Source organism: Haliotis asinina, chromosome 12, assembly GCF_037392515.1.
Source record: "Haliotis asinina isolate JCU_RB_2024 chromosome 12, JCU_Hal_asi_v2, whole genome shotgun sequence".
NCBI classification, from domain to species: domain Eukaryota; kingdom Metazoa; phylum Mollusca; class Gastropoda; order Lepetellida; family Haliotidae; genus Haliotis; species Haliotis asinina.
This window is the reverse complement of record NC_090291.1, coordinates 44,294,218-44,415,892: the sequence shown is the minus strand read 5'-3', so window position 1 is coordinate 44,415,892 and position 121,675 is coordinate 44,294,218. Positions and strand designations below refer to the sequence as shown.

The 121,675-nt window shown below is 38.6% G+C and overlaps 3 protein-coding genes across 6 annotated transcripts; 1 reads left to right on the top strand and 2 right to left on the bottom strand.

Annotated features, from left to right (window-relative positions):
* The first annotated feature begins 20,332 nt into the window (after nt 1-20,332).
* On the top strand, nt 20,333-46,386 carry LOC137258936 (copine-3-like). 4 transcript variants are annotated; one of them, XM_067796632.1, is made up of 16 exons: nt 20,353-20,508; nt 21,693-21,877; nt 25,832-26,011; nt 26,095-26,172; nt 27,396-27,470; nt 28,254-28,337; nt 28,867-28,956; nt 29,947-30,042; nt 30,572-30,658; nt 30,909-30,968; nt 31,076-31,209; nt 32,400-32,506; nt 32,762-32,904; nt 34,684-34,920; nt 42,936-43,209; nt 43,246-46,386. In XM_067796632.1, exons 2-16 carry the CDS (start codon nt 21,701-21,703, stop codon nt 43,659-43,661), a joined length of 2,238 nt encoding a protein of 745 aa, XP_067652733.1. In that variant the 5' UTR covers nt 20,353-20,508; nt 21,693-21,700; the 3' UTR covers nt 43,662-46,386. The 4 variants fall into 4 exon arrangements, with proteins under 4 accessions (XP_067652734.1, XP_067652733.1, XP_067652735.1 ...); XM_067796634.1 differs by lacking the exon at nt 43,246-46,386 and adding an exon at nt 36,166-36,306 and having other exon boundaries at nt 42,936-43,026; XM_067796633.1 differs by lacking the exons at nt 42,936-43,209; nt 43,246-46,386 and adding an exon at nt 36,166-37,571 and having other exon boundaries at nt 20,333-20,508.
* A 973-nt stretch (nt 46,387-47,359) lies between these two features.
* On the bottom strand, nt 47,360-54,288 carry LOC137258947 (uncharacterized). Its single transcript, XM_067796644.1, has 7 exons — nt 53,956-54,288; nt 52,284-52,906; nt 51,992-52,046; nt 51,104-51,161; nt 50,581-50,714; nt 49,240-49,324; nt 47,360-48,445 (listed from the first exon to the last, which is right to left on the bottom strand). The coding sequence occupies exons 1-7, from the start codon at nt 54,086-54,088 to the stop codon at nt 48,310-48,312; spliced, it is 1,224 nt and encodes a 407-aa protein (XP_067652745.1). The 5' UTR covers nt 54,089-54,288; the 3' UTR covers nt 47,360-48,309.
* A 9,017-nt stretch (nt 54,289-63,305) lies between these two features.
* Nucleotides 63,306-109,934, bottom strand: LOC137258939 (Y+L amino acid transporter 2-like). The gene is made up of 12 exons (XM_067796637.1): nt 109,594-109,934; nt 97,492-97,650; nt 93,640-93,775; nt 84,530-84,655; nt 83,052-83,151; nt 82,154-82,198; nt 79,656-79,779; nt 76,462-76,565; nt 74,943-75,039; nt 74,018-74,167; nt 72,949-73,126; nt 63,306-67,136 (listed from the first exon to the last, which is right to left on the bottom strand). Exons 1-12 carry the CDS (start codon nt 109,816-109,818, stop codon nt 67,039-67,041), a joined length of 1,542 nt encoding a protein of 513 aa, XP_067652738.1. The 5' UTR covers nt 109,819-109,934; the 3' UTR covers nt 63,306-67,038.
* Between the last annotated feature and the right edge of the window lie 11,741 nt (nt 109,935-121,675).

Below are 121,675 nucleotides of genomic sequence, written 5' to 3'. Positions count from 1 at the left end.
ATGTAATGCACCCACGGATAGTATATAGACCATCGCCTAGCCTCTGAAAAGACTTAATCATTATAACTCTATAAACTGAGAAAGTGCTTGGAGATTCCATTTTCCTCAACTGCGTGAGTGAGTATAGTTTTACGCCGCTTTTACGGGCGGGGGGCACGGTTTTGCAAAAAGAATTTGACCGTAAGGAAAACAATGATCAGGGACAGAGAAACAGACTAGGAGACTATCATGCTGACTTCAGATTAGGGACGGGCACTTATTAGGAAACACACAATTTTTTCGTATTTTTTTTCTTTCTAAAAAATGCCCTTCACTCGCACAACCGTTGACCTGTCGCATACTTTATCGGTATGCTTGTTACTAGTTCTGCAGTCCTGCAGTCTTGGTCCTGCAGTTGCGCAGCTGTCAACGGCCAATAACGGGTTCGGGTGATCTGGCTTGCTGACTTGGTTGACACATGTCATCGGTTCCCAATCGCGCGGATCGATGCTTATGCTATTGATAACCGGATTGTCTGGTCCAGAGGTGATGTTTCACAGACAGCCGCCATATGGCTGGAATATTGCTGAGTGCGGCGGAAAACTAAACTCACTCCCCAATTCTAGCCCGGATCTTCCCGGCTAAGTAAATATGATCTGTGTTATCAGTTAAAAGCAGTATATCCTCCCGTACAAAGATTCGGTGAGTGAATAAATATGTTTTTACGCCGCTTTTACCAATATTCCAGAAATACCTTGACAGAGATGATATTACCAAGAATTCAAAGAATGACATACGACTCTTGCTCCGAAGTTGTTGGATCAAGGTTACAGCATTATAGCCTAAGCGAAACTTTCAAAAAGGTTACTGGTAGACAAAGATGTCCGCCTATGACGAACATCTGTTATCACTGTTAGTTGGTGTTTCATCGTATTTCTCTCTTCATCCTATATCATATGTCAGTCACTGGATTGTCTGGTCGACTGCTGAAATGTTGCTAAAAGCGTCGTAAAAATCACTCACTTTCGCCTGTAATTAATGATACTGCATGACTCCTAGTACCAGCAGTCCATTTATGTCATTTATATGTTAGTTCGTTTAATACGTGCCTGGCCATTGTAAGACTGGTTGTATCACTTCAATGGATATATGCTTGAAAGAATTTGGGGACTTGTTATTTGCAAACTGATACAAATATGTACAGATGTGGTCACCTATTGACACTGTAATGAATGTATGGTATCACACAATGTTTATCCTCCGCCCAGCTGGCGACAGTGTCGATCTTTTCTCTTCAACATCAATGACGTGACTATTATATGCTCAAGAAAATGTTCTGTTCTGTTTCTGCACAATCAATATCATTGGGTCCCCCTGGCGTTTACGAAGTGTGTGAGTGAGTGAATATGGTTTTATGCCACTTTGAGCACCATTCAAGCAGTATCACAGCTGAGGACACCGGGTTTCACACATTGTACATGTACGTGGAATCGGACCCGGTCCTGCAGATAGACGTACGAACGTCTTAACCACAAGCCTCATCATCGCCCGCTTTCTTTGCATAGCCTCGTTAAAGTAGCTTTGTCATGCGTGCCACATTGTCTTGCTCAGCTAACTAAGAATTTGTCATTCTTTAATGGACAGTCAACTAACATCGGCTACTAACTATTGATGTCACAGAGAGCGGGTTCCACCGTATGTAGTTGCAGGGTAACTGACGCTCCAGGTAAATACGTGGTCTCAGCTACAGGATATTCACAGGATGTGAGTGTGTGAGTGAGTATGGTTTTACGTCGCTTTTAGTGCTATTCTCGCTGTATCACGACAGCGGACACCAGAAATAGGTTGAACACATTCACCCACGGGCGGAATAATGTGTTAAGCCCTTTTCTGGGTACAAGCACCCTCCACCGAAAAAAAGTTCCTGAGAAGCATTTCCCCCAAACCTTTGGACTTCATGATTTATGTGCATCCCCCTTCTCCAGAATCCTGGATCCGCCCATGGTATCCGCGTGGAGAATCAATCGAACCCGGGCCATCAGCAGAGATATTTTGATTGACTCGCTGACCCCGACATGTATTCTCAAAAGGTTTGATTGAAAAAAACCCCCAAAAAAACCAAAAAACAAAAAAGCAAAACATGATCTGATACCCATCAAATAATATCAAAATGAGACTTCAGTATATTTCAGTATACCCGTACATCGAGTACCCTTGGTATACATACGTGTATGTACATCATTCTGTAATAGGAATACAGTATAGAATAAAACCTGCTGAATAGACACAATTAATTACTACTATTATGTGGATAAGTTTCCGTACAATTTTTTATCCACAATTATGGGTCTACGAATAGTGACTAAACGACCTAACTAAATAAACAAATGTTAGTTTGCTGGCACAGTAGCAAGTGTATATATTCACGGTTTTTGAACCTCGACCAGGTCCAAACACATCTCTTATGGAGCCATGTATCATGTACTATACATACATCCAGCGCCAGTGACCACATCTAGGACCCGCTAAGGTTCGGGGTAGAATAGGCCTTCAGCAACCCATGCCTGCCGTAAAAGGCGACTATGCTTGTCGTAAGAGGCGGCTAACGGGATCGGGTGGTCAGGCTCGCTGACGTGGTTGAGACATGGTCATCAGTTCCCAACTGCTCATGCTGTTGATCACTGGATTGTCTGGTCCAAACCCGGTTATACACAGACCGCCGCCATATAGCTGGACTATTGCTGAGTGTGGCGTTAAACAAAACTCACTCACTCACCACATCTCGCAAGCACCAGGAGGAGGCTGAACATCCACGCATGATTCCAGACGCTCTTGACACTGTTACACCAACATGCTCCAACCAAACGAAAACTTGTATCCGTCTAGCCTAATCAATAATGGAGACGTTACTAAACCCAGGTGTTGATTATAGCCAGTTTGTAAAATGAGATTACTTGCATATTGATAGTAACGACATATGTATATTGAAATTAACGACAGTTGTCTGACGCCGTGAAGACATGTTTTATCTATATGTGCTATAATATATTTTGCTTGTATGTAGCTTGTTATAGGCTCAGTATCACAAGTTACCCCAAATGTTTGGCAAATCTACAAGATTAATTTCTCGTTAAAGATCGGATTACAATAAGAGACCTTCGGATTACAATGAGAGACCTTCGGATTACACCGAGAGACCTTCGGATTACGATGAGAGACCTTGGCCTAGAAATCATGTTATCATTAGATTGATTGATACGCTAAGGGTGAATGTCGATTATCAATTGAGAATTCCGTACAAAAACTGGAAAACGAATATTCACATCTAGAACGTTGAAAACACGCAGCCAGCACGTCTACAAATGGATCATGCCACGTAGGAAGTAATCACATGTCACATGTTTTATACTTCTTATGTGTTTTACACAATTTTAAATGCTTTACATGTTTACAGACGAACCATAGGCTGTGCCTCCGAAACGATGATGACCCAGCTACAAGCGGTATCTGAAAGCAACGGTATTTGACCCTGATCTGTTAAAAAAACTGTCGTGTCACTGTTTGCGATGGTAGCAAGCGACTGGCCAGTGATATATTAACGAGATTCTGAGTCCCGTCGTTGTTCCAGTCCCAAAGAGTTTAGGCAGAAAGTATGAACTGCCTCTGTCAGACCACATCGTGCCCAGGTCACCGATTATCTCCGACGAGAATGCACATGTGCCTTGGCCAGGATCGCATGGTCTCCTGGCATTCAAAGGGAACCAATCTTGTCAGGGTGAAGCCCCCACCAATGTGGCTCAGCTTGGGCTAGTTCTTCAGGTAGACTAATTTAGTCTCTGAATATATATAATTTTGATTGCAACAAATTATCTCCCCAAGCAGACCAGAGATTCAACCTTAGATTTGATACACGTAAAGCTTGTCATACATGAATAGCTCAACTTTGTGGACACATCAGATATTGATCTACACGCCAGGTGTTAGCTTTACAAACATTTATCGTCATTAAACCTTCACTTTAAATTCTTCAGTTTCCTAATTTTGTCCGTATTGTTCTCACTTCCAGTAGAAAACCCAGGTAATGCTGTAGTCAAAGGTGTAAAGCATGTTTTATTGTAATCTGTTTATGAAGCTAAGTTAAGGACAATTGTCCAACATATTTTGTTCATTCATTCTTTTCTCTGTAATGCATTTTTCTATTACTGTTCTGACATATCTTTGTATGATATACGAAGGTGATTTCCCATCGGTAGCCAAAGAGACTATGTTTTTTCATTATTGACCCGTGAAGGTCTAGGTTGGAATGTTGGCCCTCAGAAACCCAATATTCTTAATTGTCGTAGGAGGCGACTAATGGGATCGGGTGGCACATGCCATCGGTTCCCAGTTGCGCAGATCGATGCTTATGCTGTTGATCGTTGGATTGTCCGGTCCAGACTCGATTATTTAAGACCGCCGCCATATACTAGTAACTGAAATATTGTTGAGTGCGGCGTAAGTCTAAACTCACTCACTCACTCACTCACTTTTCTGTAATGAAATTTGGAAATGTAGCAAAAACTCATTCCTGCAACAGAACCTAAAGTCAGTGATAATTTACAAACTTTTAGAGTCTCCCTTCTAAAAGGAAGTCAGTGGCTTGGTGAAAATAAATTGGACGGGGTTAAGAAATGACTTAGGGGATACATGAGCCCTACCGTGTTTGAAATGCTGTCAGTTTGTGTCAAGGAAAAGGATATGTATTTAACACAAAAAATATAATCATAATTATAGTATCCAAAAATACTCATCTGCATTAAATTTGAGGATGATGCGTATTTCTGAAGAGGATACAACAAAAGTGAACTGGGAAACAAATTCAAGGTAACCCGTAAGAATGCTTTGCAAGGTTAAAGGTCAGTAAGACTGTTGGACGAGTGAATGAGCTTTTAGCAAAATTCCAGCAATATCACGGCGGGGAACACCAGAAAATGGGCTTCACACATTGTACCCATGTGGGGAATCGAACCGGTTGAACGAACATGTGTGTTGTTCTGTATAGACAGTATGGCATGTCTCGGTACAATCAATCAATCGGAAAATTCTAAAACACGTTCCTTATGTAGTTCAGGTACACATATCTTCAACAACTATGTTTTCCTGCTCGTCATTCATTTTTTAGGATGAAGCATCTGCATATATGTTTTCTTAGCAGCGTACAGCTGCCAAATTGGTGATGCGACTTCAAGCAGCATTTATTCACCTACTGTTTGTTTGCTGTTTTCGCTTTTGACAGAAGCGGTCCAGCAGTGGTTGATGTCATGAGCAAGAACACTCACCGTCGGGGTGCTATAACCGCAATCACAGAAGTCGCCGATTCAATTAAATCTCTCGACTTTCTAACAGTATTTCATTTAGATCACGGCGTTAGGTTATATCAGATTGAGACGCTTCATCTCTTGGGCGGTGGGATAGCCTCCTGGTCACGTTGAAGACCCGGGTTCGATTCCCTACATTGATACTATGTGTGAAGCCCATTTCTGGTGTCCCCCGCAGTGATATTGTGCTGGGATAATGCTAAAACAGCGTAAAACTAAACTCAAGATCTCTTAGTGAAAGCTGATAATTCTACACAATGAATTGGAACCGTGATTTTAATCCACGATCATAGTTTCCTGCCATTCCCAAGGGAGGCAACTGCACTTGTATGAGAAGAGTTAAAACAGATGAACACATTGGTATGTATGGCCCGCACGTGTTCTGATAAGATGCAGTGGTACAGAAAATAGTACACGTATAGAATATAAGTGTGTTTGCAATCATCACATTCTGGAATGCCAGGTGATAAATTAGAATGGATATGTTCCAGACGAATCGGCACCACAGTCACTGGAAGTGATAGTTTGAATATTGAGAAAACCATGCTTATTGCCATCGACTGTAATATCTCCTGTTGCGGGGATATAGCACGGCAATATTGAACTAGCGCCTTACTGTTTATCTATCAACTTCCCATCAGTGTTCAATATCAGCGACATTCCTTTTACAGCAGATTCAGCATGAATACTAACAGTTTAAGTAAATGGTGTTACCTGAATATGTGTGTCATGGAAATCGGCTGTTATCTTAGTATTCTACTGGCTCTTACAAAAAAAACATCTCCTAATGTATCCGAACATCTGTCTCCTGCATCCAGTCGTTAAGAATGTGAGAATAAATGCTTGGTTACATAACACGCTAGGGAATCAACTAGATAATTATTGGAATTATATGTATTTTTGGGGTTTAACAAATACGTAGTGTCGTTTTTAATACCTTGTAAGGAGAAAACGTTACATGTTTTAAAAAGTATTGAATGTTTTGTCTATTATTGCTTCTGTTGTAAGTGTCCAAGTGCAATATGATTCAGTATAACAAATACGGGCAGATCCGGTTACCACGAGACTCGTTATCTCGAATGATCCAGTGTTCGGATCTAATGGCAGCAATAAAAACATACATCTGGCCGCTTACCTCGAATACAGATAAAATACATAGCGCTATCTTGAACCTTGGTTTCTGCCCCAGTTTTAACTTTGTGTCAAAGTGACATATCAACTGCTTTTAGAAGTATTTGAACCGTAATTAGAAGTAAAACGCACAAAGGCAAGAATTTATGGACGCAAACATTTTTTTAGAAACAAGACGTTTTGGGCTAAATTATTTCCCTTCATCAGACCTAAATAAACATTTTCTTACAACAGAGATCCTAGATGCAGGCTGTGCCTTCCAGAATAATGTCCCTTGAACATCGAATCACTGAACATTGATCACTTGAACATTATTTAATTTAGTTTTCTACTCATAAGCCATGCGCTTAAAGCGACCAGTCATGTCCTTGCCTTTTTTCGAAAACAACATAAGTTCAATGTTTATATATAATGCGTCTACTAAAGTACATCTGCCACATTTTCTATGGATTATTACTTACATTTCAGTCAGTGATCGTATTCACCTGTGCATTTTATAATTTATCGTGTACGTAATTGTGTTTGTAAAGATCTATAATACACTGTCTTTTTTTTCATTTACTGAAAATCGGCCTTGATGAAATGTCCTTTCTACCATTCTGCAAAATAAGAATACACAAACGATGATGTATACTGTATGAAACATCTCTTCCTTGAAAATGATATTTTCACGCAAGCACGCACGCACGCACGCCGGTTTTACAAAATAAATTGGTGACGTTATACTTCACGTCAAGTCAACCCGGTTGTTGTTGGTTTTTCATTCTTAACTGAAGTAAATGTATACATTATAGTCTTCTTCAGTCACAAATCTCTTACAGTTTAGGAATTACAATGGATAAGACGGATCGGCGTTGTTCAGTGAGGATTTGAAGTAATGAAGTGAACACAGAGATTTTTACTTTTTATTTACGATAGATTTAGACTATATCTCCATACAACATTGTGCACATATAGCTGTGCATCTTCAAACTATTCCATAGGACAATGACTAGCACTTTATCATCCAGCAGCTTTAAAGATGTAGGCCATTCGTGTACAATGTATTTATATACCATGTATATGAGCATTCAGCGAACAGTCCCACAATTGCCTATCACATCGAGCAATTCTGAACTGTATTCCATAAAATATCAAAGTCTAACATGGTCGACTTATCAACGGGCATTTCTGTAAAGTGGTAAAAACTTTGACGTTCTTGAGAGGCAAGCCTGAAGTTTGTATTCAAGTATAAGACAAAATATTATATACACAATGTTTCCTTGCCCTTTCATTCCTCTGACGAAGGGACAAGGAAAAGTCTATGAACGTTGTGTATACAATAAAGGAGAAGTTGACATCCATAATATTTTGTCTTAAAATAGCTTTTCTTGTAAAGATAAATTTGAGACAGATCTGCATAAGCTATCCAAACAAAGGAAACCTGCTCCTAGTATTCGACAAATTCATTGCATACTTTACAAATTCTTTCTCCCCTAGGTTGTATAAGATATCGACCAAATGTCTAAATTAAGGAAGTTACATCGGAACTGGGCTAACATCCGACGAAACGTGGTATTGGTTTCATAGTCTTTATTTATTTTCAGAAGGAAGTTATGTTTTCAGTTTAAGTAAACTTAGCGAGTAAACAGTCGCTGAAAATAGCGTTTTTGTCATTATACAAGGATGTCAGCTTACGGAAATATTGGCTAATTGCAATAATGAAACCAGAAAGTCATAAGCGTTAACACTGCATGTCAAATATCTGTGTTTCATGAGGAGTGTCGTTTGTTGAGTGATCAGTGTCAGTGACTGGTAGCCGTTGTCTGATTGGTTAAATCCGCTCGTCCGTCTCGTGTTTGATTGGACAGTCACAGGTCCATCAAGTTACCTGATGCCGTATCCTACTTGGGTTTGATAGACTCAGTGCAGGAGGGGAACGAATAATAATGAATGAGACTAACTTTACTTCGACTGTATATTCAATATGTGTGGTATCACGTACAGTGTCAAAATGTGTGTGTGTGTGTGTGTGTGTGTGTGTGTGTGTGTGTGTGTGTGTGTCTGTGTCTGTCTGTCTGTCTGTCTCACGCAGGCAAGGATCTGACAGTCTATATGCATCAACAGGCTAATGTTTAATCTCTGAACATAAACTGACGTACACAAGAAACACGTACAGCTGGTGTTTTCGGAAAACAATCATAAAGCGCCAGGTGCACATTTTCTTTTGTACTTCAGTTTATATAACATCCACAATGGGCAGTCAGCATCGACTATATGTATTTAAATCGGAGCCGAAACATGCGGGAAAAGTAGATTTGTGTCATTAGTTCATCAGATGAGCCGAAAACGCGGGGTGGAAGAGAAAATAACTACATTCTCCGTGGTTCAAGGACTGAGAGACAGGCTAATGCATAAAGAGTCATCACCTTCATTACTCGAACTTATATGGAAGAACTTTGTGTAACCAAACCATATGTACTCGCCCCGTGAAGATGTGAGGATCGATGCGACATTGAGACCGTATGACGACGTGTTGATACGTCAGAATCAAACTTTGCACAATAGTGTTGAGAGTGGGTATTGCGCCGATTTTATCACTTCTCCAGCAATACCACGACAGGAAACACCTCATATGGGCTTCACACAGTGTGGGAATCGAACCTAGGTATTCAGTGCGACGGGCGACTGTGGTATACAGATAAAACACACGGGGTACAGACATATGTTTGACCTCGGTTGATACTAAGACGTTATTACATGACAGATTTCCTTTCGCCAGTCTCCTCAGACCAGGACTACCACATCAGTTCGAGGGCTGATATGGCTACCGAATAGAAAGATGTCGTAGCAAAACCACATCAAGGGTGGTAACTCTAAAATATACTAGGCTCCGTCTACTGAAGCTCGAGTGTTTGCGTGTACTATTTCAGTACAAGTTTAGTAGCGGGGCAGTACGGCTGATATGGATTTTCGGCCTTTGGGCTGATATGCCTGATATACAGTTTTGGCCGGGGTGATCAATATGGACATGTACAGCCTGTATTGTATGAGCAAAATGTCTCATATTATCCATGGGTATTTGGTAATATGACTCAAAATACAGATTGGGCACACGGATGTGTCATGCCGACACCGCAGTCACTCGTGTCCAAAACCGAGCCGAGAGGTGCGGAGTGAACATTATTCGGTGGAAACCAGAAACAAACACATTACTTTGTAGCCTCAGCTAATTTGTATTGTATTCATGTTTACGGAAAATACGTTTAGTTGCCGCCGATAAGCCTATTGACGTAAACCGAATGGGTATATGTGTTGGTACGTGGTATGTTTCAGCTCTGAAGAATACTAAAAGTCACACCTGGGACCACCAGGTGGCGCTCATTCACCAATCAGGGTTTGAACATGGCCTTGAATACTACAAAAGCTCTTTCACACGTGTAGAGTGTAAGTGTGAAGTATGAAGTGTGGAGAAATAGCTTCCAACTTGATGAATCAGTTTGATTGATTGCGCACTGCATAACTCGACTGTATGCTAATTACGCGGGTCACAACTTGCTGAGTCGAGAGGTCAGATGGCACTGAACCTGCTACGGTAAGGGCGCCAGCACTAATTAAGCGAGCGCGACACGTCGTTTTAGCAATATTCCAGCAATATCAGGGCGGGAGACACCAGAAATGGGGCTTCACACATTGAAGCCATGCGGGAATCGAACCCAGGTCTTTGACGTGACGAGCCTAACTCTTAGGCTACCGCACCGCAGCTCAGCGCTAAAATACTTAGAACGTGCTGTACTTTTGTGAATCGAACCTAGGTTTTCAGCGTGTCCTGGGAGCCAGAGGTTTTAAACCAACACCTGGACAACAACGCCGGCAACAATAGCTATAACTACGACGACGACGACTACTACTACTACTACTACTACTACTACTACTATACAAGAATTGCTTTTCAGGGCCCCGAACGTGGTCATGTGGGCCCCGAACGTGGTCATGTGGGCCCCGAACGTGGTCATGTGGTCGGGCTCCCTGATTTCACGGACATATGTCATCGCATCCAATATGCGTCGATCGACGATCATGCTGTTGATGGTCAGGTCCCGTCTCAGTTCTTTACAAACCACCGCCATGCAGCTGAAATATTGCCGAGTACAGCGATAAACAACAACAAACAAAACAAACTTTGTACAGACCCATAAACCTCGATTCTCATGATGTTAATCACTGGATTGCCTTCTCCAGACTCAGGTAATTACAGACACCGCCATATACAGCTTGAATATTGTTGAATGCGGCGTTTAACAACAACCAACTATCGGATGACAGAATACAGAGTAACGTCCCTTTTTTTTTACAAAATGTATCTGCACCCAGCTTTATTATCATCCGAATTTACCTGGTTTCAGTAAAGTCAGACGTGATCCACGGAGAGTCCTGCCCCACACTCCTGATAATCTGATTCGCACGTAACTTGGACACTGCAGGAACTGGACTCCATTGAGACCCCATTTAACAAGCAGGGGGCGTGAAATTACATTAAACCGATTCAGGACGTAAAGGCGTCCTATTGGAAAGGGAACGACTTCGCCAAATAACCGGAACTAAGCGAATGTAATCTATGCAGTCTCGGTTCCAGAAATATACAAGTGTCAGATCTTGTACATAACAGCAGACCCTATCTAAAGATGCAGTGCGCAATCTCCCTCGGCAGCCGTGGATGAAATTGACAACCAATGTACGGCAATAGCAGGTTATTGGATCATTATACAGAGGCGGTTATGGAATTGAATCCTTGAATTCCTCCCCACTCTGACATGTATTGATTTCATAAAGGCAATTTAATGATCCTTCTGTTACCCTAATGATGCTGGATTTTCAAAGAAGCCATGGATTGGTGGACCATTATTGAGATAACCCTTTAAGAGATAATTCACTTTTCTTAGTCGTGATTGTCCAGTGTCTTTCACTGTGTGCAATACATTCGGCTGATTGAGTTAACGCACGAAGGTTCTGTGTAAGCGTCAGACTACTAAAACGATAGACGATTGTAGATGATAGCATCTACGCAGGGTTTTTAGTCATCAAGCGGAGGAAATGCTTCTTGAACCTGACAACTCTTTCGAATTTGGATTGAGACTCAAGCCATGTAATACTTGTATTACTAATGTCACGCTCTCACAACAAACTGATAACGCAAAACTGGGTGTATACAGTGGAAGTTGTCTAAAGCGGCACGCATCGGAACTGAAGAAATAGTCCGATTTATACAGCATGCTGGATTGTAGAGCTGATGATAAATGTAAAAGTCACGGATGGGACTGAGACTTTCTGCTGGTGGTGACAACTTGCCGGATTGGACAGATAGCTCTTTTGACAGCTTCCACTGTATATAAAATGACACTAAAACTCCTTTAAAGATACATCGTTTAAATACATCGTTTCCAGGGACCTTTTCGAGAAGGGACTCTGCAATTATGTGTTGGCTTGAGGACGCGGACGGGGAGGGCGGCCCTTGGACCCATCATCTCATGTTTTTTTATCACTTGGGGCTAGAAGTGCTGGAACTAGCTCATTTCCACTTTCCAAAGGACTTGCACTTTTCACCAATTTCGTGAAAATATAAAAAATGAGTGTTTGCTACCAGTTCAAAGTATATATACTCTTAAAAAGGTAGGGGAAGCTGAACTTTCAATTTGGATAGGAATGTGTAACCTTTGACAAACGGTTCAAGAACAGACATTCTTGATTTTGACGGTTTTCAAGAAGGCTGAGAAATTACTTAGAACATCAATTTTGACACTCATTTTGCATCACGCATTTGTTTGTGTTTGTTTCCAGTCGTTTGGAAGTGCAAATGGTGGTGCATTCTCAAAACATTCAATAATATCATGTCAGCTTTGAATGACTCCGATAAATCTCCTAAACATCTTTAATCGTAAATAAAAAAACCCCTGAAGTTCCCCTACATTATTTGAAGAGCATATATTGAGTGAGTTTTGTTTGACGCCGCATGTAGCAGTATTCCAGCAATGCCATGATGGGGAACACCAGAACATAGGCTTCATTGTACACTTTGGGAGTCGAACACCGACCTCAGATGACGTGTAGTATGCTTTTACCACCTAGCCAACCCAAATCCCCTACAAAGTATATATAACGTTGTGGCATGGCGCACTTAGGTAAACTTTAACAAGACCCGGCCAATGAGGCTGTATTAAGTACGTTTCTCTCTATGATTTAAAAGGATATTGGAAATTTGGCGGTAAATGAATATCCTTGTCACGACAAGAGACACACCATGGTTCAATATGCTTCCAAGTTTGAGTCCTACACAAAGAACTTAAGCACCCCTGACATATCTCACGATTGAATGAGCCTCGATCTTAACCATTTGAGGCATATCTGGGACATGACTGGTCGTCGTGTGCAACAAAGGGATATTCCTGTGCGGAGCCTGGACAAATGGAAGCTGCTTTAAGCGAGGAATGGCGTAGACTGCCACTACAGTGGATCAGGAGGCTGACAAGGAGTATGAGGAGGAGAGCACTGACTGTCACCCAGTCTCGTGGAGTTTACATTGACCTTAATTCGTGTAAGACACGTAAAATGACTTTTTGAATGTTCACATTCGCCAATAAATTCACCATTAAGCATTTCATGGCCATATTTGAACATACATGGTTTTGTATGAAAATCAGTGTGTAATGAGAAATTGCCATCATAAATGAACATAGACTCCAATCTTTTTGTCGTTTCTTATGGGTCAAACTATGATACGTGTCAGGAAAACTCATGATTTGATCATCGTGGTCACCACGAGATGTTTGATGTACATGTTTATGCTGAACACCTGTCATTGCTTACGCCCTTTGTGCATATTATGCAGCCATTTTCAAGCAGTAGGTCTATTACTTGATATCTTGTAAAGTCCATTGCTTGATATCTTGTAAAGTCCATTACTTGATATCTCGTAAAGTCCATTACTTGATATCTTGTAAAGTCCATTACTTGATATCTCGTAAAGTCCATTACTTGATATCTTGTAAAGGCCATTACTTGTTATCTCGTAAAGTCCATTACTTGATATCTCGTAAAGTCCATTACTTGATATCTCGTAAAGTCCATTACTTGATATCTTGTAAAGGCCATTACATGATATCTTGTAAAGGCCATTACTTGATATCTTGTAAAGTCCATTACTTGATATCTTGTAAAGTCCATTACTTGATATCTCGTAACGTCGATTACTTGATATCTCGTAAAGTCCATTACTTGATATCTCGTAAAGTCCATTACTTGATATCTCGTAAAGGCCATTACTTGATATCTTGTAAAGGCCATTACTTGTTATCTTGTAAAGTCCATTACTTGATATCTTGTAAAGTCCAATACTTGATATCTTGTAAAGTCCATTACTTGATATCTTGTAAAGGCCATTACTTGATATCTTGTAAAGGCCATTACTTGATATCTCGTAAAGTCCATTACTTGATATCTTGTAAAGGCCATTACTTGTTATCTCGTAAAGTCCATTACTTGATATCTCGTAAAGTCCATTACTTGATATCTTGTAAAGGCCATTACATGATATCTTGTAAAGGCCATTACTTGATATCTTGTAAAGTCCATTACTTGATATCTTGTAAAGTCCATTACTTGATATCTCGTAACGTCGATTACTTGATATCTCGTAAAGTCCATTACTTGATATCTCGTAAAGTCCATTACTTGATATCTCGTAAAGGCCATTACTTGATATCTTGTAAAGGCCATTACTTGTTATCTTGTAAAGTCCATTACTTGATATCTCGTAAAGTCCATTACTTGATATCTTGTAAAGTCCATTACTTGATATCTTGTAAAGTCCATTACTTGATATCTCGTAAAGTCCATTACTTGATATCTTGTAAAGTCCATTACTTGATATCTTGTAAAACATAAATTCATATCCATACTGCAATAGTATTGATCAAGGTCATAATATAGTTAAATGCTCTGCATAAGCTATGGATGGGTTGACATACACCATTTGTTACGACGTAAATTATAATACACACGTTGTGCACCGACCTGACAGTTGACCCGTATTAGCATGTACGAGTGCCGCCCACTGGCGTTTGCCATTGAGAGCGAAGGGGCCTCAGGTTGTCCGCAATCAAGTGTAGTTGGTACACCCACCACGTGACAGTCTCATGAGCAGGGCGCGGAATCAATTTCATCGTGATGCACTGAATGCGCACTGGCTTACATCTGATCTCCGTTTCACAAACTGCCTATTTCTAGTAAACACGTTAACTACGCCGGCCCAACTTATCCTTGTTTGCCAGTCAGTGACTGCCTGGTGACGAACATGGTTAGATTTTGCCTTCGGCAATCAATGCTTGTTGTGAGAGGCTTTGTTACGAAAGGTTCTTAGAATCGGATGCAAGTATTACAATTTACATTTGGTTACAATTTAACAGCACTTGTTGAGCAATGTATACCTGTATATGAGCAATGTATACCTGTGTATATTCTGCAATGTTACCTATGTTCATTATCCACCTGACGAAGGGGCAAGAATTAGCCTTGAAACGTCGTGTTAAAAGCATTAAAGAAGTTGTCGTCCATAATAGTGTCTTGTATTAAGGTTTTGCAGTTGTGACATGTGTTTGATTTCCATCATTACTTGATCAAGAAAGTAAGAAGAAAACAGAAATAGTCGGGCCATTTTCTTTTGTAAACGCGACACATTATTTTCAAAACATTATGTATGTGCAGCTATTGTGTGGGTTGGCGATTCTTTTCGCGTAAGTTATAGTTTCTATAAAGTCTGTCGAACCTCCAGTTGCCCTTCACTGTTAGCAGTTAGTATTATATACACTTAGGAATAACTTAATTCAGTTTGTGTTTATAACGATGGCCTTTAGCGTTGAAGCAAACAACACTTGTCTTTGACGGCACAGATCCTTCAAGACCCATTGCTGGCGGTTCTGTACATTTAATTTTTTCATAGCATTAATAAATCCAATAAATAATTATAAAACATATTACAAAATGAATCTGTTTTTACGTTTCTCCCTCGAGCTCTATTTCCGGACAAGTTTCAGTAGAGAAGCCTTGTGGATAACGCGTTCGTTCGTCACGCCGAAGACCAGGGTTCGATTCCCTACATAGGTACAATGTACGAAACCTATTTCTGGTGTCTCCCGCCTTGATATTGCCGTGGTATTGCTAAAAGCAAAATCTGGAATACTGCGTAAATCTCACTCACTCACTCACTCACTCACTCACTCACTCACTCACTATTTCCGGACAACGCCAGCGCGTAGTTACAGTGAAGGTGTGTATTATTCGTGGTGAGACCACCTTCATGACGCAAGTATTTAATAAGTACTAACAGCGAGTGAGTGAGTTTAGTTTTACGCAACACTCAGCAATATTCCACCTATATGGTGGCAGTCTGTAAATAATCGAATCTGGACTGGACAATCCAGTGATCAACAGCATGAGCATCGGTGTATGCAACTGGGAACCGATGGCATGTGTAAACCAAATAAGAGAGTCAGACCACCCGATCCCGATCCCGTTTGTCGCCTCTTACGACATGCATGGGCTAATATTCTAACCCGTGTCTTTACCGGTCCCAGCAGAGTACAAATATCAGAGAACAATAAACTGCTGCGCAAGTTGTTTGTGTTAGATAGTAACATAATGGTTTACGCATTTGGATAAGTTTCGTAAAGTTCCTTGTTTTCTACTACAATGTATTTAAAAGTAAATTCGTATTAAAGCTGTTTGGTGTAATGTAAATGTATTTGTGAAGTAGCAAATTTCCTCCTTTCTCAAAAACTGGAAAATAAACACGTAAATTAAATTCACCACCTACATCAGTTGATTTACAAGGTGTGCAGTTTCTGGTATTTTACCACCTTCCATCTTTCATGGGTAGAAATGTTTTTGAGAAATGTTACCAAATTATGTTTGCATCATTCAAATATATTGTCGTTGTGCAACAGTTTGTTTGTGGGGAGAGATAATATTTATGTTTACCTAGATTGTTATTTCACCTGAAAGCATACCTTTCTAGTTTTAATTCACCTTGTTATTTAGAATCTACCACGTTCGCCATAAACCATGCTATTTTAGATCTTTTAGCTGAGTGATGGTAAAGACTTAAGAAAGCACAGTGGAACATTCCCAATGCTGGGTAAATAGCGAGGGAAGCGTCCTATAAATATATTAATGTTGGGCACCTCGATCTAACGGTGGGTGCACGGTTTGACATCTTGTACGGAGTTATGTCCCTTAGATCTCGGTTAGACTATTTACTCCTAGGCCAAATGTAGAAATATCATGAAAATCAGGTAATATGATACACCTAGCCTTATCACCCATACTGCATATCTTGACCATGTTGAACACCAGTGCTTGTCACCACACATTAGACAATGTGATCAATTCTCAAGCAGTTTGTTTATGAACATGTGGACACTGTTTCAACAGTGGACTGAACCCAGTTAGTTTTTAGTAACCTGATACCTCCTGTTGCTAGTTCCACATCAACAAGAATTTTTGGCGGGTGGGAGGTGTCATACTAATTACTGAATAACACGTTTACTGCTGCTGAGAGATCCTAAAAGATAGGCACTTTTCTAACATTTGGCCTAGGACTATATTGTCCTTCACTAACCCAATGTTCTTAATTGTAGTAAGAAGCAACTAACGGGATCGGGTGGTCAGGTTCGCTGACTTGGTTGACACATGTCATCGGTTCCTAGTTTCGTAAATCGATGCTCATGCTGTTGAACACTGGATTGTCTGGTCCAGGTTCGATTATTTACAGACCGCCGCCATATAGGTGGAATAGTGCTGTGTGCGGTATAAAACTAAACTCACTCCTGTTCAAACAATATATACAGCCACGACACTGGATTGTCTGGTCCAGACTCAATTATTTACTGGCTGAGCGACCCAATTGTCATCTATAGTCTTGTCTATTGCGTTCAACAGCTAGTCGTATTTTTTCAAAGCTTTGCCCGATTTTACGAGCAAACATGCTTTTCTGTATAACCTCTGATACATGAATGCCCAGTTAGGCCAAAGTGAGTTTTTTCGACATATCCTATTTCTAACTGTGCAAATCTTAGGGATACAAAATAACAGCATAAAACAGGGGTTTTTTTTAATTACCGACACTAATTTTAGTATATGTATGCACGTTGTAAGGTGTGGATGCACGTGGACTGGTAATAGAACTTGTGCACGTGCCTCCCGTACACCTGTCCGTTCCTCACCTTGCACTCCTCCCTCTTGACAAATTGTGAAATGTGTCAAACTTTTAATGACAGTTTAGTAAACAACCTTTTTAATTTTTTGGACATACATTCAGCAAAAATCCTCACAGAATTGGTGTGATTATGATTATGACCAGCGTTTCATTGAGCACAATGTCCATTAGTTTTCGCCTTTGACTGCAATTCATCAGTCCGCTGACAAGCGAAAACTTGAAAAACGCGTTTCTTGGCGAATCTAGGAACCGTCGACTCGCCTGGCATGAAATGCACGCGCTGCCTACTGGCACAAGGGGGCATCTCAAAGATATGTTTTGCTTTTTGACGTGTGTTGAATATGTCTTATCTGTTGATTAACGCCTTGCATGTCTATCTTACATAAAATTAATGTTAAGATACGTAAAAGAGTATTATACCTCATACCAATAGAAAAGCACCGAATTAAATATCTCAAAATATATAGGTAGCTAGCACGACCACCTGAAGATCGACAGGACTGGATATTATTTGTAAATTGTTATGACATGCGGTGTACTTTCCACAGTTTAATTCTCCCACGCTTCTAGGATTATCATATGTAAGCTGATATCTCTCTCCCCCAGCCCGACACCAACCATCGTCTGCTACACCCGTCCTGCTCCTGCTTTTGAGACGACCCTCCTACGTTTCTTTTTATAGCGATAGTGAGATTACACCCTTAATCGTTCCAACATGAAAGCTATTACTTTTTACGTCAACTATCGTTGACAATACAATATTTGTGACACAATATCATCGCATACTAACTTGCATGAAGCCATGGTCTGTTTCAAATATGTCGCTTTGGACTTTGAAAAAGTATGCATTGCTCATTTATGGAGGAATCTCTCCTCAGTAAACTCCGTTTATTACGGTTCCTATCTCCCTGCCACTAGAGCTATAGTTAGGACAAATTTTGTTTAACAAACGTTCAAACTTTCACATCTACATAATTATATTGCATACATAAATGTGAAAAAACACATTTTTCCTGTTCCCGACAGCACTTTAGAAACTATGTAGAAACGCCGTCTATACAGAATAGAGAAGTTTCTCCTCCTTAACTTCTAGAATGTCAATCAAAGACGCCCGTAAAGTCGTAAAACAAACACCGAAATTCAAATTCTAAATTTACAACTCTGCTGAAAAGCACTCAAAAACCTAAACAACTGCCATACATCTAAAAATGCCGACAGGGCGATAATCAAATTACAACAGGTCGCATGAAATTCCCATCTACATAAAAATGCAAGGGAAAATGCAAAAAACAAACAAAAAGAAAACCAAACAGATGAATGCACATACTGTAACCAGGGAGACTAAAAGACGTAGATTATCCCTCCTGTAACGAACCTGAGACGCCCGAGTTACACGACAGTAATACACAGACAACAACGCAGCATTGTGCTCCGTAGTTCATTGGAAACGACCATACACCTAACACTACAAACACTTCTAGGCCCAATAAATAACACCCAAGCTTAAAGGTCACATGCAACGTGAAACACAACTTTGCACATTCTGATATCTTTCGGTATGCACTTACCGAAACAAATCATTGAAAATGCCAATTCAACCTACAATGTTTGAAAAAGACGAGACGAAAACATGCCCTCGAAATCGGAGTTCAGACTATTCACTAATTTTAACCAGCGCTGGGGGAAAAAGTGGTTTCCACATCTATGCTGCGCTGGGCTCATAACGCACGCGCAGTGAGTAGGTTCGCGGAGCTTGAAACAGTATGCTTGCCCGTAGTATGAGGTTGTGAGCACTAGTCTAATCTTGGTTATATACACAAGCAAATAAATAATCTACTCGTTACATAAAAAAATAACATGTTGATTGTGATAAGCAGACTCTGCACAAAGAAAAGTCAATGTCTGGTTTAATGACACCTATATGTCGGCCTGCCAGTTTGCTAATGACAATATGCAATGAACAACTTCAATCATTGACCAAATACAATTTGAAATTAATACCTATCGGGCTTATAAGCCACAAACAAGGAGTTAGCTAGGCGTATCGGCAAATGAACCAGTGGCCAATGAAAAGACTTCGTTACACTCGAGTGCACACCCACCGGCTCTGAATGGGTTCGATATATCGCGGCTGCTTTGTTTCGAGGGAGGTAAACCCAAGTATACAAACTATTGCACTTTTGATTTGCGATTATACGCTTATAATTTTGTTTATTTGTTTTCTTTCTGTTAAATCACCCCTCTTTCGATCAAACCCTAAATGGTCTGGTGAGCCCCTGTGTGAAATACGCATTGTGTCGAAAACCGAACGTTAAAACCTCCAAATGATCATCAACAACCAGGCTCGCGATCATTGCCCCTTTAAGTGACCGCATTGTGCCTTATGTTTTCGTACATACTTATAAATACCCAACACAGTGTATTAATAGCTCTGTACTCTATTTATATACCGAATCATCAACACTTATATCTCCCATTGACGTCAGTTAGAATGATGCAAGATATAAGATTCGTCAGTCCGATTTCACAACTTTTGTCCGATAACACACTCCCTTGACGAACAGCTCTATGTCCACACAAGCAATATGACGTCATACACGCGGATATAAGGGCAGATAACTCTAAAGTAATAAATTCAGAAGCAGGAAATAGTATTTATTCTAGTGTTTTGCAAGCGTCTGCTGTGCACAAATAGCGTTCATTCGAATGAAACAAGTGACGTATACAGTTTATAATAGCTGCGATCACTAAAATCACGAGTTACTCTGTCGGACTAGCGGACTGACACATAAAGTAAGCTTTCTACACTGTGAGTGTTGAATTTAGAAAATTTAGGCTATCTGGGCCCTTCATTCTTTGAATATGACATGATCTGAATTTGGTTCGGTCTGACCACCTCGGGCCGTCTACGAGTCTATGGAATATTATTTAAGGGTCTGACAGATCATTTCAAATATCGTTGGTATTTTGTCAGATACTGTTTTACAAACGACAATGACAAGTTGGCAGTTGAAATATTTTGTCTGTATTTTGCTTATTTCTCCTCTCTTGTCATAGTTTTAATCACCCAAACTTAAAAATAGTATAAATAATAATGCATATTTCTACAGGCACCAGTGTCCACCCACTTGTGCTTATGGCACATGAAAACTATGTGCATGTAATGTACAAATCGTTTGCAAGCAACTTAGAAAACGTGTGTCTTCGGAATCATGAAGACAGTGACTTTTATTGCTAGAAATTACCTACGATTAGAAACTGGTGCGGTTACGTAGGGGTGGGGCTGTGAGGTGTGTCGTTTGCAGCATGAACATGTTCTGTCCCCTTTGAATTGGGAGAGGTCATCTAGTTCATTACCGTATTCATTTTTAGTTAGCTGACAACCTGTCATTTGTAAAGCAAAGGTGTTAAAATTCAGCTGTCCATGATACAGTGGAAGCTGTCAAAACCAGTATCTGTTCAATCCAGCAAGTTGTCAACACCGGCATAAAATCTCAGTCCCTTCTATGGCTTGTACTCTTATCGTCAGCTCTACAATCTGGCATCCTGTGTAAATTGGATTAATTCTTCAGTCCTCATGAGTGTCGGTTTAGACAGCTTCCATTGTATATTAAAACTATATCTTTTGCAGGCCATGTTTCTTTTCAGCAGACATTATTTCTATTTAGCTTTTGACTGGATGTTCGTTCAAGCATGTTGAATGGAACCCCCAAATTCTGCCTTTTCTGTAATGGGGACTCTGTTACCACAGCAACCAGAGCAAGGAAATATCCAAATTTTGCGTGATTGTGCGATATGGGCTACACATTTATATGACTTTGCAGATGTAATGTCTGAATTTAACTGTTAATAATAAAATGAAATAAAAAATGATCTTCAAACTTTTGAAATCCACTGTAACAATGGTGTTGTTTAGCCTTGTGATTGTCGTTGTGTTATTTGTTACCATGGGTACAGTATTTTGATTTTCCTTTTAGATTTTAGAATGGCACAACCACAAATGTACCCAAACGTTCCCCGTGTCTCAACCACAGCCGATCAGTGTGTGTCAAAAGTGGAACTGCGGATTGAGTGTCGTAATCTACTGGACAAGGACGTAATGTCCAAATCAGATCCTTGTGCTGTACTCTACATGAGTCGACGAGGAGGCCATTGGGATGAGGTAACAGAACGATTTCTTGGTCCCGAATATCAAGCAAGTCAAGTGACTTTGTATGAAGGCCATTGCTCCATATGCTCATAGTACGTTCGAGCATTAATTATATACATGTATGTTTTATATATTTGTATTTATGTATTTAAATTTGTGAATATTTACATTGTGGTGATACATGGGAGATAGCGCTGTCTTAAATTCCTAAATTTAAGTTTTAATTTTAAAATTCTGCCCTTAAGTCTTATTATTACATTTCATTATTATGTTATTATCATGATTATCTTGTCTCACTGACTTGTCAGTCTTATTCATTTATGGTGTTTGCTTGATGCTTTGAAAGTCTGTGAATGTTTGCGTGGTACTTGAAAGTTCTTTATGTTTTGAAAATAGCAAGATGTACTTGAAAAGTACTAGGCAAGCATGAATACTGTCACAGTTAAAAAGTATTTGAATTATAAAATAAAAATAGACTACAGGAAATGTCACAAATGATACAATTTTGCAACAAGTTTCACAAGTAAACTGGAAGGTTACTGCATTCAGATTATTTTGGCAGTCTCTCTATCTTTCCGAATCTTTCCATTTATTACATACATGTATGTTTTATATATGTCATTCGTAACCAGAATGATACGAATTGTTCTGAATGACAACTTCGTGTCATGGAAAATGATCTCCATGTTTGCTTATCATCATGACCTTTACATCTCATGAATATTAATACCAAACAGGGTCCTTTTGTGTACAATTCTAAATGTGGTATGACTCAGGGAATACAAACTGGGTTACGCCTTTTAGGGAGGATTAAAGAAAAGCATTGTGTACACTTTGTATTTGCATAATCGATATCTCCTGATGTTGTTTAATGTAACTATGGTAACTGTGCACCCCTTTAACATGTTTAAACATGCTAATTGCCTAACTGTTTTGGCTGAGGTTAACAAAATATCCTTGAATAGCAAGGACAATGTCTTAGAGAAGTCCTGGAAACTTTAGTGAATAAATTGGCAAGGTGCTTATATAAACCACGATCAAGCAATCCGGACAGCTTCTTAGTAATTAAATGCTCTTGTCCAAAGCCTAACTATTCTAAACTGTCTTTCTCTTGAGGAGTAGTATGTATGCATCTTGAAGTTTCTAATACACAGGCTATGAGTTTTCTCTCTCTGTTACCTTCAATACCATCAGGCCAGGGCAGGGCAGGGCTTCCAAAATGAGTTGACTAGACACTTGCCACAGGGCAAGTGACTTCAAGAAAGGAACTTGTCCAGACTAATATGCCACTTGCCCCGATTTTATGACACAAAGCGTGATGTTAATGTTTGCTGGACTACTTATCGAAGAATGATAATTTCACTCTCTACTAGCTCTACTTTATTATTATTGCGAACATTAATAGCTTCATCATGAGCACATATGAAATTAAATCCAAGATTATTTGCAGTTTGAAACCATAGGTGGAAATTATCTAGTAGTCCATGGACAAGTAAGATACCATTATTTGATTGCCCGAAATGAAAACTGACTTGTCCCAGGCATCAGGCAATGGGATTTTTTAACCCCTGCAGGGTGTTGGGTGCTAGTGAATAAAGTGTTTGCTTGCCATGCTTGAGACAGGCCACCGAGTGGTGACCTCTCCAATGGTATTGACATTCATGCTTTCTTTTGTCAGCCAAAGACTGGGTTCAGTTCAATCATGGGTTATAAAGCGTGTGCCCATTTCTGTTTTGGCTATCTGGAATATTGCTGAAGGTCACCCAAACTAGACATGCATTTTTGTGTGCATTATAGATAATATCTTATTATTATACTGGAAAGAATATAATTATGTTTTCTTTTGTCAACTTAGAATAGGTCTTCAGCTACCCATGCTTGCCATAAAAGGCGACTATGTTTGTCACAAGAGGCAACTAACAGGACTGGGTGGTCAGACTCGCTGACTTGGTTGACAGATGTCATCGGTTCCCAATTGCGCAGATCGATGCTCATGTTGTTGATCACTGGATTGTCTGATCCACACTCAATTTTTTGCAGACAGCCGCCATATGGCTGGAATATTGCTGAGTGCGGTGAAAAACTAAACTCACTCCCCAATTTTAGCCCGAATCTTCCCGGCTAAGTAAATATGATCAGTGTTATCAGTTAAAAGCAGTATATTCTCTCATACAAAGATTCGGTGAGTGAATAAATATGGTTTTACGCCGCTTTACCAATATTCCAGAAATACCTTGACAAAGATCTTTTATCAACTTCATTAAAACTAAGTTTTTTGAATGAGTGTCATGAAGAACGACTCCCACGATGAATATCTGAATACATATATCTCTTGTTCCGTTTTTCAAAACATTAGTTAAAAATGTATAGACCTCCAGTTTATATAGTTTCCAAACTGCAATTACTGTGTACAGAAGTCTTGGTTAAAATCTATTAATCTTGATGATTAATTTGTGGTGGTTTTGTAACATTTATAAGTTTTCACTGTGTGTATATATGGAATATTACAGGTATGAAGCCTTGAAATGAATACTGTTATCTTTGTTATTAAAAATATCAAAATAGCTATTCAATTTTCTGTGATATGTTTTATTAAAAATATCAAAATAGCTATTTAATTTTCTGTGATATGTTTAACATATTTCACCAAGCAGTTTTAGCAGTGAATGTGAATATTTAGTGTGTGTGAGCCATTTGAACATGTGAAGTCTGTTGCATATGTTGACTTGTTCCTACCAGTGCAATAGCTGCCCATGGACCAGATTATCCATCTGGGAATTGGTGTATGCTGGCCTCCTCATGGTGTTTTAGTTTATCACTGGCCTCTTCTTATTTGTGTTGCATTCCTTCAAGCCAATTACCATGTTGTTTTACTGGCCTCACTTTTGTGTTACATTTTCTGTTGTCAGCGTTGTTAAATATGTTTTCTTTGTAGCGCTTCTGTATACTAGTATATACCTCTGTGGTACTGCCTACTATACACATGAGCAAGGATATGCTCTGAAATGTTGTGTTATCCACGCTAAAGAAATTTACATCCACAAATCTCATTTTCTCATGCTTTCCAAGTCTAAATGCCCTTCCAAGATTTAGAAAAAATATGAATTAAAAATTTTTTCTATGTCATGAAAGAAGACAGAAACCCCTGTAACTTTGATTCAGCTATATTTTGCCTCCAGGAGTGTGCAAGAGAAGTCTGCATCCAGAGAAGAAGGAAAGACCAGCCTTGAAAAAACTGATGTATATTTTCTTTTGTATTCAGGAAGTAAACATTCACTACAACAAAATCATTTATTGTCAAATTGGCAGATTTGAATCCATTATGCAGATTGCACTGCAAACAAAGACTTGAGTGAACAATGAAGACAAGTAGCACATAGTCGAGAAAGAATAATGAAATGTAGAGAAGGAAGAATGTCAATACCTAGTGCATAGCTTCTTTTTAAGGAGCGATGGGATGGTCTAATGGTCATAGCATTTGCTCATCTTGCCAAACACCCAGGTTTGATTCCCCACATCTCTACATTTCTTATGTCTTGCACTCCCATACTTTATCATGCACTGCTGTAGAACTATAGTATAATAGCTTTGTGGGGCGGTGGGGTAGCCTATTGGTTAAAGCATAGCTTTTCCACATTAGTACAATGTATGGAGCCCATTTCTGCTGTCACCTGTTGTGATATTGCTGGAATATTTCTAAAAGCTGCATGAAATCATACTCATTTTCACTCACTTTCTTGTGAAGTTTCACCTGTACTCTATTGACAACTTTCATCCCAGCATTGACATTTGAACTCATTTGAAGAGAGCCATTAAATCAACATTTGGTACACTGTGAGCTTGAGTCATCGTGAATAAAAATGGCACACATGTTGGGAATGAAACCCAGGTTTTCAGCATGACGAGGGAACACTTTAACCTCTGGGCCTCCTTATTCTTATTTGAATTCTGTTTATTGTTTTCTAGATTGGAAGGACGGAAAACATAAAGAACTGTTTGGATCCCAAGTTCTCCCGATGCTTTAAAGTGAACTACTATTTTGAAGAAGTTCAGAAATGCCGGATAGCTGTGTATGATCTTGACAATACAACACCTCAACTGACTGATGATGACTTCCTTGGTCAGCTGGACTGTACCCTGGGACAGGTCAGTGATTTGTGGTTTTATGAGAGTTGTAATGTTGAATTATGTCCACTTGTTTTTTATCCTCCATTTCCTGTGTGTTTCAGCTGGTGTCCAGCAACCCCTTCACTAAAAATTTGATGATGCCTGATGGACGAACCAAGGCTGGAAACGGAATCATAACTGTAAGTTCACAGCAGGAGATGGAGTACTAACAGTATGTTCATTGCTAACAGGGAGTAATAATAATACATTCTTATTAAGAAATGAGCCATGATAGTAGGAAATTTTGGCATCCTGATAGTGAGTTTGTTTCATTAGATGATAACAGGAAGTTTGTCTCCTAACATGAGACCCTAATAGCCGTAATAGTAAATCTGTCACCAAACATGGAGCCCTAATAATAAATCTGTCACCAAACATGGAGCCCTAATAGTAAGTCTGTCAAATATAGAGCCCTAATAGTAAATCTGTCACCAAACATGGAGCCCTAATAGTAAATCTGTCACCAAACATGGAGCCCTAATAGTAAGTCTGTCAAATATAGAGCCCTAATAGTAAATCTGTCACCAAACATGGAGCCCTAATAGTAAATCTGTCACCAAACATGGAGCCCTAATAGTAAGTCTGTCAAATATGGAGCCCTAATAGTAAATCTGTCACCAAACATGGAGCCCTAATAGTAAATCTGTCACCAAACATGGAGCCCTAATAGTAAATCTGTCAAACATGGAGACCTAATAGTAAATGTGTCACCAAACACAGATCCTTAATAGTAAGTCTGTCAAACATGGAGCCCTAATAGTAAGGCTGTCACCAAACATGGAGCCCTAATAGTAAGTCTGTCAAATATGTAGCCCTAATAGTAAATGTGTCACCAAACACGGAGCCCTAATAGTAAGTCTGTCAAATATGGAGCCCTAATAGTAAATCTGTCACCAAACATGGAGCCCTAATAGTAAATCTGTCACCAAACATGGAGCCCTAATAGTAAGTTTGTCAAATATGGAGCCCTAATAGTAAGTCTGTCACCAAACATGAAGCCCTAATAGTAAGTCTGTCACCAAACATGGAGCCCTAATAGTAAATCTGTCACCAAACATGGAGCCCTAATAGTAAGTCTGTCACCAAACATGGAGCCCTTATAGTAAGTCTGTCACCAAACATGGAGCCCTAATAGTAAGTCTGTCAAACATGGCGCCCTAATAGTAAGTCTGTCAAACATGGCGCTCTAATAGTAAGTCTGTCAAACATGGAACCCTAAGTTCTAACAGTCATTGTTGTTGACATCTTGAAATAAGATTATAATTGTATTTTTATTGCCGAAAAGTAGATTAATTCTAGGTAGTTATTTCATATACTGAACTTGTCTCTTTAAAGACCTCTTCAAACCAAACTTCTTCTTCAGGTGCGAGCAGAGGAGGTGAAGGAGGGAGGAGAGATAGCATACATGACTTTCAGAGGGAAAAACCTGGACAAGAAGGTAAGAGTGTAACCATAGTAACAGTCATCACATCGCCATAGTAACAGTCATATCAATGCTTTGCCCTTATTTGCCCTACGGCTGTAGTATATTTGTAATTTAAAAACATCAGTGGTATTGTTAGTAGTGTGTAAAGAAAATGATAACTTTTACGGCCACAACTGGTTAGGAGTATAATAGACAGTGGGGAATCCTAGTGGTTAAAAAATTTGCTTGTCTTGCCAACTTGGGTTTGATCCCTATCATGGCTACAGTCTACACTGGCTAGAGAACATTTCTGGTCCCTCTTGCTATGATACTGCTGTAGTGGGTGATTGAGTTACGATATATGCTGCTATTAGCAATATTCCAGCAATGTCATGGCGGGGCACACAAAAATTGGGCTTCACATGTTGTACCCATCTGGGAATCGAACCTGGTGTTCAGTGTGAAGAGTGAATGCTTTCATCACTAGGGTACCCCGCCATGCGATATTGCCTCTTTTTGATAGTATATTACTCACTAAAGTGAGTTGGTCTGTTGATTTCATGTGCTGTGTAAAATTTGGTTTTGTTGCATTTATTACATTTTGTCTTTAGTGAGCAGTTCATCGGTCTCATATGAAATCACACTAACTGTAGTTTCCTAAGTTCCTTTTATATTTCTATTTGTTATATGTGTCAATCTTCATTAATAGTGTTGAGGAAAACAATTATGTACATCTATGCATTAATAAACGAAAACAGGCTTGGCTAATGATAAGGCTAATATATTTAATACTTATGTGGGGATTTCATTTTGCAGGACTTTTTCGGCAAGTCTGATCCATATTTGGAGATTCTTCGCTCTACAATGGACCGTAGTTGGCAAGTTGTTCACAGAACTGAGGTGAGTCTACAGTAGTGAGTGCTGGACCAATTGACTTCATAATTGGTCAGTCGATTGATCTTGCTATGTCAGTGATCATCAGTGAGCTTGTTATGCTAATCTTTATTCATAAAAACAGAAACAAAATTGGTAGACAATGTACTAAACAATCTTAGTGCGACAATCTTAAGTGATGTTAAGATATAAGACTTACATTCACCTTAGCTCAAAGATCGCTTTGTACAGTGGCACCTGGATTATCAGGTCCAGATTTGATCATTTACAGACTACCACCATATAACTGGAATATTGCTGAGTGTGATGATAAACAACAAACAAACAAACAAACAAACAAACATAACTCTAATATTATTTTGTGGAATGGTGCCCAGGTAGTTATACATTGGGGTCCTGGTGTCCTACTTTGCACAGACAGATTTTAGCATTACGTTATGACCTTGAGATAGAGAAATAGTCAGGATCAGAGTAAGGACACAAGAAGTGGCACCAGTATATTTCTGTGGTTGTAATAGCGCTGTTTCTGATACAGGTCATCAAGAACTCTCTCAATCCAAGTTGGCGGCCATTCCAGGTTCCTTTGTCAACACTCTGTGCAGGAAACCGAAGTCAGGAGATTCGGGTGAGAATTGACCTAATCTTGAAGTTCCTCTTTACATAAAAGCACATCACTCAGCTGAACAATCTGTAACATCTGATCTAAGTGTATTTGACATTGTTAGAACTGTAATGACTAGTGGTGTGCCGATTAATTGAAATGTTTGAAGATTGGTCACAGTGACCTAATGACTAAGCAGTCAATCATATTTTCTCATAATCAAACACAAACAATTTTGGAACTACTGTATTAGTGTTTAAGACACTTGATAGAAGTTGTCAGGGCATGAAAACATGTTTCATTCTTAGAATTATTACTCGCCCGTTGAAGATACTGCAGTGTAATATTTTTACAGCAGTATTGCACTAGTGTAATACCGCTTGGCGTATGACGTCAAAATGGTTCAAAGTTGTGATGTCACAATGCTAACGTTGATGTTGCAATTTTTCTAGCCCTTGCTTGACTCATTGAAAGCTGAGAGTGATCACACTAGTGAATTTCGTGGCAGTTTCTGTCCAATTTATGTTTGGCGAGTAATAAACAGAATACTAAACTCGCTTCCGTGAAATGTCATTTTATTAAACTCGTTAAAGATTTAGTATCAATTCATTAACTCGATTAATAAAAATGGTATTACACAGAAGGTCGTTTAGTATCCTCTATATCTCCCTTCACTAACTGAAAGTCATGATTGAATATTTCTTGAAGACTCCAGGATGTCTATGTTCATGGTATATCAGTCATCACTTTAAAGTAGCAAGTTGTATCATTTTACACTGAATGTGAAATTTGCAAATGCAATTTGTGCAGTTTCTAAAACTAGCAAACATGAGAAACATGTTATACTTACATGAACTTAAGACAGGCAGAGAATAGGCAAACAGAATCTCTAAGACCTCCCATACTTTAACATGGACTTAAGACAGGTATAGAACAGGCAAACAGACAGACAATTACATTGACTGAATTGTGGTTGTTTGTGATCCTAGTTGTGACATGCTTGTGTACCTTCAGTTTGATATCTATGACTGGGACAGCGACGGTGGTCACGACTACATCGGCGGCTTCACCACCACTGTGGATGAGATGATGAAAGCCAGTCACCAGGAGGTAGGTGCTGGAGACATTGGCCAATCTGTCCTCACACTAGTCAAACACCGGTTGATCTGTCTCCACACTAGTCAAACACTGGTTCATCTGTCTTCACACTAGTCAGATGCTGGTCAATATGTCTCCACACTAGTCAAACGCTGGTTGATCTGTCTCCACACTAGTCAAACACTGGCCAGTCTGTCGTCACACTAGTGAATGTCTCAGTACTGGGATGATATCCCAATATCTATTGGATTACAGCAACTAGTCCAGATTGAATTGTGGACTGTTTGAGTTTAACTCAAAGTGTCTGTCCATAATCTGCAAATTTCTTCTCATGTTAAGATACTTCTTCAAGTCATCTGAGTTCCTGCAGTGCAGTATGTGGGGTTGTGTCCCTTTGTTGCACCAGAATGTGAGAAAAGTATGAACAAATAGAATGCACATTTACTGTTGCACAGTAGTCTCAAATATACACAAGACATCCTACCAGTCAAACTTTGATCTCCTTTCCTTACTCATTCACTGATTGCTAATCTTGTTCCAGTATTCCTGGCCAGTCATCAACCCAAAGAAAAAGTCCAAAAAGAAAAATTATACAAATTCAGGAATATGTTTGTTAACATCCATGAAGGTATGTACATGGTAGATTTCATTAGCATAGTATTGAATGTTTTGATCACTCTAGTAGTCATGTTTAACTGTTTGTGTGGTGGGGGTGCTTTGATCCTGGTTCTTAAAGTTTTCATATTGCTGAAAAACACTCCATCAGTGTTGATGAGTTTTTGTCACTTTTACCTCACAATAAGTTTAGATGCTTTGATGCCTCTGAAATACCCCTCATCGAGATGTCACCATGATTACTCACTCATTCTCTGTTGCAGATCATGAAAGAACACACATTCTTAGAATTCATATTTGGGGGCATGCAGATCAATTTTACAGTAAGTATGCTGATGGTTTGTCATTGATCCTGACTAACAGGAGACTGTTACCATGACTACCTGTAGTATAAATCCCAGAGCGTTTATGTGAAACTATTTGATTTCAGGTAGGTATAGATTTCACTGCCTCCAATGGTAACCCTGGTAACCCCACATCGCTGCACTACATCAACCCCTACCAGCCTAACGAGTACATGCAGGCAATACGAGCTGTTGGTGATGTGTGCCAGGATTATGATTCGTAAGTAGCTCTTGAAGTTGCACCTGCAGTTACACTTGTGGTTTTACCTGCATTACACCTGTTACACCTTTGTTTACACCTACAGTCTCACCTGTTGTTTATAATTGCATTTTCACCATCATTTACACCTGCAGTTTCACCTTTGTTTACACAAGCAGTTACATGTTTATTTACCGAAGCAGTTACTTCTTTGTTTACACAAGCAGTTTGACCCTAGTTTGCACGAGCAGTTTCATTTTTGTTTACACAAGCAGTTATACCTTTGATTACTCAGACAGTTAATTCTTTGTTTACACTAACAGTTTCACCTTTATTTACACTTGCAGTTTCACCTTTATTTACACTAACAGTTTCACCTTTATTTACACTTGCAGTTTCACCTTTATTTACACTAACAGTTTCACCTTTATTTACACTAACAGTTTCACCTTTATTTACACTAACAGTTTCACCTTTATTTACACTAACAGTTTCACCTTTATTTACACTAACAGTTTCACCTTTATTATTATGAAAGATATACCTTTGTTTAAGAACAGATAAGTTGCCAGTTGTGCAATATATTGTGGAAATGGGCTCGCAGATTGCACACTCAGTCATCACTGGTTACAAATAATGAGTAATGCTGAAAAGTGTGTGTGTTCTTCTGTCTGTATTGTAAGGACAGGTATGACTGATGTTAAGATCAAAATCTTAAAAGTGTTGTTCTAGGTACAGTTTCATGGGTACAAGTATTTGTGTGCCTCTTTCCAAGGGAGACAACTTTGCAACTTACCCTTATGTCTTGGGACAAGTTACTGTGCTCTCATTTCTAGTTTAAAACCCAGCGATTAAGGAACACAATCTGTAAAAAATAAATTTAAGATATGACAGGGATATTTAGGTATTTTCTGTTGTTTCCTGTTAATGGAGAACTACAGTAAATAATGGTTATAACAACTCAAATAAACCACTAATGATAGTTTGTTTAGCTGTAGTTCATTAAACACATTTTAACTTGAATACACATAAAGTGGACAAACAGCAGTTCATAATGTCCATCAGATCATTATAAGCATGTTCATCATAAATGTTTTTACTGTTTTGACATAATCTCCAAAACCTTGCTCCATTTGATAATACAGATCATCCTCATCATGATTTATGAGGGTAAATCAAGAGTATTTTCAAACAAATGTTGCAAATTTCAGTGACAAGATGTTCCCTGCACTTGGGTTTGGAGCCAAGATTCCCCCAGCAATGGAAGTCTCTCATGAGTTTGCCATCAACTTCAATATGCAGAATCCCTTTTGTCAAGGTGAGGTGCAGTCGTGTGGTGTTCTAGATGATGTTTTGTCATGGCGAAATTGATGATGGAGTGTCCTTATACCATGTGCACATTATGTGAAGCCCATTTCTGGTGTCCCCTGCCATTGCATCTGTCTGTCTCTCTGTCTATCTGTCTATATACTAGTATACCAATATTCCAGTTTATCAATATGCCAATATATCGATAAATTAACAAACCAACCAATCTGTCAAGCAGACTAAAAATGAATTTTGTTTTCTCCAGGAATTGATGGTGTACTGGGAGCTTACTCCAACTGTATCCGACATGTCCAGCTGTACGGACCCACCAATGTGTCACCCATCATCCGACATGTCGCTAGGTTTGCATATGCAGCTCAAAGAGAAGAACAAACAAAAGGGGCACATGTGAGTCTTCACAGGTGGAATGTTTTTTATGTCAAATAAGCTGTAAAACTATTTCACCAAACTGTACAGAGTTCGAAATTGATGTGTTTGAAAATTTGATATTTATGAAAATGTTACTTGTTAAATATATGTGTGTTATTAACTTTCTAAAAATGGACTTTTTGTGTTCATGAAATGAAATGGGTAAGCCATTTTTAGTGGTCTTTTTGCGATGTTGCCTCTCTTTGTCATGTCATTGTCATTTGATTGTTATTCCTCTCATTTCCATCTGAGATTGTAAGTGTTTGTGAGACGCCCATGCTTGATGGTGTAATGATGCAACCCACTCACTCACTCACTCACTCACTCACTCACTCACTCACTCACTCACTCACTCACTCACTCACTCACTCACTCACTCACTCACTCACTCACTCACTCAAAATTTATTTGTATGACGATGAAACTAAACTTTCCTAGGTCCTGACCCAGTGATAACTTATACAAGTATATATAACAATGGCCTGACCTCATGAACTATTGATTAACTTGGCTTTCCATAAATGTACTAACACTTCTTTATCTTTGGAATTCCATCTGTTTTTTCTTCCCTGCTTCAAAAATACCTTGTCATTGTCAAAATAACAAACATCAGTGATTACAAATACATGTGCCCCCTTTTTGTTGTGAAGTTGTTGGATGATGTCTTATTCATCGCTCACCCAAAGTAACTCAGAAACTGGTCTTCTGACATTCATTGGAGGCCTGGCTAGCTATTCTTGAAACTTTCAAAGCCCTACAAACTGATTAAACCCATTCCTAACACATTGGCTACAATCAAAGTTAGGAATTCTTATTGCTATGAATGATTCGAGAATAAGGGCCTTGGGCCCTGTTCCTCAAAGCAATATGTAGCACTATGATGGTCGTAACTCTGTTATACGTAAACATAGATTTATCACTGTCGTAGCGCTGCGATGGTCGTAAGTTTGTTATGCGTAAACATAGATTTATCACTGTCGTAGCGCTGCGATGGTCGTAAGTTTGTTATACTTAAACATAGATTTACCAATGTTGTAGCACCATGATGTTATACTTAAAAATATATTCTTAAAAAAAGTAGGGGATAATGAACTTTCAATTTGGATAGGAAGTGTAAACATGAACAAACGTTTCAAGGACAGACATCTTGTGAACACACCACCATTTCCTCTTTTACCAAACCTAAATCACAACGCATGATATGCACATACACAACGCAGTAGCCCCATACACGTGCATGTCCCATTCTTGATTTTGGCGTTTTTTCAAGAATGTCGATAAATCACTTAGAATATTAATTTTGACACTCATCTTGAATCACACATTTGTTAGTGTTTGTTTCTAGTCAATTGTTTTTAACATGAACATCGTACATGCAAATTACATGCCATACACCAATAATCTTTCAAAAGCGACTACGTTCCAAATAACTATGGTTGTAAGGAAGTGCAAATGGTGATGCACTCTCAAAACATTCAATAATGTCTTATCAACATTGACTGACTCTGATAACTCTCCAAAATATTTTTAATCGTAAATTAAAAAAATGAAGACTCCCTACATTTTTTTGAAGAGTATAGATTTACCACTGTCATAGCATACCTTTGAGGAACGGGGCCCTGGTTCTTTTTGCTAAACTAGTTTGTCCTCATATCATACAACAAATATAAAGTATTGGGTAGAGGAGAGAGTAAAACATTTGTGCTAGCATCACTTACTCCAGACCAACTGACCATAAGTTGTCTGTCCATTACACAGGCCTATTACATCCTACTGCTGCTGACCGATGGTGTCCTGAGTGACATGAGCTCTACCAAGCAGGCCATTGTAGAGGCATCCAAGTTACCAATGTCACTGATCATCGTAGGTGTAGGTGGCGCTGACTTCACAATGATGGAGGAGCTGGATGGTGATGATGGGCTGCTGAGAGCTCCGAGCGGGGAGCCGGTCAAACGGGACATCGTGCAGTTCGTGCCATTCAGGGAGTTCAAGCAGGTAGGGAGACTTGTCCAGATTTTACATCCAATCAATTTGTTGTCTTGTTTTAAGGATAAACCCAAGTAGATTTTGTGAAAAGACAAAGGTGTTTTTTATATTCATTGTAATTATGCCTTTTAAACATTTTCATGATTTTGTTAAATTGCTAATGTCAATGGAAATTTTCATAAATAAATGATAGTGGTTCATAGTTTTGCCTGTTTTGCCACAGAAACTCCTTAAAACAGGAAATTAATTGGTCTCATGAGAATTCACTTCAAAGTCAACTTTCTTTTCTATTTTCCTCTGTCTTTTACCACATGTCAACCCACGATGATTCGTGTTAGAATTGGTTTTCAGCAATCTATGCTTGTCGTAAGAGGCAACTAGCAAGATTGGGAGGTCAGGCTGACTGACTTGGTTGACGCAGTTCTCTATCCCAATCAGGCAGATCAGTGCTCATGCTGTTGATCACTGGGTTGTCTGGTCCAGACTTGATTATTTACGTATAGTTGGAATATTGACCCAGTTACCATCTGTGATTTTGGAGTTTGATCTTCCATGATTTCTTAAGCAACAGAACAGAATCTGCTGCAATCAGACTGCTGGAAGCAGTAACAGACGTACATGGAAATCAAGCATTGATTTCCATGTCAATGTGAATATTAGAGGTGTGACGATACAGAAAATTCACGATACATTAACCAGTCCCTATATCATGGAACAATACGATACGATTCGATGCACATCATGATATGCTACCTTCAGTTATTTTCTTTAGAAACGTTTATTTTGATATCAAGTAACAGTGTAAATGTTGACAAGACTGTCACTTTCCAGCGAAAATTAACAATTTTGAGGTCAACGATATGTATTATTATACGAAAAAAGTATCGACATATTTATCGTCCGATAAAGTATCACGATTATCAATACTACAATATATTGTCACACCTCTAGTGAATATTATATATGACCATCACAGTTTTGTGATGCAATATTGCTGTTTTTGCCTGCTGACCGGCTATGTGGAAAATGTTCAAGGGAACCATTATGTACATTTAATTCTTGAAGATTATAAAGAAATTAATCAAGGCATATTATGCAATAAAAGCAAAAATGCGAAAGCTTGGAAAGCTGAATGGTTTATGAAATTTTCATTTGCGCTATTTAACCATAGTGTGCAGTATTTATAATATGCTGCCATACTTGTTTGATAAGACAGATATAAATAACTCAAAGGTTCCCTTCGACATTTTTCAGAGTAGTCCAGAAGAACTGGCTCGTCATGTGTTGGCCGAGGTGCCCAAACAGGTTGTTGAGTACTACCGACTTCAAGGCATCCAGCCAATCAAACGCCAGCAGATGGACCCTATCCCCTCATAAACGACAGCTGAATTCCTTGTACGGTGACACTAAGTCTTCAGGGGCTTCTGTGTTGCGGTTGTGTAAACACTCATGCAGACATATAGTCAAACAGATGTTGTTGATGATGCTGTCTCCACTCAAGGACAGAATGGGATTCAGTTTTGATGATCTGTCTTGTATCATATTGCTGTCATAGACTAGGGGCAGTGGGTAGTCTACTGGGTAAATTATCTGTTTGTCACGCTGAGGACCAGGGCCTAGAGTTTTAAAACTCTCTTAGCGCTAAGGTAGTTGTAAGTTAATGTTAATGAATGGCACCTACGACTGTCTTAACACTAAGAGAGCTTCAAAAATCTAGGCCCAGGGTTTGATTCTTTAATTATGTTAAATGTCTTGAATACCTGAAGAAGATACTCAGTGGCTAAATATATAAAGCCCTGCAAGACCATTTTCAGTGTTGAGGCAAAAAAGTAGTCATAGACATTTGGGCAACAATACATGTCATTTTATAGATGTTAACATGGCCCCATGTCACTCTATCTGCAAACATTCCTGAAGTGCATCTTTATTTAAGTTTGACAGTCACTGAATCATATACCAGCATTTATCATCAATTCATTGTGTTCAAAGAATATTGTGCAATTATTTATCAAAATTCAAACCAAAAGTGTTTTATCAACCCAAGATAGTGGTGACATGTTTATTAATGATAAACCTTGAGTGGTGTAACTCGTTATATGACTGAAGCCAGTAGTTGTGTGGCCATATTTGTCAAAATGTTTAAAAAGGGTAAACTAGATTATCATGATCTTATGCCTCCTTTTAGTGGTGTAGCTCATTAATGACTGAAGCCAGTAGTTGTGCGGCCATGTTTATCACACTGCTTATTGTGATCAGTTTACACAAGTTTACAGACATTATAATGATCCCATGTTTCATCAAGTATGTAGGCTCGCACTATTGTATGAAGAATCTGATTTTCATCATACTGTAGTTCACAGGGAAATCATACTCTATATCATTAAATCATCATAAGTGGATACAGAAGTGGGTGCAAGGGTGTGCACCCTCCCACCACCACCCCCACCCCCTCCTCCAATCCTTTAATCCTGAAATTTTGTGAAATGACCATTGAAAGTCAGGTGAAAATGAAATGTGCACCCTCCTTTTTCTCAATAGTGAGCAAATCATACTATGATTTGTATGGTGTATGTGTTGTAAATAGCTTACTAGTTCTTTAGGATCAAATAAAGCCTCCCCCTCCCCCGATCAAGAGAAAAGAAAAGAAAACAAAACAAAAACAATTTACTGATACACTAGTAGAACTAGATATTTTCAATATTTTCATTGTAAAATAAGATATGTATGTAAAATATATATGTATGAAGATGTATGTGTCCTAGTTAGGGCTTAAGTCTGCAGTATATTACTACACTAAGCTTCATGATTTCATGTCATCACATATATGAATAAGGGCAATCATGATTATTAGTCAGATCATCTTGTGCAATAGGGTACATTAGTGCCTAAGATCTGAAAACACACAGAGAATACTTATGTATGATTGCGTCATGACAAAACAGATGAGTAATCACTGTTCACTCGATGGAAAGTTACTAGAATTCCTTTTGTGATACCACTCACCAAGGGCTGAGATCAGTTAAAAGGATTGGGACAGCGTATAGTATTAGGTACTTTTAATCTTTCAGGCTTCCTGTCCATAAACTCTCAGTATGTGGCCAGAGATGAAGTATTGAGTTGAGTTGAGAATGAGTCACAACGCTACAAATGCAATGTAGATCTGGCTCATGGCACAAAGAGGACAAACTTACTGACCATCATAGTGTAATCTTGTAACCTGATAGTATTGATATGAAGTCTCTGTTTCAATTTACCACTGTTCATACTGTTTGGAATATTCTTGTTGATGTCAGCAGTTACAAGATGGTTGATGCGGCATGAGTAGCATTCACTCACAGACCTTAGCAGCTGTTCTTACGAAGTTATTCTTGTTAATTGTTGTCAAGCAAAGTATTTGTGCCTTTCAATCATGTGACCATGTTCAGAACCCTCTTCTGCTGACACAGGTAGCCATGCGGGCAAGGTGCCACCATTCAGGGTTGGTGGGTTCGATGCTCAGATTCACCATGATTATGACATGTGATCTGTTAGCATCTTGCATGCGCTTGGTGGTTTCTCAATGTGTAGATATGTACATCCTGCCTCCCTTTTTCCTCCCAACATCATGATACAATATTACTGCCATTAGAGTGTTTTACCCTATACTTACTGCTGATTATAGTATGTGGAGAAATTTGTGATTATCAACATACTCATGGGAGACAGTTGTACGATTGTCAGATTTGGTATATTGGTATTTCAGTATAAACAGATATATTATTGTAATGTACTTCGTAAAACAATAGAAATTATTACACAAGCAAGTGTGTGATACGACTTATACGAAACAAGTGGCAAATTTTGAACATATTTTTCATATAGGTCATATGACAAGCTTGCTTGAGTGTAATAATTTCTTTACTATCCATGTTATTCATTTATGTTGATGCAGTAAAACATGGTAAGCAAGGGTGATGGCCCTGCTAATTGACGTCACATTCAATTGTCTAGTGATATCACAGATTGTGAAAAACAATCGTTGCTAGGCAAAAGTGATATATACACATATCACATATATGTGACACTGGTTATGTTTTATCATATGAATAATAAACACTGACTCAACATGTGGCATACAAATGACTGACTGTGTGAGAGGGCTCACTCATACAAGTGACTACCTGTACATGGTATTTGACCTTTTTGAGTAGTATATGACCATTATTTAAAATTACTGCCTGCCCGACCTTCTGGATTGGTCTGTTTTCATCTCAGTCAGTCAAATTTCAAAAGTAGCCATTATGGTGGTCTAGTAGATATTTTTACCCCGAACAGTAAATATTCCATAATATCACACAGGTTCTCTTGTCGTCAGTTAGAGGTGTTAAAGGTATTATGATAATTATTGTTAAACTCTTTACAATTGGACAGTTCATGTTTTGATAATCAATCACAACTTTTTTTTATATTATTGTTGTTGAAAACTGGACAGGCAGGTTTGTATCTGGACTGGAAATTTTTTAAAGCTACCAGATACCTGCCTGGCTTGGAATTTTGATCTGCTTTCTGATACCTTTCACCTTTTTCACTTGTGTATTACCCATACAAATTCATACTGTACTTGTGCTAAGTAAATCTCAGGCTACCAAGGGATTTGCAATGTTCAGATGCTTTGGACAAACTATTTATGTTTATAGTGCACATTCATGTCATACTTCTGTATAAACAATACATATGTATCATCCCTGTCTCCATGCGTCACACGGCCATATGGCTGGAATATTGCTCAGGGCCACTATAAAACTAAACCTAATCAATCAATCCCTCACTCTCTTACTTCCTGCCATTACCATGTTCATTAAATGCATCTTTTGTTCGGGGGGTTTGACTCCATACAAGGTAAAATACGTGCAAGCCACTTGCGTCTTTCCTCGCCTGATAGTACTGGAATATTACTATAAGGAAAGTAAAACCAGTCCCATGTTTACAATCGTGTGTACAGTATAGGGCTTATGTTATTCATATGCAGTAAAAAATATATATTGCCATATGTTCAAACCCATTGATAATGGGGCGGTAGGATAGCCTAGTGTCAGTTTGTCATGCCAAACACCCGGGTTCGATTCCCCACATGGGTAGAATGTGTGAAGCCCGTTTCTTGTCCCCTGTCATGATACTGCTGATTATTGCTAACATTGGCATAAATCTGAACTCAGTGACTCATTAATATCAGATGTTTTTGTCTTCACCTGTCTGCATTAAAATCCAGCATGTCCATAGGGCCCCCCTGCATCTAGTGTTGTGACCATATTTTTAGGACCATTCAGATTCATTTCTTGACCATGTACTAGTAATTTGGAAATTGTGATCCAAGCAAAAGAAAAGTGTCACTGAACACAAATATACCTCATGGTAGTACCCTCATTTTCATGTTAACGTCATGGCAAACCCAACAAAGATGGACCTCTATTGTCTATCACTGGAACTTTTTATTCAAATTGATGTTCCTGCTACTGACATCAGCTATACTGATGGTAATATTCTGTTTACCCATACCAAGTGTTTTGAAGCCTCAGTGCTGATTGGCTGATTAAAAATGACTGGCCTTGACATTCTGTGTGTTTGTTGTCTGGCCTGCATGCTGAGTTGCTATACGAGGGAAAAGGTCTCTGTAAAGAATTCAGTTTGCTGGCAGATTTGACGGCTCCAGGTTTTCTTCCGATATGAACATGCAGTATTTTGGGCTAGAGTTCCATAACCCCCGCTTGGAATGTATTCAATGTATTGTGATTACATTTTGGGTTTAGGGTTTAGATTTAGCATCATGTAAGGCTTAGGGTTAGAGTAGGCTTCCTATTCAATATCTATTCTTATTCACATAGAATGATTATTAAGAATACTTGTGGGGTTGGAATGGAAATCTTTCTGCATTTTTGTATAGTTATAGGTATTGTATAAACAGAATATATTTGACTAGGTTGGGAAGCATGCCCATGGATTGTTGATCACAATGCCATTCACTGGATTGTCTGGCCCAAATATGAGATTAGAAAAGTAATTTTATCTTTGTGACATGTCTTCAGCTGATCCTGGTGAGAATACCTTACCATGCCCATGAAATATATACTCTGGGATACTTTGTATCTGTTAGATTCTGAACAAATGTACAATATATTCTACCATGACTTCACTTATTTCTGGATTGTGGTTGGTAAGTTATAGTCCAATGTAGCATATATTAAAATCTTAGCAAGGTTATGAAAGAATCTAGAGACACATACTGTAATGGAAAATCAGAGGTATATAACACATATCATATGTTCGTTATATACCTCTGAATTTTCAACCCAGTATGTTTTTCTCCTAATTACTATTTTCATCTAAACTTTATCATATGTATGATATTCAATATTATTTCATGTCGTAAATGTTGTTTTGATAGAGATATTACTTGTATAGTGCTCATTTCATAAGCAGTTTGCCTTATACATGGCTATGTGCACATTTCATATGTGTTTTCAGTAGAGTGTTTACATTAAGTTCAATAACTTGAAATGTGTTTCAGGAAGAATGTTGCTAGCGCCATAAAACTATATTCACTCACAGATTGTTTTCATGCCACACTTTGTTTTTGTTGAATGTTTTATATATGTTAATATTCTTTTCAATAAACTACTGTGTACGCTGAAAGTGTTAGTGCATTTGTGGTGTTGATGTGGACAGCCTGCCACAGTTTGAATGAACAATGGACAGTGGTAGCAGCAACTGGCGACATAGTCACAGTAACAGCAGTTAGTGTAGCCACTGTAGTAGAAGTAGCAGCAGCAGTAGCAGTGGTAGTAGTTGTAACAACAGCAGTAACAGGAGCAGCAGCAGCAGCAGTACTTGTAGCATCAATAGAAATAGTAGGAACAGTAGTAGTAGCAGCAGCAGTAGTTGTTGTAGTAGCAGCAGCAGTAGTAGTTGTAGTAGTAGCAGCAATAGTAGTTGTAGCAACAGCAGTAACAGTAGCAGCAACAGCAGTGGTACTTGTAGCATCAATAGTAGGCAGCAGTAGTAGTATCAACAGTAGTGGCAGCAGCAGTTGTATCAACAGAAGTTAGTAGTAGCAGTTGTAGTAGTAGTAGTAGAAGCAGCTGTAGTAGAATCAGCAATAGTGGTAGTAGCAGCACAAGCACTAGTAGTATCAATAGAAGGTAGTAGTAGTAGTAGTCGTCGTCGTAGTGAGTTTAGTTGAGTAGAATGAGTTTAGTTTTACGCCACACTAAATAATCGAAGCTGGACCAAACAATCCAGTGATCAACTGCATGAGCATAGATCTGCGCATTTAACATTGCACTTTTAGCATTACTACATTGTTTAGCTGCAACTCTTGTAGTAGTAGTAGTAGCAGGAATAGAAGTAGCGGCAGTAGTAGTACCAGCAGCCACAGCAGTAGTAGTACCAGCAGTGGCAGGAGGAGCATCAGTATTAGTAGAACCATTTCTCAATCAGGTGCTGTTGTAGCGATTTTAGTGCTAAGGTGACTATAACTCCCATACCTTAAAATAGACTTAAGTAGTCTCAGCACTGAGCTTGTTTTGTACTACGCCACCCTGAGCCAGTGTTTGCTAACATGACAGTTCTCTTGATTTTGATTGACTTTTATGAAAGGTGGAGGTCATAAGGATTTTCATCAACATCGTTTGGACAAAGGCCTGGAGTTTGGTTCTAACAACATTTAGTGTCATTTCTTGTTTTCAGTAATCCTTACTGAAATCATTTTCACAGTTTTGCCAACTATACCCAATGTTTGGGCAGATAACTGATATGAATTCATCTCTGATATTGACATGGTATATCACTTTATGAAATAAGCCCCATCCGACTGCCTGAGACAGGGTAGATTTCTAGATTGTCTGAATTCACTGCTAGCCAGCCCTATTGAATTTACCAGCTCAGAAGTCTGGCTGGGTTTTTGGCTTATTTCATACACTAGTTATATTCACTTATGACTCTGTGATATGATTCATGTGTTGAACAATAATATACTGTGTTATTTTCAGAGTTCGAAGGCAGAGCTTGCCAGACATGTCCTGTATGAAGTGCCACAGCAAGTGACACAGTACTACAAGATGAGAGGGATCCGCCCTTCACCACCTGTAGAGAGGCCTGCTGCAGTACCAGCTGATACACAACCTGCCGACAAACCATCAGACACACCCTCTACTCACAGAGAATCAGCCCCGCCCCCTAATCAGAGCATGCCTGCAACCTATCCTGAAGGGTCTCCTTATAGTAAAGGGCTGCCATCTCAACCAGGACCACCCTCTCAGCAAGGTCCACCCTATAATCAAGGCCAATACCCTTCCCAAGGACCACCCTATCAACAAGGTCATTACCCTTCACAAGGACCACCCTCTCAGCAAGGACCATCCTATCAACAGTGTCCATACCCATCCCAAGGACCACCCTCTCAACAAGGACCACCCACACAACAAAGATCACCCTATCAACAATGTCCATACCCTTCTCAAGGACCACCCTCTCAGCAAGGAGGATTGCCCTACCCACAAGCAGGGTACCTGCAAGGACAATCCTATCAAGGACAGTATTATCAAGGACAGCACTACCAGCAAGGGCAAAACTACCAAAACTATCAACAAGGACAGCCCTTGCCACGAGGACCACCATCTCAAGCACAGCCCTACCAACAAGGAACCCCCTATCCTCAAGGTACACCTGGGCAGTACCCAAGACCTCCCCCTCCTGGCTACCAAACCACAATTTAGATCATAACAGGAAGTAGTGTTTCTTTAGTCTGAGCTACTACTGAGTTCTCTCCCCTTACTGACAGAGCATAAGCCAACTTGACTTTGAACCAAGCTTGTTGATGGTACTGTCTGAAATATTCAGCCAACAAAGTAACTCTGATCCCAAAGTGTACATTATCAAGAAGGAGCTTAGGAATTTACCTGAAATAGGTATCTGTCCTTAAAAAACATTTTATCGACCTTCAGACGCGAAGTATGTTGGTATCATGGGCATATCACTCACATCTTCCTTTGTGACTGTCAGTGAACTGCCTGAAAAAGGTTTTCTGTTTAACATGAATAGTACCATGGAGAAAACTATCCCAAGTTTTGCCCTGTGTAGTTTGGATCAGATCATACACAACAAGAACTCTTGTGGTCTTTTCTCCCATTATTAGATGAAAGTTATCAACCTGCTCAAATCATCACATGACAACATCATTCAGTGCTCAAATATATAGACCTCTTATCATTACTGATCACTCCTACCTGAGTGCAAATTACAGGTAAACATGAATCTAATTCATCTAACGTCCATGAAATCTAAAGCACAACTTCCAAATCATGTAAATCATGCAAAGCATGTCGGAGAGAATTATTTGCCACAAAATGCAGTTGGTCTTTATTTGCATGTATGGCCAGATTATACCAACGATAGTTCTCAGTTCCAGTTTCTGTACATTATAGAATTATCGTGAGATGAGTGAGCTAACCCCATGTCTGTGTTTGGAACACTGTGTCTGTCATGTTTATACTTGTTAGAATGTTGTCCAATTTTTATATCTGTCTGACATAAACAATGGTTTACTGATATTCATTTGTTTTCAACACATTTACTTAGCTGTTACCATGGTTACTGTGTTTGGTGATATTACTGAAGACATTGTGCATCAGAGAAGAAAATATAAATCAGAATGTCTTTTTACCTCTTCATAGTGTGCCTCTAGGCTGACGAATTTCACTTTTGATGAATTTGTTGTATATGTCCTGTGCAGCGAAAGTGAGTTTTGAAAAATAAAGATACAAACAACACAGCAATCAAGGTTAGGAGCCAAAAACTTCTTTACTATTAATGTACGCTTGATGTCAGGGAAATCCTTCATCAACTGGTGTGAACACTTAATAAAGATTGCCATGGAAGCAATCTGACACAGGGTATCTAACTTTGTTTGCAGAATGTTTATGTTTTTTTTTCAAAGAATTCATTTAGAATTACTCATATTACACATGTTTAAATTGTTTTCATATTTTTTCTTATAAATTTTAGTTGCATCTCAAATTATGAATGTAGGTGATAGCTTAGCTTCTGGATCTATGGTAGTCAGTCAGTTTGTGTGGTTCTGACCTTAATGTTTTAATGTGATTTGCAAAATACAGAAATGTTCTGTTATGTTTTGTTTTTACAATTTGTTATCATGCTTGAAATGTTCTCAAGAATATATATTTCTCAGGTGTTTATAATTACGGCTTGTTACCGAGTCTGAACAATTTAGTTGATCAGATAATTGTTGCTCTACTGTCTGCTCTTTCTATGGTTGTTATGACATTGTGGTTGCCATGGTTACAATCAATATTTTAGTGTTCGTATATGAACATTTTCTCTGTTGTCATTTCATTTTCCAAGAAATGTTAAATTTGAAATAACTACTGGGGGGGGGGGGGGGGGGGGGAAAAGATACTGGTGTGCCCCAAAGTCAACAGTGTTCAAGACAGAAGACCAGGGACCTCTACCTGAAGTCGATAGTAGTGCTACGACTGTCACAAGTGTTGGTAAAGCATCGGAGTTCAACTGTCATAGAACTAAGATCGCTTTGAGGAATGGGGCTCAGGGCCATTTCGTAAGTGTATGTTAAAGTATGGGATATTGACCAACTTTATGGACAACAGTTTCTTATATTTCGTGAGAGTGAGGTTTTGATAGTGATTCTTGTACCATTACGTTTAGCAATATTTTGTGCATGTGTCAAAGAATTGCAACTGACAGTGTTTTCTGTAAACGTACATTTCCTTATCTGAATGGAATTTGAAACTGAAAAATTGTAGTTTCAATACAAGTTGGTCCAATGTACAGGTACCCACAATGAATTTGCCATCACAGGCTCATGTCAGTACACTGAGAGACAAAATTCTGATAAAAGATCACCGACAAAATGAAAATATTGAGTAGACCTTTACTCCTTTTAATGTCTGGCTCACTGACGTGGTCGACATGCCATCACATGTAGAATGCTCATGCTGTTGATCACTGGATTGTCTGACTGGACAGATCACTGCATACAGCTGGAATATTGTGTTCTGTGTTAAACAATAGACAAAACAAATAACTTCTTTTCAGAAGTATACAAGAAGAAAGATTGTTGTACTTGTATTACATCTGTTGTAGTGATTACCATATTACATACTTATATTGTTATCATATTAACAAAACAGTATCTAAATAATCATTTGCACTTTATTCTATAAACAGTCATATTTTACGCACAGTCTTTGAAATAGTGGTATTAGAAATATGTTACTTATTCTTTTATATAACCATTGATCAAACTGCCGAGAATAAATGTTGATTTTTGTGTCTAATTATTGAAACTGCTGTTAGATTGTTGTAAATTGTGTTATGTTTGATGGTCAGTGATTTGTACAGCGTGTTTCTTCTGCTGTTAAATTGTACCGAACATGTTTGTAATTAAACTTATTTATGCATCTTTATTCATAATTCCTCATGTTTTGTGTGAAGCCAGTGTTGTAAACTCCTCAAAATTTAAGTCAGGCAACTGGTCACAGTTTGAAAGTTGCCAGGCCAGAATTTTCTGGATTTAGAAACATAAGGTAAGTATGTGCAATGAAACTGCTTAATGTTTTCAAATCTGTTTCAGTCAAGGTTTCCTTGTCACACTGAATGCCAGGGTTGGTTGCTCGTAAATACTTGTATAACAAATGCTATGTCAATGAGAAGATTTTTTTGGGTAACCAATTTGTTTGGTAAGCTGATACATTTAAGTTTATTTTGGTTGTATATGCACCTGTAAAATATCTAAGGTCCAGTAGAAACACTGACTGAAGTGTAATTAAACTCACTAGCTCAGTGAGGGGCATGAGTGAATCCAGGGGGGATTGCAGGAGTGTGCACCCCACTTTTGTCCTACAATTTTGTTAAGTGACCATTAAAACTCGGGTGAAAAGAAAGTGTGCACACACCTCATTTCTCAATAGAGTGTACCTAAGCTTATAGCAAGCTTGTATCCTACGTTTCAGAATGTCCATGCATCTTGATGATCCCATATTGATGTGTTGTTTATTTGCCATGGACTCCTTCCATGATTTGCGAAATAGTCGATTGTTGCCATGAAAATATTTCTATGGCTACTCATGTATCAAGTACATACGATTAGACTAAAGTGGTTGTGTCCCTAAAGAAGGGTTGCCATATACTTATTTATCCAGTTTTAAATGGATACAGTTTCCAGTCATAAATGTATATTTAAGTAAAGTTGTGAAATTTTGTGATCCTTAGTGAAGTGTGTGTAGCAGTAGTGAGTGTGGCATTAAACAATAAACAACCTTACTCTTATATCAGTGAATTTGTTTCCAAGAAAAATCAGATTAGAAGGTGTATCAGATCTTTCATCATGTATATAATATATTAAATTTAGTCATTCAAGTATCATAGAAAACAAACATTTGACTGTAATGAAGTCACATTATTGATTAAGTAGATGTTTTATGACATCTATAATATTCTTAGGCACAATACATCAATAGGTTACAAGTATATTATATTCAAAGACAAATATAAAAATAAAGTTATAAGTCAGCCATAGACTCTGTTGTGTTTAGTTTGTAGGGTTGGATGACCCAAAAAAATCGTAAACGAAGGAAAACAATTTAAATCCAATTTAAATCCACCAAGTCCAAGAATATAACACGACTGAGAGACATCATCATTCTATGTTTTGTTAGACTCACTACAGTATACAAATTATACTGAGCCTGAGTTTACGTAGACTGGGTTGAGCCTATGATTTACGAACATATTGTCGAGCTTGATTGTGTGTGTGCTATATATATGTATACGGGTTTTTTTTTCCAGAAATGTGGTCAAAAGGAAGCAAGAAAACACATGTATCTATTTGCTGTTTTTACATAATATATATGGCCAAGACAGTTATCGTAGAAACAGGTACAGGATTAAATGGTACCATTTTGAGCTGAAGGTCAAGGTCAAACATAATGGGCATCATTTGTCTATACTAGCAATGATGCACTTGTCTTGATTACATTCACTAACATGTCAAACATTTTTCAAGAGCTTTGTTACAGTCACATTTGTGTCAGTTCTCTCACTGCCAGCCATGGATTGTCTGGTGTAGATTTGATTATTTACAGACTGCCAGCATATAGTTGGAATAGTGCTGAAAATAATATTGGATGACAAACACAGTAAAGCAAGTCCATTCACTGAGTTCCTCAGTTTCTATTGCATGACAAGTACTTTGATCATCATCGCCAACAGAAGACACTGATGGGGAGGCATTCACATCAACATCGGCCAAGTTCCTCCTGGATCTTTTCCTGACTGGAACCGTGGTAGCAGGAGTTGTGAGGAGGATCTACACTAGAGAGTAGCTGATCAGAAAGCCTTCACATAGCCAACAACTGCCCAGTTCATCTTGTGCCTGTGCTTGACTGGAACCTTTGCTGCAGGACTCGGGGAGAGGGTCTCCGTCAAACTGGTGGAATCCCACATGTGACTACCAGTCCAGCAACTGTTATGGAAGATCATTTTACATACATTATTCAGAACAAAAGTAAAATCTTTTCTGCTAGTTTTCTTGTTGGGGTGAGTGAGTACGGTTTTACGCCCCTTCTCGCAAAATTCCAGCAATAACAAAGCCAGGGACACCAGAAATGGGCTTCACTCTTAGTACCCATGTGAGGAATCGACCCCAGCTCTTTGATGTGAGCTAATGCTTTAACCACTAAACTACCCCAAGATATTGTTGGACCAATCACCTTACAGACATGAAAAAGTGTAGCAGTTCATTTATCTGGGAAAGCAATTAACGTCTAAGTGATTCATGGTCCACACCGAAATGCAGACGCCAAACAGATGCATACACCACTTAAAAGAGTATCTATATTGGACAAAATAAGTTAGGGATATTGGTATTTTTATGACTGATATTTCATCAGTGAGTCAATGAATAAGTAGATAATTATTAATGATTTCAAAATTTACGTATATCCCTAACTAATTTTGTCCAGTATGTATTTGTCAATCGCACATGTTACTGCTCTGTGGCTCTGTCTTACTTGAACTTCTTTGTGCAGAGCCATGTAACATGCCACATATTATCCTTGGATATGTATTTACACTTTTTTTAAGGATTGGAAACCATTATGAAGATGTGTCAGATTGTATTTCGACTACATGTCTAAACACGCTCACTGCTTTTATATCAGTCAAGGCACAGTAGATGCATGCACACTCTCTCCACTATTAAACTACAAGTATTTAAAAAAGCTGTTCAGTAACAATTAATTATATAAGAGACCATACCCAGTGTACAAATGGTCGTCAGCAATATCTCCACACTCTGACTGCTTGTGGCAACAGTTCCAGGTTAGTTGACCGTCTGCTTCATCTATGTTTGGATGAAAGAGAAAAATGCAATTATTTTGGTTCTGCTCAGAATTACATCATTTATTACCTATGAGGGCGAACATTTCGGAATTCATATTTTTCATACAATGCCCGAGGGCAAAACATCATTTTGTCATGGTGACATAGCGTCATGAACAATGCCATCACCGTTCCTTTGTGACGTTGCTTGTTACATGCTGCGAAGGAGAGTGTCAGCCCATGTTAGAAAGTAGATTTGGGTTTATTTTCCTCAATTTAACAACTTTGTTAATAAACAGGATATTTGTGCCCATAACATACAATGTTTACGACACTTGTGCCTAAATATCGGTATATCCCTCACTCTTGCTCACGAAATACCAACATTTAGGCACTCGTGTCGTAAACATAGTATGACATGGACACTCATGTAATATACCCTATATATTCCACAAGAATCTAAACAAATAAACAAACTACTCTCCATCATAAGGAGACACCTACATTAAAGTCGGAGGTCATTGTTCGTTTGTTGTTTAAAGCCACACTCGGCAATATTCCATCTATATGGTGGCAGTCAGTAAATAATAAAGTCTGGACCACACAATCCAGTGATCACATTAGCATGAGCATCATGCTATGCAACTGGTATGTGATGTCACGTGTAACCTAGTAGGTAAGCCTGTCCAACCTATCCCATTAATCGTCTCTTACGATAAGCATGGGTTCCTGAACATCTTCATTGGTTAGTTCACTGCTTGATTCCAACTACATCATGAGCATGTGTTGATGAGACGCAATAAAATTGTGAAACTAGCCAGTGCAAAGGTCAGTCTTTCCCAACCATGCCACCTGTCTTAAGGATCTGCCAATTTCTGAGATATGATTTAACATAAATGCTGGTGAATTGGAAGTCACCTTTAAGATCATTGTGACAGATATTACAGTTGTATGTTTGTTTGTAGTTTGATGCAGAACTCGATAGCATTTCATCTCCTTGAAGTGTGTCTTTATATAATCCAGTCTGGGCCAGACAGTCTACACACATTATGAGCATAGACAAACTCATCCTGGATAAGATTATATGGATCAATCATGTTCATGATTACCCAATCTCCTTGGTGATGAGTTGGTAAAGACCAATTCTACCCTGGATGTTCAGGGAGTTATGGATTGATAAACCAATGATTACCACCAGGGAGAACAATAACAAGTTATAGGATCATGACACACATAAGGGACACAATTCTTCAGTGTTTTTGATGTACTAACACTGACCTCTCTGTCCCGGGTGGAAGATGCAGGGCATATCCTTGACCAGAACCTCAGAGTAGGGTTGATGGCACCTGCTACACAGCATCGTGTCCAGCACCGATGGGAGTGACTTGACACGCTGGCGGCACTGCCATGTCCTACAAACAAACAATAATGTTATACAAGTAAATATTTACGCGAACTTGGCACGTATCCAACATATGAGTTGATTGTTGACAGAGTGAGTGAGTATGGTTTTTGCCGCTTTTAGCAATATTCCAGCAATATCATGGCTGGAACACCACAAATGGGCTTCACACATAGTGCACACGTTGGGAATCGAACATGGGTCTTGAGTGAGAGCTTATGCTCTAAGCCAACTGCCCCACTTGATTGTTGAATGTGAAAGTGAAGTTTTAACATTTTCAATGACATTTTGTAAGGAATATTTATGCATGTTCCCCTACTTCGTCATTGTGTCATTGCATGCTGATGTCAGAGTGTCAAAGAGTATGAAGACACCATGCAGAGTGATAGGACACATTACCTGTTACAGTGTCTTTTCCGACCTAGGACTTTCTCAGTAAAGTGATCTGTTAGCTGATCTGAAATAAGAGAAACAAACTACAGGACAAAATGAACATTTCATGTATTTTCATGTATTTAAGATAACAGGTTTTGAGTGAATTCCCAATACTTCTAAAATGATTCATCACAATGTGTCTTGCACTGAATCCTTCTGATCATAAAGGTTACGCAATGCAATTACAGCAAACAACCAGTCCATAAAACCTGAAAGCTTGATTGTTAAGTAACATGTTCCCTTTTCATTGGTTAATAACGCAATATCTCTAAGTGCCTATGCAGTAGAAGAGTAAAATTGCCAGGATTACCTTGGAAGGGAGGGCGGTGGGGTAGCCTGGTGGTTAAATCATTTCATTGTAACACCGAATAAGTAAGTTCGATTCCCCACATGGGTACAATGTGTGAAGCCAATTTCTGGTGTCCCCGACCATCATGTTGTTGGGAGATTGCTAAAGACAACGTAAAACTAAACTAGCTGTCAAACTCCTTGGAAGGGATTAGCTGGTCCCAACCTTTGGAAAATGGGGGCCAATAACCAAAAGTGACATGTGGGGGGTTTGTTTTGGATTGCCACCTGTAAAAAAATCTTTAATTATTCTTCTTGACATTTTGTCAGATTCGAAAATAAACTTTATAAGAGAAACAAGCTCCTTACAGAGATAAACATTTTGTATGCAAATTAACATACTAGTATTGTGCAAAGCTTAGGAAGTCTAGTTTGAATTCTGGAAGTTTCAACATTAGGAATTTGATTTTCAAATGTTTGACATTCCTAACAATGAAAATAGTCATACTTTGACATTGATTTTACACCTGATATATAAAAATGAGCTATAAAAGCAATACTTACAACTGAGAACAATATCTCGCACAATCTCCGTCTCTCCATTAAGGTACGAATATCTCTGAAAATATACAGATACAGAATATTATGCTATTCAAAGTCATCTGTACCTTTAATATTTATGTTGATCATTTGGAGACATAATATTTTCCGACAAAATGCGCATTTCGCACACAGAATTGAATAATATAAATTAACATGTAAACTGAGATACCTGTATGTAAACACAACTGATATTAATGTGAAAGATACACTGGGAATCAAAATGTAACCAAACAAAACAAAGAAGCAAACGTACCTTCATATTCAAAGTGTCCTGTACAAGTCGCCTGTCGTTGAGAATCTCCAGCAGGTAACGTCTTATGTCACTGAGTGTCTGACTCGACCGACACCATACCAACAACGTCGTCTGTTTGACCTCTCTCTTCACATTACTGTTAGTGGCATCCCAGTCAATCTCAACGACACATTTAAATTTCTGACATATTTTCTCAAAGTGTGTGCCAACAACCTTCTGAAGCAGCTCAATGTGATTCCTATGTAGCGGAATAGTGATTCTGTCTTTAATCGGCATTTTGCGTTTACGTTTCTTAACCATCAGACCTATTTGTCTCTCTGTCAGTTTAACTGCACGATCACTGTTGTCGCCTCCAAGACTTGGTACAGTGTCCTTGGTCACAGTGCTCTGTCTACAGGTCTTCTTTTCAGCTTCCAGGAGGGTAAAGTCCCCATTTAAGGCACAGTCAATGATATACAGAAGACGCTGTTCACTTGACGTTGAAGAAGAGTCTGTACAAAGAATGTTACAAGCAACTGCCAGTGCCGATGAAGATGCTATGTTGATCCATTGGTCGAAATGTCCCTTTAAAGTCTGTTTCAGTTCTGAAAACTCTTCATTTGATATGTTGATTGTTGTTGTGCCTGAAAAATATTTTTTACATTCTTTGCATTAGTTGTTAATTGAGTGCATGCATACAGCCATACTCTAGCAAGTTTATGTCATATGTCTTCTGTGAATCATTGAATCTGGTCCAGACATTTGGGTGAAGGACATCATGAAAATAGATCTTGGGATGACAAGGGTTAACCAAGTGAATGAGCTTGACCACTCAATCTGTTTAGCTGCCTCTCACAAAAAACATGGGTTGCTGAAGATCAGCTCTAAACCAGATCTTCACAGGTAACCCATGGCCTGAGTGTCAAGGATCAAGATCTTCACAGACTGGTTAGATCAGAATGTCTCACCTGATAAGCAGTGTATGTTTCCACACAGACTTGTATTCACTGATAATAATATGTCCTTTGTTCAGTACTCTCACTGACAGCCATCTACCGCAGCACATATAAATGAAAAAGAAACACTCACATATATGTAGATGGTTATCAGTGAAAAGTGTTTGATCTTGGACATACTATTTTCAGCAATACAAGCCCCTGTGTTTGTTTTGGGAGACTGAAATATTGGTATCTGAAACAAAGCACTTTCAGTGAATGATGACAGTTTTTCAGGGTTTACACTCTGTATGCCATTAAGATGATTTGGTGCCTCACAGTTATTACCCTCTCAGCTTTGTGAATGTTTTACTTTTATGCTTTTTACATGAAATCAGTGGATCAGCAACTACCACTGGTTGTTCTTCAGATGAAAGAGATGATGTGCAGAAACCATTCTTGTGGTCAATGTAAGTAATAACACTTAAAATTAATAGCAGTGGAGTAGGCTTGTGGCTAAGGCATCTGCTCCCACCATCTAGGGAGACTATATTGAGATTATAGTTGCAGATTATCCATGCCACTATGAAGACTTAGGTTTGATTCTCAACGTGCGATATGTAAATAATGAGTAAAGACCATTTCTGATGCATCCTTGCCATGATATTACTGGAATGTTGAAGACCGGCGTAAACCCATCCTCCCTCCCTCACTCACTCGATTAAGATTAAAGTTGTAATCATGAGAGAAATTCTTACGTGTCCTCCTGCACGAACAGACAGCCATCGCAAGGCGTGAAGACAGGTAACGAGGTAAAACCTTTAATAGTTGTAACTGTCGCCGTAAGCTTTCAAACCCGGTCTTGTCCGCGTGGAAGATGCAAGGTTCCATTTTCTTCGAACTGTTCCGTGTCGTTTTTGAATTCTCGCTATCTATCAATATATTTAAAGCTATGCATCTACGTTGTGAAAAGGTGACTTCTCATCGCGAGCGGTTGTGTGTCGTGATCTGTACTGCTAGCGCCTTTATATGCAGGTAATTTATTGCACAGCATGCGCAAACCATTGCAGTAGACAATTTTCGAAAACGCTGGAACATGTCAATGCTATTCCCCTGAAGACTCATTACAGATAGCCATTATGGTTATCACTTACTTTAATAATTCGGTTTCTCAATATATAGCAGTAGGTAAAAAGAACAATTTTAGATGATAAAAATTAGAAAGAAAAATTAATGTAAAAATAATATGATACACTACATCATCAAACTGCAGAAGCAGTATTCGAATATTTTAGTAAGTTGTATGGATAGTAGTTGGAACACGTGCCAATGTTTATAAACAGAGCACTGACGAATACGCGGTTAACCGCCTTTAGAGTAATGCAAAATTATTTAATCTATATCTTCTGTATCCATGCTATGGGTTCGATTCAATTCATTTTTGCGTACATCATTTTCATTTGTAATCTGTGTTGTAATATCTTTGATTGTCATGCACTCGAACAGTTAAAAATTACTAACTTTTACGAACGCTTCGATTTTTCACATGACGCGATTTCTGTATTTGTAGAAGCAGACATAAAATAATCAACACTGGCGTTACCCTCGTCATTTTGTGACGTGTTCCCAAGGATTGGATGGTAACCACTCATGTATACGGTGAACTGTGTCCCTTAATGAAGTCAGTTCGTCTTTTGTGATCACTAGAATCGAATGTTCATTATCTCCATATGCCCTAATTATCAAAACCGTGATATGCAAAATGGAGTATATCCAAACCAGGCAGTATAACAGCCAAACCTGTTACACATTTGATTAGACAACAACTGATTAATAACACGATCATCATAGTCAAAACGCGCCAAATGTTATATTGATGGACACATCAGCTGCTGGTATCAGCTGCTGGTCTGTTACAACGTCAGTAGCTATCATCGAATCATCGTTTTCGTCAACAAGTATTAGTTGTATCATATTCACTTTACAGGGTATTCGATGCAGCTCCCGTGTTGAACGGGAGGTTTCATCAAACATCAAACAGATCGTATGCTTCCTTTAGCCAGACAGTTTGTCTGTATTTATGTCTTCTATACAAAATTAAACCCAAATCATTTTACGACAGCAGTACAGCTGCGCACAGACTAATACGGTGACATGCATAACCTTCAAGGTGTCGGGGATGGAGTGGATTGAGTGAGTATAGTTTAACGCCGCTTTAACCTCTGTCCCAACAATATCCGTCAGGGATACGTGAAATAGGCTTCACGCATTGTACTCATGTGGAGAATCGAACACGAGTCTTCCACGTGAGGAGCAAACGCTTAAACCACTGGGCTACCCATTGCCTCTCAACCAGGTAAAGCTTGCATGAGGTAAAGTGTGAAACTGCTCAACCAAGTAAGATAGTTGTCACTTAACGTACTTCAGTCAGTGAGTGAGTGAGTTTGGTTTAGTTTTACGTCGCATTCAGCAATATTCCAGCAGTAATATTACGTCGGCGGTCTGTAAATAATCGAGTCTGGACCAGACAATCCAGTGATCAACAGCATGATCATCGATGTATGCAACTGGGAACTGATGACCATGTCTCAACCAAGTGACAGGGCCTGACCACCCGATCCCGTTGGTCGCCTCTTACGACAAGCATAGTCTTTTATGGCAAACATGGATTGCTGAAGGTCTATTCTACCCCGGACCTTCACGGGTTAACCTGATTCAGAGTGAGAGGGTTAAAATTCACAGCCATGTCGTTGTTACTGTGATTCAGATAAAACGACGTTCAACCAAGTAAAACATGTCTGACCTATGCTAGGATTTAGCTGGTAAGCCACCTCACTCCTTTATAAACAAAATCTTTTCTCTGGTATGCGAACAATGACACAACTTGGGAAAGATGCATTTCATCAAAAGATAAAAAATAGCGATTCCCTTTACAAAGAATGTTCATGTCAGTATCAGTGCTAAAAGACCGTGAAAGACTATTTATTATTTTGCACTTTGTCAGCGTTTTCGTGAAATAAAACAAATCAATTTTAATGCAAAAACAGGAAAAATGCAGCTGACGTCACTTCATGTTCAGGTTCTTTACTTTTGTCTCTGACACTAATGCACTCTTACATTAATTCTAAACAGAGCGAATAAATACACTAAGCATTTACATAGTACCACTGAAGTAGGATCTGCCTGCTCTTTGTTTTGATTGAATCTCAAAACATAGAAATACCATCAGACCATACATAGGCTTATAGCTTTTCGTAAAAAACATGAATACAGGTCAGGTTTCATAGGTGTCAAAGTCTAACTCTAGTCCTCAAACACGTTAAAAAATCTGGGCTAGAATCGGCCTTCAGAAATCTACACGCCGTAAAAGGCGAGAAAGAGGCCCGGGTTGTTTGGTATGATGACACGGTTGATGGACTGTGTCTACTGCTTCGATCGATGCTCATACTGTTAATCACTGGGGTGTCTGACCGCCATCTCACGTACACTGATGAAACACACAAGCAACACATATACTTCGTGGCTTGGCAGCGTGGATCCTGCGTTCCATTTTTCGAGTTCATGCTTTAACCTCAATGGGGGTTCTCGAATTGGATATGGGTGCGAAACCATGTGCCTCCTGAAACATGAAGCCACAGTCCACATGTCTGTTGAGACCTGGATCCTTAGCAGTTGCAGCTCATGGACAATGTTGCTACCATTTTTTGTGATGACCCACTTCCACTTCCAATGTTCCTGACAATCACGATGAAAGAGGTACACTCAATGAGATTCCCTCCCTGAATACTGCCCAGTGACCCCCCTCCCTCCGAGAATAATGCACAGGGATCACTTGCTCCCTGAAAACCGCACAGGGACTCCTGCCTCCCTTCCTCAATATGCACAGTGACACTATTCTCTGCCCCTAGAATAATGAATAATGCAGAGTGACCCCTCCCTCCCTGAATATCGTACTGTGACCATTCAATGAATAATGCACAGTGACCGATCCTTCCTTGAATACCGCTCAGTGACCCCTGGATGCTGCACAGGGATCACTCCCTCCCTGGATACCACACAGTGCCCCTAGAATAACACACAGTCACCCCTCCTTTCCTGATGAATCGCTCCAAGGAAAAAGCACAGTGCCCCCTCCCTGAATACTGCACAGTGACCCCTCCGTCCCTGGATGGTGCACAGTGCCTCCTCTGTTCCTGGATACTGCACAGTGCCCCCTCCGTCCCTGGTTACTGCACAGTGATCCCTCCGTCCCTGGTTACTGCACAGTGACCCCTCCGTCCCTGGATGCTGCACGGGGACCCCTCCCTCCTAGAATAACACACAGCCACCTCTCCTCCCCTGATGAATCGCTTAAAGGAAAAAGCACAGTGCCCCCTCCCTCACTGAATACTGCACAGTGACCCCTCCGTCCCTGAATACTGCACAGTGACCCATCAATGAATGATGCATGGAGCAGCGCACAGCCTAATACGGTAATATGCATAACTTTCAAGGGGGATGGAGTGGACTGAGTGAGTTTAGTTTTACACTGCTTTTAGCTCTATCCCAACAATATCTCGTCGAGCATACGTGAAGTCGACTTCACACATTGTACCCATGTGGGGAATCGAACCCCGTGCTCTACCATGTGAGGAACAAACGCTTAAACCACTGGGCTATCACCATCGCCCCTCAAACAGGTAAAGCTCGCATGACCTAAAGTGTGAAACTGCTCAACCAAGGCAGATATGGACCCCTCCCTCCCTCCTAGAATAACACACAGTGCCACCTCCCTCCCTGGATACTGCACAGGGACCCCTCTCTCCTAGAATAACACACAGCGCCCCCTCCTTCCCTGGATACTGCACAGTGACCCCTCCCTTCTAGAATACTGCACGGGGACCCCTCCCTCCCTGAATACTGCACAGGGACCCCTCCCTCCTAGAATAACACACAGCGCCCCCTCCTTCCCTGGATACTGCACAGTGACCCCTCCCTTCTAGAATACTGCACGGGGACCCCTCCCTCCCTGAATACTGCACAGTGACAACTCCCTCCCTGAATACTACACAGTGAAAACTCCCTCTTTGGATACTGCACAGGGACCCCTCCCTCCCTGAATACTGCACAGTGACCAAGATGTTTGGAACTTGGGCAAACCCATGACTAAGCGTACTGTGCTAAGAAAGAAAGAAAATCGAGCAGTACCAGTATTCAAACTGGAGCAGCTCAGTTACTGACATAACCAAGAGACACAACTCCACATAACCAAATGTTGACAACTACAAAAAACAACAACAGTTTAATCATCACATACTTTAATAAAAATGATGATATGCAATAAATTTGAACAGCAAGCATGAAAGAAACAAAGAAAAATCATGAAAATACAGAGATTCCATAAAGACACCTATTACAGACAGTAGAAAAATAAATAATACATTTTCACTGCATCCACAGAAACTGAACACTAGGCAGTTTAGCACTATCATATACACCTTCATTTAAAGCTGATGGTTGTTGCACATCATGCTTCAAATACACTAAAATGCTCCATAATGCTAGGACTATCAATAGTAAAAAATATGAAACACATTCACTATGACTTGGCAAGAAGCTATCAGTTTCCATGGTCAACCCAGCACCTCCATTTAGTTGAACATTTGGAAGACATTCCTATTTGAATATTTCTTTCCACAAGATTTACCAAGATTATTTACTGATCTTCTTTACGAACACGTATTTAAGATCAAAAGTTTTGCAACTGTTCTGCTAATAAAGCCTTCTATACAAAATGTGTTATTAATTAGACAGTCTTTTCGTTGTAAACTTAAATAGAAAATATGCAATCTCCAGATGACAAAGGACACCTGTAGCATGCACAGTCAGTTATAAAATATTCATATCTTACACAATTCTGATTACATTCTTTACATCATGTTTTGAGTACAAATATTTAGGTCAACACCTGAACTGTTTAAAAAACCTAAAAATCCAATTAAATTCTTGCAAGTTCTAAAGCTTCTTCTATGACCTACAGCACTCATGCGCATATTCACAAATCACCACAATCAAATAAATAGCAAATTTGCATTATTACAAGTTTCTAGCCTCTAGGTACAGGCAAACAGGTATGTTTGCTAGACTGCTTTGACTAGAAGGACGAAAAGTTTACGTCATGAGACTAAAGATACATTCGCTGAAATCTAGGGATATGTTCCACAAAATGACCTACTACAAGAAACAACGTGGTCATAAGTTAAACAGGGAGCTACGATCAACTCTACATAGCAGTCATTACGTGGAACCAGGTCCAGCTTGCTATACTAAATCAGTGTTTCTGAAAGATTTTTAGTATTTTCCAATGTCCGAGGTCTCTGGGTGTGTTAAGATGATATGGAATTTTACAAGCACGAGATCAGATCATAGGCTGCCAAGTTACACAAATTATGAACACGTGATACAAAACAAGATAAAAAGAAATCCCCACACCAATATGAAGCAGGGATAATGGTAGAGATACCTAATTAACATCTAAAAACAAACCAATAACCATATCTTTAACCAAAGCCAAATACATTACCCCATATCATATATTGCAGTTTGTATGAATGAACACAAAGATGTCATGTCGATCATATTAAATACAATACGACACAAGCATGTTATTATACAAATATCTTGACAATAAATAATGTATATGACATATGTAATTTAATTTTGAAAGAAATCATTTATGAACAAAGCATTACTAGAGATAAAGAACTATATTCTAATTAGGTTTTGAGTTCAACCAATGGCAAAAACTCACAAATATGATACTAGTATTAGACAAAAATCGATTTTTGACTAAATTATTTAATCAGTTTCACGATCAGGTAAAATGACAAAGCCCAGTGAGATTTCATCACATTTGCTAAATATGACTAATTATATAAATTAATTATCAATTTCCTTTCAGCATCATTTCACAACTGTATTTCTGTGCAGTATTTCTGCGATCCTGTGAGTGTGATTTTCATGCCTTTCGTAAATGTACTAATCCCAAAATTGACTTTGGTAGGGGCATATCTACCATATTGACAAAAAAGCCTGCGTTTACATATGATTTTTGCTAAAAAAGTTGGGCTAGCCCTCAACACTAAGAAGCTTTGCAAACTATTGGGCTTAAACAAAAAAAAATGGCTTGCTACCCATCTGTTTGGGTTGGTATTTACCCCAGTGATTACATACTTCATACTTTTTACCAATATGTTTGTGACCAACTAATGAAATAACAATACTCCATGAAATGAGCTGTTGTGAATCTTCATAAGCACAAACATACAGCACAAATTTGCATTTAGATTTGTGCAAATCTACCAAATAAATGCAAAATGAAACAATTACATCGAACTACACATGTTCCTTTTCTGTTTCAAGCTTCTGGTAAGCCAAAGTTTGGGCTTATCGACTTTGACAATTCAGCACTTTTAAACAGGGTTAACTAACACACGAAGATATTTCATTTGACTCAATAAACAGACAGGACCTGTAACATAAACAAGACAATTTTACACCTAATCCTGTCCTTTCAGAATAATAAATAACACTGAACATGACACATTTCATATCTATAAGAACAACAGAAAATGATTTAGGGCTTAACTGTCACTAATAATTAGAGCTAACTTACCAAGAGGACAAAATACATAACTTCAAGGTATCGCCATGGAAACAAAATAATAAATGACAGCTACAGTGATATACAGCTGGCTGGGGATGCCGATACAGAACATTACAATGTTACAATCAGTATTCCAGACTAATACTATTCTATTCTTTTCTAATAAACAAATATTATTTACAAGAACTTTACTTTTGTGTCCCAGTTTATGAGTTGACTCATGGAAGATATATACTATTCATATCAATTTAAGAGTCGAAGCTAGATTTCAAACATATAAAACAGAAATATCAAGCATGAATATGGCTAGAATTGGTCTATGCTGTCCTAAGCGGAGCACTAAGTATGTGATCTATCAAATTTATCAATTCTGGAAATAATGAAACATCACGAACAAGTGGGGTTGGTCTAAGTCAGCGCTCAAGTACCGCACTTGCGTTTATTCTGACTGTTCCAACTGCTGTGCTTCCTCTCTTGTAATACAAACCAATAATAGTGATTTGAGTCAATGATCGTTTGTTAAACAACTTTTATCCTATGCTGAATAAGATTCTGAGATGTAAATGTTCAACTGGCAAGGTATTATTATGGCAAGGCAAGGTAATATTATGAGGATTCACAATGTTAATTTCACTTTATTTGATTTACTGTCATCAGTACGTATTCCCTGCAAACAGACAGTGACGTGAATTATCCTTAGAAATGGATATCAGCTTTGTGTATGCAATATTTGTACTTTTGAATCAGTTTGAAATCAGGAATCAATTTAATTACATTTATTACCCATAACATTGAATTGCGTGGTTTTGATAAGCGCATTTATCACATCAGAAGTGACACAGTGGGTTTTCTTAAGTGTATTGTGACACTGTGCCATATACGCAGGTTTTCCACGTCAAGGGAAACCCCGGTATATGTTTGCTATGCTTAATTAAATGTCATGGTGAAACTACCTTCGACCCTTAACTTCTTTTGAGCAGTGTATATGACTAAAAGGTTAGACTCCATGCTACCAACCCTTACAAAGTAAATGTAAATTGGATGTATTCCCTTCCCACCATCTAAACAATTATGAATCATAAAAAAATATATTGTGAACAACATTACCTGAATTTCAAAGGCTACAAACATATACAATTTGATTTGTCGATTTGAGCAAACAATGTTTGATTGTTGTAAATTGAGAAGATGCTGTTGATTATGCTATCCCTGAAAACATGATAATGCTTGTGAACTCTAAAAAGCACTCATTCTTAGTCTATTTAAAAAAATCTGTTTTGGTCAAACCTATTTCAGAACTATGAAAGAATATTTGCATTCAAACAACACACCCCCCAAATCTGTTGTATATTCTATATTATATTTTGTTACCCATTTTGATAAAGATACTTAATTTTTTTACAGTTTTGATAAATTTTGGTGACACATCCTTCCTTGGAGACATTGTTTACACAAAGCCTCTTTATAATAAATGACCAGCCCCTTATATCAGCGTAAAATAAATAGAGTTAAGATTTTAAGTGACTCGTGTATGTAAAGCGTAAGAAATTAATCTTGCCTTCTCTGCAGTCACCTGAAGATAAGCTGACATGTCAATCTCAGAACATGAAGAATATCTAAGACTGCACAGAGACAAAAACAGGGTTACAGCAGGGTTTAGCGTGAGTGAGGGAGTTTGGTTTAATGCTACTGTCAATCTGATATCAACCTGAAGTAATGCTGATGTACAGTGATGACTGTGATGGTGAAACCAGAACAGAGGCAAAGGATCATGCACAATATTTATGCTGAGGTAGCCAGGTGGTTAAAGCATTTGTCCACCACACCAAAGGCCTGGGTTTGATTTCCCACATAGGTACGATCAGTGAATCCCATTTCTGGTGTCCCCCACTGTAATATTGTATGGAGATTGCTACGTGGTGTAAAACTAAACCCACACACTCACTCAATAATAACACTAGGATCCTGGTAAGCCAAGGGATGCAACTCTGTGACTACTGGGTCACCTATGCTCTGACTAGCTATTTATCTCCATTAATGCCCTGTGAAGGTTCAATGGGTTCATGTTTATTGTTTTGTGATGGATGTCAGATATGTTGAGAAATTCAACCACCAGTAAACCTTGGCTTATAATTCATGTGAAAATATGGAAATTAATTTTTTCTACAGGTAACACTTCAGTGGCTTTACAATCCACTAATGGAATAGAGAGCACTGATAAAAATAATACAAGGACACCATATTAATACAAGGCTGACACAAGGTATATGTACCTTTACAAGTCATCTGTACAGATGTACCAATACAAGGTATACTATTAGTTGTATGCTTCAGCGGTAATACATCCTGATGTATGACTCTTAAATCACTACCATTCCATGGAGAAAACCATAGGCATGGATATCACTTATTTATGTCAACACCAGATACGTTCATACAAAAAAACTGGCATAACTGTATTCATTTTTCTTTTTTGCATTAATAATAAAAAAATGATGTACACAAGAAAAATGTCTTTTACATATTGACATACAAGAAAAGTATATGATAGGTTTTATATTATCACCTGTCAATGCCCATGTTTCATCACTAAACACATACAGCACTCAATATTTAATAACTATACATTTGAAATAATTGGCAATATGCATGCAACATAGAACATCATGTTAATTAACAGGTATCACTATCAAATACTACCTGTCTTCTGTGATGAATCCTGACATCATGTGACAGAAAGGCAGCACTAAGTGCCACTGATTAGTTTGTTTGTTCCTGACAATACGCACTGATGGTTAGAATAACAATAAACTCTACACTGAACATTCCAATAAATATTAAAATCAACAATCTTGTTAAGGGAACTCTCTCGTTAGCTTCAACACCAAACCTGAAACCCTTTCATCCAGGTTTACAAAGCTGATAAAATGAGTGTACCATTGTAAATCAATCATGGGGAAAAAAGGAAATTTTGTTTTAATTCTATTGTTAGCATGTCCATTCTAAGTTTATTGAAAGGCAGTGCATGATAACGAAAAAACAAACCAATACAATTAATAGTGTGAACTAAACATACATTTATTTCAATTACTCGTAGAACTTTCTCTTTTATATTTTTTGGCAAATATCCAAATGAAGAAATTAAGTCTGAAATATTAGAACACAAAAATCAAATTCTGTAGCTCACTTAAACTTTTCAATAAATTTTAAAAGTTAGAATTCACTTCTCTCACATAACATAAATGTCAAATAAAGGTTTCCTAACAACATAAAGAAAGTTACAATACAGATTAATACCATATAAGTTACACATTCATAAAGTTCATATTTTAATATTGTGATTTTTAAACATTTTTCAATAAATGATAAAAAACATCTTAGCTAAAAAGAGCCAGATAATACTTCACCGGTTATCTGTCATATGTGTTGGTTTTGTAACATAAAGGCTCTAAAACAACACTTATCTTAACATTTTGAGGTTATATAGTGAGACATTTACCCCTGAAGTGAAGCAATCCCGTAAGTACTGGCAGTGTTGACAAGAAACATAACTTGGTGAAATTAGAATCGAACTACAGTTACAAGTACCTGGCACTCTCAAGGGAGACAACTCTGCAACACCTTCAACAACTTAATTGTTCATGCCTGACATTCAGTAATCAAAAACAAGTTAAATATTTATTCACAGAAAAATGTAAAAGAAAATCTCAACCCTTGTATGTGATTTAATGGAGATTAGAATCCAGTGGAGACAAAATACATCCAATCACCTTACCCTTCAGTGTTTGCATGCTTAACACAAAATATCTCAAAAACACACATGCATTTTTAAAATGGGCAATTCATTAAAAACAAGAGAGTTACAAGACTCATTACATGTTTGAGACAGGTGAGTTTGTCCCACTTGTGAGCGTAACTAACAACAAAACAAGATCTGCAGTGGAAATACAGGTTTTCGATGACTGAAAGTGGAAACATTTAAATCTTGTAACAAAAAAAAACATAGCAACAGCAAAGTCTTGGTCTAGATTTTCCAAGCTTTCTTAGTGCTAAGATAGTCGTAAGTTAATGTTAATATATAGGACTTACGACTATCTTAGTGCAAAGAGATCTTCGAAAATCTAGGCCCTGGTTCTGATGTCATCTTGTACGTATTTTGAACACAGCTGAAACTTAACTACATAAATACTTCAAGTTACCTGGACTCAAGATGGACATAGAAAGATGACTAAAGAATGGTGAGTTTGACCGATCCATTTGACAAAACCATGTTAAACTCAACATTCTTCAGAAATTGCTATTTTGTGTTGGATAAATATCAGTTTTGTGAAATCTATCAACGAGAAAATGTTTTTCTAGCACATTTTAGGTATAAAGTCGAGAATATGTTTGAATTTCCAATTCCCTCGAACAACATTTCCTGAGAAAGATAATAAAATATCCCAAATATTCAAGTTTGTGTTAAGTAATAGGTCTACCATATTTACGTGTGCGTATCACAATAATTGTTTACACAAGCCAACATAAAACAAACAATAAATGTGCTATAGTCATGAACACCTGTCTCTGTCTCAATGTTGATCTATTGGCAATGCATTACTATGAAATAAGGTAGCTGGCCATAAGTGAGTCATCATTAGTGAAAGTTCCATAGACTTACACATTAATTAACTGTTACAAGAATAATTTTCAGAAATGGAGTAGAAGTCATTTTATTTTTATAGTTTGCAAACATTTTGGTAATCATTTTCGTGTCATTAATTTGCTTTCATCTTTCTGTTGATTATTTTCAAATGACATCTGATTAAGCCCCTTCAATACAACTTAATTTTCATCTATCTTGTACATAGAATAGTATGTCTAACACATGTTGTTTAATAGTTGCAGTTTTCTTAATAATCATCAGAAAATTGAATGGAAATTATGTAAGGTGATTTCCAAACTGGTAGATATGTATTGAAAGCAATTCAACAGAAACTAAATTTATGAAAATCATTCTTGAAAGAGATAATTAATATGCAAATCTATATGAATTTCACTAATGATGTACTCACTTATGGTCAACTACTGTAGATTGTATACACATACATGAGTACTGTACACCTAGTGTATACATACCTGTATACCATCTCAAACTGTCTCCAATCAGATTAAACCCAATGAATGTTGAGAGCATTGTAGATTGTTTGAACTGCTGATTTTCCAAATGTTCTTTTACATCAAAGAGATGATATACCATCTGGGAGTACTGATTACTGATGCATGGTTTGATGGGACAGCAAAATCTTTCCCAACTTTCTCATTAAAACTGTAATGGAGCTGACTTTGGTCACAGGTATGCATTAACATGCATTCCTATTAGCAATACAGAATATGACATTTAAGCTGCCTATGGGACCAGTCATTATTTCAGGTGGTCTGAGTATTTTTTGTGTGGTTTTTATCAGTAAAATGCTGAAAATAATGCCCCTCCCCTCTTGCTGGCCATATTTAGGATGACCCTTATATTCTTGGAATTTTCTGAAGACCTTCCTGGAAGAAACGATATGCAAAAGCTCTATGACTGGGACAGGTAACCACTATAACCAGGACGGGTGGGTAATGAGTTGGGCTTCGGTACCGTCTCATACCCTGACCTGATATTATCATGTGACTATAATGTTAAACAATGTAATATGTTATTCTCTAATGATTGAAATGAATCGTCTTTGAAGATTTAGACACAATTTACAGTTACCTGTTTTGAATGTAATACATGGATAAGACATTGAGATGGATAAGACATTAAAAAACTCAAAAATTTTCAAAAGAAGGTAACTACCTTGAGGAAAACAAAATGCCTGTTTTCCAAAAGCGCATACATCCTGTTTACAGTAAAAGATAATTTCAGTAATGGTTTTTTTTAAACTGCAAAGTACTAAATCAAATAATGAAAGTTGTTTTTTTCTGAAAGATTTCCTATCAGATAACCTACATTTTCAAATTATACTGAGTGGCGCTTAACATTATAATCTAAGTATATGTTCTTTTACATGACCTTTCCTTCAAGATTGTCATACATCTTTGTGACCCACCCCTGATTATTTCTGACAGAACGCACCCTATGATAAATGACTGGTCCCTAACACTAAATTGTCCATTACCATTGAGCATACATATAGGCAGTTTATTAAGCATGATGATTGCAAGAGACAAGTCACTCTATGTGGTACACTTTTTCTGTGTCTGTATCGTCACTCTCCCTTTCTTCGGACACCACAAGGAACAGCTTCTGCGCAAGTTGTGTTATTTTTTCTGAAAAATATAATATAGAACTCTAAAGTTGTAATGAATAATACTCACACACCAAACTAAGTGTTTATACCATTGGCCTTCAATTTTGCTTTGCTTAAAAACTGCGACAGTTGAATATACGTGGTCAGAGAATTTTGGTTTTTAAATTGTAACATAGAGATTCAAACTGACAGTTGTAAATGAAAAAAAAGTTCTGACAACATATCTCCACAGTAACTGACTGTTTTTGGTTAGAGTTAAGATTTCTATAGGTATGAATACATTTCCTATTCCTTAGGGTGACTGAACCTTGTAGTTGTTTCATTTTGCCAAACTTCCTCAGTGAGTCACTCAGTTCTTAAAGTCAACTTAACTCATTTTGTAATTTTAATTTTTTCTTTAAGGTCAGTGATGTAAACAAACCAAAAGCATATCTATGACTGACTGTCAACAAAAAGTATAAAAAAACAAACAAAATAAAATGATAAACATTCTGTACATATAATCTTTGTAACATAATCCCTTGTGAATAATATATATATAGGTCTCTTTGTTCTGAAGGAATTACAGGTCTTAAAGAAACCCCAAACAATGAATAAGGCCTCATTACTGTACAAATACAATGTTTTGGGGATACAGAGACAATGGAGACCAACATCAGTACCAACAGGTGAACTTTTCAATACCATTTTTGTTTAACTACCTAGCTACCTAGTGTATCATACCGTCCCTGATACAGTTGCTAGCAGGATCATGGACTAAACTGGGAGACCTGACAGACGGAGAACTAGTCTCCCGGACTGGTGATGCAAGGTTTTGTCCATCTCGGGACAATAAATACATCTCCTTGCCTGGTGATGTTGACAAGCGCCAGCTGTCAGTTACACGAAACAGAGTGTCACGATAAGAATGTCATTAATAACAGTCGACCTTCAATGACCTAACATTGTCTTAAAATGAGGGTATCAGTGAGAAACGTGAGAAAGCAACACAATACACATTACACGTGACCTATGTACAAAATATTCAGATGGCATGACAGCCGAATGGAAGACAATTCAATATTTACTAACAGAGCCTAATTTGATCCATTGCAGCAATGGAGTGAGTGAGTGAGTGAGTGAGTGAGTGAGTGCGTTAGTGAGTTAGTGAGTGAGGTTCTAGCATTTCTACAATTTAGTATGGTTTGTTTTCACACTGCACTCAGCAATATTTCAGCTGTATGGCAACAGTCAAATAATTGAGTCTTGACCAGACATTGCAGTGATCAACAACATAAGTATCGATCTACACAATGCAGATATAATGAAATGTGACAATCAACTCAGTCATTCTGACCACCCGATCCCATCAGTTGCCTCTTACAGCCATTTCAACAACAAGTATCACAGAGGTATGGCAATGTTAGAGCTTACAGGGGAGATGGTAACAGTGAGTGAGTGAGTGAGTGAGTGAGTGAGTGAGTGAGTGAGTGAAGTTTTTACGCCACTTATAGCATTATTCCAGCAATATCATGGCAGGGGACACCAGAAATGGCCTTCACCTACATGGATATTTAAAACCGCGTCTTCAGCGTGACAAGCAAATGCCCTACCTACAGAGCTATCTCACCACCCACCTATCTCACCACCCACCTATCTCACCACCCACCTATCTCATTCCATCTTATCTATGACAAAGTGACATGTAAGAATAAAAAAAAGAAGAAAATATTGGAACTGTATGTGACATGACATTTACTGCTTTTGCAACAGCTGCCCTGAACAATGTTGATAGTATGTGAGATCCAATTTCCCATTCTCATGATGCTGTCATGTCCTCACAGTCATAATATAATTCTCAAGTACTAGCATTCTCTCAGTTTATGAGCAGCTAAAGGTCTCACTGTCAAACAAATGGGATTGACTGGTTTCATGACCTTATTCACCATCATCATCGCTAAAAACACACTGGGGTTGGGGTGGGGGTCCTGCTGGGGATTAGGGTAGAATGTCCAGAGTGACACACATTTACAACACATAGTGAGCGAGCGAGCTTGGCTTCAGTCAGTTACAGTCACCCTCCGTCAGTATCACTGCAGTGTCAGACAGGTAAGGAATCGAACCCATGAACAGAACCAAAAGTGAACATTAGACTAACCTGCCCAACCTGTCAAATAAAATCTCACAAAAACATATATTAAAAAGTACACAAAACATGAAACCAATGCCCATTATTTTCAAAAGGTATCTACATATAATCTAAACCCATCATCCATGATGATCTCCTAAAAGATTCACCAAGCTAGTTTATGTTAATCACTTCCATTAAATATCCTTACAGAGACAAAATCAATAGCTGATGACAGTGCTAAAAGGAAACTATATGTAGGCGTGCGTGCATTCGTAACAGCTTGATAAGATCAGATATGAAACTATCTCAGTCAGAAACAGATGTTTTTAGTTTTTCACACTGGTGTTGTGTACTCTTATCTGAGATTTCAAATCTCAGTCAATTTTCCATTTTAAACTCTATTTCATTCCACACTGTGCTATGAAGGAGCCTGAATTGTTTTCAGTCTGAGGAATACAGTATACTAGGGTAATAACAAACACATTAACAACGAACTGGTGGACATTACGAACTGTCGTATGTGTCCTGACCAGTTGCTGTAAATGATGATTGAAAATGCCTGTAAAGGACTGTAATTGTACCAAATTTAATGATCCCATTGAGTTTGTTAGGACAGTAGTAAACAGATATGAGCCTTTTCCCTCATATACTTAGACAGCTAGACCGCTAGACCGCTAGAAACATTCCAAATATTTATCTTGACCAGCAATTTTTATAACAAAATTACCTTCCTCATAATAGGGATGAGGTGTGGTTCTGTGCACAGGGCTCATGTCACAAATCAGTTGAAGTTAAGCAACATTGGGCACAGAGAGTCCTTGGAAGAGTGACCATATCTGGCAGTTTGACTTGCTGAGAGATGAGTGGCCATATCTGGCAGTTTGACTTGCTGAGAGATGAGTGGCCATATCTGGCAGTTTGACTTGCTGAGAGATGAGTGACCATACTGGCAGTTTGACATGCTGAGAGATTCTTAGGGCTTCAGTCCTGCCCCACAATGAAGCACATGTGACGAATGTGGTCTCACCCCAGGCAAGTGTGTTTGTTCAAAACTGCCTCAGTTCACCCAGCAGAAAATGGGTATTTGGTGGGATAACATTCTAGCACCTCACAGGCAGCATGGGTTATTCAGGGTACTTATAATCTCATTGTGTGCTTTGAGTTAGATATGAAGCCTGGACACATTCAGCATTATTATAAGGGGGCAGTAAGTTATAGAGGTGCCATTTTGGATTCTGGGGTAGAATTTCTCAAACTTTTCTGTGGAAGGAGGTACATATTATTTCCCCGATATCCAGATTGTCAAACCAACAATTTATAGTTGTTGTATAAGGTGTGGACAAATTCATCAGCAAAAGGAACCAGCATACCAGTTGTAAGTTTGTTTATTATTTTATACCACACTCAGCAATATTCCAACTATATGATGGTTGTGTTAATAATCAAGTTTGGACCAGCCAATCCACTGATCAACAGCGCCGATCTATGTAAGTGGAATATGGTCACATCAGTCTACCTCTTAGGGCACACACTGATCTACATAATTTGGAACTGAGAACAGGTCATATAAACCTAGTCAGCAAGTATGACTGTCCAATCCCGATCCAATTCTGATCCATAGCTTCACCTCTTCAGGAAGGGCAGTTTGCGGGTCACTACAACTGAGGTGTTCAGGGCTGTATGTCACTTCACCCAGCAAATCCATCACAAAGGAGGGCCGAGATATTCATCTGGGGATTCTCGTTAAATGTTTGTGGACACATACACAGGGTGGAAGGGACCATAACACCATGGAAGCTAGGACACTGTCAAGGGGTCTGAGAAATAGAATCGGTGATGGTCATGGTGAAACTGATCCGAGATCCTACCTACCTACCCAATGCCTGGGATATTAATTATACTCATGGTTTTACCAATCACCTCTTAACCCACTGTAACAGCTTCATCCCTACCTTTTGTATCTTATCCCAGCTTATGATAATGTTGTCCCAGCTTATGATAATGTTATCCCAGCTTTTGTGTACCATTAGACTATCAGCCACTCACTTCTATCACTTAACCACCTAATCCACTGTAACACCACCATATCCACTTCTGTAGATTTCATTCTCTTTGAGTGAGTGAGTGAGCGAGTTAAGCGTTACGTCGCACTCAGCAATATTCCAGCCATATGACAATCCAGAGACCAATAACATGAGCATCGATCTGCGCAATTCGGAACTGATGACAATTGTGTCAACCAAGTCAGCAAGCCTGACCACCTGATCCCATTAGTTGCCTCTTACGACAAGCATAGTCACCTTATATGGCAAGCATGGATTGCTGAAGGCCTATTCTACCCTGGACCTTCACGTGTCTCATTCTGTTTCATCTTATAAAGCATCATTTATTGGATATACAATAAAATCACTCTGGCTTCATGTACATAACTAGTGTATATATCCTGTAAGACTGTTAGTTAGTATTCACTTGACGAAGGTGCAAGGATTGACCCAGAAATGTTGTGCATACATATAGAAGTTGACATCCATATCATCTTGTCATATTCTAAAGCTAAATGCATACTTCTTTACTGGAATTTGTTTCATGTAAGTAATTCTTGTTGTGGAGTGATTCACAACTTTATATAAGTATGAGAATATATTATATTCTCCAACTTTATATAAGTATGAGAATATATTATATTCTCCAGAAGTACAAGAATTTGAGGACTGATTGTCTTACAAGGGCATATGTCCAGAGAGTAATATGTTCTTGCACTTCACAGAGCATTTCTGGGCTATCATCTCTAGAAATGACTCAACTGTAACTCACTTCTATATTTTTTTATGTGCCATAAAATGGATCGTGTCAGCTCATTTTGTTGGGGTGAAATGATCTGTTTCAGTCACTTATGTTTATCATTTTGACAATGACAAGGTAGTTTTGCCAGTTATAGAAGCAGGGTGATAAAAAAGTTGGAATCTTGAAAAGATTAAAAAAAGGACTTGGAATATATGGAAAGTGAAGTTACTAAATAGTTCATGAGGTCAGGCTGCTACAGATACAAGTTATCACTGGGTCATGGCTTAGTTTAGGTTCTGAATGGAGAAGTGACACAACTTTACACACAAACGTGACAGCTTACATGTGTGAGCCACTCATGGTCCTATGTCCAACTGCTGTCAAAATTTCGCTTCGCCCAATCAAAATCGGCATCCTGGTAACAATGTGGCAACTATTGAGCAACTATCAAGCAGACTTTGAGCAACTATCAAGCAGATTTTGAGCAACTACTACATTGATTTTGAGTGACAACAATGCAGATTTAGGATGACTGCAGAATGTGTAGAAATTGTGTACTGTCACCTGGGCAGGGACAGATATTTTCCACATCTGTTCATATTTCTAATCAATGTGCACAAGCAGTTTGCTACAATCCACATGCACTTGTCTGTGAAGCAGGTAAAGGGAAACTTCTTGTAGCTCATTTTGATCCATCTTGACTGGGTGCTGCCATTTTGATTCAAACGCAAGTGATATGAGAGATGGAAGCTGATTGGCCAATGGGAGGGACATGACACATACATAGCTTGCTGATTGTATGAATGACCCCAGATCAGCAAAGGTAGGACGTTTAGAGTCTGTTAACTCTGCCATGGGATGATTGTACAAATATCAACTTGTGATGGCTGACTAAGGTTTCTTTGACAAGTAACTCATGAGGTGAAGTACTACTTACGAACAAAAGTGTTGAAAGACTTGGGTTTACTCTTCCACTTGACACCGATTAGGTATACAGGAATTCCAGAACACACGATTAGGACTCCCATCCCTGTGTCCCGAGGTGCAGCGTAGAGTGGCACAATCAGCAAGAAGACTACAGCCACCAAAAATATAACAGGAATAATCACGGGGAACTGAAAAATGAAGGACAATATATTGATAAGATATATCTCTAACATGACAAACACAAAACAATGTCAGCCAACACAATACAAATAATCACAACTGGATACAGAATGAATGTTATTTTATGCCACCAGCACAGACATTTTACCATTAGGCCAGGCCACTTCTATTTCTTGTTTTACATATTCACCTGTCATAATTTTAATGAAAAAAATATTGTAATATTGTAATCTGAATGTAAATCAAATAATACAGTCCCTTTTTTCAAAATAAAGATTTATCAATTTCGAACATTTCTTTGGGACTGGCAAATTATTATAAGGAGAGCAGGAGGTGTGTGGATGCAAAAAACTTCCCCAAAAAGTTTGGGAGGAGGATTTGGAGTCTTCTGTCTCAAAGTAAGTGATCTACAGTAATATTCATTTATAACGAACTCAAAAGGACTGTTGTTTTCAGTTTGTTGTAAGCGAAATTCGTTCTAAGCGATTCGGGAATGTTCAGGAATATTCGGAAATTACCAAGAATCGTCACCACGCCACTGGTTTCAGACAAGATCATGTTCACACAGAAAATAAAATAAGACAAAACCAACGAACATGTGATTGTCATGGATCGTTCATTTCATCATCGATCATGTATTTTATTATGCATCTTTAACAAAATCGGTAAATTGTTATCAATAACTAATTTATTCAGAGATTAAGTGTTAGTCTCTTAGGAGACATCCTGAAATGACTGGCCAAACTTTCTCAAGCAAACGATCAGTCCATAACTCAGACCTGAAAGGTATGGATCGGGACAATTATCGGATGCCAGCATAGCATCTGGTAACACAAAAAACAGGGCAGACAGTTTTGTCTTCAAGCTGTTATAGGTAATACAGGTACACAAAATCTCACCTTAATGGGTCTCGGCAGATTTGGTTTAGTTTTGCGGAGATACAACATCCCTAAGATAGATGCCCCAACAGACAGCCACTGGACGAAGCTGAGATAATTGATGAGGGCATACACATCACTGGACACCAGCATCAAGATTGACATGCAACCCTGTAACCATGACGACAATTACTATCAGAATGACGAACATTGTAACCATTGCAAAAATCATTAATATCAGAATGACAAACACTGTAACCATGACAACAATCACTACTATCAGAATGACAAACACTGTAACCATGACAACAATAATTACTATCAGAATGACAAACACTGTAACCATGACAACAATAATTACTATCAGAATGACAAACACTGTAACCATGACAACAATAATTACTATCAGAATGACAAACACTGTAACCATGACAACAATAATTACTATCAGAATGACAAGCACTGTAACCATGACAACTATCATTATTATGCGCTGCTTTTAACAATATTCCAGCAATATCACAGCAGTGACCACCAGAAATGGTTTCACACATAATACCTATGTGGGGAATTTGGGCCTTCGGCGTGACAAAGGCTACCCCACCAGCACCCACAAATACTGAGTGGGGTTGGTTTAATGCCAGTTACAACAGTATTCCAGTGGTATCCAAGCTTGTCAGTTAGACATGGGTTGACTAAGAGATGCAGGACTCAGTTGTGTATCACCTTGAGACATGGTCCTGACAAACCAAGAAACCTAATTAGACATACGAGATTCAAACCCAGACCTGACTCTGCTCAGCAAAATGTGGCACCCCAGTCAACTGTGCCACCTGTGTCTGACTCACACATCAGAAGGCCTGTTTGTATCCACTGTCAAACCTACTAATAACACATAATTTCCAGTTATATTTGGAAAGACAAAAATGATGTGCTTGATAATTACCGTAAAAAACATTGCAGGTAGAGGAGTGAAATGATTCACGTTGATCATAGCTAGGAAGTCTGGTAAATGCCCCTCACGAGCCCCAACAAAAAACATTCTGAAAAACAAAAATATAAAATAACCTGAACATCTGTTCGAGACAATGTAAAAGACTGAATAGAGAACAAAATTAAACTACCCTTCAGCAATATTTCAGTTTTATTACAAGGTTTAATTGAAAATGGTTTCAACCAGCAACAGTCTAAAAACAACACTGCAAGGCTTGAATCACAAAATGTGAACTCTAGAAAACAGGACCTGCTGAAGTAAGTTAAAAAATCCCAATATGCTCCCAGCAGATCTAAATGTGCTAAAAGTAATGAAATAGGAGTGGAAGGTTTGCTCATGTACAATCATGGATTTGTCAGCTATATCACCGATGAATACACACAGAATATCAAGTGCACTGGGTTACACGCAGCAGCAGATCATTAAGTATCACAGACCAGACTATTTAACTTCTACCATCAGTGTGTGAAATAGTTTCCAAACTTTGCTAGCGAGTCCGGCTAGCTATGTCTAAAAGTGACTGGCTCGCAAAATAATTCACTAGCCCGAAATTTGAATGTAGACCTGGGTTTCATCAATAAGCTGTTAATATAATGAACGTTTATCAGGCCATAATCTTGCATGATTTAAAAGTGTGTCATAACATAACAAGTTGGAGAGAGTGATATATCAGGGATGGCAACAGGTGAAAGTGATTTCCGTGGAAAATCAGCTGGGGTTCTGTGGTAGGGTCCAAGGTCCAGGGTCAATTGATTTGCATTGAAATCTGCAGATTTCCATGGATTTGTGGAAAAACTGTCGTCCCTGCTTTATAAAGTTCTTAATTTGTCCAAAATTTCCTTGAAGTCATTTCCACCTGAATATATTCCTCACTTCTTCATCAATATCACTGACTGACGGTCCTTGATCACGGGTCAAACTTTTCACCATATTGTTGACCAAAGTGGTCCCATCGCGTGTTAGCTTACAAAGCAGTTAGGAAAGTGGAAGTACAGCTTTGTTTACCGATTTTATAACTGATGTGGCAACTTGGTGTTGACAAGTGGTACCTTACCCCCTTTAAATATTTTTGCCTAGGATTAGATGAATCTCAAGATCGACTGATCTACATTTAAATCCATAGAAAATTGCCATCCCTGGACTTATTTACAAAATGACCCCATGAAAATACCAAGCCAGTCAGATCAACAACTATGGAAACTTACCAGCCCGACTGGACTTTTACTGGCCAGTAGATAGCAGACCAGTGTCTATTTGACCACCATGAGACTACAGTGTTACAATTGCTGAAAATCTGGTATTCTTAAATTCTGTGTTTGCTATTTACTTATGTTTGTTGAGCAGTTACCATAGTAACCACAAGGTAACCTCAGCCTATGTATGTGGTTCCCTGTTCACTCATGCAACACAAATTGCAACTCACTCAAGCATTCACTCACCACGGTTCAAAGGTTAAGCGATGCTTTCCTACCTTCCGGAAGTGAAGAGCAGTCCATTCACACCTCCAAATGTGGAAAGTGCCACAAACACTGGCATTATCCAGGCCATGACACCAAACAGGCGATCTCCAAATGTCTGGAAAACACAAAAGACTGCATTAAAAGGTGAGGTGAGGTGAGGTGAGGTGAGGTGAGGTGAGGTGAGGTGATTCGTGAGGTGAGGTGAGGTGATTCGTGAGGTGAGGTTAGGTGAGACAAGGAGAGGGGAGGTGAGGCAGGGTGAGGTGAGGTGGGTTAAGATGAAGCACGGTGTGTCAAGGCGAGAGGTGTGGCAAGAAGAAGTGAGGTGAGGCAAGGTGTCGTGAAATGTGGTTTGCTGAGGTGACACGAGATGAGGGGTGTGTTGAGCTGGGGTGAGGAGAGGCAAGGTGAGGCAAGGTCAGAAGAGACTTAATGTTAACTCCATGTTGTTGCACTCACATAGCGATGAGCATGCACGTGCTTGTGTATGGCCGTTTATACCAGTCCATATTGACCATAACACCCCACTCAAAACACCTGAACCAGAGCTGCTAATACTTGTTTTATTATCTCAGTGAAAATTCCAGGCAGAGAACAAGCAGCATGTTAAAATGACTTTTGCTACGACAAACATGGGACACTGGAAAACCCATTCAGTGAAGGAAGAACACTGAATCTGAAACTATTTTCACACTAAATGAGTGTTCTACTTTATACCATCTGAAGCCATCCTCTTTATCCAAGGATTACATTTCACCAAAAATAAACTCGCTGACATCTAGTAAATAATGTCATTACGACAAGATACAGAGTTTCTATCATAATTTCAAACAATTAATACATTTCGATAGCATGATCATAATCTGTTTATACCAAGCACCATATATCTAATCTCATACCTGAATGACCCAAAGCAAACTCAGTTCTATGCTTCAGTGTAAATCATGACCACACACACCAGCTGCGTCGGACCAGTACAAATGTGTCCTTTAGTCAGCTTACTTCAACCATATCTCAATATTCACAACTCGGTCACCTGGTAAATATGGCCCCTCAGTGCAAATATTCTGGACAGAAATAGTTAGGGATACAGTCGAACCCCGTTTACTCGGACCCCACATATCCGGAAACCCAGCCTTCCAGACGATTTTTATGTGAAACGAAACTTACGTTCATTAATTGTACTCGCTTAACTGTGCCCAGCGTTTCCGGACCTGGATGGCGAATTTTCAAACTACAGATTTCCATTGAAAAATGATCCGGTTATCCGGACAGAGAGATGTGTGCAACCTGCATGTGTATGTGTCATGTGTGAAGCTCCACACGCTACATGATTACGTCCAAGACAACCTGACAAATGTAACCTGCGTTCCACCTTGCATGTATTATCAGTACACTAATATGTTATGATGATTTGCTTTCATTACTATTGACTGTTGACTTATTGATATACGTACATGAATTCTTTTTCGCTTTCACTGAAATTTTCATGTTTTGCTTGTTTGATCCAGTTAACCGGACATCTCGCTATCCGCATCATTTTCGAGTGAAACCAAAATGCTCAGATAAAAGGGGTTCGACTGTATTTCTAAATTTTGAAATTATGAATAATTATGTACTTATTCACTAGCATACTGATAAAATATCAGTCATAAAAATACCAACATCCCTAACTTATTTTGCTCAGTATATGTATGAAGATTTGATTAACATCAGCTTGGAGTCATTTACATATGGATTTGACAAATTCAGACAAAGATAACAATACTGATAACAGTGATGATGATATCTACTTTCCATCAGTCCTTATCATCTTTATCATCACAATGATGCTTATCATCATTATCATCACAATGATGCGTATAATCTTTATCATCACAATGATCCTTATCATCTTTATCATCACAATGATACTTATCATCTTTATCATCACAATGATCCTTATCATCTTTATCATCACAATGATGCTTATCATCTTTATCATCACAATGATCCTTATCATCTTTATCATCACAATGATGCTTATCATCTTTATCAACACGATGCTTATCATCTTTATCATCACAATGATGCTTATCATCTTTATCATCACAATGATGCTTATCATCTTTATCATCACAATGATGCTAGCATGTGGAAACAGAAATTCAGCAAAAGCTGGGACGTTGTTTTATGGTAGTCATATTACATTGGCATCACTTCCTCCTGTTTGGCAGTGGGGTAGCCTTGTGGTTAAAGAGTTTGCTCATCACGCTGAAGACCTGGTTCGATTCCCCTTATGGATACAATGTGTGAAGCCCATTTCTGTTGCATTCGGCTGTGATATTGCTGGAATACATGTTTACATGTAACTGACTTTTCCGGCTGACACTTTGGTCTGATATCAGCAATAATCAGAGTCCGAGTTACAGCACAAAGAAGGATTACGTCAGGACTGAAAGTTCAGTGTGGTCTGTTTGATGGTAAGGAGCAAGAAAATCACTGCGTTTTCACACTCAATCCATCAGATGCAATTTCTACATAAACAACCACTTCTGCATAAACATGTGCTTGGGTACAGTCTTATGATGAGTAAGGGGCAGTTTATTTATCAAAGTGGCAGACCAGTAACTGAAATCTGGGGAATCGCCTAAAGTTTAAACAGTCAAGCCAATCAATTCACCTCTTTCAGCACACAACAGTCAGCTGGTGACTTGCTCCACCAACACAAAGTGTACTTTGTGAAGATGCTCAGTTTGAACTGATCTCTACTGGCAAAGTATGCAGGTTGTAAAAATTGATTTCATGACAAGACTAGTTGGTGGTTTTACTAATATACTCGCAAATCAATCACTGGAAAGTCTGACCTGTAATATTGTTTTTCAATCTGTTTGTTGTTTTATACTTCACTGAGCAATATTCCAGCCAGTGAGCCTGACAACCCAATCCTGTCAGTCACCTCCTAAGACAAACATCAACCAGACAATCTAGTGATCAACAGCATCAATCTGTGTAACTGCTATATGATCACGTGAGGCTACCAAGTCTCCATCCCATCCCATTAGTCGCCCCTTTCGATAACCATGAGCTGCTGAAAACTTATTCTAACCCAGATCTTCATGGGTTATCTTGACCTAGTAATCAAGCAACAAACATACCAGTCAATGTATATTCAGAAAACAAGTAAACTGACAAACAATGTTTCATTCTTGTACAGTCTACTCACCACAGCAACAGCATTAGACACTAAGATATCTCCCGGTGAAATGACAGCGAAGTATGCCACGTTGGCCATCACATAAACCACCGTTACTAGGGGAATTGAGATGTAGATAGCCCGTGGAAGGTTTCTGAAATATAACCATGAATAGATTGAAAAGCATGCAAACAAACCCCCACTCAACAGCACTGTTATAAAAAAGAGTAAAATAGATACACTGGGTGAGTGAGTGAGTGAGTTTGGTTTTATGCCATTCGTAGCAATATTCAAGCAATTTCATGGCAAGGGCCCCACACATTGTACCAGTGTGGGGAATCAAACCCAAAGCGTAGGCAGGACGAGTGAGCGCTTTATCCACCAGGCTACCCTACTGCCCTTCAAGTAGAAACATGATTTCGACAATATTATTACTGGAGGAGGTGGACCTATGTGTTTGCTTGCACAGTTTATGGTAAAGCAAGGAACACTTTTAATCGTACTTGCAGCTCAATTTCACAAAAAATATATTTGTAATGATGATGATGATTTGTAAGTGCACAGATTCACAACGTGACACTCGTGCAAAAAATTTAGTGTCACGTGTGTGTTTTTGTGTGCATAGGTATACGTCCATCCTGCATTATAAACTCACACGCAAAAGAAACGCAAGTCTGACATGTAGCATCACTGTATTTCTTTTTCAACAGTTAAGTATACAAATACGAGTGGAGTCAGATGTACAGAAATTTGAGCAAACACAGTTGATTGGTATCCATACTCAATAAGGTCTTTACAATTTGTGTCAGCAATTGCATTTTCCGATTTCGATCATTTGAATTACGTCATTCAATACCTGGTGTGCCCACCATTAGCATGGATCACTGCCACACATCTCCTGTACATAGAGTTGATCAGACGATTTGTGAAGGCCCTTGGGATCATTCTGCACACTTCCAGTGCAGCTGTACGCAGGTCATCAGCAGTTGCAGGCGCTGGTTGCACTTGGTGGAGACGCCTCTGAATCTCATCCCACAAGTGCTTGATGGGGTTAAGGTCAGGGCTAAGGGCCGGCCATTGCATGACGTTTATGTTGTGCTGTTGAAGAAAGGCCATGGTAAGTCTTGCAACATGCGGACGAGCATTATCTTGCTGGAAAATGTGATTCCGATGTCGGGCAAAAAATGGAGCAACATGAGGTCTGATGACTTGGTCAATGTAACGCTGAGCTGTGATGCCGCATCCTCGACCCTGACCCACATTCTGGAAGCACATTGGTCCAAGCCTAGCATTAAGTCCAATTCCGGCCCAAATCATGACACTAGGACCACCCCATGCATCCCTTTCCAACACGTTTCGGTCAGCAAAACGCTCTCGTTGACGTCTCCTAACCCTGACCCGTCCATCTGCATATGACACACAAAAGCGACTCTCATCAGAGAAGATCACACGTCTCCACTCACGCTGACACCAATTTTGATGACCCTGTGCCCATTGAAGTCGTGCTTGTCTATGGTGTGGTCGGAGTATTGGACGACGTGCTGGTCGGCGACATCGTAGGTTGGTGGCGCGCAGCTGTCGGATAACGGTGTCACGGTTGATGCGTTGATTATGTGTCCCGACAGTATCCCGAGCAGTTTGGCTTGCTGTTAAGAAAGGATCACGCTGGTGTTGCCGTGTCATGAGACGATCTTGCCTAGGGGTCGTGACCCTTGGTCGGCCACTTCGTTGATGGTCATTGGTTGACTGTGTTGTGTTATAGTGATGCTGGAGACGGTAGATTGTCGTTATGTTGACGTTAAAGTGCCGAGCAATGTGTTGGACAGACTCTCCAGCGTCTAAACGTCCGATAGCCTGATTCCTCTCATGTTGGTTTAGTCGCGTCATTGTTGAACAATGAAGGATATGCCAAAGTTCTTGGCGGTTTTTATACCCACTACGGGTAGTGAAAAATCGTGCATATTCAATTCCACGTGGGAAGTGTGCATCATGTCCACATCTTCATTTGAGTGGTGCATTTTGGCGATTCGTTTTCGTCTTGTTGTGATCACATTGATCTTATAAAATGATACAGAAAATGTTCCAAGCATCGCCAAGCATCACTATGTACCAAAGGTATTATGAAATTAGGGGTCCAAATTTGGTTCTTCAGTTCAGATAGAAACTTGCGTTTCTTTTGCGTGTGAGTATATATATTTACTGTAACAAAAAATGTCCACACAAGTGTGAAAATGAGTAAATCTATAAAGTCAGAGAGACTGATTAATCAGGAATCAATTATAGCCTTGTCACAATGTCCAGATTAACAAACCAAGTGTTGATTGAGTTTGCTCTAAACATGTTTAGTCCAAAGCTGGTTTGTCAAACAAGGCTTCCAGACTAATGGGGGGACTATGGAAGTTCAAGAGTATCTTAGGCTGACCAGTGTATAACATAAACTTTAGTTGTACTTGAAGACTGAGTATGCCATGGGTCTGTATTTCGATAAAACAAATAATAATTAATAATAATAAATGTTTCAAACTCACTTAAAAGGATCTATCATTTCTTCTGTAACAAAGTTGAGAAAATTCCTGTGGACGAAAAACAAATTATTTGTCAGTAAGGCTACCATTCTCACAACAACTGCCTATCCTTTAGGAATAAGGACATGCAGCAGTTTTCCCAGCAGCCTTGTGAGTGAGTGGCTATGGCTTTATGCCATTTTAAGCACTGTACCAGTACCCTGGGGACACCATAAATGGGTTTCAACAGCAACATTCTGAAAGACTACATTCAAGCATGATCTGCGGAATGATTTAACATTTCCCAGGCTGTTTGATTTCATTTGAGACTGATGAACTGCTCACTAACACAAAACTTAATAATTGCAACAAAACCAAATTTTGTACAGTCACATGAATTCGACAAAGAACCTCAGATGATTTGTCTCCGAATTTTGGACTCCCGACAAAAATATAAGTTGTTCAGCAAATGATCGTTAATTTGTTGTCACTTTTTGCTATTTTGTACAAGGGGATGGAGGATAAGGGATGGGGGTGTCACTTGCTGGTAGAACAACCTGGCAATCAATTAACAGTCTTGGACTGTGAAATTTCAATTACACACGTGCAACTCACACGCCTGGTTGCAATATCATGATGCGATATTTCTTACACCTTTGTCAAGCAAGAATGACAACCTATATCTAAACGTTGTATCGGTATATAATAAAGAAGCTGTTATACATAAAATACATTACATATCTGACTACCATATCGTTTCAATAAACGATGTCCCCACAATTTCATCTTTGCCCTCATAGATCTCCCATTCTGATTTCCATATAAAGCGTAAAAACCTTGAGTGTTTTTTTGCCCTGAAGCTGAAATTTTAACTTCAGAGCTATCAAAGCTATCAAAACTTGAACCCTTGAATGAAACTTACCATCCAGCATAAGCAAAGAGACCAGAGTAGAAAGCTAAAGATATATCTCCCACGCTGTTAGACGAGCCCTCAAAGCCTGTGTTCAGGTGTTCTGTATCACCTGCAACAAAACAGTACACGTGCAGTGTTTTCAATGACTTGGCCAATACTTTATACTACAATCAGGAACACAAAGACCGAGGGTAAGAGATGGAAGTTGAAACCAGATGATTTACATGATGAGTGAGTGAATGAGTGAGTGAGTGAGTGAGTGAGTGAGTGAGTGAGGAAGGGAGGGAGGGAGGGAGCGAGCGAGCGGGTTTGGCTTCATGCTGCTTTTAGCAATATTCAAGTAATATCATGCTGGGGGACACCAGAAATGGGCTTAACACACTGCACCAATGTGGGAAATCAAACCTGGGTCTTCGGTGTGACAAGCAAATGGTTTAACCATGAGGTCAATCCACATTTATCCCAGAGTATTAACACCACTAGGATATGATGACATACTTCAAGCAAGTCAGTAAGCATCTTGAACTCATCCTGCTAGTTGCCTCATATTAGCATGGGCTAAGCTCAACCCAGATCTTCACTGAGGCAGACAAGCATGGGGTGCTGAAGGCAAATTCTAATCCACATCTCTAATGGGAGATGGTTTAATGACTGAGTCTCAAGTTCTTTCATTGTGTTCATCAGGGCTTTCAGTGTACAAGTTATGAACCAGACTGCCAGGTACATGTATTGTGAACTTGAAATATATAAAATATGTTCTTCTCCATTACGATACAAAATATTGTGATTTAAATACAACTTGAACATTCACAATCATGTGTATAGTGCTAGAATCCATCAGCATGATGCTTCACAGAATCAACAAATCTAAAACTCCCTATACAACTATGTTTAGGGCTTTGTTGAATATATATATGAATGTTACTTGGATTGGGAAAAACATGTTTCAACTGCTGGTCCATGCTAAGCAGCAGTCACCATCTTGCAGACTGCAACAAAACAGTACATGTGCAGTGTTTTCAATGACTTGGCCAATACTTTATTTGTTGTAAACACTACAATCAGGAACACAAAGACCGAGGGTAAGAGATGGAAGTTGAAACCAGATGATTTACATGAGTGAGTGAGTGAGTGAGTGAGTGAGTGAGTGAGGAAGGGAGGGAGGGAGGGAGGGAGCGGGTTTGGCTTCATGCTGCTTTTAGCAATATTCAAGTAATATCATGCTGGGGGACACCAGAAATGGGCTTAACACACTGCACCAATGTGGGAAATCAAACCTGGGTCTTCGGTGTGACAAGCAAATGACCAATTGCTGATTCATTTCCATATACACTGGACACCAACATGATCACTGCGTCAGGACGTTTGTGGATCGCAGTACCCAGGTACACTTATTATCATTATGTTGCCAGTGATGATGACTAGGCACCAAACAACAGAACCATGACGATGACGGTGTCAGGATATGTGTGTATCGTTGTACCTACCTAGACTTATCATTACGATGCCAGCGATGGTTATGATGACCAAGGCAAGAAGCTTGGCTATTGTGAACAGGTCCTGGATCCTCGTGGCTGATTTCACACTGGCCATGTTCACAAATGTCAGAATACCTGTAAAAATACAACACTGATTACATCAGGCCATTTACATATGAGTGTTGTTAGATTTTCGCAGCACTTAGCAATATTCTAGCTAATGTCGGCGGTCTGTAAATAATTAATCTGAACCAGACATGCTAGTGATCAACAGAATGATCAACGATCTCCACAAATGGGAACCGATGTGCCTCTTATGAAAAGCATGGGTTACTGAAGGCCAGTATTCTAACCCGGACTTTCACGGGTCATTTACATATGAAGATTTGATATACATTTGTAACAGTACCAAATTATTATGGATCTTATGATACAGAACTACAACATCTCGGTGTAAATGATTTTAGAAGAATCACTGCTGACTATCGATGTGTCCTAAGATCTTGACACTGGGGTCAACATCGTTGGAAAGATTAATGATTCTGTTGTTCTGTGATGTCTGAATTCATGTAGTGGAATATAAGATCTAATGTTTGTGTCTTCTTGCTGTCAGAAAGACTTGAAATCAATTGACCTGTCAGCTACATATGTTTTTGATAATTGCCTTTTCAAGATATGACATTTGTCTTCAAAGGCCTATTACAAAACACATACCAAAAACTAGTAAAAGTGTTAATTTATTGTAAATGAGATCACAAACTTAAGTAATGTTTTTTTTATTGAATTTTTCAATGAGTGAGTTTTTAAGCGAGTTTTGAGTGAGTGAGTGTCGGAATGAAGGATAAGCAGTATAAATAACGTTTCTCAACTTCAGTGATTAAACACAGGACAGTTCCAATCAGTAAAAACCTGGTGCCCAAAGACAGGACAAGTATACTATCACTTAAAGCTTCGAGATCTTCATCTCAACAAGTAAACATTCTATTGGTTACACCGAATGACGTAAAGATCCCACCTTGCATTTCTTCAAACATACAATATCGAACACAAACACCCACACAATGACACCGCAGTACAAAACTTTGTCTCAGAGAACTACTTGACTTTCAAATGAGAGGGCTATTGTACCACATGAACGGACATTCCTTCTGTTTCTATGAGCCGTTCCAATGAATAGCATTAATAAAATCAATGGCAATGTTACAGATAGTCGGGCAATCAGAGCCAGGCTCTGCAGGTTATCCCTGCACATCCACATCATTACGAGCTGAGACAATACAATGTTTGACTTGTTTGTTTGACTTGTTTGATGGAAACCTTGGCCCAAGAAAGCAAACATCTCGAAAACTGTTCCTGAAGGAAATTATTGACTGAATAATCACGAAAGAATGTCATTTTTTCACAAAAATGTAACAAATAACATGAATCTGAGAGGTTCCTATTCAAGTCAGAAGTACAGAAATAACTGCAGTCACACTCACAGTGTACCCTCTGTCTGAACTATTTCTGGCATCAAAATATGGTACCATTTATATGGTATTGCATGAACCAATTTTAAATACACTTCAGGAGTAAAATGTTGGCTCTCAAACACTGGCTTTATCTTTCATAATAAAAAGGGCTACACTTCTGTTCCGTCAGGATGTTTAAAGGTGTGACTTGTCACTTTAAAGGTAGTGTTCCCCCTAGGCACATTTAGCAGGGCGCAGCGCCCTGCCCTTTGAGTTTTGCACCCTGCCCTTTTTATTTTGCTCCCTGCCCTTTTTTGCCTCTGTCGCAGTCGTTTACTATGATGAGCATTTTGCAGATTTGAAATGCTTTCTTCAAATTCTGATCTTAAAATCCAAACTGAGAAGACTAAAAACGAACTTTAGAATTGAAATTGTAAGACAATTTGACTTCTTATACATTTTGTAGTTTTTTAAATAATCCTCACCAGCATGCCCTTTGAGGTTATGAAGTGCCCTTTTCCATGAATTTACCCTGCCCTTTCTGAGTCCTACGGGGAACACTAAAAGGGTATGCGTTGCATTTTCTGTATACCCAAAAATGTGTTATTCTGACAACTTGCTGTGATAATTTTGTGTTGGAACAAATCCTAAAATAAGTTAAACAGGATAGGATAAATACATTCTGGTTGATGGACGTGACTACAAGGAGTGGATGGCGAGACTCAATGACCGTTGATTGCATGCTATCATACTCTGGACAAATGGATTAGTGTTCACAAAAATCATGGGATTTTCTGGTCTGGATAGAAATATTTACAGGTTTTTGTCATAGAGCTGAATTAATTGCTAGTGGCATGAAACCAATAAGGAAATCTGAAAAAATCTACATACTTTACTTTTCTGAACACTTCTCCTGATGAGTCATTAAAAGTCAGCAGGTCTACAAAACCATATTGCAATATATATTTTATTTTGGATTACACTTTCCTAGTAAAGCACAGAACCTTGTACTTCTGTTGGGTAGAGTCCAATCAGGAATTTGAACCCACACCCTCAGAGCCAGCACACAAAGTCATCCACCTAACCCATTCAACCACCACAGCTGCCACAAAATGAAGTCGGAAAACTGGTAGCCTAGATTGCAGTCTTTGTGTACACCTCTGACAAGTGTATATTGGCATGGCTCCCATGGCCGAAAGACGAAAGCCATAAAAACAATATTATCACAACATATAACTCCCGTGACTTGGTTTCAGAACTTCAGTGTTTGCAATAAACACAGCTGTTGGTATTCTTTGTGGGCTGAACACACCTTACAATACAATTGATTAATCAAGAACCTCAGCAAAATATTTCTGTAAGTTGACAGGTATCAAGGTTTGAGAGTATGTAAGTTATTCCAGATATATCATAGCGTGGCAGTTGAGCAGAAGTGTTTCAGGTCAGAGAGTGAGTCAGTAAGTCTGTCTGTCTGTCAGTCAGGAGAAAACTTGATGTATGAGTGAGTGGGTGGGTGGGTGGGTGAGTGAGTGAGGAAAGAATCTGGTGTGATTTTACTGGTATGTGAGTGAGTGAGTTATCATAGCGCATCAGCTGAAGTGTTTTAGGAGAGAATGTGGTGTGTGGTTGTATGAGTAAGTGAGTGACTAAGTTATTCAAATACTATCGTACAGTGACAGCTGAGAAGTGGTGCTGGAAGAGAGCCCACAGTGTATATGCTGTAAGTGTGAGTGAATGTGTTCATGAGTTCATGAGTTCATGAGTGAGATGGATCTAACACCACCCTGATCGGTATTCTGAAGTAACTGAAGTGCTGGAAGAGCGCCAACAGAGTATCTGATGTATAGCTAGCTTGGTAATCATGAGTCAGCCCTGTGATGTGAATTAATAACCACATATAGGCATCTGGTCGCACACCTATTTTCACATTAGTTTTACGTCACAATCAGCAATACTCCAGCTATATGGTGGCGGTCTGTAAATGATTATGCCTGGACCAGACAATCCAGTGACCATCAGCATGAAAATGTATCTATACAGTTGTGATACGATGAATATCGGATCCCGTTAGTCACCTCTCACGACAAGCATGGGTTGCTGAAGATCAATTCCAACTCAGGTTCAAAACATGGCTATATATATATGTTACACTGGTTATATTTCACCATATGGATAACACATACACATATGAGTAAGGACACAACTTCACAAAAAACATCAGAATTTGTTTTTGTCTGTTTGCTTGGATCATGTGCCTGGAGTCAGAGTGAGACAATGAGCGAATTTAGCTTCACACTTCTTTCAGCAATATAATCGTCAAGACATTAGAAACGGGCTTTATACATTGTACCCAAGAGGGGAATCGAACCTTCGGCATGACAAGTGACTACTCTAACCACTATGCTACCCCTTCACATCTCTTTCCATCTCCTGAAGGTGTGAGAGCTGCAGTGTTGTATATTAGTGCATGACACTTACATGCAGCGCTGGACTCTGACACCAAGTGATTGACCCTGTGAAAGGATACCATGCGCCACGTCAGCCATAACCATCTTGTCAGGTGTCAGCCATGAAGCCTTCCATCTATTAAAAGATATTCCAGGCATGGCCCTTCCTTTCTCCATCGATGGAGTTGCACTGTTTGACCTTCATGCATTATTCCTATCAATGATGAAACAAATCTTCAGATTCTTGTCATGTCTGTGTCTCAGTCTTTGAGTCTCCAGATGCATTAAAGGGGGTAAATTTACGGATCCCAGTTTCACACAGCATTTCAGAGTATAGCCTAACTCAAATGAGGAAGGAACAACAAACTCCAGAATACTGTCTTCAACACACCGCACCCCCTTTTGATACTGACAGTAGTCCACATTGAAGTTCATGGTTTGCACTGAAACAATCCCCCACCCCCACCCTCACCCCCAGCCCCATCCGCTCCCAATCTTCAGGAGACCTGTGAAGATTGCAGGGTAGAATAGGCCTTCAGCAACCCATGCTTGCCATAAAAGACGACTAAGCTTGTCATAAGAGGCGACTAAAGGGATTGGATGGTCAGGCTCGCTGACTTGGATGACATCGGTTCCCAATTGTGCAGATCGATGCTCATGTTGTTCATCACTTGATTGTCTGGTCCAGACTCGATTACTTACAGACCGCCTTCATATACCTGGAATATTGCTGAGTAAAAACTAAACTCGCTCACTCACTCAAAATTCCTGGATCCGCCTATGAACATGATAGTGTCTGTTTAATTGATAGTTGAGAAACAGCAGATTGTTGAGTACCGGGTATTCATTGTTGTCTACCATACTGACTGAGTTAAAGATTTTGCACTTCATTGATATCTCATTTGGTTGATTGGTGTGTTGTTTAATGGTACACTCAGATATTCTCCAGCTATATGGCAGTGGTCCCTAAACAATCGAATCTGAAGCAGACAATCCAGTGAACAACAGCATGAGCACAGTTCTACCCAATGGGTACATCATGACGTGTGAACCAATGCAGCGAGTGACCACCAGCTTCTGTTAGTCACCTCTTATGACAAGTATGGGCTGCTGAAGACCAATTCTAACCAAATCTCATTTGGAGACACACTGACTGTAAGGACCACCTTGGTTGCTAGGGAACAATTCTATTCCAGAATTCCAAGGAAGTTTTTTTTAGTTATCAACATACAAGGTGATGATATTCATCTACTGAGACACCCAGTTGCCAACACTGGTAGATAGCAGCCACTTGTGTCATTAACAACAAAGTGATTACTTTACTTTTTCCTGTTGCAAGTATTCATGACAGCCAGTAATGCAATCATCTCTGGTTGCCATTCTTTATTGCCAACCTTTATGTCACATTACCAAGGCTACATCTGGAAAGTATTACTACACTGGATTATTGACATCAGTCAATCTGGACTGTTGCCAAACTGCCATCATCAACAACTAAGCCTTTCACACAGTAAACAACATTCACGATGAACATGCAAAGGAAACTGTCCAATCTGGACCGTAGCAGACAAAAGTTGACTGATTGTGACTGCTTTATAACACAGACATAGGAGTCAGTTCCAGGCTAGGCCAGACAAAACTAATGGACATGTAAGGAATTGACAAACTATGGTTACAACAACCTAAATTAGGTTACATGTGTTAGATTTTGGATCACACTTTCTTATTAACATACAAATTCTGGTACTTTTTTCAGCTGAGTCCCATTGATTTGAACCCACACCCTCAACATCAGGTGTCTAATCACGAGCACATACAGGCAAATAAACAAAGAACCCGCTCAGTCACTGCGACTTACACTAAGGTGTTCTCTGGGTTTGTTATAATGATTCTTGCTTTTATTACCATGGTTACCAGAATGTCCGCACATCTTGGCACAATGATCAGGTCCTTTACAACTGTCAAATACCTTCCCCACATAACATTTCTTGTGCTCTAGTGCACATGACAGAAGTCACAGATATGACATTTCTTTGTGATGGTGAGGATTCCCTTCTTATCAGTGGATCTGTAAAGCTCTAGATGAAGAACAGTCAGTAAGAACACTACACTTCTACTCATAGATGTAATTCCTCACTGAGACACCTGGAAATACACTTAGGGTTGACTGTGTTCCTGTTAGTAACAGAATCCGGGACAAATTTGTCCCTGAACGGAGAGTCAACAAGAACAACAACTATGAAACTGTGTTAATGCAGAAACCTGCATTACTAGTGCAAAAAATTAATAACACACAAAAAGTATTTTGCGTGTATGTTTAGGAAGCAAAGATTCTGATCTATTTCATTTTTAAAAGTACCTCAAAACAGCAGCACATAAAACAAACAATAAATTTTGAAATGATTCAGGACTATAATGAAAATTTCACACGCACACACACACACACACACACACGCACACACGCACACGCACGCACACACACACACACACACACACACACACACACACACACACACACACACAGAGATTTGGACTACATATTTATAATTGTATTTCTACATGCACTTGCACAAAACCTACTGTGAACCCTCCTCTTTCTATTGAACTGGTTTCATTTGTCGTTCATGTTATTAATGCCGCACTAAGCAATATTCCAGCTATGAAGCAGCGGTCTGTAAATCATCCAAACTCGACTGGACTAGACAATTCAGTGGTCAACATCATGTCCATCAATCTACACAATTGTGTCTGACGAGTCTGACCACCTGATCCCGTTAGTTTCCTTTCATGACAAACATGGCTTACTGAATGCCAATTTAAACTCGGATCTTTACAAGTATCTTTATGCTGAAACAATTGTTCAAAATACAACACTTGCATGTCATATTTCTCTCACCTATCATAAAAGGTTAAATTTATTACTTATTCTACTGACAGCTTCAAATTCCATGTCCAACTGAAATAATTACAGACATCCTGATTCTTTCATAATACTGAAATATATTTTTGAGTCATAAGCATTTAAGCATTGTACCTTAAGTCCATGAATAAACTGTCATCCTTCTCACCAAGTTTAACAACAATGTCATGATTCTACAATGTTACCATGGGCAACAATTAGCAACCATACTTCCAGTCTGACTACATGTCGGCACAAGTCGAACCTAGAGAACCTAGATGCATGTGATGTCATTATCAATTAACTGCCACTTATTTCATTATCAGACTCGCCAGTAGGTTAGTGAGTTAAATTTTACACCTCTTTCAGCATAACATTCATTAGAAGCAAGTGCAAACTTGGGAGGCAACAAACCCACAATGAGGTGAATATGACACACATCATGAACAGCAGGTGATAAATACAATGCCAGCTGGTTTCCAGTTGATGTATTATTCAATACATAATAAACATCTATATGATATGTTTGACCATGGTGATACAGATAATGTATTGTGACAATGACAACTGACATAACTACCATATGAAACATACAAGGGTGATGACTATTATCCTACATAACTTGGATATATACTGAGGGAAAAAAATAAAGGATCACATGAAAGCGCAACATTCACTTATTTTTCACAGGTTTCCTCAAAAGCTATGCAATACAAAGCTTGTGATGAAGCCTTTGAAAAAAATAAAGTGACATGTCCTTTCATCTGATCCCTTATTTTTTTCCCTCAGTATATTCATTTTGCATACTGCACTTTGTTAGATAATACCCAAACCAAATTAAACACTGAAAAAAACACTGAAAATTCATGAATAGTTTATACTAATATTCACAGATAATGAATGATAAAGACAAAGATGATCTCGTGAGGTGAAATAGGGTTTAACATCGTACTTCAGAATATTTTCCTCATATGATGATGTGAATGGCTGACTGGACTAGCCCAGATTCAAGCTGGTTTTATAGTGCTAGTTCACTGAGATACCATGCCACATGTAAGAATGAATACCCCACTCAGACACATTATACTGACTCCGAGTCCACCAATCCCTGAACCCATTAATGCAAAGTGCTGGGCAAGGAGCAACAAGTACCATATCTTAGCACCTTTGGGGATTGAACTCGCTACTTTCCACTCTCTAGGTGGACACTCTGTTACTATTAGACTAACCACTACACCACGGAGGTGGGTGTACTCACAGATCTCATGAATGCAGGTAAATCATAACAGGCTGTTATGAGATGGTATATCATAACAAGTCAGCTTGACATGGGAATAAAGTGTGTGCCAGATGTTACTACAAAACACAATGGTATCTTATCCATGTAGAATCTCATATTATTTATAAGTTAGAGTTACTGTACTAAATATCTGAAGACTGCAGTCTCAGCCTACTTTTACTCAGTATGTGATTACAGATTCAAGATCAGACAATCCAATGATTGACATCATCTTTGCATTTGGGATCAATGAAATGCAAAAGAAAGTCATCCATTCAGTGAGTGAGTGAGTGAGTGAGTGAGTGAGTGAGTGTCAGAATGTTTGATGAAGGATAAGCAGTATAAATAACATTTTTCAACTTTAGTGAATAAACACAGGACAGTTTCGGCCTGTAAATGCCTGGCATCCAAAGTCAGGACAAAGTTACAAACACTTCAAGCTTCGAGACCTTCATCTTGACAAGTAAACATTCTATCGGTTACATAGAACATTTAGAATATTGAGTGAGTGAGTGAGTGGGTGGGTGGGTAAAAGAGTGAGTGTTTGGTTGGTTGGCTAAGTGATTGATTGAAATATTATTGACTGAACCCAGACCTTTGACGTGATGAGCAAAGTTTTTAACCACTAAGGTCCCATCCATCTGTGTCTCCTGGAACCCGACACGCATGACCAGTGAAGATCTTCATTAGCCCATGCTTGCCATAAACAGTGACTATGCTTGTCATAAGAAGCTCCTAACGGGATTGGGTGGTAAGGCTTGCTGATTTGGTTGACACATCATCAGTTCCCAATTGCGCAGATTGATGCTCATACTATTTGACTGTCTGGTCCAGTCTTGATTGTTTACAGGCTGCTGCCATATAGCTGGAATATTGCTGAGTGCACCGTAAAACTAAACTCACTAACACACTTCTGGAGACTGGTTAGTTTCCTCTTAGAACAAACATGAGTTTCTGGGGAAATGAGATACTTCCATGAATTTTCTTACGGATTTAAAGAAACTTAATTGGAAGTTGTACAGAGATAAACACGGGCTACTTACTGATGCACAATGCAGCCAACAGGCGGACAGCAGCATCAGGTGTAACACAGTCTGTGAAGATGGGTTGGAGCGCATAATTTGCAAAGGTCAAGGCCACGATTGCCTGAGCTGTAGGTCGAATAATTATCAGATTTACCTGGAAATGAGAAAGAATGGAAACATGATAATTATGAACATTTGTTGACAGCTATTAACATTATCTACCAATGTTGATTATTAAAATATATCATATGGTAAATTATCATAATATAACACGCCAGTCATCTAACACGTCACATTGCAAAACACACGGTCATAATCAAAACCAAACCAGTGATGGATACTCTGAGCACCTTCCCATTTCGCCCAGGAACAAAATGTGTGTTAAGCGTATCATACATCAGAGCATGTCACAACATACAACAACAAACAAGAGTCATCAGAAAATGGCATTTCCCCCCGGCCCCCATATGTTTGAAAGGACAAATCATCTGACAGTTACTTATTGTTTTTTTAGACTAAGTTTGAATTGTTTCCATGGAATTCATGAAAAATATAAATGTCATATATCTGTAATCAGCAAAAGTCATCATTTCAAGAACTGTCTCATACATCTGCCAAGATCTGTTGAAAGATATGAAATGGCTTTTGAGTTGTGCTCCGGAAACAAAGCCCATCCCTCCATTTTGAAACTAAGTCCGAAACGTGTCCATGGAACCGAGAAAATAAGAAATCACAAAAACCTGTACATAGCAAAAGGCACAACTCCAGGTTCTGATTGATATATCTCCCAAGTTTTGCAGAAAAATATTGAACGGTTTTTGAGGTCTGCTCCGGAAACGAAGTCCACCCCACCAAAATGTTCCATGGAAAAACAAAAAAAAATAGAAGTGCCAAAACTCTGTAAATATTAAAAGGCACAACTATAGGTCAAGATTATTATATCTATCAAGTTTGGTCTAAAAATATTGAATGGTTTCTGAGTTATGCTCTGAAAACAAAATGATTCCGGACGGACAGACAGACAAGGCGTCGACTATATCCCCCTGCATAAAATAAGCCAACAATGATTAATTAGCATGAACAGTGGAAAACATATATCAAAAGCCATTCAAAAGAGAGAGAGAGATATTACGCTGCTTTTAGCAATATTCAGTTATACCAAGGTGGGGGCAACCAGAACTGTATTGTATTGTATTGTATTGTATTGTATTGTATTGTATTGTATTGTATTGTATTGCCATATTGTACCTATGTGGGGAACCGAACCTGGGTCTTCAGTGTGATGTGTAGACACTTTAACCACTAGGCTACCCTATGACCCCAAAATAGGAAGAATACTCTAGGTTAAGTATTACAGTGCAGTCACTGTAGTAACTACTGAGTGTGATACTAGCTGGGTCATGGTATCATTTGTACTTTCATTACTGTAACAAGTAATGCGGTTATCATGATGCCCAATACAGTAACAGTATTAGTAATAATACTTAAGTATCCAGGATCCCCATATTGTTGTCCAGGGGCTTCTTTCACAAAGCAACCTTTACTAAGTTTCACCTTAACTCCCATTCTTTAACACTGTACTAAGGTCACCTCAGTGACTTAAGATCACCTTAGTGCTTTGTGAAAGGAGGCCCAGCACCCCTGAAAATTATAAGCATGTGTTCCATGGAACACCAAATACAGGATCCAAGGTAAATCCCAGATCAGCTCTGATACTCCAACTACTGCCAGTGATCTATTAACATCTATGTCTGGGCCCAATTTCTAGAAACAAACTTAAGTTTTTACTCAAATCTGAAACTGAGTTTCACAATTTGCAACAGCTGAATTTTTTAACTCAAGTGCATTTTTGACATATAAAATGCTAACAAATTAAATAATCTATTCATGAAACTCAAATTGTTTCCAATACTTTGAGTTTAGTGCCGATTTCAGTTTATTCAGAGAAATGCCTTTTCTCAAATTTGACTACAATCTTTGACTTAAGTCAAAACTCAGACTTAAGTTTGTTTCGAGATAGAGGAGGAGCTAGCTACAAATCAAAATGGAAAGTCATTTGTTATGATTTACGTACTAGCAGCTCTGTCCTAGGTACTATCCCAGACCAGTCAGATACACCTGTGTCTAACCTATATACAGAAACAATAAACCAGATTGAATAATATTTGTGGCATTAACATTTTATTTGGGACTCCAAGAGGTTCTGAGGGGCTAATTTATTTCAGAATAACCTCATAGATATTCAGCTCAGCCTGTCCAGAGACTCAGACAGTTGAATCTGTAGATTTATCACTGAATATTTTTAAATGAATTTCAATTAAGAACAATGGTTAAATTACATTGTTAGATGTGCAACCTGATATTTTCTGGCTCAGCTAGACTCTCTCACAGTCCCTGAACCACATTATTTTCTCTACTGCCTAGTATCCCTGCAACGATAAAGTCCTAAATTATGCATGTCTAGATTTCTCTCGGCTCTGGGCTCCTTTTGAATTTAAATGTATTTATTTCTAACTACTGAAATTATATGTGTTCAGAAACAGCATTAGCCTTTGGCTCACACATACCATGATTTTAACATGCATCCAGCGTAATTCAAGTGTAAGTTCAACATACTAACATGCTTAACTATGATTTTTAAACTGAAAGTTTAAAAATGAGTCTGCGAGATAACAAATGTAATTACTCAGCAGAATGTTAGTGATGTATTTTTCTGGACAGGTGACACTAAATGTGTTTTGATACATATTTCCAGAGTCTGTCTAGACACTTTATCTGTAAGTGATTAAAACTTGAGCTTCTTTGTGATGAGGATTAATCTCTTCTGAGTGAGTGAGTGAGCAAGTGAGTGAGCGAGTGTGTTCATTTAGTTTTATGCCACATTTAATAATATTCTAACAATTTCATATCAGGGGACACCTCCAGTAATGTGCTTTACCCATAATGCACCCATGTGGGGAATCAACTACAAGTCTAATTAAGAAAAAAAAATAGAACAAAATCAAGCATAGTCACTGATAGTTACACAGATTATTGAGTGCCTTTAATAAAAATGTAAACACAAAAATGAACTGGTAAAATCTGGAAAAAATGGTGAAAATGTCGAATGATTTACTTCTTGGTGATTTTCAAGAATATATATTTGTTATTTATAAAACACTTATTCATTATAGTATATATATATACTGTAGCCTTTAAGGCACACAAATGCACACCTGTTTGTTTACTGTGTTGAAACATGTTACTTTCTTTTTTATACATGTTGGAACATAGAACTATGGCCATTTAAGTTCTGAGATTTGTCCTTGACCTTCATTTGTGATAATGGAAGGAACTGAGATCTGACCAAGATAACCTCAAATCACAAACAGAATAATACACTGCGACAACATGTGGACATCAAAAGATTTTTCACCATTAATCTCCTTCTAATTACTCAAAGTATTTTAGCTTTGGCTTTATGAAGTGTATTACGGGCAAAAAACAACCTAAAAAACACTTTCTTGTAAGTTTACATTTTTAGCCTATAAAAACATTAGGATATATTTTTGAGCAGGGAAAATTAAGTTCTATTTTTTTTCCTTATTCTCTACGGCAGATGGACCTGTAAAACAAGAAATAATATTGGTCTGACCTATGATAGTTTTTTAAATGCTGGCCTGATTGAAAATGGAATGTGATGTTTCTGAAGTAGATGGTGTGTGAAAATATGTGGAATGTTTAGCTTTATCCACTGAAGCACAGAAGGTACAGAAAACACCCTATGGACATGCGCTGTTTGATCATTTTTTTTAAAAAATAAAACATGATTACTGTACAGTAAAAATGTAAACATGAAGTTGAAAATTGACAGCAAGGTAACAATCTTACCCAGAGTTGAAGGAAAGCACAGAATGGTCCAAATGCCTCCAGGATATAGGCATAGTCTCCTCCGGATCTGGCAATGGTTGTTCCGAGCTCCGCGTAACACACTGCTCCAACCAGGGACAGCAACCCACATCCTGCCCACACAACCAATGACAACCCGACCTGGAAAGAACCAAGGGTTAATAGGTGTTAAATCATACAAAGTTATAAAATTCCAGCTATGTGGCCGTGGACTGTAAATAATTGAAAACTGACAGGCAATTCAGTGATCAACAGCATGAGTATTCTGACAAGAGTCAACCAAGTCAGTCTGTTAAGTCTGAACACCTGATCCTGTTAGTCACCAAGCATCATGTCCACACATCATGAATATACATGGTAAGCGGAAGTTGTACGCATATGGAATGAGGTGATGCCATTTTGTCTCTGTTGTTTCTGTCCACAGTTTTTATGAATAAAATTGAGATTGAAATTAATCAAATAAAATGTGATTTCTGACACCATACGTTCTTGGATGACTGTGTTTTAGTGTCTATAGCGCGATGTGTTGCATCACAGCAAACACTGTAAGTACTCATCGTAACTCTACTGACAGCATGTCTTGTCTTTCATAAGTTACTGCTATGATGTTGGTACGATTATTATAGAAAACCCTGCATGTTTTAAGCATCAGAAACACAATGGATATGTACGATAAACACTGTCACTTGCCACCCACACTGAATTTCACTAGTTTCCATAATTTATCAGAGCGCAACAGCTGATTTGTTGATGTGCTATTTTAGATTTCGTCAGGGGGTGTCATTGTAGTTCAACTATTATTTATGGGAGCCACGGACTACTCCGCAGTGTAACCGAATCCACGATATCGCGAAGCATGTAACTGCGAGGGATGACTGTAGTTACAGGAGAGAATATCACAGGTTGAATGCCACTTTACTCAGGATTGCAGTTATATCGCAGGTCATTCGTGTGAGGAGTGCAGAGAAATAGACAGGTGTTTTAAGAAGCATGTGCATGAGTGCAGACAAAGTTACTCATCTATCAACCATCTGAATCATTTCTCACACATCTGGCTGTCCCTCTCTCTGCACTCCTACGCACAACAAACAGTGAACTGTCAATATCTTAATGAGAGTTTGTTCAATAACTTGCACAGGGCTTAAATTCTACAAAAACTTTACAGAATTGTTGAGATGTTTTGATTATGATCAGCATTGAGTATGATATGTTTATTACTTTTCAAGTTAGGTTGCAATTCATCAGTCTGATTTTCAGTCAAAAGGACTGTAGGTAAATTAGGTAACCGTCCCCAACAATACAAACAAACAAAATATATATTTCTTGTCTTTTTTCACACTGAACATCATAGTGTGATAGGTGACGACATTGGGATTCATACATAACCATAAAAAATTAGATTCTAACAAGATTAGAGATGACAGCTTTCTTAGGTAGACAGCACATTCTTAGATATGATAAATAATTTTAAAATTAGTAAGTATATGATAAGGAGGTCAGATACATACATGACAGTTTTGCTTCATTTCAAAGATAAATAGCTACAGATGTAATACACATTTCCAAATCGCAAGTGAAACAATGGTCAACTGGAATGTAGGACACAAACATAAATACCCAGTATTGCTTCTGTGTCAATGCACCAAGACACTGACATTGGAATTTATTCTGTGCAAGCTGTCAGTTTAAAGATTTTTGAGAGAATGCATGATGGAATGTGTGTTGCATTAGACAGGTGTGTCCAGTAAGACGTAACATATGCGCTCCGAGGGACGCTGGTGTAAACATTTGAAAAAGTCACTCATAGCCTCAGTGACTAGCGTTTATTCACAGCAAGCTGGTTGGGGTTGACGATGTACATTGTTCTAGCTGGGTAATACATTTCAATTTAGGATAACAAACACACAAAGTTTGACTGCACAGGTTGTGCAGTTCACCTTCTACATAATCATATATGAGTCAGTGAGTGAGTGAGTTTGGTTTTATGTAGCTTTTATCAATATTCTAACAATATCATGGTGAGGAAATGGGCTTCACACATTGTTACCATTTGGGAAATCGAACCCAGGTCGTTGGCATCATGAGTGAACACATTACCACTAGGCCACCCCCTTTGATCCTTAATAGTATACAAAGTTAGCCCAGTAACAGACCAAAGCAGCTGTACATGTTGAAATCTTAGGGAGGTTAAAAATAGTTTGTGTTTCAGAATGGAAAATTGTGTATGTGACAACCGGTTGGTTGGTTGGTTGAATTACGCAGAACTGTGGAAGATTTGCATCCTTGACCATGCTATGACAGATTCATGATAATTGGGAAATTATGAAACAGGCTTCAAAGATACTTAAATCTTTCAGTCTTCTGAATTGTTTTTGTTTGTCCACCTTGAAAACTACTATGATGACACCTCAATGACATGTTGTTGAATAATCAAGTGAACAAACCAGGCAGAAACTACTCATGAATATAAATAATGGTAAAGAACGGTCCACAAGCTGGATATTTGTTTCTGAACCTATATGATACTATCTTATGAATTTTTCAGTTGATCATTTTCATGAAGGGATAACATTGATGAAGGTTTCTACTTTCAATACAGATTAATAGATAAATTTGAAATCTATGCCTCGACTAACACTAAGTCTCTGATTATATGTAATTTTGATTATAACAAATAAATGCAATTAAATTGAAATAGAGACCTAAGGAAATCTAGACTTACTTCATTTACGGCTCTCGCATTGCTCACAGGGAACATGGGTTTGGGGAAAACTATGTGGTTAGGAGACTGTGAGATTACTCCTTGCATTTAAAGTTTCAAGACCACTGACACAATGGAGAGCCCTAAAGACAGAGTCACAGTAATTTTCATAACTATATGTACACGAATGGGTGCAACTATCAAGCATCACGGTTATAGATGTAGGGCTGTTTTTTACTTCTGTCACTGGGACTAGATTTCCGAAGCTCTCTTAGCGCTAAGAGAGTCGTAAGTGAATGTAAATGAATGGCACTTACAACTATCCTAGCGCAAAGAGAGCTTCGAAAATTTTGGCTCTGGACTTTATAAACTGGCACCATGTAACTGGGAGTGTTCCTCAACACTGGTTGTGTTGTTAGTAGGGATAATGGTGACAACAGTGGTCTGAATATGAACAGAAACATAACTGTAAAAAATATACACACAAGTGTATACTTGAATTTTTTTTAGAAGTGGTCATATAACTACCATCCTACTTGAAGTCTTTGCCCCTGTATAACCCACATGGTATTGTTATATCTCCTTATGTATCTATGCAATGAATAATTGTGCATGTTATATTGTTATGCATGCATACATACATGTATATACACCTATATACAGTAAGTGTAAACCATGTAAACCAGGTTAGAATTGATCTTCAGTAACCCATGCTTGTCATAAGAGACAACTAACAGGATCAGTTGGTCAGGCTCACATTGACATATGTCATCGTATCACAGTTTTATAGATTGATGCTCATGCAGTTGATCACTGGATTGTCTGGTCTAGACTTGATATTTTACAGACTGCCACCATAGTGCTGTAATACTGAGGAGTGCGGTGCAAAACTCAAAAACTCACAAGTAAGTGTAAATTTAAAAACAATATTCTTGAACATATTTGACAAAACTATAAAATAAGTACATCATCCAACTGACGTTAATGAATAAAAACTATCATTGTTTGTAAATGTGATGTACTCTTATATACTTACGTATGTGTGTATATATTTATATGCATGTATTTCAGATCCTGTTCAAACAGGCAATAAATCCTCCTGACTAAAAACGAGACATCTGTTGTTCATTAACACATTTCAATCATAAGATGGAAATCTCTCACCACGGCAAAACATTCAACCTGTATCTCACAGAGCATGACAAGGACAATGCTTCTTAATTTCATTAGCGATAATTCTTTCACACCGAACAATACAGTATACTGATGGCAGTCTGTCAGTAATTAGATCTGGACATGATATAACTTCATAATCACAATTTTTTCCCTTTACGCTTCACACAGCAATTTCCACCTATATGAAAGCAGTCTGAAAATATTCATGTCTGGACCTTGCAGTATTTGATAATATTTGAAAAAACACACGTCCAAAAATTAGCAGTTAGTATGATTCAATGTCAAAACAATTGTTTTTCAACCAGCCCAAGTCATGCAGAATCCACTCTGAAGCTTTCGATAATTCCTACAATTTTCACACGGAGCCGGACAAGAAACCTCAGGGGTTAATTAATCACATTGAATACTTTTTCCCAAAAGGCGAAGGTAAATCTTGCATCATCATGTTCACAGCTTAGGACACTTCCTACAATTTTCACGTTGAGTTAGACTTACGAGCAGCTATGGTGTAAATTAATCATGTTGATAATTAGTTTCTCAGTAGGCAAAACTGACTCTTGCATCATCCCTTCCAAAACTACAATACACGTATACGACAATTCCTGATCACGCTAGACTTACCTCATTACTCTAATCAATAATTTCCCCAACACCGAACTTAAGTCTTCCCCAACTGCTTTAGACAATTCCTACGATTTATACATACAACTACATTTACGAGAGACCAGGGTTAATTAATCGCATTGATTATTTGTTTCCCAACAGACAAAGCAAATCTTACATCATCATCTTCACAGGTAAGGACAAATGCAAACATTTTCACAATGAGCTACAAAGAGACCATGGTGTTAACTAATCATGCTGACTATTTATTTGTTTACGTAACGGCAAAATCAAGTCGTGCACAATTCCTTCAATATTTAACGATATCTACAATTTTTACATCCAACTGGTGCTCCCATGCCTGATTTGGTTTCTTGAATAGACTATCTCACAAATACATAAAGCAAGATGTAGTTTATCCTTTCCACAACTGACAATGTACATTTTTTCATTCTTGGCCTAAGACTTGCCTGACCTTCAATAAATACAATATTTCCTAAATATAAAAGTCATCATCATCTTGCATCATCCTTTCCACAACTAACAATATACGACACATTTTGCCATTCCGCTAGACTTATCATACCTTTGATTTCCAAAACATAAAACTCAAGTCTTGCATCATCCCTTCCAAGGCTAATAACTTACAACAATTAGCTTTTTCCGCTACAATTACCATGGCTTCAATTAATAAATTATCCAAAACATGAAACACAACTCTGGCATATCCCTTCCCAGGCTAATGACATACATAACTTTAATTAATAAATCAATTCCCAAACAAAACTAAAGTCTTGCATCAGTGCATCAGCCTTTTTCCAACTAACAATACTTTTTTTCATTCAGCTAAACTTACCTGACTTTTTATTTCCTAAATATAAAACTGTCTTTGATCATTGATGTTGCCAAATAACGATTTTCTCATTCTGCTAGTCAAATCTGACAATGGTCAAATGGTTAAATTACAGATGCATGTCAAGCCACTAAAGTCCTTTTATGAGCAAACGATTGATTTGAAAAGTTTCCTTGTTTGAATCCAAGCCTCCTTGTTAACAAGTAATAAAACTTATAAAAATACTTGACATTTTCTCATTGGTTGCCAATATTGCATCAGCCACTATGTTCGCTTAACAAATGGTTCCTCATTTTCGCAGCCATTTCTTTTGAATTTCTGATCTAAAGAGTCAATAGGTTGGGCTTAGTTACAGTGAGTCATCCATCTTGCTTGGTGTTGCATCATCAAAAGTGTGAGTGAATTATTGAAACAGACTTGAAGCTGATCCGTTCTCCGTGATGTGAACACGTTTAAGACAACACCTGTGAATATGTCCTCTTCACCTGTCAAACAAGCTTGTTATGCTCAGTGGTTCAAATTAACACTGAAGTCAGGGCGTCCTTGTTGCAACCACAGACAGATGCAAACAAATGATTTAATAGATCTGAGCTTCTCATATCATTGCCCAATGGTCATTAATATTGATGACAAACCTGCAACATTACAAAGTACAAAATATGAAAACGGTAAAGAGGATTTACATACTTCAGCTTTTGCAGTTCACTCGTGTATTTTTTGTTTCGAACTGTGTCCCTTCATGAATTTAATTTGTTACTTGCGATCATTTGAATGTAATATTGAAGGTTTTTTACATAAGGGAGTCTTTTTACTTGAAGTTGAATGTTATTTGTCGAAACAAAATAAGCTAAATGGAAAAATACATGCACACCAGGCTTAGATAATACACTACACATTTGATTTGACACGAACAACGTCACATGTTATTAACATGACAAAATAACACTGTCAGCATGGCAAAACATGAAACAAAATGTATTCTGTGATTGTATCACTAAATATACTGAACAATATTTGTACGCATTACCCAGTTTTCATGATATGCAGCACATCTGGCGCATGGTGGATTTGGAGCATCCCTTTTATTTGTTTGTTGTTAAACACCTCTCTTTGCAATATTCAGGCTATAAGGCAGTGGTCTGTAAATACATGAGTCTGGACAAGACAATCCAGTGATCAACAGCATGAGCATCTATCTATGCAACTGGGATATAATGACGTGTCCACATTTACCAAGGTTCAGGCTCTGAATACCTCGTCTCCCTGGGGCTCCTTTTCAATTTAAAAGGAATTAATTGCTTCTCTCAAAACTTTTAAGACAAAATATTATTCAGACTAAGTGTAAGTCTACTGGCATATTGTAGGCATGCAGGGGGAATGTCTTATGAAATTTTGTGCTGTCTGTTCTACAGAACAGTACCCTCCAATATTCATGACCCACTCCCCATTCTTCAGTACTGCTCAGTATGTCCAAGAGTTTGTGTTCTTGAATGTTTTGAGAGGTGAACATCATGACTGACAGGCATAATGAAGCATGTGTACTTTTCTCTGAGGCTTTGATGATTCAGTTACACCTACATTCATCAACACTTAGTTGACAGCTGAAGAGCTAGTTTGCGGGGTTGCAATATCTTACAAATAGTATATGAACCATTAAAACTATTTCCTCTAAAGGCAGAAATAGCAAAGCACCGCTTGTAAGCATGGTGGAACATAGGTAAACAGTGGTAGAGGACATGCCCTCTATTATTTGATGATATTTCCTTTAATAGCAAGAAGACAAACACCAAAAGGTACATCTTGGGATCATGCTTAATATGTGTACCAAACTTGATTTAGTATAGTTTAGGAGATTTCCTCTGTATCCTCTGAGATTTCTCCCTGTATCATTTACACTTGAAAACAATCCAAGAACCTGTATCGAAACGTTGTGTTCCAGTATTAAAGAAGTTGTTATCCATATACACTTATTCTATTAGATGCACAACTTTGTTTTAAAGAATTCATGACAAGTTTTGACGGACCTTCGTTCAGGACAATTGTAGGAAAAGTATAAAATGTTACTCTACTCTGGTGAAAACTTTCAGCTCTTTTCTTGGCAGAAAGGTCTTTAATACAGTTTCCAAATTCTTAGAGTGGCACTTATAGAAGTTGAAAAGTCAGATAAGGATATGTCAGTCTTGGGGTCAACAATATGCAGCACATTCCCACACTGTACCCATGTGGGGAATCAAACCCGGGTCTTCAGCATTATAGGTGAACGCATTAACCACTGGGCTACCCAAATGTCCCAAAACTTTGGTAGAATCCATTTAGAAGGGGCTGGCCTGCTACTGTGTTCACCCACATAGTCCTGAACAATGGGATTCAAACCTCCAATCATGGGTGTCTGGTTAGATGGGACACTCTGGGACAATCATGGGTGTCTGGTTTGATGGGACACTCATGCCTGACCAATTCTGTCAATAATATTCATGACAACACATACCAGTTAAGGACTGGCTAGAATCAAGTCATGTCCAGATTGTGTGCTTGCAATGAAATGAATAACAGAACAGGAGAGGCAAAATGTATTTCATGTGAACGTGTTGTCAGTCAGACATAGATATCCTCAGTGGATATATAACAGTGATGTGGATTGTTACATCTTTATACCTGATGTGAATCACGACAAAAAGACATTTTACTGCTTCAAAAAATACCAAGAGGTGGGATGAATTCCCTCCAATCAAAGTAACGGAGTTTAATTTGATGCCACTTTTAGCAATATTCCACCAATATCATGACGGGGGACACCAGAAATGGGCTTCACATATTGTGCCCACATGAAAAATCGATCAATACATTTGTTGGCTTGTTCCATTTGCTATTCTGTCTTCTAATTAATGGTTACCTTAATACACAAAAACAATGGCAATAACTGCAGTGTCTAGGCTTTGACTGAACATCAAGAGAGGAGGCGAGGTAGACTAGTGGTTGAAGTGTTTGCTAGTCAGACCTGGGTTTGATTCCCCACATGGGTACAATGTGGGAAGTTCATTTGTGGTGTCACCTGCTGTAATATTGCTAAAAGGGGCATAAAACTGTATTTACTCACTCACTGAATATCCCTTTAAAAGGACAATAATGAAAGCTTCCCTATGTCAGTTACAATGGTTAAACCTGTATACTTGAACGGAAATAACACAACAGGTTAGGAAGTATTGAAACATATCTTACCCCCATCAAAAGTTTTAATTATGGACTATAATTTCAACTGGTTTGTCTTGTGCATGACACTTGTTGGAGGATCGAAGAATAAGCACCTGTCGTCATTAAAAGTATTTTCAATAAAATCAGCTACAGGCAAACTGATAATGTCATTTTGTAGTTGATTAATGCTTACAAGACTTAAGGGAAAAGCTTTCTGCACAGTAACAAAATTCATAAAATCCCTTCGCAGGTGCCAGGTAAATGAACAGGTGCTAACAAACTTCGTCACATATGTAGGGGTTTAAAAAACCCATCACCTGACACCTGGAACAAGTCAGTTTTCATTTTGGGCAATGAAATAATAGTATTTCACTTGACCTTGGGCTACTAGATAATTTCTGCTTATGGTTTCAAACTGCAAATAAACTAACATGTCATTTCATATCTGCTAAAAATGTAGCTATTGAATTTCGCAATGATAAAAAAGTAAGGTTATCTTTCTTGGCTATTTATAACTTCTCAAAAAATTGTGCCGTAAACACTAACATCAAATATCATGTACATTTATTCTTTCATAATTACGTCATCACGATTTTGTCATAAAAATATGGGCAAATGGAAAATTAGTCAGGACAAGATACTTTCTAAAAGTCAAATCATTTGACATGAAATAAATTAAATAAATCACTAGACAGGATTTTCTACAATGCTATCAATGTTATGTTCTGTTAGGCATTGTTTTATATGTGGATATAGATATTCATGTAAGTATATTATATTGATACCATATTCCCAGAAACTACAGTCCACTTATTTTATGAGACCAATGAATTGTACACTGGTACAAAATCTAATACATACAACACCACATAACATGAATTCAACTGTCAACTCTGATGAAGTGTCTCATAATTTTGGACACCCAAATAAAAATGTTGTTTAATAAACAATAGTTCCATTGTCACTTTTCGCTATTTGTTACGAGGTGACACAGCCAGGTAGAACAGCCAGGTAGAACAGCCAGGTAATCAACAAACGTGTCTAGTGAAATTTCACACGTGCAACTCGCACACTTGGCTGTTTAAATTTTGATCTCAAATGTAATCAGACAAACTGAAACATGGAAACTAGTAATCAGCACAAATCTTTTCTGTGTGTTTTGTTTGTTGTTTGATGACGCGCTCAGCAATATTCAAATGAACAAAACCAAATAGCATAATTCTAACAATCATTGTAATTTTTAAGTGTAACACCAGAAAGATAACTGGTTTTAGAAAAATGCATTTATCAATATAACTACAAAGGAATATATATCCCAAGCATCGTAAGCCACAAAAATAACCTTGTATTATGTCATATGACTTCATAACAATCTTATATTATTTCATAAATATATCTAATGCGTCAGGATATTATAACAAGTATTTGTCTGTAATAAATAAGTTTGTTTTAAGTGATTCACGCTGGTATCATCTCTCTTACGTCAGCTGATACAGCACATGCAACATCTCAGTTCATTACGTTACAAAACAACGAGCAATCAATCAAAGTAATTGTCAACTTCTCCTTTAAACATTATGCATGCTAGTTTAACGTAGGTGTTTAGGTTTGGGTGTATTCCATCTGTTATAAATGAAAATATCACCACTTTACACAAATCCACTGTGTGAGAGAAATGCCAAAAGAGAACCAATCAATGATAATATTAGAGCTGCATCACATGAAAAATTTGTCTGAAAACACAGGTTATTGCTGTCATGATAATATTAACTTAACTTCATTGTTGCAAAAATAATCCATACACATATACATTTACAAGCGAATACGAATTCTCCAAGTGAAAGGTTTTGGTAAAAACAGGGGTACAAAAATTTGTTGAAAAGCCACTTGCAACAGGACAAGTGACTTCAAGAAAGTAGCTTGTCCTAACTAATTTTCCACTTGCCCTGACTTTATGACACCAGGCGTGATGTGAATGTTTACTGAACTATTTATCACAGTGATAATTTCACTCTCTACTAGCTCTACTTTATTGTTAGCACTGACTTTAACAGCTTCATTATGAACAGATATGAAATGAAATCCATGATTATAAGCAGTTCGAAACCATAAGTGGAAATTATCTAGTAGTTCACAGACAAGTAAGATACCGTTACTTGATGGCCCAAAATGAAAACGGATTTGTCACGGGCATCAGGCAATGGGACTTTTGAACCTCTGAAGAATCATCTGTGAGGATTCATAGGGATTATAACCCCAGACCAACAAAATCCTTGCTTCCCCCAAAACCCACTTAGATGAGTTGCTGCAGCTAATTAACAAGTGGTGAAAGTAGCACCAATTTACACATGCAAAAATGTTTAACAGGTGTGTAGCAAGTACCAGTAGGATGTTATAATTCTGGATAAGTTCCTGTGTTTCATCAGAATCTTTCATGTAAATTGCTATACCTGGACCAGAAGTGAAATATATCATTAGGACATTTACTATCTCAATTATCCTAGAAAGTGAACCAATCTAAATCCTGCCGACATATGAGAAATTAGAGCACATGCCGTATGATTGTATGCACATATGTGTTTTCACATGTCAATTCATGAGCGCAAAAAGCGTCACGTCAATAGGACAAATGGTTCATTCCCATTGTGACTACTCCCAGTTCGACAACCCGTCCAATACACAACCTGTTCCAGTCGACTGTTTTTTATTTACTAGCTCTCTCCCCTCAATCTGGGTAGACTGTTCTGACGCAACTGGGATATGATGGTTTTCAAAAGCAATTTCAACAAGGCTGACCATATAATCCTGCCAGCCCTCCCATGACATGCATGGTTTATAGATGAAAACAAGGTCTCTATTATACATGGGTTTAAATACATCATTTGTTTGTTTGTTTGTTTATTGTTTAACTTAACACTGCACTCTGCAGTTATATGGGGAAGGTTGTAATTAATCGAGTCCTCATGCGTCGTAGTACATACTCATCAATAACATATGTATAATCACTGCTTGGAACAACTTCGGAAATTAGTGAATGAACGCTTTTTCTCAATTTTGTATCTATCTGCCCTCAGATAATGATACCCAAAAAATGATAAAATATAAATTATATATCTGGATACTAATAATTTTAACTATACATAATAGAAGAAGACGTTTCTACCTCACCCTGACTTAACGTTGCAGATTGTCAAATCTCTCAACAGACATAAACAGAGACTCGAGTGAAACGCCTCCGATTCAGGAAGCCTGCTGCCAGTACAAATGCACACAAACGCAAATTGCTTATTAGTGATCACAAAATAAACACAATTACAGAAGTTCCATTCACAGGCGCTTAGTCTGTCTGTCCGTTTTAGCCCATAGCACGTTCGTACGATCATTACATGCAGCGACCAAAGTATTGCATCATTGTTGGTGTATGGCAAGCCGGGTTTGTTTACAATACTGAAAGTCTATCATTCGTTGTCACACTCGTAACATATGGGAGGGACTGCTCTCGAAATCACTGACTGTTTTCTCCATAAGCAAAGGAAACATAAAATTGAACACAACTTACCGATCCTGTATGTATCAATACACCTTTAGGGCTGACAAATATTCCCGAGCCTATGATAGATCCCACGATTATCGCTACTCCATTCCACAACGTGATTCGCTTTTTCAACTCAACAACAGTGTTCGGTTGAGCGTCTGATTGTGTTGACGACTGTCCGTTTGGTTGTTTATTGCCGTCCTCCGAGGCCAAAAGATGGCCATCCTTCCCACTGCCTACCGGAGGCATCCTAAAGTCTTGTATCACCTCTGATTGCTTCTAACCGAATGAGGACCTATAAGATCCATCACAGTGTTTGCCGGGTTGTCCCACGTGTAAGCGACTCGAAACGTTCGGCTCCAATCGGTACTTTCCGCTGGTGATTTCCGAATGCGCCTCCACATCGACGCCTGAGGAATGAACGCCGTACTCTTTGAATATTTCCTGCCCGCACTGACAGTTTATATAATATAATTTGCAAATGAAGGTCGAGTAAAGAAGAACACTTATACAAAACATGGCAGTTATTCATGGTATCATTATTTATGTGCCTGCTTAAATTAACAAATGCCTACCAGTCTAGGTGCATGTTATATGAATATACAGAGTGGTCAGTTACTGATCTCCAGTACATAACATTAATATTACAATAGCCTCTGATTGCTGCATACAATGCCAGCAATGTGACAGGGTGCAGCTGCGGATACAGAAGCTTGGAGAATCCGGTTTGAAACGACGGTACGTGTTAGGGTTTGTACACTCCTGGGAGCTAGCCATCAGGGGATAAATCAAGACCTAATAATCTGTGTTTACCGGGTACCCGTGTAAATCTGCAGCATAGGATATCACTGTGGTACACATCACATTGAGAAGAGCAGTCTGACGTCAAAGAGCATTGTTTTGGGTAACAACGATTCGCAAATTACGTCATAAGGTATTGTGCTGTAATTTGTAAAGTGTATGTTGATGAAGGTATGCCAAGATGTCAAACCAACATTATCAAAGCCACACTTGTTGATTGATTTTTAAAAATATTGATTTTTAAATATTTCTCTTCATCTCACATGCCTAAGTGAGGAACAATAACAAACAAACAAACAAAAAGGTTTCCCGTCTTTATTTACCTGGGGGCGGTAGGGTAGTCTAGTTGTATAAAACGTTCGCTGAGGGCCCGGGTTCGATTCTCAACATGTGCACATTGTGTGAAGCCCATTTCTTGTGTTTCCCGCCATGCTGTTGCTGGAATATTGCTAAAAATGGCGTCAAGCCATTCTCACTCAGTCACTCACCACAAGTACCAAAAGACCTCATTGCAACCTGTGTGGAGGGTGATGTGTGACATCATACATTAAAAGTAAACCCTTTCTAGAATATGTGCTTGAAATGCATAAGTTGTAACACGTTTAATGCGTACAATTTACAGTAGTTTTTAAAGCGATTGATCATAAATAATGCACAAATGTTTCAATAATTATCTCATTCCGGACAAATATAAAAGAACTATGACAACTATTTTCAAAATGTCGTGTGTGGGCGTGCCAAAATGTATATACTCTTAATTCTTTTCATACTTTTGTGTGTATCCTTCCTGTTCAATATGGATTCTGTGAAAGGAAATAAAGTTATACATCATTCCATTTTCGACAAAATCTATGTTTAGCATTCGGACACTACGTGAGTTGGGTAGTATCTTTAAGTACGAACAAACGAAATCCAAAAATCCAAACAATAAATAGAATATACATTGTCTTGTCAAATAATGTGTACCTCAGAAAATATGGCCAGAAAATATTCTTTTAACATCTTATTTACCACTGACACACATTTTATTGAGACAGTGTATTTGGAACAGTACGATAGAATAGAGTTTCAGCAAACCGTCGTACTGCTGGAATATTGGTAAAAGCGTCGTAAAAGCTACTCACTCACATGAATATAAACTGACGAACAAAAGAAAGTACACATGAACATGTTGTACATGTTGACAAAAGCAGATGCTAACTTTCGCGGCTTCAGCAACTACAGCTTTGGGTCACCGCACCCGCCCACACGTCGACTGTGTGGTGTCGCAATCCGGGTCTGAAGGCCGAGTCACTGAGTACATTGTCTTACCTGTGTATGATAAATGTGGCGGCAGAGAGTGAGTGAGTGTGTTTATGCCACTTTTAGCAATATTCCAGCAATATCATGGCGGGGGACACCAGAAGTGGGCCTCGCACATTGTACCCATGTGGGAGGATCCATTAGACCTATACAGATGGTTATGTAGATAATACACATGTCTAAAGAGGTTAATACAAAACAGTACAAGTTACGGGTGACACAAAGCTGATTAATGAGAGCGAAGCCCTTATGCATAGAAGCTGGTTGTCGCCAGTAATCATAGACAGAGAGATTGCCAAAGGTTTTGTTTGATTTTAACACCGTACTCCAGCCACATGTGACGGCGGTCTGCCAGACAGTCCAGTCATCTTGAACATTGATCTACGCATTTTAAGAAACATGGCCGATGCGATCCGATCCCATTAGTCGACTATTCCGACAAGCATGGGTTACTGAAGAGAGTTCTAACCCGGATCTTCACAGGGTAAGAGAAGCACAGGTTACTGAAGACCATTTCAAACCCGGATCTTCACTCGTCTACAAAATTACAATCAAACGTGACAAAGTTGTGATGAGGACAATGTTTGTATTTACCTTTGTTAATAATTGTTACAATGTCCAACTTATATTACCCGCCGAACGATGACAAAGCTAGACCTTTTTAAAGATGAGATAGTTTAACTCACACTGGTAAAATCTGGTTGTTAATACCACAATGTAAAAAATATCTGTTTTAGAATAGATTAATATCTAGTCACTAAAATGAACACATTTTGCAGATGATAGAGTGTATCAATTATACTCAGCCCAGAGCCTAAAGTTTTCAGAAACTCTAGTAATGTAGATCTACCATTTATCCAAGACTTTCATGTGCAGCAATAGAGATTCTATTTATCATCTAATATCTTTCTTCATTAGTTTTTCAATCAAGGGTTGATTGTGTATTTCTTTCGTTGCATTGAGGTTTGAAACTAAAAACCAATGTGCAAACTGTATGTGTGCACATTGGCTTTTAGTTTCATACCTCAATGCAACGAAAGAAATACACAGTCAATTCTTATAATTAAATTCAACAACAAATACTATAGGCTTTCAACAATATTTCTTTAAACATAATCAAATTCATCGGAACAGGTATCATAAAATGACACACCTATCACACCATTAGCTAATCAGCATAGAGCACCCCCAAACAGCTGTCAATCAACCAAGCTAACGTCGGGTGGCGAATCAGAACGGAACAACACAACGTGACGCGTTCCGGTAATAGCAAAGTTTCAAGTTCAAACATTTGAATTATTGCCAGCGAACTGAAAGACTCAGTTTGAAAAGTGAGAATTGGATATGAAGCCCGATGACATGAAGTTAGTGGAACTGAGGTTGTTAGCGGGCAGCAGTATTTGCGCAAGTGGAAAGAGGCTGTGATGTGACTGGGATTGCGATGCCATGAACTGATGTTCCATCGTACGCATGCTCTTGTCGAGGCGTTACAACGTTATTAACGTTCACGGATAATTTTGAGTTGTTTGTTTATGTTCACCACAATGTATCAATGTATCCAAAGTTCATTAGGGTACCTGAGTGCAAGGGAATTCCCTCGCCGTGTAAAGGTATTCCCCTACATTCTCAGGTCCGAAAGTAATTCGGTTCGGTGGGCGTGGCTTAGCTTTTTAGATTCATTGGCAAATGAAATCAAAAGAAATGTTCCCAGTTAACCAATCAGATTGCCAGAATTTTAATGATCACAATAAAAATTTAATTATTGAGAAATATACATCTCTGAACACAGCAGTGCCATTAGATTTGCTTTGCAGCGATGTCATGGCGTCATATCATTTCAGGGCATTGTCCACTCTCTACTGTCCTAGGATATGTCGTCTGTTATTACTCGCCCGTGGAAGATACTGGGCCCCCTTTCACAAAACTCCCGTAAGCCTAAGGTCTCGTAAGTTTTCTCGTATCATTCCTGCTTCCAATGTTACAGTATAGGAGGTACGAATGCTACGAGAAAAGTTACGAAACCTTAGCCTTACGAGAGTTTTGTGAAATGGGGCCCTGCAGTGTATATTTTCACTTCAATATTACACTAGTGTAATACCGCTTGACGTATGACGTCAAAATGGTTCAAAGTTGTGATGTCACAAAGCTAATGTTGATGTCGCGATTTTACTAGACCTTGCTTGACTTGAAAGCTGAGTGTCCTCACATTATAGGAAATTTCGCCGCAGTTTCTGTCAATTTATGTTGGCGAGTAATAAACAGAATACTAAACTAAAATACTAAACCATTTTCATTAAACTCGTTAAAGATTTAGTATCAAACTCGCTTTCGCTCGTTTGATACCAAATCATTAACTCGTTTAATAATAATGGAATTACACGGAAGGTCGTTTAGTATCCTCTATATCTCACACACGCGAACACTGTAGAACACAGTTTTGGATGATAAATTTTTATCTGCATTAGTTTTGTATCGCTCGTAACTCTTTATGTCTGGAAGTGTATTTGTGACAACTCCTATTTCAAACGTTCTGTTGTGTCCTGTGTGACAGATGTGAGCCGAACTAAAACAGCCGTCCGTCAGTTTGTTCTTTCTGATGTTATAGATGGGCTTTGAGTGGGTGAATTTATTTTTACACCGTTTTTAAAGCAATATTCCAGCAATATCACGACAGTGAAACCAGAAATGGGCCTTCACATGTTTTACCCGGGTCTTCGGCGTGACGAGCGAACGTGACGCTAGAGTCCGTACGGATGATGTAAGGAGCTGCTTTTCTCATGTTCTTGAGGTTACTTTCACTGTCGCATTTTGACATTAACAAAACAATGGGACTGAAATTCAAATTCAAATAAAGTCTTATTATTGCATACATAACTCATGTTCCTGTTTCTGACCTCTGACTTGTAGCAGTACTTGGGTTTGAATGTACCGTAAATAAGTTCTGGAATTGTGAGATGATATACGCCCGTCAGTGCCCCTTTGCACATGACGTGGTGTGATAACGACAGGTTGACACATCAGATCTGCGATGTTATAAGCGGAAGGGCGCTAGGATAGCCTAGCGGTTAAAAGATCGCTCGTCATGCTGAAGACCGGGGTTCGATTCCCCATTTGGGTACAATGTGTGAAACCCATTTCTGATGCCCCCACTGTCATATTTCTGGAATATTGCTAAAAGCGGCGTAAAACTAAAACTCTTTTACTATTAAATGCAGCGAATAATATTTCCAATCAGATAGCAAGTTTGAACAATGTAGGGACAATAATGTTATGCAACACAAGGGGAGTGATGTTATACAACACAAAGGGAGTGATGTTATACAACACAAAGGGAGTGATGTTATACAACACAAGGGGAGTGATGTTATACAACACAAAGGGAATGATGTTATACAACACAAAGGGAGTGATGTCATACAACACAAAGGGGGTGATGTCATACAACACAAGGGGAGTGATGTTATACAACACAAAGGGAGTGATGTCATACAACACAAATGGAGTGATGTCATACAACACAAAGGGAGTGATGCCATACAACACAAGGGGACTGATCTTATACAACACAAGGGGACTGATGTTATACAACACAAAGGGAGTGATGTCATACAACACAAGGGGACTGATACTATACAACACAAAGGGAGTGATGTCATACAGCATAAGGGGAGTGATGTTATACAACACAAAGGCAGTGATGTTATACAACACAAGGGGTGTGATGTCATACAACACAAGGGGACTGATCTTATACAACACAAGGGGAGTGGTGTCATACAACACAAAGGGAGTGATGTCATACAACACAAGGGGAGTGATGCTATACAGTGCATATAGTTGGTGTGTTCATGGAGAAGTTTACTAAAGAGAATAAAATTCTTCTGAACACTTTTCAATCCTTATGACATTGTCTAACAGACATGTTACATGGAACAAGGGCGGATACACCTGTTTGACAAAGACACACTCTTCAGAAAGGAGGATGCAAACTTCATGTTCACTTATTTCTAACGGTTCTTACCACCAGGCAGACTAGCATAAATAATATTAGATGTTGACACCAGTTTATCATTTCATATTCTGCCGTTTCTGCACCACTATCAAAATGTCACTGTCATTATTGTGTGGGCTGCCACTGGTATTGTTTTGCAGAAATTTGTACTTACATGTAAACTTGATTAATTCTGTTATAAAACTGTTTATTGTATGACGTTTCTTTGTAATTTGTAGGTTTTACAGTGGATTCGTTTGCGTACACATTTCTAGGTTGACTTATTAGTATAATTAAAAATATGTACGTAAAACACTGCTGAAATATGCCAGATTGTTGTGGGAAGCCTGTCCTTAAATTCTGACTTTCACAAATCCTAGACAAGAGCTGGGTATAGATCAGGACTCATATTTATGTTTGTATTTTTAGGAATATTTTCTTTGCACACAATCTTATGGTCCATCAAAATAAATGCATGTATTCACAGCTCCTAGATATTTATTTCTTTATATAATAATTTGGGACACATACATTCACTTTAGGAAAGATCAAATGAAAAAGAATACATTATTTATTAACATATGAGTTTACGGTGCAAATTGCAATAGATGAATTATGATTAAAAAGATAATTTGGATAGTGAAATTAAAATATGCCAATGTCTGATTTTTAAAATTGTTTTGACGACACACTCATTTAATTTATTTTAATAATTTAATTTAGAATTTAAATGTATATACAGTTGTAGTAGACAACTGTTTGCAATCAACCATGTGGATGAAATCATGCTATAACCGCTAGGCTGCCTCACCGTTTCACCAGAAATATAAACTACCCGACAAAAGAAACTCGTCTCTTTTGAAAAAGAAAAACGCCGGTACAGGTTTGAACCCAAACAGAAACATTCGCCAAAACACAACTTGGTCCCGACAACAAACGTACGATGAAAAATGTAACTGTCGGACCATGTACCGTGCTTGGTTGTGGCTTTAACAGAGCATGCAGTGACAAAACACCACGGTTATGCCATGGTGTTCTCAAGCGTAACTACACAGAGCGATCAGTGCTGGGACTACACTTTTACGGGTTCACCCCAAAAGGTCTTCAGTTCTAGGTGAGAGCTGCTAGTCAAGTAATTAGCATCAGCCACTGAAGCGTGAGCCTTTGTTCTAGGACTGTAGTCTATATCTACTATGTAACACGAGTTAGGATGTGTATAAGTGTGTTTGTAACATGAAAGAAAAAGAAACAGCTTTTCAGATACTGTGATATTTATTATATTCATTGTTATCATTATCAGTGATTATTATTATATTACATTTGTTTGTTAACAGACCATTATTTTCGGGATTTTCTTCATGCATCAGCTGTAAGAGCTGCTGCAACACTGAGTGAAGCTGCATACAAAATATTCACAGGTGTAGACAGTGAGATGCAGTATCTGCATACTGCTTCATAGTTAACTGGCCGTTCACAAAGTTCATTTTCACACGTTGTAGTCTCTTCTTTGAATCCCGGTGCTTCTTCTTCTTGTATTTCAGTCTCCCGGATGACTGGAGCTGGATGATCTTTGTTTCAGTCTCAGCCTGCAGTCTCTGCAGAATTGCTGACAGTTTGTACAGGTTTGGATGTGGAGTCTTTATTGTCCCGTTTAACTTATGATGCCACCCTTCAACGTGGTTAGTTGTCCTAGGCCAAGGTTCCAGGATGACCGATTGTCTCTGTTGATCCACTGGTCTGTGACATAATCTGCCAGTCTGTCAACACCTGGCACCTCTGAAGGTCTCTCTTCAAGTGCAAAGAAGTGCTGAAAAAAGAGGGTGAAGCAGGAGTGCCACCTCGTTTTGTCCTGAATATGTATCGGATAGTGAAAACGGGAGAAAATGAAGTATGTGTCTGTAGCGTATCACCTTCTCATAATACCACACATCTTCTTGTTTACACACATTTAATTACCCTCAAGAGAAAAGAAGTAGAGAAACATCGTTGTAGGAACATGGCCGCCGAGTGACGTCACATAGCGCGCGTTTTGTTATTAATCTTTAACCCAGCCATGCGTTAAGCCCGTGCACGTGAATAAAATGAATAACTAACCCCAATCCAATTTTAACAAATCAATACATTACAGTATCCTTAGAAAATGATTTTAGTTTTAGTAGCTGTCTATTTCCAAATCATTATAAGTCATACTGTCCAGGTACCTGTATAGTAAAGAATTCACTTTGAAGGCAACATTTCGCACGGAAATGTTATACAATTAACTGCATTAACGGTCGACGAAAAACCGCAAATTTTGGTGGATTGCATCACGTACAGGGTAACCGCAGCTGAGTGTAGTATTTCAGCTTTTATGTGCTTGCTTGTTTGAACACCTGGAACAAAACTGTCTGGCAAATGAGAGAGGACACCTGTGTTTGCTGATAATTAAAAATGAAACAAACAAAAAATGATTATTCGATGGTGATGCATTTGATGTAGGTATTGCGTTTCAGACCCAAACTGTGCATGTTTTCGTGGACTGTTTTCTGCGTTTGAACTTTTTGATAGCGTTCGTAATATTCTTGTGAGACAAAAAATTCAAATTGATACTTTATCCGTCGGTTTTGACTGGAAGATAATCTAGGGAATAAGGAGTGAGTGAGTTTTTTTCCGCCACTTTTAGCAATATTCCAACAATATCACGGAGGAGGACACCACAAATGGGCTTCACACATTGTAGCTATGGGGGGAATCGAACCAGGATCTTCAGCATGAAAAGCGAACGCTTTAACCACTAGGCTAACGATATATCCACATGTAAAAGGCATCACCGATGCCCCTTGGAACATAAAGACTCAGTAATAATGTTGTAAGGTAAATTATTTTTATGGACTGTCAGCATAGCAGACTGCTCCTGGTAGAAGAGGTCGTACACAGATTCAAAATTCAACTGACTCACTGGTTACATTTGTTATATATTCTTTGCGCTCAGTGGGTGTATTTTTTGTAACGTACAATGTGATTAGTCTAATATCAAGTCCGTACCAGACGGCCACACTTTTCTAGCGGCTGAACCTCGTTTTGAGATTTCCATGATTTCCAGTGCACGCTGTTCAACAGACCACGCTGCACGGAGTGTTTGCAAGGAATAGAAGGCGCCCAGTGTTGAAATATACATGTGGTAACATATATCAAATAATACCGATTCATATCTATATATCCAGTTTAAATAATCAACACAAGTTGGTCTCACATTTCTAGACGGGCTATTTTACTATTTGCGCAACATGACGTAACCCAGTCAGCAGGAAACGAAACTGTTTTGACTTGTTATACGAACAATCAGTGACAGCAGCTCTAACCGTCACATATGATCTTTAAATCGAAAGGTTCATGAATGTTCCCGAAACTAGATGCCACACAGGAAATTAACGAAGGTCGTGTTGGGGATGTCAACATTTTCATAACAGAGCCATAAATCTATTTACTTACTGTTTTAAGGTTTGTTTATCTGGTATTGAGCTTACTGCTGTTTTGTATACCGACATTAGTTACCTCCCTTCGAATATGTCACCACTCCTCAAGCTGGGAAAGGGGACGACTCTTCGATATTCAAGAAAAACAATAAGCCTCAAATATTTAAAGGTGAAAGATCCTGTTTGTGGCTTATAGTTTCTACTTCTGTGTCTGGCCGAAGGATAAATTGTGTTTCCAGCCAACATGGCCAAACACACTTATTGTGATTAAACATTTCTTGGTATCATGATGTTATGTTTTCCTGAAATGTTCTAGGAGTTTATCATTTTTCGATCATATTTCCAGTCCCCTGACTGATGTTTGGATTAATGATAAATACTTATCTTCTTTGTTTTGAATTATATATTAATTTCTGAACTCTCTTACAGTACGATGGACATCGGTCAAAATGCACGGAAACATACCTGCACAACCTCACTTCTATTATTACAAAGGCGGTGGGGTGCCTTAGAGGTTAAAGCGCTGGCATAGATGCAGTATTGGAAGACCATTTCAGTGTCCCCCGCCGTGAAATTGATTCATTTGCTGGAATGTTGCTGAAAGCAGTTCTTACCCACTCAATTACTACTCACTGTAATTATAAGGAAGCACGTTGTTTTGGTTTTGTTTTACTAAACTTAACGTGATAACACCTTTCATCGTGAAATCCGCACCACAAAACTATAGCTGCAGCAAAACATCTATCAGAAGCGCTAATAAAATCATCAAACTATTGATCAAATTAATGACAACGATGACAAAACCCAGGGAACTTGCTGGCCCAAAAAATACGTAAGCCTGGTAGGATTTTTTTTTACTCCGCACTCAGCAATATACCAGCAATATGACGGCGGTCTGTAAATAAGTAGAATCTGGAACAGCCAATTCAGTGATCAACAACATGAGCATCCATCTACGCATGTTGGGTGCGATGACAGTGTCAACCAAGTCAGTGAGACTGACTACCAGATCCCTTTAGTCCCTTCTTACGACATGCATGGGTTACTGAAGATCAATGCTAACCCGGATCTTCACAGGTGATCCATAAGGAACATTCGTTTACCCAGGGGGCTTGGTCCCAACACGGAGTAAAGACACACATGTCCCCCGATGGTTGTAAGGGGCGGTGGGTTAGCCTAGTGGTTAAAGCGTTTGCTCGTCACGCTGAAAGCCCTGTTTTCATTCCCAGCATGTGTACAATGTATGAAACCCAGTATCTAGTGTCCTCCTCCGTAATATTGCTTGAAAATTGCTAAAAGCGGCGTGGTGTAGCCTGGTGGTTAAAGCGTTCGCTTTTCATGCTGAAGATACGGGTTTGATTCCCAGCATGGGTACAGTGTGTGAAACCCATTTTTTGCATCCCTCGCCGTGGTATTGTTGGTATATTGCTAAAAGCGGCGAAAAACAAATTACCTCACTCACTCATTCCAAACATTAATATTTGTGAAGCTCATTTCTAGTTATCCCTCACTTTTATGTTTCTGCGGGGTTTCGGAAAACGGCCCCTAAACCCATCTCATTCACACACTACTCACTGTGAACACAAAGGAGCACAATCATCATTTTGCTAAACTTAATTATATAACTAACACCGTTTTGGGGTGTTATCTATGATGTCCCATACCGATTTCTGATTGGCTAGTTCAAATTTGTCGACACCGATCGCTGATGCTGCATTATTGGTCCCAAATTCGACATCGACATCGACATCGACATCGACATCGACATCGACAACAACTGACCATCCGCATTGCAAAACCACGACAGCAGCAAATCGTCCATTAGAAGCGCTAATAAAATCATCAAATCCGTGAAAACGAAGATAAACCCAGTTAACTCCCTGTCCCACAAGGAATCTCGAATATATTTGTTTTCGCCGTGCCTGGACAACTTTTCGGTGTAAACATGCACATCGTCCCGTGTAATTGTAATATTACTGCATTTATGGTCAGGACAACAGAGGTGTGACAGCATTAATCATTAATACGTTCAGCTCCTAAGCAACTCCAAGAACACGCAAACAAACAAAACGTAAAAAAGGCCCATTTTCCACCAAATATATTTAAATACTAAAAAATCCATTGTTAAAAAAAAGATGATAGCATTTCAAGGTGTCTTTGAGAATGTTATGACAAGCATTTCCGTAAATATTTCATTGTTAATGACGTCTTGTGTTGTGACGTCTTTCGCGAATACAACAGCCTGTCTCGCCTCTCTCGCCGGCTGAGCACTTCAGCTGCCTGCACCTGTGATGTGTAATACTGTCAATGTGATAAATAATTGAAATCCTTTCTAAGTTACCAAATTTCTTTCAGTAACTTAATCTACAAAAGTAGATCACAATTTCACTGACAGTGACAACTATTGTGGCAGCGACTTTTGCACTTCAGCTGGGCGTTGAAGCATTTACCTGTTTGTTTTACATTTGTTGTGTCCTGAGCAGTTACATCTCAGAAACCACTGTCCACCACATATAGATGAAATGAAATTTCATGAAACGACTGAAGTATATTGATT

Bases quoted from the DNA above. Each gene is read 5' to 3' on its own strand.
- LOC137258936 (XM_067796631.1), top strand. From the start codon at position 21,701: ATGGCACAACCACAAATGTACCCAAACGTTCCCCGTGTCTCAACCACA. The intron at 31,210-32,399 runs GTAAGTAGCTCT...TGCAAATTTCAG, and splicing joins GTGTGCCAGGATTATGATTC to TGACAAGATGTTCCCTGCAC. The intron at 32,905-34,683 runs GTGAGTCTTCAC...TCCATTACACAG, and splicing joins AACAAACAAAAGGGGCACAT to GCCTATTACATCCTACTGCT.
- LOC137258947 (XM_067796644.1), bottom strand. From the start codon at position 54,088: ATGGAACCTTGCATCTTCCACGCGGACAAGACCGGGTTTGAAAGCTTA. The intron at 52,047-52,283 runs GTACGTTTGCTT...GTATATTTTCAG, and splicing joins AGGACACTTTGAATATGAAG to AGATATTCGTACCTTAATGG. The intron at 51,162-51,991 runs GTAAGTATTGCT...CTCTTATTTCAG, and splicing joins GCGAGATATTGTTCTCAGTT to ATCAGCTAACAGATCACTTT.
- LOC137258939 (XM_067796637.1), bottom strand. From the start codon at position 109,818: ATGCCTCCGGTAGGCAGTGGGAAGGATGGCCATCTTTTGGCCTCGGAG. The intron at 79,780-82,153 runs GTGAGTTTGAAA...GTTATATTTCAG, and splicing joins GAAATGATAGATCCTTTTAA to AAACCTTCCACGGGCTATCT. The intron at 75,040-76,461 runs GTAGGAAAGCAT...TTTGTTTTTCAG, and splicing joins CTGCTCTTCACTTCCGGAAG to AATGTTTTTTGTTGGGGCTC.